The sequence below is a fragment of the Hypomesus transpacificus genome, chromosome 13, assembly GCF_021917145.1.
Source record: "Hypomesus transpacificus isolate Combined female chromosome 13, fHypTra1, whole genome shotgun sequence".
Classification (NCBI taxonomy): domain Eukaryota; kingdom Metazoa; phylum Chordata; class Actinopteri; order Osmeriformes; family Osmeridae; genus Hypomesus; species Hypomesus transpacificus.
Window position 1 is genome coordinate 11,698,207 of NC_061072.1, and position 144,179 is coordinate 11,842,385.

General features: G+C 43.2%; 5 protein-coding genes across 6 annotated transcripts in view; 3 read left to right on the top strand and 2 right to left on the bottom strand.

The window, feature by feature from the left end:
- Positions 1 to 7,002: 7,002 nt before the first annotated feature.
- Positions 7,003 to 66,843, bottom strand: arid5b (AT-rich interaction domain 5B). 2 transcript variants are annotated; one of them, XM_047031933.1, is made up of 10 exons: positions 66,770 to 66,843; positions 66,136 to 66,390; positions 59,933 to 60,173; positions 45,739 to 45,969; positions 25,874 to 25,998; positions 24,853 to 25,087; positions 23,759 to 23,811; positions 21,585 to 21,682; positions 11,921 to 12,131; positions 7,003 to 9,774 (listed from the first exon to the last, which is right to left on the bottom strand). In XM_047031933.1, the coding sequence occupies exons 1-10, from the start codon at positions 66,788 to 66,790 to the stop codon at positions 7,384 to 7,386; spliced, it is 3,861 nt and encodes a 1,286-aa protein (XP_046887889.1). In that variant the 5' UTR covers positions 66,791 to 66,843; the 3' UTR covers positions 7,003 to 7,383. The 2 variants fall into 2 exon arrangements, with proteins under 2 accessions (XP_046887889.1, XP_046887888.1); XM_047031932.1 differs by having other exon boundaries at positions 7,003 to 9,777.
- Positions 66,844 to 73,294: 6,451 nt separating this feature from the next.
- cabcoco1 (ciliary associated calcium binding coiled-coil 1) lies at positions 73,295 to 81,069 on the bottom strand. Its single transcript, XM_047032415.1, has 8 exons — positions 80,977 to 81,069; positions 80,707 to 80,804; positions 80,317 to 80,486; positions 78,161 to 78,302; positions 77,149 to 77,221; positions 76,931 to 77,044; positions 76,209 to 76,355; positions 73,295 to 74,965 (listed from the first exon to the last, which is right to left on the bottom strand). The coding sequence occupies exons 1-8, from the start codon at positions 81,052 to 81,054 to the stop codon at positions 74,855 to 74,857; spliced, it is 933 nt and encodes a 310-aa protein (XP_046888371.1). The 5' UTR covers positions 81,055 to 81,069; the 3' UTR covers positions 73,295 to 74,854.
- A 426-nt stretch (positions 81,070 to 81,495) lies between these two features.
- On the top strand, positions 81,496 to 84,133 carry tmem26b (transmembrane protein 26b). Its single transcript, XM_047032665.1, has 6 exons — positions 81,496 to 81,759; positions 82,056 to 82,152; positions 82,290 to 82,373; positions 83,007 to 83,215; positions 83,402 to 83,481; positions 83,602 to 84,133. Exons 1-6 carry the CDS (start codon positions 81,572 to 81,574, stop codon positions 83,862 to 83,864), a joined length of 921 nt encoding a protein of 306 aa, XP_046888621.1. The 5' UTR covers positions 81,496 to 81,571; the 3' UTR covers positions 83,865 to 84,133.
- A 6,438-nt stretch (positions 84,134 to 90,571) lies between these two features.
- rhobtb1 (Rho related BTB domain containing 1) lies at positions 90,572 to 102,896 on the top strand. The gene is made up of 11 exons (XM_047032995.1): positions 90,572 to 90,901; positions 92,393 to 92,581; positions 92,702 to 92,805; positions 95,410 to 95,595; positions 95,778 to 96,330; positions 96,504 to 96,909; positions 97,104 to 97,222; positions 99,199 to 99,349; positions 99,802 to 99,890; positions 100,043 to 100,148; positions 100,302 to 102,896. The coding sequence occupies exons 2-11, from the start codon at positions 92,402 to 92,404 to the stop codon at positions 100,469 to 100,471; spliced, it is 2,064 nt and encodes a 687-aa protein (XP_046888951.1). The 5' UTR covers positions 90,572 to 90,901; positions 92,393 to 92,401; the 3' UTR covers positions 100,472 to 102,896.
- A 13,634-nt stretch (positions 102,897 to 116,530) lies between these two features.
- ank3b (ankyrin 3b) overlaps positions 116,531 to 144,179 on the top strand; it is an 81,057-nt gene continuing 53,408 nt past the window's right edge. The window contains 1 exon segment of the mRNA XM_047032001.1: positions 116,531 to 117,233. Coding sequence (XP_046887957.1) covers positions 117,162 to 117,233 — 72 coding nt within the window. The 5' untranslated portion in view covers positions 116,531 to 117,161.

The window sequence follows — 144,179 nt, forward strand, 5'->3', positions numbered from 1 at the left end:
AAAGAGCTGCAATAACAAACGCTTCCATTAAGTCATGACATTTCCAGCCGGCTCTGCTCAATGCCAGTGCTGTTGAATCAAAATGAGGACAAGAGGCTTTTTCTCCACTCAAGTCCCTCAACTGTCAGAAGACACAATCAAAGATGTGACTGAAGCTGCTCTCTCCCGGTCTGTTAAAAAAAAAAAAAAAAACGTATCTTTGAAAGTAACCCTCTTAGGTCAGCCTTGGGTGAGAAAGAGAAAGGGAGAAAAGAGAGAGGGAGGGAAAGGGAGAAGAAGAGAGAAGGAGTGGAGGGTGTGAGAGACAGAGAGACAGAGAGACAGAGAGAGAAAGAGACGATGTACCTTTACTGTAGGTCTTTTCTTCTCTAAATGAGAGGCAGAGTTGATGAACTGGGTCTTTGTGGTGTGTGGGAAAACCCTTTAAGTGCTGTTCCTCTGCACATGAACAGTCTGAAGGAGACATGATGACATGACTCAGAACTCTGTTCACACACACACACACACACACACACAATATGTCAGAACTGATCAACTCAGTATGTACAAATGGAGAACCATTTAATTTCTCCTGGACCCATTGGGTGAGTATCTACAGTAACATTCTGGCAACGAGAGGGCCATGTAAAAAGGCTACGTGCATAACTAATAACAGCTTAGTGCTTTTGGCTGTTTGACTTTACCAGACCACAAAGTACAACAGCTCCAAGAAATACTGTATAGACCGTGCTCAACTGCCAAATATCACACTAATAATAGTAATTATATACAAATATTTCATAGCCCTGGTTCCACCTCAGAGTTTGGGTTTGGGGTTGGATAAACTAACGTATGGTTTTAAAGCAAAATAGTTTAAAAAAATTGACTGCAGTTAACTTCTCATTGAAAACAGGAATCAAAATAGAAGTCGGATGGTTTGTGACTTGGCCAAGCCAGTGGCCTTTTTAGGTCTAGATACTGAATTATACTGCAGGCCTTGCTGACAAGAGCCAAATGAGATTGAAATACCAGGACTGGGACCAGAAGAAATAACCCATCTTGTGGAGAAAGATAGAAACATACTTGAAAATATGTCAGCATGTACAGTCCACTAGCATGGATGCTGGTGTGTATGTATTGTTCTTCATCAACATGTCATCATTATACATTTAAACTATAGTGAAAATGTACTTTACGTGAATGTGTTTTTGATGCCTTTCACTGTAATATCAACTCATAACACTTTCAATGTGGGGTTTGTATTATAGAAAAGGGTGTGGTAGAGCGCCACAGCACTGGAACGGTAAATCATAACATTCATTTTACCCCAAATGATTCATATTCTCCCTTCAGATATAAGGTCACAATGCCTTTATTGCACATTCCCCAATACAAACCATGTCCTTTAGATTCTGACTCATCTAAGCTGTAATCAAACCCATATGTTTCTTTGTGTTGTTGTTTGGCTTGGTGACACAGGCAGATAAATGAAACTTACTGAAACATTATCAGTTGAACAGAGATTCACATGGAGATATGGACTCAGAGAGACTTATTGTATCTTGTAAGAGAAAAATGAAAACATCCCTTTATCGGAGTAAGATCAGTCCCTCGTTATTGGAGAGAACCTACTGGAGCCAGGCGGCTTTCATGTAAAGGTATATATCACACACGCACACAAACACACACACCCACACACATACACACTGCAGGACTGAAGCTCTGCCTATATTCACCATGTCCCATACACCCCATTTGTATTCTCATTTAGTCAGTAAAGTGTTTCCAGCTCTGTATTGAAGCCAGTGTAGCCTCTGCTCACATATTCTCTTCAGCAGTCCTCCCAGACTCTCCATACTGTATAAAGCATACAAACATCATTAAATGGCATGAGCTAATTTATTCTGAAATTCCGGGGAACTCGATCTCTGGTTGGATTTAAGTTAGTGTTGAGAAGTTTTTATTTGTGTTTGTAATTGTGCATCCTAGTGCGTGTGTGTATGCTTGTGTGTCTGTGTACAGTATGTGTGTGTGTTATATAATGTCAAACGTCGGCAAGTAATCAAATTCATGCCACCTTTCCAGTGGATTGTATATCTGAATGAGCCACTATCCAACGTCAGAGTTGGACTGCATTGCATTCAATTCCTTGTCACTTTATACCCGACTGATACCTCAATTGTCCTGTCTTCTGTAGAAATGTACTTGCACTTTATATCGGAATGTATGCACTTTACATAGGAATGTATGCACTTTACATAGGAATGTCTGCACTTTATATAGGAATGTATGCACTTTATATAGGATTGTAGTAATGTGTAGGTCTTAGTTCGTCTGTGTTTGTCCCACGTTGCTTTTATGTAGCACCATGGTCATGGAGGAGCGTCGTCTCGTTGTTGCGTATTGTACTAACTTTATATGGTTGAACGGCAAATGAAAACCTCACACATCAAAAAAACACACACATCCCGCCACAAACTGTCTTTGTCTCCTCTGCCTACTGCTCTTCTGTCCACACACAGACACACACGCAGACAGACACACGCACACACACACACACACACACAGACACACACACACCTGCACACACACATACACAGACACACACAGACACCGGTCCTGTGTGTCCAAATAATGCATGGCAACACACACTGACAGCTGTCGAGATTGAGGTTAGCGTCCCTCTGCACTCCTCCTGTGTTCGTACAGTACAGTGTACAGTCAGTGTACAGTACAGCCCTATAAAGACGAGACGAGAGTGATGCAAACACCCAGGAGACTTTACAGGGCAAAGAGAGAGAGAGACAGAAAAAGAGAAAGAAAAAGAAAAAGAGAGAGAGAAGTCATATCTTGGTGTGTCTTTATGTACACGTGTGAACGAGAGCTGGAGCTGACTTTGACCTCGTCCCAAGGTCAGTGGGTCTGGCAACAGCAGCAGCAGCAGCAGCAGCAGCTTCTCTTTGACAGGATGAATATTACAGCAGCACAGCTCCTACAGCAGCACTGGCAGTCAGCTGTGCACATCCTGCTAACTTACTCCTCAGCCAGCAGCCTGGTCTTCCAATGTGTTCCTCCCCACTGGCATCTTTTCTGCTCTTTGTTTATGTATCTGTGAGGATGAGGAAAATACCAACAGCTGCACAGCCATGTGGGGGCAGTATCAGAGACAAAGCTCTCCTCTAAGGGATGGATAGTGTGGAGTGATTAAGTGTCAGCTGTATTAACACCAATCCAAACCTCTCTGCACACTCTCCTCTCCTCACTATTCACACTAGACCAGACATGCGTCCTCCAGGGGGTTTCTCAGAAGGACTGAGCCACAAGGCATGATGGCAGAACTTTAGGACGTCATAACTAACCATGTTGAGTACAGTAATATTTACATTTAGTAATTTTTATGAAATAATATGAAATAATATGAAATCATCGACTCAGACAAGAATCAAGTTTCTCTGACTGGGATTTGGATGAGTTTCATGACGTCTGTGTTGTAAATACCTAGAAGTGGTAATACCTCTGCATGGCCAGTAAGGGGGGTAGTACTCAAGTTTGACATGATTTGCATGGTCCACCTGCAACACATTTCTCTGCTGTCCAGTTTTTCATGTATTTGATATTTTTAAATATTTTAAAGAGTGGAGATTAATGAAGCGAGGGATGGAGGGAACTAAGAGTGGAGGTAGTTGGAAGAAAATGCAAAGACAGAGAGGGGCATGTGAGGAGTGGATGTTGAATGCAATGTGTCTTCAAACGAGACGTTGTTGCCGTGCTACTGCCGCTGTTGCTGAGCCCCCTGTGCTGCTCCAGTTTTAAATACCTCACAACCGCTTATGTGATTCTGAACAAGAGAGGTTTAATGTTTCTGTCATCAACCTAAAGGTACTGATAAGCTGAACAATTACTGTGGCACCTGTGAAAGGAAGGATATTACGATCACAAACAAGACGCAGGCACGGCTCTTTTTGAGGCGTTTCAAGGCTTTTTCTTTCATTCTTTTCTTCTCCTTTTCTTTTCCCATTTCTTTCTCTCTGCCTCTCCTTTTCCTGAATCCCTTCCTTTATTTCTCTCTTTCCATCTCTCTGCTTCTCTTTTTCCTTCCATCTAATTCCCCACCCTCCTCCACCCGTACCCTTCTCTCTCTGCCCCCTGTTCCCTCACTTAGATACCATGAATCATTTTAAATGGATTTTCAGCTCAATAGATTTTTTACATGGCTGCCAGGCATTTTCAGGAGAATTCCTGACAATACTCAGAGGAGACTAAATAAAACAGTGTTTATATTTTTTTAAATCTAGAACTTTCAATAAGCTGATGACAGGCAATGCAATTTATTATTATTTGCTCTTTTAGTCAGTAATAATAGCATATTGTTCAAGGAACATTATCCATCAGTGATATGATGACATTTTCATATAAATAACACTCAACATGGCATTTTAATACCACGCTGACTACTCTCAGCAAACGTAACCTTGTTTCTCAAACAACCAGAGATAGAAATACAATTTGATCATACATACAGCGAAATGAATTCAGGCAAGACTGCAGTACCTCCATAATGAGAGTGCTTGAAAAACATGGAAACAGTAGCACTCATGGGTGTCAGGAACAGAAATAGTTTCTGAGTCACTCAGAGGATGTGAACTTCTTCAGTTAGAGAAACACACATCTCCATCTCCCACACACCACTGGAGACATTAACACCATGTATCACTTCTGTTGTATTACTGTAATGTGTATAAACATGTCTTTATCCATGTGGGAGGTCTGCATAAAAATGTATCAATTGTACTAATTTCAGATCAAACAAAACTAACCTCAAAACATTTACGTATCAACAATGTAATGGCTGTCCGTCTCTTATAAACAAGTGGGTTATGATCGTATGTAACAGGCACAGAGGTCTTAAAGACTCTGATTCTGGAAACTTCTATAATGATGCCATCCAGCTGAAACCAATCCTTCTGCAGACCTGGATCAAATACTATTTATAAATACTTGATTTTCCAAACCGCTGTACAGTGAAACAAAGACGGCTACAGTTTGGAGGGCGAGTGTTTCTTGATGCAGAACAGGGTTCTGTGAACGAACACACCGTCGTCCCATTGCAGCTTCTCTATTAACTGTTTCTGAGCAGATGAGATCTAACCTCTGACCTCTGTGTGCAGCTGGCATTGACGGACATGCTCCCTCTGAAAGAGGTTGTCTAATATGTCCTGACAAACAGCCCAATCACTCGAGCCAAGACATTCCCAGCACTCATTACTATCATAATGAACATGGTAAACACTACCAGATGTGTCCCTCAATGGAGAAGCTGGAGGGGCAGGCAAAGTGCAAAGATTGTACTGTACTTTACTGTATTCAAGCAGACAAGAGCTGCTTAGTGTTTCTACAGACCTACATGTGTTGTGTAATGAAGAGGTGTGGGATGCTTCTGAAATTGGGATAATCTCTCGTCATCCTTTCATATCATTATGGAGGCTTTTTGGCTGAGATAAGAGCCTCTCCAGAGAACAATGAAAAGAAAGACCAATTCACTTATGTTATAAAACAGTTTATTACTCTTTTTTATAAAACGTTACATAGCAACCTTGAGTGTGACTCCAACACTGAGCTGGAGAAGATACAACACTGATCTCAAACTTTATCTTTACAGTCTCACCTCTGATCTGGCTCATTTGAAAACCGCAACATAAGATTGTCTTTCTTCCATAGAGCCAACTCTATTCAATCAAACACGCTGTCAAGATTTCTGAAGGTTGGTGGAATTCTCTTGTGGTTTTGTTTCATATTGTAATTAATAACATTGGGTGACTTCTGCCTAACATGAATGTTGTTTATGAACAGTCAAATAAACCTAGATCCAAGGTTTGATTCAATAAGGTCCTTGGTTTTTCCTCTGAATCTTTTGTGCAAATGAGAAACACTAGACTTATCCGATCTGCTGACAATCATACTTTCTGAATGCTTAACATCACTTACACAAAAAAAAGAAAGAATTTTCACTGATTGCTGTAATCGCAAAGTCCAGCTTTCAGATGTTTCATACTATCTAGAACCAGCTTTGAAACAGTCAGTGGACCTGGCAGGCTGGTTGGTGTGCTTAACTAAGTGCTCCTACGGCTTTACCATGTCCCGCTTCTTCAACCTGCTGCGTAACTCCTGAAAGGTCCTCTGAGTTGAAAGTGGATCACAAACAACTACAGACTTCAACTGGTCCATTTCTGATTCCAAAGTAGTCCTTGACATAACACCTTCCTCCTCCTCCTGGTCTTCATCATCCATCCCTCATATGCAGCTGGGAGCACTAAGGGTTTACAGTAGCCAGTGACTATGATACAGAGTGATCTGTAGTAAGAATGATGACAGTTGCTGTTGTTCATATGTACAAGTGCCTCAGCCCTACCACTGCAACACATTCCACAAGGAGGAGATGGAATGTGAAGGAGTCAAGCTCTTGGTGAGGGATGTGAGAAAAGAAAGAGAAATAGAGCAAGAGAAAAAGAGATTGAGAGAGCAGATGTGTAAAAAAACCTACTTTAATCTCTAAAAATCCCTTGCATGAAGGAGTACTTTCATCGTATTTACATGTAACTACAGTACATCATGGTTCCAAGAAATGCTGCGTTCAACTCACTAATAAAACCTTTTTAGGGTATGAAATATGCTAAATAGCTACCACACATAGAAAGTAAACTAATGCATAAAATTATTAATCTTATAGGAAATACATTTTCATCTGACAGTAGACTGTAATAACAGCTGGTCACCATACAGTGCTCTTTGTGTCTATGTACTGTCATAGTGTTTCCAAAGAGAGACATTTAATTGACATTGACTTTAACATTGCATGTTACATTGCATTGATTTGTCACACACCAGGTTTTATTCATTCCTTTGGCCACCCAGCAGTGAGGTCTGAAGATCTAGGCCAGAAAAGAGTGGTTCAGACCAGACCAGACCAGATCATTCTAGGCCAGGCCCGGGCCATGCCAAGCCAGGCCAGGCCAGGCCAGGCCAGGCCAGGCCAGGCCAGGCCAGGCCAGGCCAGGCCAGGCCAGGCCAGGCCAAGCCAAGCCAGGCCAGGCCAGGCAGTACTAACGTTCTGAGGCCTACCATGGCGCTATGAAAACAAAAGACAATCACCTCTGTAAAAAATAAAGAAATGTGCAAATCGTAAACATAAGTGGCAAATCAACTAAGATTGTCCCCAGAATCAAGCATTGGCTTCCACTGTCTCTGTTTACAATTGTGTGTCACTTTATGCTTGTCTGGGAGAAATAAGTGTGTGCCTATCGGAGTAGAATAATCATGAAATATAGTGTGGGGTACAGACAGCGTGGATGACTGAACTAGTAGACTTGAGCTGGGTTACTGAGTGTCTTTGAGCGAGGGTGATGTTTAGGAGAGTTTAGTGCTGGGATGTACTGAAGAGAGCTGGGGGGGGTTGAAAGCTGGTTGGGGGGCAAGTGCAGACATGGGGTACAGTCCATGATGCAGGAGCTCACCATATGAAGCTCCCATTGGGTGGCGGTACATGTGGGCGGGACTCGTGGCTGCCTGCGCCAATAGCTGTCTCTGCATCATGAAGGAATGGATGGCGAAGGGCGGCACTATGGGGGAAAGCACCGCTTGGTTCTTCAAGTACTGCAAGGGGTGTGGGGGGTAGCCGTGGGGCAGGGGGGAGCCCAGGCCGTCACACATGTCCTGGACATGGGACACAAAGGCCCCTGGGTAAAGTCCAGGGAAGATGGGGGCGGAGTGAAGCGGGAACTTGTGTCCATCTAGAAAGCCGCTGATGTGCACGTTGGCGTGAGTGTGCATGGGCTCGCCAGGTTTCAGCACCATCAAGTCACTGTCCAGCTCAGGAGAGCGAGCCTTTCTCAGCGGAGGAGTGGGCGTGCTGGGCACATCCTTAGGTATGGCTGAGGAGTAGGAGGAGGAGGAGGAGGAGTGCATGGGCGTGACGGCTCGGATCTTCCTCTCGGGGGCGTGGTTCTCCAGCTCCTCCAGCGTCCTCTTGAGGGGCCGGGCGGTGCACACGTTGTGAGGGCTGACCTTGGCGTTCAGGATGGGGGAGCGACTGCTCCCTCTCAGCACGTCCACCTTGTAGCCCCCGCCCAGACTCGCGTCCTCGCCTCCTCTCCCCCCCCCTCGACCGTTGGAGGCCCTCTCTGAGGTCCTGGGATTGGGGTCTACAGCCAGTGCCTGTCTGGGGGTGTGGGTGGGGGGGGTCATGGTCATGGGGGGCACCCTGCATGCACGGGGGTGGTACTCCCCACCAGACCCCTGAGGACTGCTGGTCTGGAATAGAAGGGGGGCCTTCACCTCCTGATGCATTGTGGGATGCTGGTGTGGGTGGTGGTGGTGGGGGACAGTGTGTGTGTGGGAATGGGCGCGAGAATGTTTGTGAGGTGATAATTTAGGGAGACTGAGGTCTGTGGGTTGGTCCTCTGATGTCGCTGTTGTCTTCTCCCCGTTGCTACTGGGAACCATCTTGTCCTGCTGACTCATGCGCGCACCATAACCTATGGAGACAGCGGCAGAGGTCGAGTCGGGGTGGGGCTGAGAGGTTGGGGGGAACCCAGGAGTGGTCTCACACTCTCTGGGTAAGCAGGCCTCTCGGTACCTCCCCAGCTCACCCAGCCTCTCCCTCTCCCCGTGGCCCTGTGCTTGTCCCTGGGTGAGGTGGTGCTCGGTCTGCCTGTACAGGCTGTGGAGGTGTGGAGAGGAGTAGAAGTCACTGAGGAAGCTGGGGGTCTGGCCTGGCCTGGGCATCTCTGGAGCCCTGTCCTCCTCCTCCCTCAACAGGTAGGGTTCAGCTGAGGGATGGTGGAGGTGGTGGTGGGAGTGAGGCTGGGACTGAGCCTGAGGATGGGGGTAAGGGTAAGGGTGAGGTTGAGGCTGGGGGTGAGGGTAGGGGTGTGGGTGATGCTTGGGTAGATCACTGCAGGGGTATGTCTCGCCTGCTGCCACTGTGTCTCTCTGCAGCCCCTCCCTCCTCTCCTCTCCCCCACGTGGTTTGGAGCTCTGGGCATGCTGGATCACTGACGGACGATGAATTAGCCCCACATCCGCCGCCGAGCCCATGGCTGGCTGCCCAGCTGGCTCCTCTGTGCTGCCATTGGCCAAGGCTTTGCTGATCAACGGTGGGGGCGGACCGTAAGAAGCATAGTGATTGTGATTGGGCAGTCCACTCCCACTGACCTGTGACAGCAGCTTCTTCTTAGCCAGTGGGGACATGATGCCAGGGTTGGCTCTGTGGGGGTAAAGATGTGGGCTGTAGCTAGAACAGGAGTCCTCTCTGGGGGGAAGCTCAGCTCTCTCTGAGGGGGGTTCTGGTGCTGAAACTGTGGAGGGCTGGTGGGGTCTCTGCTTCAAGGTGGGAAGGACCATACCAACATGGCACTGGTCCTCCAGCCCAGCCTGATCACCCTTGCCCTGGGTACAGGAACCTCCGAGCTCAGCCTGCTCTCTCTGCAACAGGTCCTTGGCTGGGTGGGAGTGGTCGACCGGTTCAGGAGTGACAACAGGAAATACATCATCGTCCTCTGGTATTGATAGAGCTGGCTGGTGGGAATCGGAATCCCATGGGGCCGAGTGGCATTGCACATCCTTTTCCTGGCCACACCCATCGTGTGTCACCTCCTCCTTCACTGTCAGATGTAGCTCCTCGTCTTCATCGCCGCTGGCCCGCCCCTCGCCACTGGCCTGCAGGGAAGGCGAGGCTATCTGGGGTTCTGTCTTCACCTGGGACTCCTCCTCCTGGGACTTCTCAGAGTCCTCTGAATCCTGCTGCACACACACACACACACACACAAGAACGCACATGAAAAACACACACAAAAGGGACAAGTTAGGAACAGAGCCAGATGTATTTTTGTCTGAGACCCATAGATGTGAAACAGAGTTTCTGTGACACACAGTTATGTGAATGATGATGATGAGGAGGAGGATGATGTTATGAATGGACCCTTGTCAATTGATTTAATGTGGCTGAATCTATTCCAGTTGATCAGATCAACAGATTTGTTGAGTAATAGTGAATAGTAAATCTGATAAGTAATAGTAATTGGTGACTGTTCCATTCAGCTAGAGTTTATTGTTATTCTGACCACCTCTGACTCCTGGGGTCATACAGATATTTGGTTGGAGGGCGAGGGTGACAGGTCTGTTTAGTATAAACACACATAAAGCACACACTGTGCTGGAGGTTGTAAGGTAAACTGTGCAGCAGTGTTGACTCTCAGTTAAATCACTCAACAGTCTCCATTGTCTCCGCTCTCAAGGTAAAGACTGAATAAGCTCTGTCTACAATAAGCTCATTTTCACAAAAGAAGAAAACCCACACTCACTGGAAATGTCTGGAATATTCCCCACCCTCTGAGTCAAAGGCATATCAGTTTAATAGTAGTTTAAGGAGTAATGTAATCTAAAGTTGTACGAAAAGCTCTCTCATCCCATTTGAAAACAAGCCATAATGTTGTTTCAGACCGGGTACTCTCCTACTTTTTCTCTGGTTTTATAACATCAAACTTTATTTCTGTCTTTTGGAGCAGAAGGGAGGAATTCCATCAATTTTTTTTTCTAATCCTACTTCCCTTGTTACAATGTACCATCGATTGCCTGGAGAGACATTTCACTTGTACAGCATGCCAGACTGATAAGGTTGACATGCCACAGGAAAAATAGACAGTCTTACAACCACCCTCTTTGTTTCAACCTCAGAGTGAGCCAGCCAGCCAGCCAGCCAGGCAATCATCCAATCCTATCACTTCATGTGAGGACAGAAATTAATATGTTCCCATGTAGCTGCTCTGAAATGTGTCTAAAATTGAGACTTGAAGAGAAAATATCAAACAAGCCCTTTCATCTCTTCTGTAATCATTTGGTTATTCATGTGAGAATAATAACTCAATTTTCCATCCCCTCAGCGCGGTGCTGCACAACTCCTTCGCTCTCTCTCCCTCTGTCTGTCTTTTTTTCCATATTCATGCTTAACTGAAGGGAAGAGACATTTGCAAATCACTGTGGATTTATTGGTTTTTGGGGACAGAGATAAGCCTGTGGTTTATGTAAGAACAGTATATGGCCATTCCATTCATTCTCCATGTCTCTCTCTCTCTCTCTCTCTCTCTCTCTCTCTCTCTCTCTCTCTCTCTCTTTCTCTCTGTCTCTCTGTCTCTCTGTCTCTCTGTCTCTCTCTCTCTTTGTCTCTCTTTTCCAGACACACATAATGGCTTTGATGCGAAATGACACCAGGCATTTCCGTAGTCACAAACCAAATCACCAGTTAGTACTGCTCTGCTGAAAATAACCTCTTTCTGCAATAACAAATCTGCTATTATGCGTAGCAAAGTACATACTGTATTCTCGCTTGGCTTGAGAGACTAGGGGCCTTCTACAGAAGCACTTGCACATTGTATTTAACCTCTTTTGGCACTTATATTGGAGAAAACACACTATATATTGAGGCACCTGTCGTAGTCCGTGAAGCTACCTGCACAAACATTGAGTCTTAAGCCAATAACATTAAGACTGGTTCCTCACAACCATTTATAGCTTGTCAATAAAGTTTTTACTGATTTGGCTCAAAGCAGCAGTCAGAGAAACAGCAGCAGCACTCATGTTGCTCCTGTCAGCCTCACTCTTACAGCTGGAGCATCTCCTCTCTGACAGCTTATTTGCTAAAGGAAGACAAGCAGCCGCTCTATAGTGTCCCTGTCATGCAACGCTCTTTCTTTTGTTCTCACTTTCTGGGAAGGGAGGGGTATTTTTGTCATCTGTTCATATTATGGGAGTTTCGTACTGTAAATGAGCTTGAGAGTTGGTGAAAAGAAAGAATGAATGAAAAAATTGAATGATTTTAAGTATTCAATATGTAAAGTGCTGAATTACGAATGAGTGAACAAATGAATAGATGAAGGTAGTAACTGACCGATACTGAGGGCTCCAGGACTATGGCTGCTGCATCTTTGTCACCCTTGGGTTTCTGGGATTGTTCCTCCTTGGGCCGCTTCACAGTGGACCCAGCCTTTGTCTTGGCCACGCCCCCTTCCTGGGGGCCCGCCTCCAGCTTGCGGGGCTTGGCCGGTGGGAGGGGCTTATCCTCCTCGCCTTTAGTGAACCTCTCATAGGGCAGGATCAGCCTAGGGAGGGACAGAGAGAACAACATGTGAGGGCGAGACAGGCAGGCGGGCAGACAGACAGGTAGGAAGAGAGGATGGAGGATCACTGCAGGGGTACAAGACAGCGAGGCAGACAAGAGAGCAGCCACTGAAACAAGAAGGAGGGAGAAAGCAACCAAATTAGAAACCAAGAACAATAAGACAGGTTAGAAAGAGAGAGAAAACAGACACAGATCATTCAGGATGGAGGAGAGGCAGAGTTTCAGCATTCATCTCCACACTCCCTGTCATGCGTTGGCTTGGTTCAATAGTCTGGCTTGTACATATTACTGTAACAATAGTGTGGATAAAGATACTGTAATAAGAACAACGCTGTCAAGATAAACTATGTTGCTCTGTGTAAGATGAGACGCCGCACAGGGAAGAAACTGCACGTAATGTTCTATTGTTTGCACTCTCTGTCAAACAGCTAATAAAGTAGCTGTCAGTATTACACCGTACGTAATGGGATCTGATAGTCCTCTGCTTTGTTATGTTGGACAATCTGGAACACTGACACACAAAGACACACACAAAGACACACGCACACACACACATCTCAATGTCAGTGAAGCATACTGTAGAGATGAGAGGGCAATAATACTTGATTCTAAGACTAGCGCCCCCTTCTAGAACCCAGCCCTGACAACCAACCTCACCTCTATCTGGGAGTGGCCCCACCAAGAGGCTTGGAGGTCCCTCTGCAAGATAATCTAATACTGCACGTTGAATTATATGATTTAAAATATATAACTTCAATTGAAATATTGAATATGTCTTGTTCATTAACATAGGAATGGAACAACATGCGAGAGCACACATTGTGTTGAATACCCAGAATGCAGCATCAACCACAACCAAACAAATCCATCTCCTGCTGGAACATAAACCCGTCACTGATTACAATAATACTTATTTTCCAACTGTTCCCCTCTGTCCTCCTTCTCTCTATCCCTCCTTCCATGTCTCAATCCTTTTAGGTGGTTTCAGTTCAAAGAGGGGCACCTACAGAATAATTAATTTCCAGTATTCCCATCTGTCATTGTGTTTACTCAACTTTAAGATCCCCCCCGTCCTCCTCTCTCTCAGCACCAGGAGCGCACTGAGCATGCCCGTACGGGGCGAGTCATGCGCAAGTGCTTCGGCCGGGCTGAGGTTTGGCTGCTGGCCAATCACATTGCAGAACTGTGCGGAGCCCACAGGGGACATTCATCTTCAGATCCCATTACCAGAAGAGTTTAAACATGTTACAGCTGCTAAAACTGGAAAAGGCTCCTGCTTTTATTTCTCTCTCTCTCTCTCTCTCTCTCTCTCTCTCTCTCTCTCTCTCTCTCTCTCTCTCTCTCTCTCTCTCTCTCTCTCTCCCTCTCTCTCTCTCTCTCTCTCTCTCTCTCTCTTTCTCTCTCTCTCTTTCATTCTCTCTATTCCTTGTTCCTTCACTTGTTCTTTCTCAAATCAGAATAGTGGGGCGGCTGCCAAATACCTGATTCCCAATGTAATGTTCACTGCTTGTTTATATAACAGAGGCTTGGTAATTCACACACAATGACTTATCTTGTTCCCAGCTAATCCTCTGCAATGTTCTAGTCCACAGCTAATGTGTGTAAGTGTGCATATGTGTGTGTGGGGGGTGCATGTTTGTGTTAACATTCAGGTATTATCTTTCAGCAGTTAGTCTTACAATAGCGTTATATGTTCAGTTTCACACCCTCCCACCCTTCTGCACAGTCTTGTTTCGATGTTCCAACCTGTAATTGGCATCAGATGCTGCAGCTTGATTGGCGTGTTTTGTGAATGCCTGTGTGAAAGGGCTATAATAAGACAGGGGAATTGGCTTTACTGCTAGGTTGAGTCGTGACTAAAACCTCTCTCATTCTCTCCACACATCTCCATGTATGGACAAAGCAGGCAGCTGCTCTCTTCCTTTATAATCTAATATTAGAGAGGAAAAAAAGATAAGAGAGACAGAGGCTCCTGCTAACAAATTGACTAGAGGCATATTTTTCCCTCAGAGGAAATAAATGCTTTTAAGAGTTCAAGAGCCTCTGTGAGATTTTAGTTTCAGTTATTTTTCATGGAGCGGAGCAGCTGGGTGATAGACAACAAGCTTACAGTTACTGGATCACACATATACACACGCGCGAACACACACACATTAACGAATGCACACACAGCTGGCCGAGGGAAACATGCCAGAAGAAATGCGAGAGAAGAGAGAGAGAGAGAGAGAGAGAAGAGAGAGAAGAGAGAGAGAGAGAGAGAGAGAGAGAGAGAGAGAGAGAGAGAGAGAGAGAGAGAGAGAGAGAGAGAGAGAGAGAGAGAGAGAGAGAAAATACATTTTGAAAAGGAATGGTGTCATCAGTAAAGGGCAAGCCCATTAAAGTTCCAAGCCTTCATCCTTTGCTAAATAAATAAATATGAGATAAATTAGCCTCTCGATTGCCAGGAAAAGGCAATCCTTGTCACAGATAGGGTTGAAAGCTTTTCACCAAGAAATTAGTTGTTACAGACACAATAGTCTAATGTCTAACTAGCTTGAGGGTAAATAAATAACTTAAGTGGGCACACTATGTGATCCATTGACCCATTCAGTAATCACCTATTGGACACTCAAACACATGTACATGAACAGACACAGTCAATGGCGATGTATAATCTCATTATAAAAGCATTTGAATAGTCTTCCTTCAATTTGAAATGCTTTAATTATGAGAAATCATATACACTGACATGACCTATTTGTTGCATAGCAACAGGTGTGCTGTTGGTTTTGGTTGATAGTTTTGATCACATGCAGCCACCATTTCAAAACACAGAAATAAAAGGTATTAGTCTGACACAGAATGACACAAAGTGACTGAAAAGGTTCTTGAGGCCACACTGGGAAGTGCACGTTTTTCTAAACTACCTTCTCCTCCACATCCTGTTATCCGACTGATACAGCTCTACGTAAAACACACGTCCATTATTCCTGGACTCGCTGGAGCTACAGGCTTCGGCCTCCAAATTAGAGTTAGGGACTTATTTCTCCTTGCTGAGCCTCTTGGAGTTGACTCTGTAATTATGTCTTCAAAGTCAATGAAAACACAGTATCAGCCCCAAAGCTTGACAAGGCAGCTAAAGAATGTTCTGGGTAAATGGAGACTCTTAAAAAGACGTTCTTGCCGTCTAAATAAGACCACGGCCGCAGCACAGCTGAACAACCATCTGTATTCAGCCACTGAATTTAAACCCAGAGCTATTGAGTTATTTTAACTGCTCTTATTTCACCCCACTGACAACACAGGGTCATGTACAGGGCACACCAGCATTTTTAGCCACCATTGGCTGAGCTCAGGTGTTTTGCGGCTAAAGCAGGCCTGGTATTGGCTGGTTCTGGCAGGTTGTTGTTGCAGGATGAGGAGCCCTTGTTTTACTTCTCAGTTTCCCCTCCATCACCTTCGCTGTGCTGGTACAGCTGCATCTACGGACTCTGACCACACCCGCCTCACCATGCCATTCAAAATAATTAAGCAAGTTGTGCATGTATGTATGTGTGTGTGTGTGTAAATGTGTGAGAGTGTATGTGTATAAAGACAGGGCTCAAGCCCTAATTCACCACCTGGGCACACAGTGGCTGGGGTTTAGAACTCTAGAATGTTCCAGTAATCCAGAGAGTTCCAGTGCCAAAGAGCTGGAGCACAAGGAGTCTACTGGGCAGGGAGAACAGTGGACGAGAACTGGAGCACACTGGAAGGTCAGCCTCAGTAGAGACCTGAGGGTTAGAGGTCACTGAAGATGATAACCCAATGAGGACATACTAGTCATACTCAAACATCCCATTCTGAATTCCCTGAACTAACATGTAAGTCAACCAATACGGAATGCAAACACGTTTTAATAAAAGTGTTATTGCAAACTTTATGCCATCAAGTTGGCAACAAAATATGTTTTTTTCTATCAATATATAATATAAACATACAATATCTTAGTAATAAAAGCAACAGCCATTTCCACAGGGAGTGCATTTCCAAGCTTCCAAGAACAGCCAGAAAAAGTGAGGATGTTTGTGTCTCTGTGCATTTGAGTAGACGTGTCCATGCTTCTGTGTATATATGTGTGTATATATGTACAATATGTGTACATATGTCTGTTTATGTCCACTGACACTACTTGGAAGCTGAGTCTCTGTTATGCAACATTAATTTCCATAATAAGCCAGAGGGAAACATCCATGTCTTCAAAAAATAATCACACTTCAAAAATAAGTGATAATTACTGTCAGGCTTCTGCAATACTGTGACTCCAGAATTAGGTGCTGAGTATTCATATCATGTTGCAGCCTAGAGAAATGTTCCAACAATCTTCATACCCACACAAGGTAAACGGGATAAACAAGTATGACACGGACGCATACATGCAAATACTGTATGTTGTGTAGGCGTGTATGCCCAAAAGACTACAACTCACTCTGCAGAACACAAAAGAGAGTGAGCATAAATGATTAACCAGAAACATGTTTTTTCCGTGGCACTGAAGGGAGAGTAAGCAGCAGTTTCAAACCACATCAACATCATGCTCCTGGTTGTAAGGAACAAGCATTGTGCTAAACTGGCCTTTATCTCTCTCTTTCTGTTCCAAAGGGAACTATATGAGTCTCCACACCTATGATCTAGATCCTGTGGCAAACTAATGGATCAAAGTTGGATAGCTAATGCCTAAAGATATGTATTAGGTTTCAGAAGCCCTGTTGAATGCTGGTGAGATGTTTTGGTTTATTATGGAGTTTTGTGAAAAAGCATAATGATTCTTTATGCCGTGGGCTGACGAGGCCAGTTTTCCCTGGTATGACATCCTGCTGAAATGTGTGTTCTGTTGACGTTTGTCCCTAAAAACTCATTTGGAAATAGCGCTGTGTTTATATAATCATTATGTAAGCTGGTAAGCTCACATTTGAGGAATAATATTTACTCTATTTAGAGTTGCTACAGTCACTCAAAAACATACATCAAACTTCCCCGTCAGCATTAAATACAAACAAATTGTGCTTTTTCTCAAGACTCAAGGACAAAAATATATGTTGTGTCAATATGATCTTACCCACAAACAAAACCCTCATACAACCACAACCGTTTAAATACATTTCTAGCAGCATTTTAACAATGATGATACCGTTATAATACCCATGCAATGAGAGTTATATTGCTTTCTACCAATTTTGTAGTATTCAAAATATTTGTCTTTATCCAATAAACTGCAGTTTCAACTCATCACCACAAGGTGGGGAAGTACCCATCCTGAAACATGCCCAATCTGGGGAGTAAACATTGCCATTAAGATTACAGAAATCAGTTTGACACAGCTATTCATAGCACACTCATTCCCAATCCCCATAAGTATGCATATGAATTGAATAGCAAACGACAACATCAAACAGCTGATCAGACTATCAATTCTGTATGAAAATGTTATCTGAAAACGCTAAGGGATGCATCATTTGATAGTTTTTCATCAAAAAGACAGCTACAAAATATAAAGGGAGACGTCATAGTGGAATAAGAGAGGAAGCAAGGAAGCAATGAAAAGGAGAAAGGGAAGGGGGGGGTAGGAAGAACAACAAAAAGAGACATTGTTAAATGAAGCTCTGCTACTCCCCTTGAATGGCTGTCAAGTTGACCCCTGAGCTAACTCTGCTTGGCCCAATAAAGAGCCAGCTGTAAGGGAATACCAATACCGCGCTCCTCTGACATTCTGAGGCTTTCAAATTTAAATGACCTCATTCTTTCCACGGCACGGAAATCCATTAACTGTCAACAGCCAGGTTTAATTATTAAAATTGTGGAATAACAATATGCAACGAGCTCGCTGTGTGCTCTGTGTTCATTCTGTGAAATTCCTTGCTGTAGTTTAAGGTTTTTATTGGGATGAGGAATTTGCTTTCTAATTCACTCTAAATGAGGTCCAAATTCCTCTGTAATGATTTTAAACACATTAAATTAAAGGGCTAGGCTTTCAAGCCAAGTGCCTTGGAACATTTTAACTGAACTCTCTCTCTCCCACTCTTCTTTGTTGGCATCCCAATATAAACACAGTTCAAGTTTTTTTGCAGGCTACTCCTGGGTCACGGAGCATAAATATGTAGATGAGAAACAACATCAATAGGGGAGTTGATAAAAGATAGCTACTAAAACGTTGGCACTAATGTTAATGCTAGGCTTTGAGAATGACTGTTAATATCCAGTTGAAGAACTAGCTGGGCTCAGAGTGGAAGGTAGCTATTACACAACACTGTGTTAATGGCTGGTGCATGTCAGTTTCAAATACTTGGGTCAACATGTTGAAGTAATCAATGAGTGTGTGTACTGCAGGTTGACCAATAAATGCAGTGGATATACACACATATATATATACACACACACACAAACCTAGATACACACAGACACTTTGGAATCTGTACTGCTTCAACAAACCCCATCTGACTTACCACCAAACAGTTCGTGATCGTGATAAGGACACAATCAGGCCCTTGGTTATATTGTCATCTTCAGTCTACATTATCCCAGTCAGTCATTGTGCTCTTATTAGAGCAACCAAGTGACATCATCTGACTCTAGTAGCTTTGTAAATCAATATGCAAATCAGCCATGATAAACTAATTAGATCAATCGGGAATCCAATTACAGTTGTCTCATCTCTGGAACGCCTACAGTGTCACACAGCTTCACCATCCTCCTCCTCCTCACATCATCAAAGTAAACCCACAATAAAACACAAGTTTAGTATTCCAAACCAAATGACAAATAGATATATGAAATACCAATAATGATCTGATGGCATTTAAAACAGAAGGATTCAGTATGATAAATAAGGGATTAGATAGGGATATTATGGTAGAACAATGTAACATTTCTCCTTGGGTTTTTTAACAAGATAGAAGTACCTGCCAGGACTCTATTGTTTTTACAGCAGTGAGTGGCATCCGACGCCGTCTCTAATCTCTCAGGGGGGAGGGAACAGCTGAGCCAGGGCCCCGGAGGGGGGGGCACACTCTCACAGTCAGCCACATCATTAAAATATACTTAAAGGTACCGCCTTAAAAGCTGTCACGGCCACCCAAGGGTTCTAGAATGTGCTCCCTCATGCATGGCCTGCTGGAATTTAGAGCAAACATTAATTCCATGGGGAGGGGAGAGATGAAAATCAATAAAGCACTGGGCAGGAATTGATGTGTCTATTTCTCTGCTTCCATCGCTCTGTCACTCTCCCGCTTTTAAACATGAGAACATGGGGAACTGGCATTGGCCAGTTGAGAAAAATGAAATGATACAATCATGCAGTTTGTAGCAGCAAAAAATCCATTGCAGTCTTTGTAAACACTGTTTAGCATATGCCCACTTTGGATGTATGATATACCTCCAGCGGTAGTCAGAGCAGGAATAGCTTTATGGTAGAGATAATCTAATGAGGATTTGTAGCACTGTGATGTGCTGAAAAAAGAGAAAAGGAGAAGGGGAGAATGTGGCAGAAAGAAGGTCCCTCTCTTCAGTCTGGGTTCTGGACTTAACACGCATTTATCAGTCAGCTGAGTGGAGAGAGTAACACACCAGACAAGAAATAGGACTCAAGAATAATGAACAGATCAAAGACGAGGAAACGGTCTGCTGCAAAGTCTGAAGGTCAGAGACCTCATTTTGACAGGAAACACAGAGAAAACAGAGATAAGAAACAGCAGCTGGTATGCAGAAAAGTGGGCGGATGAATACAAAAGGCAGTCTATTTATGGTCTTCACAGCTTTCTTCTTGATCTAAACGTGATGAATGCACAGTAGGTAAAAAAGGGTCATCCCTACACAACTACAATAGAATAATCAATCTCAATCAATACAGGAGTGTGTGAGGGGATAATGTAAATAAAAATATAAGATATTAATTAGGTAATTTAGGTAATACTTGATCTGCCGAATAGGATTAAGACATGCCAATGATAGATCCTTCTATTTCACCCAGGAGAGAGAAGCAGTTTATGAGAGAGCGAGAGCGAGAGCGAGAGCGAGAGCGAGAGCGAGAGCGAGAGAGAGAGAGAGAGAGAGAGAGAGAGAGAGAGAGAGAGAGAGAGAGAGAGAGAGAGAGAGAGAGAGAGAGAACAACAGTGAGAGAGAAAAGGCGACCGCCTACTTCAAGTTTATGGCTGTCATCTTTCATGACCTCATTGTAATATTTTTTTGCGTGTATTTCTCATTGCAAATCTCTAGATGTGGTTTCATAAATAGAACGGAAAACAGTTAATAGAAAACGCAGGGAACTAAACGGATTGCTAGGTATTGATTTGCAGCCCTTTTATTGTGAGCTGTTCCCATACTTGATAAAAGCCGATTACTCATGTTGTTTTGTTCAAAGCGATCTGTTGTGGTTGAGCTATTGTGTGAAGATTAGTCCTTATCACAAGAATCCCCCAGGATACATCTACTGCTGCTCTGATTATCTGCTCAGGTTTATAAGATGGTTTTAAACGGACCACTTTATAAGGCTGATCTCACATAAAAACCAAAGGGCAAGTTATTAAATGGCCATCTTCAAAGAGCGAGTGCATACTGAACATAGAGTTTTTACTGGTTTGGTTTACCCTTTCTGTTAAACAGAAAAAAGTGTAGCGACCCAGATCAAGGCCTGGAGAACTTGTTTCACAGAAATGAGGTCCCTTGTAAAAATCCAAACATCCACATTCCCCTCTCTGCGGTCTGTGGGACTGTGCGCGTGTGTGTGTGTGTACTAGCTCTGCACCAATGGTCCCATGAAAAAGCCACTTCTTTTGAAATCCTAACTAAAAGCTGACTGACACACACACACATACAGTATACTAAAACAAAAACTACAGTCCCGGGCCTGCTGCTTGAAACATAAGATGTGACAGGGACCATTACTGTATAACCCAGCATCTCATCTTGGTTATGCAGCTCTTTCCACCAAAGCAAGAGGGGAAGTGGCTTCATTTGACGACTACTCTTCTCACAGCTGCCAAGGGAGGTCATCAGCATATGCATACTCAAAGTATGTTTTGTTCAAAGTGCTTTGGACACCAATAATTTGTTGCCGCCCCAAGATATTGTTGGATTGTATTGATCTAACTAGAATGAATGGATTGACCTGGCTATGAGGGGCAGACGGATAAACACACACACACAGACAGACAGACACACACACACACACACACACACACACAGACACACACTACCCTCCAGTCAGTCACTGGCTGATTCACATTTCCAAACACATTTTTAAAAGGTCACTTTGGATTGTTTTTTAAACATTGATGAAATACCGTCCTTTGCTACAGGATCTTTGAATGTAGGCACTGATCCATAACACTCATATTGAATGTAGCATATACTCATGTGGATGTATGTGTGTGTGTGTACACATCCAACCTTTAATTATGCATGTGTGTGTATCCCCTACCTCTCGTAGTGTCTGCGAGTGCAGGTTGCTGCGCTGGTGCTGCCTGGGTTTCCACCCAACTCATCATAAACCTGTTTCCACTGTCGGCGCGCTGTTATCTGGGAGAGAAGTGGAAAAGGAGAGGAAGAGGAACTCATTATGAAAATAAAAAACATTAGAATGCAATATGCTCTCCTATGTGCTGAACGTGCAACAAACAGCCAGTGTGAACAATAGATCTACTGTAGGAAGTTGACCTATTCCTGTGTAGAGCTGACGTTTAATCTAAAACAAGATATTTTCAATGTGACACAACAATAGTTCCCCATCTAAATCGTATCTTTTTGAATACGTCAATCAGGAAGGTCTCTGTTTCTCTCAGCAATGCTACATGCTACTAGCTACATTTTCAATTAAATTAAATGATTCAGCCACTTTATAAGGCAGCAGAGCGTAGCGCTGAATAGAGTATTTCCATTAATTCTGCAGGGAACCAGCCATAGCTGTAATGACTACAGATTTGGATTTGATCAAACACACCATCTCGCTAGATGAGATCAGCAGTCTATGCTACAATGAACCTAAAAGGATAACTACACTGTATGAACAGTGATTTAAATGCACTTGAGTCACATTTAAACCCACTAAAAACATCATAATCTGCCATGCTGTGAATCTTCACAACAGATCCATTAGCCCTCACAGACATACCCACATTTGGAACAGAATATTAGGAGTCCATGGAAAGGTACATATCTGACATATGTCCATCACTGTCCATGAATAGGACTGCAATGCCAAAAGACCAGGTAATAGCCATGTGTGCAGTTGTAGTGTATTGGAAAGTACACACAGTGTGATTTATCTTACTGCTGCTAGGTTGACGTGTCAGGTTGAACAAGCTGGGTCGGCACAGAATGTGAACTACATTCTAAAAACTCTCTCAGTCTAAGGCATTTGCACCAAATAAAGCTGCAGCAATGTCATCCGGTGACTGCAGTTTGTGTTCACATTGGTGTTTGTGGGAGATGTTTCCTCTGACTGTAACTGGGCCTGAGTCTGGCAGGGACCTGAGAACTCTGTCAGACCCAGTTCAGCGAGCAGCCTATGTTGCTCTTTAATCTGCTCAGTGAGCCTGTGTGATGTCAGCGTTTCCACTGACCTCATCTTCCTGTGCCAAACAGATTTTTAGTGCAACTGACAACTACTTTGTGGTGGCGTTGAGAAGACTGCTGAATATTTAGGGGACATGAACCGTGTCATAATGGTTTGAGTTGTTGTTTTGAGTAATACCATGAAAGAGTTTGACTTCAATCTAACCCCCTGGATTTAATTTCATGGAGGCAAAGGAAGTCCTTTACAAGAGCCTCTCAACATGATGGGACCCAATTCCTCAAACAATGTAAACAGAAGACCAAATACTACTTGAAGAAGAGGAAGAAGAAAGGTTGTATTTCTGAGAAATTAAACAGGATCCTGGTTTCCTGTTTCTAAAAATATCTGAATTTCCTTGAGACGTCTGGCATCCAATTCAGTACCATTCAGTCATACAGACGCTGTCATGTTGTTGTCACACTATACCAACTATGGCAAAAGACGATGCTGTCAGGTCACTTCAATAAGTGAAGTGTAACAGGCTCCTCCCTTTATTCCCATGAGTAGTGATGGAATCTGCCAGGCCAATATATCCTGCCGACCAAAAGATTTTTGAAAGACTTGTTTTAGGTTGACTGTGTCTGTCATGTGGCCAAATGTTACAGTGACTAAGGTTGTGGTTAAACTAAGCAATGTCAACACACAGTTTACCCAATATATTTTCTTTCTGCTTATTGGTAATATTGAACAGTCCTGGGCTGCGTTTCCCAAAAGCTTCGTAAGCCTAAATTGATCGTAGAATCCATCGTAGGACGAATCTTAGTTTACGGGCCGTTCCCAAGACATCATAGCTATAGTGTCTCTTGAAAATTTGAAAGTGCATAGATTAGCCTACTCCTTACAAGCATGTTTGGGAAACGCACGTAAGAAATATTGATGGTTTTGTTTTTTGCTCGATCGTTGCTACGATCCATTGTTATCGGAAAACGCAGCCCAGGTTGGTTAACAGCCAAACAATTAGTTAATACACACTGGGCAAAATGCTAAGATTATGTACACACACAAACACAAAGTGAAGTTAAGAAAACATCATTACTTACCAGCTCGTACCCTCCCAGTTTCTGTGCAGCTTGAAACATGGTCCACAGATTGACTGTGTGAAACACAAGAATCATACAGATCAATACCACTATCCAGCCAGGGATTTGTAGGGTTTATAATCATATCAAACAAACACTTTATCTGAAGGTAATTACATCTACTGTCGCAACATTCCTTGAAAAAACAGCATTCGGAAATATTGTCTCATGAAATAATTCATCAGGATGATAATATACACACTGACACACAAACCTCCTTCTATGTTCTAATACAGGAAGTCTTTGTTGACATGGAACGGAGGACATAGGCACATAGTTCTGGTTAGATGAAAGATTCTAAGTTCTAGCATAGGGACCCAGAGAATGAATGACAGATAGTCGGATACATTTTACATTTAGCAGACGCTCTTATCCAGAGCAATACGTATAAGCTTTTGCAATATTAGAGTCCAATTTGTGCTACTGTAAATATAGATTACCATGTTGAAGATTTTACATACAGTAGGCTACCTTTTGAGGGCTTATTTTTGCAAGTCTTGGCTTGAACCATGGTAATGCAATTTTCTGTTTGTGCAATTTAGATGACTAAGTATGTCCTGGCAACTTTAATTTGAGTTTAGAGAAGTTAAACTGCTTCTCTATTCACAGCACGGGTGCAAGCAGCTGGATACATCAAATTAGGTCTGGAGAGCTGACAGAGAAAATAACTCTCTCTCCCTCTCTCTCTCTCTCTCTCTCTCTCTCTCTCTCTCTCTCTCTCTCTCTCTCTCTCTCTCTCTCTCTCTCTCTCCCTCCAGATTCTTTGACCCACTTAACATCCCTGTAGAACAGACCACAGCATTTTTAAGAACACCATATTAGCCTGAGCTCTCTTAGTCCTACAGGTATAGAAGATAACATCAAATACTGCAAATGTTTTCTGGAATACCAACCCTGTCTCTGTGAGTTCTATTTTCATAAAGACAGATGAACCAATGAAATGAAAGCCAGCCTGCCAGACAGCCAAATTGACTGATCGACTGGCGGACAGATTAAACCAGCCTAACAAAGAAGCAATGAGGTTTCCAAGGGCCCCAGTGTCTTTCTCTACGTACTCTGTTTGAAGCCCAAGTAAGGGATCCTCTCGATGGGGGTCTTCCTCTCCTTCATATATTTGTAGAGAGCCACCAGGAAGGCCTGCTCCTCAGCCCGACACTCGTCTCCTGACCCTCCCTCCAGGGCCTGGTTCTTCTCCTCTGAGGACGAGCCCCTCTTACTGCTGCTACTGCTGCTGCTGCTACTGCCGGCCCTAGACTTGGCTGGCGCTGCTGTCTTACTGTCTGGCTTCACCTGGGGGCACAAGGGAACAAACATGAGCATGGACAGACAGGCAAACAACCATAAACACAAACGCACACACACGTAAATACACAAACACACACACACACACACACACACCAACACCCACTCAACTGCCATCATATTTGACACAGCTATCTGCCCATCTGTTCCAGATCATCGCACATTTATTTTCTTCCAACAGAACTGTCAAGGTCACTAGGATAGCCAAATACTAACAGAACCACAGTCAAAAACACTGACTTACAGTTTTACACTCAACCCCCGTAAACAAAATCAACCCTAATTTGACCTTGTTCAAATGCTCCAAACCCTAACTCTGACTCTGGCTAAGCATCCGTAGTCACGCATGCTGTCATCTGAGAATCATTTAGCCCCACTGAACAATGTGTGGTTGTGAAGTTCATTATGGGATGTTTATTGGAGAGTTTTGTTTTACAAAACGGTATATTGTACCAATCCCTCTGCAGAATCTATTACACGCTTTCGGCTCTTACGTTTCCATTCAAATGGCCTGCTGGGGCTGCAGACTACATCACTCAGTGAGAACACTATAATCTGTGGCATATGTGGCCTAAATCTGTGTTCAAACCCCAAATTACTCTTCGCAGTCAGTGAAACAGCAGCAAGCAGTTCCAACCGTGTTTGCGAAAACATGTTGAGTATGAGCGTTGTTGACATTGGAAGGTAACTGGGGTTCTTCCTGTTCCACCATAGCTCGACAGCGCGGTGGATGAGGACGTTAGAGGCGCTAAGGCGCTAACGATGTGGCAGTACCTTGACGGAGGCCTTGCCCTCAGTGCTGCCAGCCTCCTTGCCCACCACAGTGCCCTGCCCCAGGGACTCTCGTCGCTGTGACACTGACGGTTTCTTCTTCCGCGGCCGCCCCTTCAGGTTTGGAGCTGAGGGAGGAGAAGCAGAAGGTGTGTCAGTTGATTCATCCGTTGAACAGCTATTTAGAATCAGCTATTGTGTGTTTTCCGTTTTTTTTTTTTACAACAACTTAATGATTTTTTTTACATTTTCCCTTATGTTACAGTATCTGTTTAGCAGGGTCAAGAATATCAGCAGAGGATAACCACCCAATTATTGTCAGTGTTATGAAAATCACATTGTGTCAGAGGAATCATAAAGCAGCTGTGTCAGCAGCAGTGTCAGCTTGTAAAGCCAATCCTGGTTTCAACATATTCAGAGAAATAGGAGCAGTGATTCACCAGTCATGTTGCCTATAGGCTATACAAACAGAACATAAACAACCCAGCCTTTATCTATCTTGGCTCCACTGATAATATGAGACACACTGTATACATGTTGGAACCTATCCCCCTGAAAACACCCTTATACTGTTACTCTCTCTGTCTCTCTGGCAGGAGCCTCTGATAAGATCTGCTTCCTTTATTAAAGTGTTTACCTGCTAACTGAAGCAGATTGTGTTTTTCTCAGAGTGGAATCGACCAGGGATCAGATTTCCTCCCCCCTCATCCTCCCATCTCTGCAGCCCCCCACCCCCCTTCCCCCCCATCCTCCCATCAAACAGAAAGACCTCTTTGTCTTCGTCCAATAGAGAACCACCATGAAACAATCTACCCAATCACCAGTCGGACATGACAGCCGCTAGTGGCTGATCAAACAAGCAAGCCATTGATGATATGAGATGAAGATTAGATGCGTTCCATTTTCCACCCTTTCCCCCTTAAGTGTACCGTACACCGCAACCAGATCTACAATTAGATGGGCATAAACTTTGACTTTCATACCAACTTGTTCTTTTTGACATCCATGATGTGCAAGTGGACATTGGAAGCCAGATGGAGGTAGAGGGACAAAGCAGGGTCGGACTAGTCAAGTAATGAACACTAAATAAACTGCAACTGTAAAAAAGCACAAATACTGACAAGCAGGTGCAATGATGTGAGTCCAAAGACGTGTTTATTCTCTCCCTGTGGTGTGCTGCGGGTGATTGAATCATGCTGAGGGTTAGCGTTAGCTGCAGGCTAGCTCTCCTCACTGCTCAGCTCCACCCCTGCTGGTGAATCAACTCTACAGAGGAGCCAGCAGTAAAAGACAAATCACCATAGATCACTTGTGGTCTGCACCAACTCAATATCCTTATAACCTTTCTGTGAGCGATTTTACAAAAAAGACAGAAAAAGTGATTCAGAGACTAACTGAAACCGTGTGGTTAAAAAGAGCAAAGAGAGCCGTTTTGTCACCTTGGCAACAGCTAGGGGTTGTTTGTTTCTTGTTTCTGTGTGACAAATACGTCTATGCAGCCCCCAGAGATCTCAGTGGCCGAGGACCAAGAAGATTGCTCGGGAGTAGGGAAAGAAATCAACTTTTTTTTAATATAATTTGATCTTTTACGTAAATTAGAGAAATGCTCTTTAACAGTTCAGCCCTTATGCTCGCCCTTACTTCTTTGCCAATACTATATTGCTATGGATTCCTGGTCAGTGAGTAATGAGTTAGTCATCATTACTGAAGTACATTAGTCCTCTGTTCCCCTCCACAGTGTTGTTATTATAGACTCAAGCTTCCTGGCTCTCTGAGAACATACTTTCCATTCTTACAAAAGTCCTATTTCAAAGGAGCCGGGACCAGCTTTAATATCATGTTTACAGTAAAAGGCCCAAGCATTACAAAAGGCTGGGGACTTGCAGTCAGAGTCACATGCTGTACAAAGAACATCTGTCTACTCTCTCCACCACACCAAATCATAGTGTGAAATTGCCAAGAAAAAAAAAAACGGCCAAAAGAGAGGGGGGAAAGAAAAACTAAAAAGAAAAATATACATTTTTTTTATAACTAAAATTGACCATTTGTAGCATCTGAATGATTGGATCTGTAATGTGTCCTACGGCATATGGAGCAGGTCATGTGCTCGGAGTCCTGCATGCTGTTGTTGGGCCTTAGTCCGGGTCTGGCGAGGCAGAGCGAGAGCAGAGTGTAAAGGAACATATTTGGCAGCGAGGTGTTCTAGCAGTGGAGGTTTTTGGCTTCATATTGGCCAGTTATCATCTGCTGGGGCTCTCCCAGCAGCAAGGGCCCATCACTCACTTATAAGCACATTAGAGACAGGCCAGGACACCAAAAGACTGGCTGCTCCACACACCAGCTACTCTCTCTCTCTCTCTCTCTCTCTCTCTCTCTCTCTCTCTCTCTCTCTCTCTCTCCTCTCTCTCTCTCTCTCTCTCTCTCTCTCTCTCTCTCTCTCTCTCTCTCTCTCTCTCTCTGTCTCTGTCTCTCTATCTACATACAGTACATCTACATTAAACTATTTGTTCTCCCTTCACGCACAGACACAGATTGGCACACACACTCTATCCCTCTCCATGAGCTGGATGGAGGGAGTGGTGCTTGGCTTGCACAGTGCCGTAGCACTGTGTCACCGTTCAGGAGTGCCAGCCAAGAGAAGAAAGAGAGAGAAAACTCCTGCTCTTGCTGAGAAAAGAACCTCTCAAATGCTTCCAGAAAAGTGACCTCTAACCCTCTTTCTCAGTTTTTCTCTCTCCCTCTCTCTCTTTCACACTCTCTTTTTCTTCCACTGGCATCAAGTAACAGGCTGTGCTTAGCTTACAGTTAAGCAAGGCATTACAAGCTTTTAGGCCTTTCACAACAACCTTGTTGTGGATTTTCTTTCCCCAGTGCCCTTATCTTGACATTCTCCAAGTGTGACTCTACTTTCAAAGCCTCTCAGAAAAGAAGAAAGAAAAAAAAAAACATTTTGAAGCTTGAAGATAGACTAGGTGTACCGTAGCTAGGAACCTTCCATGCTTTATTAAGGGCTACTCTACAATGGTGTAAACCCAAGCGGCTGTGGTCGGCCCTTTCCGCCCTATCAGCTATCTGGGCAGCATTCCTGTGGTGGTGTTGTCTTTGAGGGGAGAGGTTTGTTTGAAGCCTCTTGGTAGAACTGCCGCCAGTTTGGCTCAGCCTATCACAGCCTAGTCCAGACTCCAGGGAACACTCACAGGGGAACAAATGAAACTAAATGAACAACTTCAAATAAAATGCTGTTTGCACTCTCTCTCTCTCTCTCTCTCTCTCTCTCTCTCTCTCTCGCTCTCTCTCTCTCAGTTTGTCCTACTCCACATTTATATAGTACTGGATGTGGCAATTGCACTCAAATCCAATTTTTATTACATGGCTAAAATAAACAATCAGTGATTTTTAAATCTTCAGGCTGTAGGTTTGAATCTGCTGATTACATTTCCTACCCACTTGAGCCTTCACACAATCAAAGTAGCCCAAAAGCAAGAACGCCAAGAGCTAGAGTAACAAGATCATCGTACCCATATGGGCTGGTGTTGAGAGTTCTCATCCTGATCACATGAGATTGTGACTAAACTGCTAAACTGAACACCTGAAAAAATATATCTTGTTACAGGACATAATCCTGAAAAGTTTATTTTCCTCTTTATCCATCTCTCTCTCTCTCTCTCTCTCTCTCTCTCTCTCTCTCTCTCTCTCTCTCTCTCTCTCTCTCTCTCTCTCTCTCTCTCTCTCTCTCTCTCTCTCTCTCTCTCTCTCTCTCTCTCTCTCTCCCTATCACATCTGTTCCGGAATTGGGGTAACTATTCCATAGCTCTCCAGCTATGATCAGTGGCTCTGCTTGGCTCTGTCATTCATTATGCAGCTCAGTCCTCCTCTCGTCTCTCGCAGCCCTTCATCTCAGTTTGCCTGTTTCATTAACGCCAATTTGTCCACATTATTCTGCAGACCCACAACCCAGAGTATGACTACTGATTATTCGTACATTCTCTCCTTGCCCATAACTTAAAGATAAGTTTATGGAATACACAGTAGAAAGAAATAGTCTATTATGGGGCTTGGGGCTGACTGTGTGACGTAAAATATAGGATTCTGAGAAGCAAACATGACAAGAACATTAAACATGACAAAATGTTATGTCGGGTCCATTTCTGATTTGGGGGGGGGGGGGGGGGGTATTGACGTTCAACTGACACCATCCAACCTGGCTCACAGCCATCAGAGCCCACATCCTGCTCTCAGCTGGCTTCTGTCACACTGTGTCGGAGCACCGCTGGCCAAGCTGCACTGTCAGGGGTTGGTCATGGATGTTTAATGGATCGTATGGATCCTGTACATGTGGGAGGGTATCTGTCTGAATGAGGAGCAACAGAGAGGGATCACTTTGTCACTTCGGGTGTGTTCACCTATCAAACACGGCACCCTCTGCACCAGAGACAGGCACACGTAAAACCTGCCTCTGTTCTATGTTATTCTTTCTTTATTGGACCTTTTTTTTTTTCTTCTTCTCTCTTACCCTTCTGCAGCATCCTCCCCTTCTATCTGCATCTAAATCATGACTACTTTCTCTCGCTCTCTCCCTCCTTCCTCCTCTTTCCCTCTCTCTCTTTCTCTCTCTCTGTGATTTAACACAGGGCCAGGCAGCAGATGGTGGTATGAGGCGCAGAAGGAACAAAAACACACACAGTGAATAAGTGATCCCGTCGTCGCCCTCACTAAATAATACCATAGCGTGTGTTCCTACATTCCCCCATCTGAAACAGCAACTGTTCTCTCCTTCAGTTTACGCACTCCTCAGAGACTGATTCAGAGATGACAGAGGAGTTGTCACAAGCCTTCTGTGTGAGTGTGTGTGTGTGTGTGTGTGTGTGTGTGTGTGTGTGTGTGTGTGTGTGCGTGTTTGTGTATGGTTGTAGTTACAGTTTTATGAAGGGGCTTGACAATGCAAACAGATTGGCTGAACAATGAGTCAATGTCACAGTGTATGTGTGTATGTTTGTGTGTGTGTGTGTGTGTGTGTGCATGCGTGTGTGTGGGGGTTATGCAGCGTGAGTGTGCAGATGACGTGGAGACACCAAGGTCGGATGCTAATTCAGGAGAGAGCTGGTACAGACACACTGCATTGCTTAGGGCTGCAGTAAGGACACAAAAAGACACACTTGGACCAGAAATCTCCACATACTGTACACACACACACGTCCTCACTAGGCTGACATACATTTCATTGGTGTATGTATATACAGCATGTCACCCATCAAGTGCTAAGTCAAACATTCTATTTGACTTTCTGTGTTTTTCCAAAAAGGTAACATCAGCCTTGGCTGGCTAACTCCCCACATTGCAACGTCATTTCTCCAGGAGAACCTCACATGACTTATTCATACCTGGATATTCTCAAATCAATCAGACTCAGAGTGACTCACAGGTGCATCCATCTCTTGCAATATTTATCTGTGACCAACGCTCACAATCGCTACTGCCCCTTCAGAGATATGAGAGCTCAAATGTGTCAAGGAGTCAATTTAGTGGCCATCTGCTCTAGGTGCCGAGGGCTATTCAATGTTTCACCTTGATCTGAAACTCTGCTGTGGTAGAGAAGCACTCAGGACAACAGGGAGAAACAAGGCAGGGTCAATAACAACCAGAACTGTGAAATTACTGTTCCAATGAGGAGGAGGAAAAATAAAGGGCCAATCCAATTATGAACACCTCTTTCTTCAGCCTTTGTTCTTTCTTGTCCGTCGCAGATCTACTTAAATCACCAAAGGGATCATCTTATTTCAGTCATCTGACATTATTAACTCATGACCAGCGATCATTTGATCATTACCTAACATCCAATAAAGACATGGCTCAGGACTCTGGCTCTCTCCTCCTTCCATCCCTCCAGTTGCTGAGCAAAAGTAAAAAATATTTTTTGTAATTTAACACTCTTGTGAAAACAGGACTTGCTATTTAAAAGATAAGGCTGGAGAATAAATGCTGGCTTGCAGGAGGAGGAATGTGGTTGAATTATTTATAGGCAAAGTATTGGTTTGAGTGTGCGCAATGACAGCCATGCGCCCTCTAGTGTCACTACGATGTATTACAATCAAAACATCCCACCAATAATGACCTCAGATGCTAGTTATACAGCATGCATTGAGACACTGTCATATGCATCTGACCTATGATGAAAAGAGCAAAATATGGATAAATCTTTCTAAATCCGAGAGATCAAATAATCAGTGATGATGTCTGCTGTGTTGGAAGTTGTGTCAGAAAATCTGCACTACTCCCTCAGTACATTGCCTTTACAGTAACAGTGATGACAAACGACAAGTTGATTTGAAGTCAATGTCAGGCTAGCTTCCCATCCCTAATAATACAACCCCGTTACTGATTAAATGGCATAAATAAAAACACAAACAAACAACATGAATATGTATTCTCATGATAAACAGTGCCACGTTCAAGAGCGATGTTGTAAAATTGCCATGAATATTTCATAGCAGGGGGGTGAGAATGAGTCTTGGCTGCATGAGGAGGGCTGTGATGATAATCCATGCAGGGGGATAATCAGGCCGTACTGGTGTAAATTCATCAAAATAAATGGCAAGGTTCTCCGTCAGGAGGGACAAGGAAAAGCACAGTAGATATTTGCATCAGAATTGCTGATGCAACGGCACTACCCCCGGCGATGTGTAGGTGCAATCAGTCTGATAGGTTGTTTTATAGAGAAGGAGTAAACAGGTGAGAGGAAAGAAAGTTGGAAAAGGTAGAAAGGAGGAGAGAGGAATAATGGATAAAAGGAGAGAGGACAGTCAGTGTAGACAGGCACATGGCCAAGCAGGCAAAGGACAGGCGTGTCACCTAACTCAGCTACAGTGAGAGTTGCCTGAGAATTGAAAGTCAGTACGTATGCAGAAAGAAACCATTTTCACATCGGCTCCTGAGGTACCCACCATGGTTATCAACGATTCTATTTAGAATCTTCCAATTTGTGTGTGCATGTGTATGTTGGAGGGGGGTTAGCCACTAATCACCATCACACACAGCAGAAAATAACCTTTTCTAGGAGGTCCCCATGACAACGGGCAGCCAGTGGTGCGTATATATTTACATGAAACTTAATACAACTTTGAAGCAAGCACAGAGCTGCTGCTCTGCGGGCCAGATCTGTGAGCATGCCTGTTGGGGGTCTTCTTCCACTCATTACACAAACACACACAGAGTGAATACTAACACCTCCTTAACAAGTATTAGCAAACGGAAAAACAAGATAAACCTAGCACAGATGAGATCCGGCAGTACTCTGTAATCGCCTTTCTCGCGCCCTCAGAGAGACGGACTACACTCAGAATTTAAACTCACTCCATCTTGATGTTGTGGTGGAGTATTCCCCATTGTAGAGTCTCTCTTTTTCATCTCTGTATGTCTATGTTGCTCCTCCTGCTATGTGACATCTCTCTGAAGAAAACTTTGAGACAGAGAACAGCGCTGTGTCATGTGCAGAATCGGGCGCTATGTCATCAAAGCTATCGGAATCTGCTGTTTACTTTTCAACCTGCGAGCCAGTTTCTTTGTGTGATGTATTGTTCTTTGTTATTGCAGTGTTCCAATACAAGCTTTTCAAATCAAACCTTACTATGCAGTTTAGGTTGCAGACATAGTCTATGTATCTGTCCATGGACACAATCTCAATAGGTACACAGATAATGATAAGACACTTGTCCAATATTTCTAAGAGAAAAAGTATTTCTGTTCAACCTCAGATCCCCCTCCAACAACCCATCTCCTATTAGCCCCTCCTACCCTCACCAGCTCCACCAATCAGAGTGTCTATTCCCCTTCTGTCTCCTTGTACTTATGACATTCCAACCTTTCAGCCCATTTACGTGGCCTGAATCAGCAATTCTCCTTCTTATTCTTTATCTCCCCATCTCTCTTTCACTCTTTGGAAAGATCATCCTAGTCACTGAACTATTAAGTTCAAAATCTTGGAAGATGACAGTTTTATTGCCATAGAAGACGTGTGCCATTTGTCTTCTATGCAAATCAGATGTTGTGGAATTGGCCATCACCATTGGCCAACAGTCGCTGGCTATTAGCATATTTCATCAGTGCATATTGATGAATAGATCATTCTCATGAGTACTCAAGCTACACGTTATATACCATGAGATATACCCAATATATTATTACATAATCATAAGATTATCCATCTTTATGCTGTAACAAATAATTACAATAAATGTCATCTTCGTCAAAGAGAGAGAGAGATGGAGGAGGGAGAGAGAGAGAGAGAGAGAGAGAGAGAGAGAGAGAGAGAGATGGGGGATAGAGAGAGAGAGAGATGGAGGAGGGAGAGAGAGAGAGAGAGAGAGAGAGAGAGAGAGAGAGAGAGAGAGAGAGAGAGAGAGAGAGAGAGAGCTACAACCACTTCTGTTTTTCCAGGAAGACTATTTAATACAGTTTCTGAGAATAAACATGTTCACATCCAGCTTGCTTATACAGTACTACATCTAAAGAAGGGACATCAACAAGGAGGTGAATAGCAGGACACACTAAACACCCCTGCACACCAACACAGCTAGGATCAAGCCACCACTCTACCAAAAGCAGCTACCTATCTGAAACAACATTATGTTTTTGAGTGGCAAAATGAATCACTCACAATTCTCTCTGCCTTTTGAAAGCTTTCAATTGCCTGAAGTTTCAGTCAGGGTAATTTGGTGCATTTCTCTGCAGGCACGTCACTACTGAGAGATGCAAACTTCAGCATCCTGTAATCATCCAATCTCTCTAACAATAACACACAGTAAAGGCCTACAGTGGAAGACACCAGAGGCCCAGCAAGGCTTTATGCTGTGTTTAGGTCTATACCAAAATGCTGCTCTGGGTTTGCCACTTGGCACTGTGGGACAATATTGTCTCCAGTTATGCTACAAGTCTGAACTTGTGAGTGCTGAAGATCAGTGAAGGTATGAAGGTCTCCTATGACAGCTACATACTAGATAAACACCATCTGTTTTCAGAGTACAGGAGCAGTGACACAGTTGTTCTGCAATACACCACTGCACTGTCACAGGGTGTACAGTGTTTTAACAGGGAGCTCTGAAACTGGGGGAGGATGTCTCTCATGACCTTTAAAAACAGCAGGTAAAAGAGAAAAGCCATATATAAAAACTAGCTTGACAGTATGACCAAAAATATGATTTTATCAACAAACCACAGTAATCGTTTCATAATCACCTGACCCTTATAAGGAAGTGTAAGACCACGATAGCACAGTCACTCACAATAAGGAAATTACTCCTTCAGGATATGTCAATCATTTCTGTATTTCTGTACGCTGTAAAAGCTCAAAGGTGTCTCAATGAACATTTCGATAACAAGTCGAAATCCCCTGACCCCCACGTTTATGTCTCCTTACTCAGCACCTGTGTGATGACACACATAGACCTCACTGGCAGTTCTGAGAACATTATATATATTTCATCAGAATCTCTCGTTCCTTCTGCCCCAGCAGTTTTACAGCTCTGGTCTCCTCTATGTCATTACCTGGTTACATATTACAACATATAAAATGCCTAGTCAGGACACTCAGCCAGCCTAACAAAAAAATAAACTTGGCATACAAGTAAGAAAGTACGGTAAGTAAGTAAGTAAGTAAGTAAATAACCAACTAAATAACTAACTTACCAGTAGCAGTCATACTGCAGCACAATACAGCTATAATAATATGTATAACTGTATATATTGTATTCATAATATCTGGTTAGGAAAAGTAGTACCAGTTTTTTTCTTTTTTCAAATGTCCTAAGGCCCCAACTAAGGAGCAGTTGACACACTCACACTGATACATGCAGAGTCTTTATTTTTGGATGGAAATGACATGAGACTCTAGTAATGACTTTTGAGGTGCAGTACGGAAACTAATTGTTTAACACAACTGAAGAGCTATTGAGACAGCCATCGTCCCCCTGCGCTCTTCAAAATGGTGGTTTCTATTATTTCTGCATGAATGCTAGTGTGCTATGCTGCACCAACCCCCAGAGCTCAGGCTGACAGGGGCTTCAGTGGAAAAAAACAACCCTTTACTTCTGTCATCATAATAAATATGAAACACACACAGTATTAAAAGAAACAGCACAGATTGGTTTTAAACCAAACACACAGTGTTTATTATCCCATTTCTTCGAGAATACGTTTTTCCTTTTCCAAAAGCGTCTCCAACCACTCTGGGTAATAGCAGTTAATTATGGTGAAACACAACACGCAGCTCATTGGTCCCTCGGGTCATTGATATGTCAACGTGGTATGCAGAGACAAACGGTGGTAACAGTGCAATAAAAAGCTGAGGATATTAGCAGACAAAGACTGGTATTAGCAAATCTGAGCATTTAAATGACTAATGTTAGATAGACAGACGGACTGTGTCATCTAGTATAAGATGTTGCATGCTGTGGTATTCTGTTAGGTTGGGATGTTTCAGTCCCAGAGAGAAATAAAAAGGTTAAGTCTGTTAAAAGGAATTGTCTCTCTGCCTGCCTGTCTGTCTCTATTCTTGAGAGTTCCTCTGCCGGACTGTCTTGCTGCCTCTCTATCCAAAATAAAAGTGCTTTTGTTTTTCTAAGCACTCCCTCTATCTTATCAGTAAGATAAGACACGCAGACCATTCTTAACATGAGCATACTGTACTGCAATCCGCAAAATAACTTTCCATAGAGATTGTGATTTTGGTTAAAGAAGCGAAGAATAATAAATATGAGAATATTCCTTGGAACAACTCCCTATCTCTGGCAGGTGAAGGTAATGTTATTCAGATGGCGTATTGAGATGTCCTCTGTGGCATGCCGTAGCTACTGTAGCAGAAATGAATATGGATAGATAGAATGGATACACTCAGGGAACATCTGCAGGGAACCTTACTGCAGTACCTGGAACACTGTTCTGTGTGTGTGTGAGAGAGACTGTGTGTGTGTGTGTGTGCTGGGACATATGGGCTGAGCATTTGCAATATATCAACCCCCCCAGGGTGTTCTGTTCGACACACAGCCTGAGCCCTAATCCAAAGTCATTTAAAACTCATTCATAATGGGAACGTGCTATTCTAGAACACTAACCCACCATGTTCTAGAATACTAAGTGTCTGTATTCTACTATTTTCCGGTGAATCCAAATGTACTGCATGTAGTCCCCTTTTATGTATGATTGTATATCATGTTTGTGGCACCCTAATGGAGCAGCACAGGTCTTATTCTTAACTTGAGATATGGTTTGTACGTCATATAAAACAGGAGAAATCAACATTTTGACTGGAACGTTCCTTTAACCTTTCAGCAACAGATCAACAGAGAGGGTTGTGGAAACAGGAAGTCCTGTAGTAAAAGGGGAGTTAAGACCAGATCTCTGACACCAAACCCTTCACACTCCATTTCCCATGATCCTCCAGCCTGTCTATAAATCACAGACCAATAGCGTCTCCCCTGGCTCCAAATAAGGTCAAATGCTGGGACACCATGCTCCAATCTCTGATGGATATTCTCCTTCAGAATCTCTCCACCATCAGCATGGCAGGTTATTCATCATGCAGTGGTTCTTTCATACTATTTTCAGTGAGAAATCTACACACGCAAATGGCCAAAACACGATGAACATATTTTTTTACTCACGGGTTGAGTAAGTACTGTAAAGCCAGTACCGATACACTCTTGTTTCATAGTGCAACAACACTGCAGTATGTGAAGCAGAGTCAGATGGCTTTCTGATGATATATGCATTACACATTAATCATCATGTTCTATACAATTGCAGCAAATGACCTAGTAGGATAGAGCCCCTTCCTCGGTCACCACTGGTGTTTGGATGCATGGGCGATTGTGCAACTGGCTCAAAGGCTCAGCAGAGCTGTCACTGTCGCTCATTACGGAACATCCCTGTCACCGCGGCGACCATGCTGGGGGCTTTGAACCCAGGCACATGAGGGAGCTCTGCTAATAGAACCTTGACCTCTGACTCCTCTTACAACTTCAACCTACATCTCTAGGGGCCACCGCTTACGCCCCCCTCCCCCCTGCTCCCCCCCTCCTCCCCCCCTCCCTTGTTGCCCTGGCTAGATGTTTTGGTTTACTCGGGGTGACTGAACTCGCTCCCCTACACTCACTCACTCACACATACACACACACACACACGCACACACACACACGCATAGACACATGCACACACATTGTACACAAATTCTCTTCTCCTCTAAAAAGCCAATGCACTATTAGAGAGTTAAACAGATTAATTTTATAATAAGAATATTGCAATTGGTATAATGTAAATGTGAGCAGTGAGCACGTCACTCAGTCCTCTGTCCAGAGGCTTATTTATTTGCCTGGTTCATTGGCTATTGTTGAAACAAGGCAGAGCAAAATCCTCTTTTAAGGATTAATTTGATGTAAAAAGCACAAGGCAACCTTATGTAGAACACTTGCAGTGACATTTAAGCATGTTACACAATGGAAATACTCGCAAACATTCAGGCATTTATAATATATGTTAGACAGATACATTAGCTTACTGAATGGGCAGGGCCTACTAACTTCACGTACAACATGGAGTAAATGTAAAGCAAGACAAGTTATGTTTCAGTAAGCGACTAAAACACATTACAACTTGTTTGTTCAATGAAGTGCTTCTAAATTATTCTAAATTTTGATCTTCTTTCTTTTTTGATAAATATTCACACATTTTACAAACGATGTCTCTCAACAACACCAACGGATTCAGTGAACAAAATGTCATAAACTCTCTTCTTGAAAAAGCCCTTTTCCATGGCATGCTGAAGGTTTGAACAAACTGTGACAGTGACAGTTCAGCTTGTGTTTATTTAAAGGGCAGTGACTTCATTTGCATAATGCCAAAGATGAAAATAACAAAGAAAAAATAGACGTGCAACACAAGGACATAGCTCTGTCCAACACTCTGCGCCAGAGCAGACCTGGGATCTGTTTCACTTCCAACAGCACATGCTGGTCATGGGATTCAAGTCAGAAAGCACGGTCCGGTCAAATGAAAATAATATTGTGGAATAAATATCCGGTTACGGATGAGTCTGGTTTTACCGTGAGCCACATAAGCGAACCGCATAATAACATCTTTAAATGTGACACCATCTGTCAACATGTGTTTCATTATGGAGAGGGGTGAACTGACCACGCCTGCCACATTCCACACTGCCTTATTGAGAGGAACAGTGAGCAACTTTGTGGCAATAGAATCTGTGTGTGCAAATATATGTGTGTGTGTGTTTGTGTGTGGTTGTGTATATATGATGATTTTTTTTTAAAAGAGACAGAACAAGAGGGGTTGTTAAAGAAAGATAAAGAGGAATAAGAGTAAATGAGAGAGAGAAAGAGAGAGCAAGAAAACATTGTTGAAAATAAATAGGACAGGGAAATTGAGAGAGTAAGAAACTGAGAGGACTTTGGGATGTTAAAAGATAAATACAAAAACATATAATGAAAACAAAGGAATTGGGTCGGTAATGAGGAAGTAATGTTTTCCCTAATGGCGCCTAGAGAGAAAAGTCCTTGAAACACTATTTGCTTTAAAGCTGTTATCAAAAATTTCTCCTGTTTCATTCAAATCCATGGTCTAAGACTCATTAAATGTTTATGGGGAAAGGCGCAAGGGATCATAAATCGCATGATCATAAATCACAGGAGGCGGTTTGGCAGCCTGCTGCATTCATCCATATAGTACACACACACACACACACACACACACATGCACGCACACACGCACACACACACACACACCAGGAGAAACCAGGCCAGGCAGCAAGCCTCCCAGCACAGATCAGAAACACCATAATTAAATCCTGTATCAGCCTTTAAGTGACATTTTATTTCAGTCTCAAGTCTGTAAAGCGGAAATTTTTATTACCAGCCAGCACATGAGAAGAAAAAGGAGAATAAACCAAGACTCGAGGCCCTTGAAAGGAAAGGTTCCATTTTTTGTCATGAATTATTTATCTTGCCTGTAAGTAGTCAGTTGGGGATACAAGAGACTCCAAATCTAGCTCAATATTTTCTTTCTGCGTGCAGCATTCCAAATCAATGCACATCACGGCAACATTTCTGGAGTCACTTAATAATAACAGGAAAAAGGGAGAGAGAGGGGGGAGGGGCTGGAGGAAGAGTAAGGCCATTCAAGTGTTGACACGCAGTAGTGCTTTTTGGGAGAGTTAAAGTCATCCGTTTGAAGGAGAAGCGTCTCTTAGAGACCTCTCTCTCTCGTCATCTCCGAGGATTTACTGCCAAGATAAGATTTCCCAACCAGAGAGAGACCGAGAGAGAGAAAGAGAGAGAAAAAGAGAGAGAGAGCCAGGAGCGTAATTAGTCCAAATCACAGAGGAGCACACTAAAAATATCAGTGCACGCAGCCTCAAATGTCACTTTGGACTAATAATCCATTCTGAGAGGTGAAAAGCTGAGGCATTCCTGAAGCAGAGCGTTGGTACCGAGGAAAACAGTGATGTTACCATCTTCTAGGATAGACAGTGTGGAGGGGTGGAAGGATAGAGGGAGAAAACACACTTTCACACAGGTTGAGTTCAATTAATCCCTCATGCCCTGGAGAGAGAATGGATAATACTGCTGGCACACACATATACACACTCACATACACACAAACTGTAGATTACAGAGATAAATCATCCATTACTTTGAGCCTAACACAACAGTTTGGTGTGTGTGTGTGTTTGTGTGTACAATAAGCAAACTTAAACCCCTAAATAATGGTCTCTTGACACATTAACCCAGTATTTCATTCTCTCCCCACTCCACTCCCAGAGAACTGCACCTCTGGGTCTTTGGGTAGTGTTTGGGGAGAAATAATGACAGTTTGGTTTTCATTCGGCTTGATGCATCTTGAACAGTTAGTGGAAACATTTCTGCTCTCGTCTCCTTTGCTGTACTACACAGTGACAACACCAGGAGCTTGTCTGCCTGAATCTCATGCGCAGTTAAAAAATGAATATGGAGCACTACTGCTGCACTGCACAAAAGGCAGAGAACCATCTATTCGGACTACTGCACTGTAAACAGACATTTAATCTATAGTGTAGAGATTTTTTTTATAATTTGTGCCATATAAATCTTCTATATGCACAGCTGAAAACCTCCACGCCAGTGAAAATGTATTGATCTATTCCTTAAAAACTTCAGTGGGTTCAGCAGCCTCTGAAGAAGACAGCCTTTCAGAGAGAGCTGCTCTGTTAGCCTGAGATGACGAGGAGGAAATGTGAGACTTTGAAATGGAGAGGAGGACTGTGCCTAATCTGATCTCACTGTCAAACAACTATTGTCCTCCTCTGCCATTCTAGCAAACCCCCATTAATGGCATTTTTACACGAGGGAGAAAGGAAAGAGTAGAAGGAAGGGAGGGGTGGAAAGTCTTGAAAGTCTTGAACATTAAGGGTAGACTTGCCTACTTCATAAAACCTTCTCCTGGCAACAACTGGGAACTATTACATGGTGGAACTGAATACCTTGAAATGAAATCTGGGCATTTAGGACATGTGAGCTACAGGCATTGTTGAAATTAATGTGAGCTGATAAAACAGTGACCCTGAGGACGTAAATGGACTACACCACAAATTACATGTGTTTGGCATTTTTATATGACCTGAACACACACACACACACACCCTGCTCTTAGCTCAGTGAATGATATTTCTCAAGGCTGCTGCTCCCTGGCAATCGGTGTAATCTCCATTTGGACTGGCTGCATGTTATTCATTACGAAATAAGGGAATGTTGTACCTCACCAGACAATTATGCAAATTCCACTCAGAACTAAAACATTCTCAGCCTTAAAGAACCATTCTAATTTAAAAGAGACTCTGGACACAGCCGATGATGAGAACATTGGACGATATGGAAAATGTTTGGAAAGGACTACGGTGCGACTATGAGGATAGATAGAAGGAAAAAAGGAGTGAAAGAAAATCTCCCTTTCAGTTTCTCCTTGAATTCTTAATATGACACATGGATGAGGCATATGGGCTATTAAAAAATGCATGACCTTTAGTAATTCAACCCAGATTGTGGAAACGAGCGCAAAAAGTAAGAATCGGAATCGTCAAACATAATGCAGAAAACAGCATGAGAGGCTACAGAATGAGCTCAGCTTCCTGGCCTGGAGACTTGGTTTAGCATGAGCCAGAATGTAACGCTAGGCCAAGTTAGCCCAGATTTTCAACACAGATGCTAATTCAGGCTGCTAGCGTAGTGTAGCCGCTAGTCTCTGTGTGTAGTGAATAGAGAGCTATGTTTAATTACATGGTGCTCCTTGGACGTAAAACAGTAATCATTTGACATTCTCTTTACTTAAGAGCTCATATAATCTACGTTCTATTAAATGATGGTTACGGCAGATGGTTACATGGAGAGTGAGTGTGTGTATCTGTGTGTGTGTATGGGTGTGTGTTTGTGTGTGTGTGGGGGGGTGATGGGTCTGATTCAGTAGGAAACTTCAGTATCAACATTTGAAAATTCTAGATTCCTAACTGAAACAACTATTCATCAAGTTTGGTATTTGAAGCGAAACAACGATTATGGAGGGAACTGTATCTTTTGGTTGGTGGAGCTGTTTAACATGCCTCTCCCATTAGTCCCGTCATCCTCCACTTTTAGCAAGAAATAAAGGAGAAAAAAGGAGCAGCTGATGTTACACAATCTTCTAAACAGTCATTTCCGCTACGCATATGATGACTGTGTTCCCACTATCTAATTATTCAAATGTTCCAGCAACCACATGTTCTCTCACCAGAGTGACTCCAGCACCCACATGCCCCCCCTCCCTGTCTGTCTGCATGCCTGCTTCACTACCATCTATCTACAGTATCTATCTATCTGCCTATCTAGCAATCTATCTATGTACTGATCGGTAGATAGATAGACAAATAGATATCCATTTACATGTAGTCATTTAGCAGACACTCTTATCCAGAGCGACTTACAGTAAGTACAGGGACATTCTCAAGTTGGATGATGTGCCTTGCCCAAGGACACAACTTCATTTGGCACTGCCAGGAATCAAACTGGCAACCTTCTGATCAATAACCTGTCTCCCTAACTGCACTGCCATGTGACCCCCCTTTCTACCAAGGTAAGTCTTAATTTAGAGACAGCCAGAACCAATCTACTGTGTTTTGCCATCATTTGATTTATGACTGTACAGTGGGATTGATGAACACTTGAGAACAATGGCTGTAGTGGAAGTCTCCCCTGATGAGGGATGGCAACAGTCGTCTCTGTTCCTCACATGTCTGCCATTAGACCACAGGCCTATCATTTATCCACCACTGCATTGCCATGCACAGATCATACACTAATGACAAACACTAGATTCGTGTTACACACACTGGCAGGCACACACACAGAAACACGCATGCACACACAACACCTCGCCAGTCTGAAAGGGAATAGAGAGTATTTTGTTTGTAAGATATGAAAGATGAGGAAAAAACTGTTATGCTAATTGTGGTGGTTTGTTCGTAATAGTTTTTTTTCATATCTTTGACAATATGCAAATACAGAACAACCCAAGGCCAGGAGAACCAACATAAAAATCCCATAAATACTGAATAGAGAACATCTGTCTTCCAACGAGCATTTTGCACTGTGTAATACTATACAAACGAGCAACTGAAAGGCAAATATGCTTTCAATAGCTGATGATAAAGGATACTATAAAACCACTCCAGAACATCAAACACGTCATCGCAGCCTTCAATCTAGCCATAGGGAAATGCAAATAGTTCATTGTTATACCATTCAAGAGTATTACACATGTTCATATCTGTCCTGCCACAGTCACAGAGCGGTGCCAGCTCAGAAGTAATTTATATGTCGGTTACACATTGTAGGCTAAGGGCGCATACAAAAAGTCAGCAAATGTCTAATTTAGTTAAAAAATTCATCATCACAGCCTGTATCTCTTTTAAGGGAGATACAGGTGTGTGAGAGAGAGTTTGACCAATAAAAGGTGGATGTGTAGATAAAATGTTCTAGCACTCTTGTTTTTCCAAATAGAAAACACATTGACACCAAGTTGGGTGGATGGCAGTGTTTTGGCAGCAGTAAGATGTTTTCTATTTCAGGGAAAAACCAGACTCTTGGATGATTAGGAGAAGTCCAGGAACTGCTTATAATAAGTCAAAACAGAGAGCCACAAGCACTCATAATGCTTCTTTCCATAAATAGGCTTCCTTCTTTTCTTCTGTCTTCAGTAACATTAGAGATTTCCCTGAGAAAAAAACGGTCTTGTTTTAGCTTTGCCAAAGGAGTATAGAAACTCTGTAGCTAGCTCGCCTCAGAGAATATCTGGCAAAGTTTAATGACCACACTAGATGGCAAAGATTTTACGCCAAGTAGCCATCATACCGAGCATGAAAGCATCTTGCAAGATTTCTCTCCTATTCTCTCATCTGTCTCTGATACGTTCCAAAAGAAAAGAAAAAAAAAATCCAAAATTAAATAGTCTCTTTTGTAATAAATTCTGCGTGCTTCAAATCTTTTACATGCGCAATGACTTCATGGGGTTGGGATCACGGGCTTCAATACGGACCACTCCAGGAGTAACTTAAACAACAGTCCTCCGTCAGATTCGCTTTGCGTCCTCCTGCCAAAACACACTCGCTCTCTTAAACCTCAGGAAGGACCAGCAATCAGGATGGCTAACATGCACATGGTTGTCACTGCTGCTTACGTCTCCAGCTAAAACTAGAACAAAAGTAAACAGGGCCAGAGAGACCACTCCTGAGATCACTTACACCATCTGAAGAGGTTTTCCATTTGGTGTCCACTTTGTAAAGTCATTTCTTTATTTTGTTTGGCTAATTCTGATCTCTCGCAGTCACCGGACCGAGATGCACAGCTGCTGCTGTGAGAATGAGGTATTCCTTCCTTTGACCTGTTCAATATCGCCGGCTGTGATTTTGATGTTGCTTCCCTATCTAAAAAACACAGCCAACATGTCCAACAAGCCAGGCACAATATTTTACATTGAATGAGAGAGACAGAGAGAGAGAGAGAGAGAGAGAGAGAGAGAGAGTGTGAGAGAGAAAGAGAGAGAGAGAGAGAGAGTGTGAGAGAGAAAGAGAGAGAGAGAGAGAGAGACCATGGCGATGTGATCTTTCTGGGTGTCGGGGTTGAAGGTTGCAGCCCGCATTATGTAATTGTAGATTGTCTATGCTCTAAAACTACAGTAGAACAGATGGCTCAAAAACAGCGAGCCTAAGGGGTCATCTGTTTTTCCATGTTTGCCTTTACAAAGAAAGCACCCATGTAACCATAACATCCTTATCGGCCACTTTCATCCCTATTAGACACATTTATACAATTAGAAGCCACGCCTTCTTTGTTTTAAGTCTTGCCAATGATTTGACCCTTATATTCAGAAACATTGACCTATCTTTGACTGCTGACCACATGTAGGATGAGACATTGACTGAACTATCTCCACACTCCTCCCTCCCTGCCTCCCTCCTTCTCTCTCTATTGCTGCTTCCTGCGGAGGCGAGCAGGAGAGCTGACAGTATACCTTGACAACCGGCCAGAACGCCCATCTCAATTACCCCAGCAATAATCAAACCTCATCAAAGTCACTTCCCAGCACCGCTCACATTCAGCGAGGTGGGACGACCGCACCAGCCCTGCACCACACTGGCAGGGGATATGAACGTCAGCCTTCTGTCACTGAGTAATCCTGGAAGTCACTGAAATAAGTCCCTGGGTCTATATAGAGGACCCCCAGCCGAATCCACAGTTTAACTTCTGTCTGGACAGAAAGGAGGAAAGGAGGGGGGAGAGGGAATTATTCCGGTTGCTTACCAAACTCATCACAGACACTCTCGTTGTCCAGCAGTGTGGGATGTTCGAAGGTATCCCTGCAGTACAGAATGTGCGTGTTGCTGGTGAGCGAGGCAATGCCGCCCAGTGCCAGAACCACCTGCTGGGTCAGCAGCGACGGAGGACGTTCCCGGAGCCGGGCCAGGACCGAGCGATACCGGCAGTACTGGGGGTAGCTCAGAACCACAGCTCGCTTCTGGTCCCCTCCCTCACCTGCACACACAAACACAGAAGATGAGGTTTGGACACATCACAGACACACACAGAGACTTTTAACACCATGCATGTTCAACCCGTGAGGAGGTGTTGTTGGTCCCACAAAGAGCTCATGTCTCCAAAGTGACAAAGTGATTCATTTTCAATTGAATTATCATGCCTTTCATCCCTAAGCTGCTAATATGGGTATGTACTGTACATACCCGTCACTGCAGTATCGGATTACAGATCTGGGCAGTGTTTGGTTTTATTGAAGACATTAACATGACAGTTCTCAGTTTGGATTGGCCACATAAAAGTGTCTGTCCGGGCATCAAGCCACATTAGCCAGCCTCAGAGAGGTCCAGAGGACCAGGATTCTTCTGCCTGCTGTCTCCAACCCAGGCACTGCTAGGTTGCTGCTATCTAGACCCAGCCAGCTCACCCTGGGCTCCCATCGGCCACATGTTACTGTGGATCCGTTACATGAGATCACTGTGTCAGGCCTACAGGACGAGAGCAGAGAGGCCAAATGTGGAGCTCAATCTTTCTCTCATTCTCTCTCTTTCTCTCTCTCTCTCTCTCTCTCTCTCTCTCTCTCTCTCTCTCTCTCTCTCTCTCTCTCTCTCTCTCTCTCGCTCTCGCTCTCGCTCTCGCTCTCGCTCGCTCGCTCTCGCTCTCCCTTTCTCTGTCATATATGTAATATAAAATTGGTTAGGTATAAAACTGGTTAGAAGAGCTGCGAGTGAGATATAACCTTCCTCTTCACACAGTCACTCGAAGGTGACATCTGGCTGTCGTTGCACTGTGTGGAGCGTTATCACATTCAACACAGACCATATTCCGGATGTCTTAAAGGAAAAGAAAAAGCATTTTTTTATGGAATTCGACTGTGATCCGAAATCCACCCCCTCAAAGTCCAACCTTTAAACTGTCAACCTCTCAACCTCTTAACAGCACTTTTAAAAGTGCATACACACTAACACTGGCCAGCCAGATAACTCGCCAAAGCATTGATTGAGTAGCATTTGGACATGCCAGAGTAGGTGTCCATTCAGCAAGATTCCTCAACACTTTGTGGTCGACCACATGGTACACACTGGAGAGCAACAGGCATTGGTTCCATTCAACACAACCCCCCCATCCCTATTTACTTCTGGTCAACAATACATTCCCTCTCTCTGACTTTCTTTCTCTCTTAGGCTCTGCCTCTATCCCTCCCCTCTGCCCCCCTACCTTTTCCTTGTTAGCAATTAGTGCAGTTGAGATTAGTTTCAAAATGACCGTGTTTTTATGGGCCTCTCCAAGCCCAGCTAATCTCACTGGGAAACTGTGTACAATTTAATGACTAGATTTAACCCTGAGGGAGAGAGAACGAGCAGAGGCCAGAGAGGACTGGGGAAGAAAGGGACAGGGGACATAACTGACCCCACCCCCACCCCTCCTTACATAGTCACTTTGTTAATAAAATCTAACCTTCTCTTAAGACAGGAATTCTTATCTATGCAATTTAATTGGTAGGGCGCGCACTGTCATTAGACCGCACTGAAAATCACATTATGCAATTTCCCTTTAATACCCTTGACAAGCAGCCTTTGTCAGGAGAGGAGAAGAAGAAAAAGAATGGGGGTGGGGTGGGGTGGTGGTGGGTGGGGGGACAGGTAGGCACTGATTGGTTGCAAAATCAAGCCTGAAATCATGCAGAGCCCACTGTGTGCTATCAGATCTGGGTGAGTGGACCCCGCTTCTTAACTGTGTCAGCTCTCCTCTGTCATGTGGCTTAAGAGCCCTGCTAAATGTCAACCGCTCCACTATGGGAATATATTTACCTAACACTCCTCTCTCCACTCATACCAACCACCTGATAAAGTGGACCAATTAAATTGCAGCCAAAGAACGAGAATGTAGGAAGGGGGATAAATTATTCATGTAAGTGTTATTTTCAGTTTGATGATAAAATCTGCAACACTGCTTTATGGTTTGTACCATTGATCAAAGTGCTGGTTTGTGTGGTAGTTTGACCTACAGCTGGAGCCTACTATGTATTTGTTTTGGAGTGGGGTGATAAGATAGAAAATATTAGTGGAGGAGTTCTTTATTTCACAATGGAACAAAATGTCATCGTGAAACATAATGAACGAAGGGAACAGATAAAAGAAGAGAGAAAAAGAAAACAATGCATGACTAATTACAGCCTGCCAAGCTCTTACGTATTCTGGCAACCTTGGAGAGGGGAGTTTCAACAGGTTTTACAATTAAGTCATGAATGAGAAGACGTGTGACTGCTACGTGATTAAGACAAGTACCTCTGGTAAATGAACATGATAGGCCAGTCAATGAGACAATGTTCCTTTAATACCACACAAATGTCACTCTGGGCCATGGATAATATTTAAAATGACGTATGATGTATTATCTCATCTAATAGAATTGATGTCATCCTGAACATTGCAGCATGTTGCTATAAAGCACATTCCAGCTTTACCCCACCCTCTGAAACAGCTATTGGCCAATATAAGCCAGTAAATGATTGAGTCAGAAGGACAAACACGACTAAATAACCACCTGCCTGTTCAAAACACTGTGATGTCAGTGCATACTGTGTTACAAACACAGTGGCATCAGATTATTTTATAAACATGGTCATATAGCAGGATGTCTAATATTCTAAATATGTAAAATACAGAGAATCTGAAATAATGCATTACTATACAATACAATACTATACTTTACTATATTATGCTGCAATGCTTACATATGGAATAGTATAGTATAAATGTAATCTCCTCAGTGCAATGGTTGTAGCAAAAAGGAAACAGATGCTGCTATTCACACTGAACCATTTATTCAGTCACAAGGGGGAAAATATTTCAGTTTGATGCATTTCGTTCTTGATAAAACCAGGACGGATTGCATTTGATTGCGTTGACCAATGCATTTTTTTTTTTTTATACGGTAATCAAGTTATGTCAAAAGCAGGCCACATTTTCTCAGCTCCCTTGCATAATGATTTCTTGGTAAACTGAGACCAGTGAATAACACTGGGTTGATAATTAGCTCAGCCATCTAAATATTCACTTTGTGAACTGTAAACATCCCCGGAATCCCACTGTTTAGCTTTATAACCTTCCCTCGGCTGTCCATTGATTTCTGCTTAACAATGATCAAGGACCGGTACACTTACAAATGTCCATAGTAAAACATTAACAAAAGAAATGCTGAATTACATTCTATGAGCAAAGAGCAGTTTCATGTTTTACAGTTATTGATTTAATGATTGTGTTGTTGCCACTTGACTTAGATGCTATCTTCAAACAGATCCCCAGGTCCCTAAAAGTATGACACTGCTACCATAGCTACACAAAATGTGGATTGGCTTCCATTTAAAAAAACAACGACCGGAAAAATAATATTGTGCAGAAAATGTAAAATGGATTCCAATCTGCAGCAACTGCCTGTCTCTGTTTCATTGAGGATATGTAAATATTTTCGTATTCAAATGAGGCTCTAATAGGAGCTATCTATCTACCACTGCTTCAGTTTCAGCAGCCAGAGGACTACTGTCGGTCTGGGGAGCCCAAGAATGTCTTTGTTAAAACACACAAACGCACACTCATATAATCCATTCAGGACCACCACCAGTCCCGACGACTGTCTCCCTCAGAACCTTATGGACACTTAGAAGCATATCATATTTTCACCAAACCAACAGGAACAATCTTATTGAAACATGCTGCCTGGAAAAATACTGGCACAAGTTATGTCTTGAATCTTTGCTGCTCTAACCATTACACAAGAACTAAACCCTCAAATGACTGCTCAGTTAATGTGGAGTGATTGCATTAGGGATGCCAAGAGAAACATTTGAAGACATAAAGTTTCATATATCAGCATTCATTGGGCCATAGACAATTAAGGGTGGGGCCCCTATTCTCCACTTCTCCTCACACCTCCCTAACATTGCTCTTTATTTGATTCCATTTTGTCAGGACCCAAATCGCCCCAGAGCCACATTTTCCAGAATATACCCCTGGTGTCAATGTAAAACACTTTGTGGGTGATTTATGATCACCTGGTGGTATTTTATTACTGTAGGCATTCTTCTCTACCTCCCTCCTACTATTTCACTCTCTCTCACCTCCAACTCCCTCCCTCCCCCCCTCCCCCCTCCCCCCCCCCCCTCTCCCTCTCCCTCTTCCTCCCTCCCTCCGTAGTCCTCCATCTCTGTATCTCTATCTCTCTCTCCCTTCCCATCTCTCTTTCCATCCCCCTCTTCTGCTCATACTCCCTCTGAAGCCTGGCACTACAGAGAGTAAGGTCCCTATAGCAACAACACAAAGCTGCCAAAAAAGAAATATTTTCATTTCTCCAGTGGGCAGTGATCCAGGTTAAGTCCAATGTCTCATATATTGATTGTCCTTGATTGTAAAGTTAGCATTTAAAGTAATAGCTGCTTGTAATGCAATTACACGTTTTGTTATTACAGGCAAATTTGTTTTTCTCTTTGGCCTGGGGACATTGATACTAGGAACTGAACAAATTAGTACAAAACACAAAAAACATCTGATATTTTAACTGAATAACAAATGAGCTCTACTAAAATTGGCTCGAATGATAAATATCTCTAAAGGAAAATCATAATTGTTTTGAGTGGATCAAAGAGAGTGGGGAACTGAGCCAAAAATGAGATTAGAATGAGTCGACTACAATCTGTCGAGGAGAGTTATCAGTATGGAACATGTCTGTTTGTTTGCCTTTCTTACATCAGAGAAATTACATTATAGAATCTCTGGTGCTCAAAGGTGACAGGCAATGTCAGAGAGCAGATAAATCAATATAGTGATCATCAAAAATTGGTTTGATCCTTTTTATAGTGAAGGCAAAATGATATTGATGATTCAGATGGAGACCTTTGCCAGCCAACTTTGACGCACATGAAGGAGGTAGCTGTATGATCCGTCTCTACCCGGTCAAAGACGTTGCTCAAAAGTTAATAAATCAGCATAGAAAACACGTTCCTAAATGAAAGATCTTATTCAACACATTCACTGCCTCCAATTCAGTTATGGGCCCCTTTGATTTGAACTACAGAACAAAACAGGGGACTTTGTACTCTAGAAAATGCATCTTTCATGAGACACAACAAGCCCATTTATGCCCGGGCATGAAACAGAAACAAAAGCTCATACGACGAGGATGCGTGTGCTATGGGAGCTGGATGTATTTTTGATCAGGTCTGCACAAAGAGATCTTCTAAGAGCTCTGAATTGTTTATGACGGCATTACATTCAACATAATCACTCAAACCAACATAGAGGTTGATATTAAAAAAGGGAAATGTATCCCTGGGACATTTTAAAGATCAGCCATAGAATTAACGCCAATATTGAGCTAGAAAAGCATGCCCCATTTGAGGGATGTTGCATTCGGCACACTGTTTAAGCAAAATAGGACATATTGTACAAATCAGAATGGAGCTACACAACATGGCATGACAAGATACCGAGGATGATATTTTCCTCTGCTACATAGCATCAAGCATCTCTCTCTCTCCACAGAAAGTACTCAATGTCCTTGTCCTATTTCCTTTGATTTAATTGCATTTTTAAAAGCTTTGGTATCTTTGCTGCACGTTCATTATACACAGAGGACACAAACATACATGCACGAGTGCAGGCTCATACACACACATACACACACGTCTACACATGCATATATATACACACATATATACACACACATATACACAAACATATACACGCACACACACAAACATACTGTAAAGGTAAGATCTGAATAAAGATCTGCTTAATATCCAACCCCTATCCCTCGTGGGAGGGATGTATCAATTGTTCCTACTTTTTAATGAGCAATTTAAATATGTATTAACTTAGAACGCAGGTGTCAAACCAACAGCAGAAAGATAGATCACGTCCACATGCAACGCCAAAGCGATTAACTTCATCTTGTTTGGTTAAAATGGAAATCATATTCTAACAAGCGTACTCAAAACAATAGTTGCTCTCTTTCATAGTACACGAGTGGGTGAAATAATTACAATTTCCACAAGAACAGGAAGAGGAAGAGGCAGAGGGAGAATAATGTCGTTCACTCAATGAAACCAATTAAGCGGCATCTAAAATGTGACACAATAGAGGGATTAGATGCAAGCTTGGATAAGGCCATGGTATGCTATCAATGCACTATTGTGCTTATTTCTTTACATGCTGTCCTTCTCTGTTCTTACATTACAAGACAAGAGCTTTTCATGACTGTCCTAATAATAAATCATTCATAATTCCTATAGGGCCTGCCACAGCAGACATGCTGAGTAAAGAATCTCACTCTGCCTGCTTCGAAACAATGCTACTTCCCTATGTACCCTTTGTGAGAAATTAGAGACACAAACAAGAAAGGAGAAGAAATCCTGAAGCTACATATTTCCCTTTGTGTGGAATGATCAAAACCTTAGTCACGGAACACAATACAGAGAAAGAATCCTACATGTTTAAGCACATTCTTTCCTGAAAAGAGATACAATCTCTCAGGATGTGCTTGGGGAAGCATGGAGGTAAATATAACCTGTGATGAAAACAATAATAGTATTGTATAACATTATCCATAGTGGCTAGATGAGTTAATCTGTAAATAATGTCAGGATCTCAACTTGGTGTTTAAGCTCTCCCCTCAGAACTGCTATTGATCATCTGCAATGCTAGCTGGTCCTGTACCTGTGGATCCCTAATGGCTAGAGACTGACCCTCCACTCAGCAGTGGATGTCATTGTGACAACTGCTTTCACTGGACGCCATCTTATTAGTCAGATAAACACAGGACATATTCACTTTATTCATGACTCAAGTATATAATTAGTCCTATTTCTACCAAACGACTTGCAAACTAATGACTATTTTCAGCTCAACATCTTAATCAGCCCCGAATCATACACTTTAGTAAGTCAATTTACTATTTTAAAATAGAGGCCAATTTCTTGAATTTTGTTTTAACATTGTACATGCTGTGAGGGTCACTTTACTAAGGCATTTTGTGACATTTGTATGCAATGTATATAGAGACATCTTGCTTCACATGTTAAAATATGATAAATGCAATAGTGTGTCAAGATCTTTTCCAAAGCACTCTGACAACAATGCCTAATGTGTTACCATTAACCAAATGTTGCCTACGCACAATGGTGAGGTGTACAAATTAGAGGTTGTCAAATGTGAACACAACCAAATGAAACATATCTGCGTAGAACTAAATGACAACATGATAATTAGTCGATTTAGGTAGAGCAGTACTTCGTGACTAAAAACTTTAACCAATTTCAGCAGATAGCAATATACTACTACATGTTTCTAAAGCCTTTAGGAATGATCTCCAGTGATGAGATTCAAAAACCAAAGTCAAACAGCAATGTTTCCCTGTTCCTGGGTAGTCAGCTGAATAGTGGACTGTACACTGCTGCTCTTCTGGATATCTGGATTAGGCAGAAGCAACTGAGATGAATTTGATTAGTGAATAATTAAAGACTCATGCACGCAATATATTCCTCCTGCACACAAAGTTCTACCTACAAGACTAAATGAAATAGATTAAACTGTGGCACAGTGAGTGCCAATAAAAACCCAGAGCCAAAGGAAGGAATAATAATAAGACCTTGACTGTGTAAGTTGTTCCAAGATGTTTAATATTTTAAAAGGAAGCCTTTCAGTAGTGTTGCGACAGAGTTCCAGCTTGTGTGTGACATGATTGGCTGACGATAATAGCATATTAGTCAACTAGACTAGATGGGGCTTGGCACTGGCTCACCATGAAAAAGCCAGCATTGTGTTCCTGTTCTGAAAGCCCCAGTGAGAGCCCTCAGGTTAAAATGAACAATTCCACAATGGCTGCCTACTGGGTAAGGGAGGGTGGGGGGGTGACATACTTCTCAAAGAGACAGCAAACTGCATTAACATTCTTTTTTTTTTTTTTTAAAGGCATTTGTCTGAAAAACTTGTCAAATCTAATGAAGCCAAACAGATTAATGATATTTTTGGTTGGTGTGGGTAAGTAGCTAAGTAAGTAAGTACCATAAGTACTATGTTTTATAGATATCAGGGCTTCTGGCTGTTTAGTGGGGCTATTTTATGTTACAGGAGAAGTCACATTAATAACCTGTGTTGTTTCAGTCTTGGTAATGGACAGACAATAAAACTATTCATTTCCTCCAAAGGTCAGGTTCTGGAGGCATGTGTATTGTTGGAGTGTCTAGCAGCAGCACTACTATTATCCCAGAGAGCATGCTGTGCAGGGGCCAGCACAGGGAACCAGGGAGCACGGAAACCCAATAAAGCTACAAAAACAAATACGTTTGGACTTAAAACCAATCACTGATTACACCATGCCGCATGCTTTTTCTTCTGTCTTATATTTTTCTTTCTTTTTTTTCTCTTTCTCTTTCTCTTTCTTTCTTTCTTTCCTTCTTTCTTTTTGTCTTTCTTCTTTAGCCCCATCCCTCTCTTCATGCTCATGAAAACTGTTCCATCATTATTAGCAAACCAACTGCCTCTTTTTTTCCCTCCCTTTATTTTCCACTCCAGATCACAATACAATACACATCACAGATTTGTTTTAATGGCTGGCTGCAGTCCATAGTTTAGTAATGAGGGGAGTTACTAAAGTTATGATCGGATCAGAGTGTTGTAATAGACAATAAGCCTTGTTAACGTCTCAAACAGCCCTGCCAATACTCAAAACATCACATGACTATGAAACAGAGTGAGAGAGCTAGAGAGAGAGAGAACGAGAGGAGCTGTAATAGAACACTAGACCACTAAATACCAACACTGAGGCTGCTGACAAAAGCTGGAGAAGAAAAGTTTAGCCTAAATAAAACATTCATTTAATTACTGGGGAATGTTTGGGCCATTAAATTAGATTTTTTTTTTTGAAGGAGGGGGGTGGGGCAGAGAAATATAATTCAGCGGCTTGTTTTCTCTTGACTGAGTGGGAGCAGCCAAGGATTTCTCTATATAGGCTAAAGAACTAGGCCTGCCTTGCCTGCAACTATATTAAGTGACAAGTAAGTTTGAGCAAGCAAGTGTATAAGTGAGACCAAGAGAGCCCAGCACAAGTAAATAAATAATGATGAAGCTTGTATAGAAATACAGTATATAGTTGAAAAGCTATTTCACATATCAGTCTTTGTAACTGGTTCCTCAAATATAGGGCACAATTTCCTCTCCAAAAGCACCAACCGGCAACAACATTTGAATGTAGCAGAATAAATTACTGTTGGTTGTAAACTGCTCACTCACTCACTCACTCCCTCACTCACTGCTGCGGCAGTCAGCAAAATAATCTGGCATGCAATATTCAAGATGTGAGAGAAGGGGAATGGCACAGTAAATCCTTCTTAGTATAAATCCTTTAACTTGCCATCTATCTATCTGTTTATCTGTCCATCATGAACTACATGTAAGTATATGCAGTATATCTATCTATAGTAATGTGTGTTAGTTTATGCTTTCATCCAAAGCAATGTATGAAGGGAGATTTAAATCCACCTATTCACCTTTTTTGGTAAAACCATCACTTTGAACTCATTTTAAATAAGCATACACCTGTCAAACAAAACCCTATCCATCAGATGAAAGATGGGGTATAATAGTGAAAATGGCTTCACTCTTAACCTGGTGTGAAACGTGGCCATCTAATATGGAAAATACAGTAGAAAGTGTCTGTTGTAAGAAGCTACAGGGCTCTGCTTCACACAGGTTCTAGTGTACAGTAGCTTGCTATCCTGTAACTGTATGGTCCCTTGTACATCACCCACACAGTGGAAAACAAGCCAGCAGTGGTTATATCATCTTCTCCCTCCAGGTGCCCATTTAAAGGAGCATAAAGGAGTGTTTTACTGGTATCTTAAGGACAGAATTGAGCTTTTACTCACACTTTGTTTAAGCGAGCACTCAGTAAGCTTATAACAAGCCCATCCGGAGGAGTAGCAGAAACAGCAGAGAGCTTTTGAGTGAAACAGCTCTACATAACTTAAACTATACGCATGAACCCCCACATGCACATGCACACACGAACACCCCTGTACGCAGATTCATTCTATACACTGGATTGGGTGTGGTTTTTACAGCCCAGTTACAGGACCATAAAAAAGCTTTTGTTAAAGGAAATCCCTACAATATTATCCTACTATCACTACCAAATCAACACGTTAAAGATGGTTCAGGTTTCAACTCATCCATCAGATTGTTAAGAGTGTCCAGGTGCTGATGTACAGTGCAACGGGTCGTCTCAGCGAAGCCGCTTCTACTCGTTAGACTTGACCTGACCTTAAACATGTACTTGCTACATGGATGATGAGCTGCATGGATTACAGGCTGCATAGAGCTCTGTTTCCGACACCTGGCGGAGTAATAAGAGGAAAAACGTCTCTGGTGACAAAAGTCCAACATTCTGACTATCTAACAAGGAAGATGTGAAAAGTCATTACAATTTAGACATTATAAGAATGCTCCAGCTCTCCTCCAAGTTGTATTGTATTGTTGTATGACTGTAATTGCTTTCCAAATTTCCAACCTGTCATATGATATCATTTTAAAATGGCATTCCTCAAGCACCCAGTTGAGAGGATGAGGGAACAACCTACCAATCACTTCACACAAACGCCATTCAGGAATTACATTTATTGGATTGAATCTGCCTTATGTAACATGAGATTCATTTAGCTGAAACCCTGAATTCACCAATGCCAGTTTATTCCATTATATATGCATTTAGTGAATTCAGGGTTTCAGCCCAAGAGGGAAGCCCTGTGATCTTAAGATGACATCAGGTCATCCCAGCAGTGTTAGCTTATCACCAGAGAGCTCCCCAGTGAGACATACTTTTACTATATATTAGCAATTGTAGTACCCAGTAGTTCTAAACCACCTTCAACACATCTTTTTATCTGTGGTTATTCAGGTGACAACCACAAATGGTTGTACAAGTTACCATTTCTGTATGCACATTAGTTACAACAGCAGTCCAGAGGTGAGCAGCTCATATCCATGGAGGTATGCTAATATCTCTACCAGCGATCCCTCTGCTTAGTGACCCGCTGCTAATACCCCAGAATCCTCTGAGCTGTCCTCCTGTCCAACTCCCCTGAGATACGGCTTAAAATACAACCCCCTCTCCCTGCAACCTCCCTCCATCCATCCCTCCCTCCCTTCCTTGCTCCTCCCCCCTCCTCTCTTTACTGCTCAAACTGCTGGGCTAGGTAGGGCTCTTAAAACCTAATTATGTTCCAGGGGCCACCTGACAGAAGATGAGAGACTACAAGAAGATTAGCAGAGATCTATTGTCAGTTTCTCTTGTCGTAGGAAAATGGTTTTACAAAACCTGATAAAGAGCGTCAACAATGCCTAAGCAAATGAACTATTCAGATAATCCTAATTGACAGAATATATTCTTATATATTCTTATGACAGTCTTTTCTAACAAGTAAACATTGCACTTTGTCTCTTGGTAGTAATCCATGTGTCTGATTGGTGTGTTGAGAATTCCTTCCTTTCCTTTATTATAAAACACACACAGCCATTTTCCCTAGGTGAACAACTGCTGTTTCTTTTGGCTGTTTCAATTACCAGTCTTCCTCTGTGCATCAGCGTTAAGGTTCTGATCTTGTGCTCGCAAATCAAAGCAATTTCCATATCAAATTCAGACAGTGCCATTTTTATTTGGGCAGAGAACATGGTGATTGGTTGAGTCAGAGTCACAGCGGGTGGAGAAGAGCCATTACTTTACCTCCTGATTCAGTTTAGAGACCTACAAATCACCATTTATATTAAATATCAAATGTATTGAAACTGAAAACAAATGCCAGTTATATGAGTTTCTAGGCATACATGTACTATTCTTCAGAAGTTCAAGCCAGCTTTCTCCACAGAACAAGGTTGACCGCTCTTAATTTATGTGCCTGTGTCAATTAATGCCCCATTTCCGTAAAGCTGTGTTTTAAAGGTCTTCTCTAGGACACTTAAAGACTTTGGCTTAATGAATGCTCCCTCTCTTTCTCTGGACAACAAAGAGAGACCATTTAAACGAGTCAGAGAGAGAGAGAGAGAGAGAGAGAGAGAGAGAGAGAGAGAGAGAGAGAGAGAGAGAGAGAGAGAGAGACTTAAAACAGAAGAGAGGATGGCCTCTGGTCTTTTGCCAGAAGATTCTGCTTACCAGAGTATCTGGAGGCACTTTGAGTAACTGCCGTACCCATTTTCAGTGCACAAACAAGCTAATACAGTCATTAAAAAGCAAGCTATTAACATTACAAAAAATACCTAGAGACACACAATACACAAAAATAATATGGTTACAAGGTTAAGCCGCTACACATAAATCAGACTCCCTTTTTTCTGCCACAAGCCTGCTGGCTTATTGATTCCCATCGCTGGCTGTAGCCTCATGTAAGCTTTCAGTGACAAAGCATCCATTATTGATCCGCCTATCTAATCTCTACATAGGAATCTAATACATCAGGCCATTGAAGCATTCAAGGGCAATTTAACATTCCACTATGTGAGACTGAGACAAAGCCGTATGCAAATTCCCAGAACTGTGGGAGTCAGGAGATCCATCGCGGCATAATTAGAGACACCACAAAAGGAATTTAATATACAGCTATAAAGCCCTGGCATGGCCTTTAGGCTTGCCTCACCAGCGGGTGAAAATAATACTTTCTCAAGTAGTCATATTTCAACATACAGTGGAAGAAATGCTCATAGAAAGAGACAGGCTATGGTTGCCAGGTCAAACTTCAGCACTGACCGGAAATAAAACTATAAGTAAGCACCATTTTGTGGCCTGACCCCAAGTTAAAATGGGCTTGATTTGAAAGGAGATAGTTTACTGACTATAATATCACCATGTAGGGCCATACCCCCTGCTTCTGAGCAGGTATTTGCTTCTTCACAGGAATGCAGCCAAAAATGACATGTTTACAAGGTCATAAAGCCTCTCTCTGCAGCTCCCCTACTCGGCTGTGATAACTGAGGCATGTTACACATGTATAAATGCATGTCGTGTCGGTATAAACAGCACACTACACCCCTGTAAATCCAAAGAAAACCCTAACTTCTTTTCTCTGGCTGTCTGTCATGCCCACCCCTGTCTGTCTGGTTATCTATCTTTTTGCAAGACTTCTTGTACCAGAGTTTATTAAAGGGTGTAGTGCAATGTAGTCTAACCTAGTCAATGACATTTATATAAACAAAGTATGTACCTGGACAAACTTAAAGATGAAAGAAGGATGTCAGATGTGCAGTTGAGGGAAAGTCATGTGGAATAGGTTCAGAGCAGTCGCTTTAAGAGCTTAGGCTTCTCCATTCTCAACGCTGTTATTCCAAGTTGACAGTTTTCCACACACATTTAAAATGAAAAAGCATTACTTTTGATTGAGGTTTCCCACCGAGTTTATACTGTAGTTTATGTTCTAGTCTATGATATTAACTTGCGCCTGGCCTTGTGACAAAGGCTTGTTTTATTATTGATCCACTTTCTGATGTTCTCCCCCCTTTTCACAAACATTACATTTGGTAGAAGATTACAAATAGCCAGAACATGAATGTTGTGAAGCCACAGGGGGGAGAAACACTAGTTAATCAGAGCTTATAGTCAAACATTCTCAGAGCTACCCAACTGAGCTGCGGACAAATGAACAGAGAAAATGGAGGGCAAACATTTGTGTGAGATCAAATAATCAATGTGATTGATTGCAGATGTTAAGAAAACTTGTTTCTCAGGGCTGGCTAAAAGGGGCTGTGCTCTCAGTGTATACAGTGCCTACTTCATCTTCTGGCTGCATGATAAGGAACAGCAGAGATTTTTAAAAAGAACAGAGTGAAATGGAACAGTAGACACCTTAACCAGTCTGTATGTGACCTGTATGTGAAATAAAGAAAGGAAAAGACCGAGAAAACCAAACAGCCCACATATTCACCAAGTTCAGCCTTCTCCTTTACAACATCTTTGAAGTTCAGGCCACTGTTGAGCGTCGACTCTCGGTAGCGAAGCAGATGGGGCTCTCTCTGACCATTCTTGCCCTGCTCCCGGAGTACTGTACTGGGCTTGAGGGGCACAGCTTTCAGTCCCTTGGTCCATCCTGACGAGTCCCACTCCGTCCATTTCACCAGGTCCTCCAACCGCACAACCACCTTCTCGGACACTGCGATGAGCTCATCCTAAAATGCAGAGATGGATCAAGTTTTAGACACAGAGTGTAATATTTGGCTTACAAATCTCTGGCACCTCATCTAAAGGACATGGGTCCAAATCACACATGCTTTAAAGGGTTTGAGGAAGATTCATTAAGTCTTTGATTACATTTTAAGTTATATAACTTTTTTATAATCTGTTTCAAGTAGAACTCAATTTTCCATTAAACACAATATCTAACATAACTTAGCCCCAAGACCAGCGCTTACTCCACAGTTCTGAACAATACCACAGAAACGTTATTAGGTCCTTGATGTTAATGCAAATCATTTCACATAAATCATGGAGCTAAAATCAATACACCCGCTCTCTAAAGATGCACTTGTTTCTTCTGAGTCTGCAGCTTGTAAGACCTGAGCGAATTACCAAATATTCCTTCATTTTTAATGGCACAATCTCAATATTGAGTGATCCTGCTACATTATGCATCCCTTCTCCCTGAATGGATGCACCACTAGCAATGCTGCTGCCCCAGATAAGTGCAACTGCCAAATAAACACATCATTCATTAAAGAAGGCAATAAAGCGGTGCTTGTAACCTGGCGGAGGATAACACAGAGGTCTGGGGTCGAGGCTGGAATCTGGAGAGCAGATGTGTCTGTATTTCACGGAAGCCTTTATCAAGTATTTTGACTGACTCCAATTCCCTCCCTTCTTTACTTCTCTTCTCTCTTTTGCTTTTTTAGCTGTGTCCCTTTTTCTTTCCATTTGTTTTGTCAATTTCTTTCTCCCTTCTTTATCTCTCCTTCTACCTTCCTTGCACTCCCCTCCTTCATTATGCCGTAGCTACACCCAATGGATGCATTAACTGCTTTCTTTGCATTTTCCTCCACATTTTCCCCAGCGTGACCCAATAAAAGCAAACATAGATCACAGAAAATTGCAACTCCATACAGAGTGGAATACACATTCTATTTTCCCTGCTCCAGCAGGCTGGGCCATGCCTTTGCCTCTGTAGGCAGAGAGGTTTTGCTGATCATACCTTTTATAATGAACTTCCTTTGATGTGCAAAGAATGAAAAATGGCTCTTATTTCAACTCTCTCTCACAATATTCACTGGAGGATAGTCATCCTACATATCTTCCATTACTATACAGTCTTTATACAGTATGGTATCGGTATGCAATAAACTCCATCTGGTTTGTCGCAATGAAACATTTTGCAATATCCAACAGAATTCACAGAATCATCATATGGTATTTTTGACCAATGATCAAATCCCTTTGGGACCCTGCAAGCTGTTGATCATTATAATCCTGGTTCAATCACCAGTGTGCACACTAATTATCAAAGCAGGGCTATGGTCATTCCTTTTCAAATCAATAAAATATGGAAATTAATTTAGACTCAAAATACTGTATATCCCCAAAACACTTAAGATGCGGAAAAAACTTTTGGTGTAACGTAATTAGATTTTTAAATGTCAGTTGGGTATTAAAACAGAAACCTCACAGTGTTGTTATGGCGAGTGAGCTGTCCTGCACCTGGAAAGTGAAGCAGCTCATTTCTAACAGTGACACGGCAACCTTTACAATGACATCACATGCTTTACTCAGACGCTTTGATCTGACACCACTCTGCTGAAATACTTAACATAAGATTGTTTTTTTCCAAGACGAATGTTACTGAAAGCATAAACCCAAGTTCCTCCTATTATGTTGACTTTTAGTCGTTTAGTGAGAACATTAAAAAAACAACCACACACAATTCTAATCCCTCCCTCTAAATTCAAGAGTTTGCTGACTGCCTAGTTCCAAAACAATCGTCTCCTTGTAATTATACTATAAGGAAGGGTTGGGGGGAGGGGGGAACAGAGGACAGGGAGGGGGGCTGGGGGGGGGCTGGGAGCCGTGCGGTGAGCACCGTAATACAGAGAGCCCCTCAAACCGCGTCACGCTGAGAATGTTTCACTCCGCTAACTCCTAGGGTCAACTCAAGAATTCGTCAGGTCACAGCAGATTTGTACACCTGCTTGCACGCATATTGAATTATTGACCTGCTAACATGAAAAATGTGCCCATAGCAAATATGAAAATTGTTGTTTTTTTTTGTTTGGTTCAGTTTAAAAAAGAAAAGTTTACATTTTCTTTCCTCATTCTGCCAATAATTGATCGTGCTAAGAGCTAGGAGGAAAGTTAATTGCTTGGTGGTGTCAGAGAGCTGTGCTGCCATTGAGCTAAGCCCATTATATTGGCACACGGAAAAAAACAAACACTAGAGGATTAAGTTATTATGTGTTTCTATCCATGACAAAAAGCAAAGTTGACTTTCATTAGATGTTTGAATACTTAACATGCTGTAATTAAGTGTCATGTTGTGTATTATGTTATCATAGACATATACACTTACCCTTATTTAAAGAGCTTTTTATAACTCTTGGCTTCCCTACCCTGTCCTTTATTATCTGCTGTTTCATTCTCTCCTACCACCATGACCAAGATAAACATGTAGAGGCTTATTCTATATTGCACTTTCACGCTAAATTCATTAACTTGCTCTGGCATGACCTAAAAATGTCACACCATGGAATATAACCTTTGAAAACAAAAAAGATATAAAGCTGATGATCTCATTTGAACTGTAAATATGTGCCACAGGCATTCAAACACAAACATGGACGCCTGCCAGGCAACAGAGTATGTCTGGATATGAGCCACCGGGCTCTGAAGCTCCCCTCCCAAAATCACAAGCCTGACTGTTGAGTAATCCACACAACAATTGAACAACATCTGAAGGGAAAATAATTAGATACAGAACTACTATCAATATGTACTTTCTCCTTAAACCACAGAACTGAAGGTTCCTTATTTTGTATTTATACCAGCTCAGATCAATCTGGGCTGATTATTACTGTTGCTAAATGTCTTGCTCAGAAATACCCACAGTATGCAAATGACTAGCAGAGTGCAGTGTGGTTTGTAGAATGTCATCAGGCCTCTATTTATAAAAGACAAAGGTGTTTTAGTTGAGCTGTTATGACACATCAGCTTTATTCAGAGGGATTGCCGTAACAGCCTTAGCCCTGGGTGCAGTCATGCACGGGGAGCCTGATACTCAGAGCTACAAAGCTGTCCAACAAATGGCTCCAATTAACACAAAAACTCAAGGATGTAAGTGGCTCGGTTTAATAACCAAGACACTTGAGTTTCCACTGATAACATCACCCAGTAAAATACTCTCCGTCTTAAATCTGACAAATTACTGATAAACATGTAACAAAAAGACAAATACCCCATCTGATGTGCAGCCACAGGCAGCAACTACAGTGAATATGAAGTGTTAGACTTCAGAGGGAGAATATACGTGAAGCTCAATCCTTCATGAAATCCCTTGCCAGGGATACACTCTTGGAGGAGCACAGAGGCGAGATCATCAAGTCAAGCTGAACAAAGTAAAAACAGCACATGTCTGAGTGGGGAGTGTAACATTGCTTTCACTAGGCTCAGCCAGACCAGAAGTGTTAGATTCTACGAGAGAGAGAGAGAGAGAGAGAGAGAGAGAGAGGAGAGAGAGAGAGAGAGAGAGAGAGAGAGAGAGAGAGAGAGAGAGAGAGAGAGAGAGAGAGAGAGAGAGAGAGAGAGAGAGAGAGAGAGAGAGAGAGAGTACTGCTAGCACCCATGCGGTCCTTGTCTTTGCAACTCAGCTAATAAATGACCAAGTCAGGCCACAGGGGGAATTACATCACCTGGGTATAGAAACACAAAGGCAACTGAAATCAGGGCATGCCCTATTCCAACCACAGCTATTTATTGTCACTGACTATTACTGTCTGTTGTGGCCCACAGAGTCCCTCTTGGGACAAACCTCTACGAGATCATGTTTTTATCTCAAGGTCTTTACTGTAAACAGCTTTCCAGATGGGCTACTGAAGAATACAAAAAAACTTCAATCATCCTAAGTATCTCGCGGGAATGGACAGAGTGAATAAAACCCCCTTGGTGGCAGATACATAACACACATTACAATGAAGACAGCGCCACTAACTCCACATGGTGAATACTTAACTTGAGCTTCCCCAAAACCTAATCATCCATCATCTTTTATCTACAGGCTTTTGGGTGCTTCTGTACAAATGCAAATGTAATTCAATTGGACAATTTGCTGAGTGCATCATCTTCTGCAGCGCCAGTGACATTGGCTCGGTTCATATTACCGCAGGTGGCTCAGGTTGACACTCAATCACATTGTTATTCGGATTCACCATATGGCTCACATTTTCCAACAGCGTTTAAAACATTCAAGGACTAATAGCTGACGCACACGCGGTGCAAGTCAACAAATCCTCGTGTTACAGAATGGAGGGTGATCAATAAAAAGACACCATGAACTCACACTACATTACAGACCTTTACACACCATGTCTGAATTATGCTAAAAATACGTCTGGCTGAGACATTGTCCTTGAGCAAGAAATCTTATCCTGCTATTCCCCTGGCCGCGTTTGGAACACTAATCATATGGGGCTGCTCAATACATTTGAAACGCAAATAACTACCATCGCTCCTGGGAGGGGGAGGGGCAGAGGGGGCTGAGGCAAGCAGATGACAAGTTTAGGAAGAGGACAGGGTCTGATCAACTGTGTCAACACGAAGGTTAAGTCTAATGTTTTTCAACCATTCCACCTCGTTACTTTGTGTAAACATCGAAAAGCCCAAGGTCGATCCAACCAAGCAGCTGTATTCCTTTTTAATATTCACAATCACTGCGCGGAGTAACCTTAACATTTTCTTTAAGGGAACACATAAAAACCTGTTGCTTATTATGAGATGGAAATGTGATACCCCGCTCCTAAGAGGGTAAAGTACAATAAAAGTTCAACCAAGTAGACGTTGTATTCTTTGTAATCTGACTTTGCTCATTATTCCAGCATAACAAAATGAAACATATCTAATATAACTCTAATCGTATATCGGGAGCAGCTGTTTCTGTAAACTAGCCATATTTCCCCTCTGCGTTGCATAATTGCAGCAATTGCGCCATTAATCCATAAACAAACAGTCCTGCTTGGCAAGTGAAGGGTTACGTTTTCATGAGCAACATATTTCCCTTTCCAACAAATTGCATTGATAGCAAAGTATCAGTGGTACGGCATGAAGCCGCAGCACTTTGACATAATAACCTTCATAAATGTCACTCGTTCCCTTTAAGGCATCGCAGCTGCCTGCTTTATCAGCTTGCCATTATTAATCAATTCCCACTGACCGAGAGCGTTTGAGCGCGTATGGGGAAAATGTCCGCTTACAATACAATGCTTTTTACTGAGAAAACGGAACGCATTCATGTCTTTTTGATCGCGTTGCTCAAGATTTGAAGCTGACGATTAAACTTGACAGATCACATTCTTGATCTTGTTGCTCGATCGTTCACGCTCTAACGTCTTAATTTAGCTTTTCAAAATGCCCATGACAATAAGGATTTCTAATTTGTCATTGTAACACACCCCATTAATCATCCCAGCCATACACAACACTGACAAAATAAAAGGCGTTTGATTTATAGCACCATGCGTAATTTCCGCACATTATTTTTTTAACCAAACGGACATAAAACGTGAAAAGCACTGAACTTTATGCTATCTTAAACAAACGGGTTTAGAAAGATAACGCACATCTGTTATCTAAACAAGCATTGACATTGCAGACAAAAAGGACAATTCAAGCGTTAACAGGGGGTTGTGTTTAGAGAACACAGCTTGTCCACATTTAATGCATGTCGATGTGCATTATAGGAAATGTGTTGCGAGTTATCAGTCTTTGTGCCACATCAAACAGAAAGCGGAATAGACTTATTGTCACGCATAGCTTGCTGTAGGCTACAGGTCATATCTTAACGACACCTCGGTGTTAAATTGTTTTAAATGCTATTCAGAGGAGGGACATCGCCATACAATTACAGTGAAGCATGCTAGAAGGAAAATATGTTATTACCTCTCCGTGGGTGACAGTTCTCCCCTGGGGGGTATCTTCAGGGAGAAAATAAAGTTTGGAGCTGGATAAAAGTTGTTTGGTTGTCCTTTCTTCCCACAGCAGCTGGAGTTCTGCTACACAAATGGAATCCCCTGGCTTACATCTCACGAAGAAAAAGTCGCCAAGGGACAATATTCTTGGTTTGCTATGAAGGTGAAACCTAAAAGCCTTGTAGAAAATGTAAGGTCCGTGTGAACCGCAAGGCGAGCCGACCCACTGCGGAAAGAGCAATATGGGATTTTTTTTTCATACATTGCCAAAGCGTATAAAATAAGTATATAGCTACAAATTGCATCATATACAATATAATTGGAACAAGATAACTGTATTACGATGTAAATATGATATAGCCATACGTCTTCGCAAAAGCAAATTCACTGATCTAACCTTTTGATAGGCTAATTATATACTGTATATGTAGACTATATATATAAAGAGAGAGATAAATACAGCATACGTATTGATGAAGTTAAGAGCAAAAGTTTCCTGATATAACATTAATTTCCCATAAGCTGTGGTAGAAATACATCCGTAACTTTGTTCATAAGCAAGAAATAAAAGCCTATAAAAACACAAGCAGACTAGATGATAATACCATGAGTGAGTTGGGCTCCATCGCGAGGTTCTGAATTGATTAAACTCTACATTCTCTCCAAACTTGTTGGCTTGAATGGATTGCAAACGGTCCTGGCAGTCTGCAATATTTGCGCACGGTGGATTCCGCCCTGCGTCAATATGAAGTCCAAATGGTTCCAATCTGGCTGCCCAAAAATGTATAAAAAAGTTATCTAATATTTTTTCAGACGTCCATGTTTCCAACAGAACAATTTGTTTCGTTTTTGCGTGAAACTATTGTCATATTAAATTCATAAACATGATGAGTGTATGAGTCTACTGCAACCGCATTACACAATTCGTATCCATTAAAAAAATCTAAACAGTAAATACATTTCTTCTGCTCCAGCCATCAAAGTAGGATATCCGTTTTGTCAATGCCAGGATTCATTAATCATTTATTCAACCGTGTTTAAGTTAATGACACAGTAATACGTGTAATTGCCTTGCTATGTCCCTACCAGGACCTGCTGCAAGGACGTTTGTATGTGGTAATAGAAAGAACATTTCCTGTAGACCTGGGGATAGAATCAGGAGCGCGCGTCTTCCTATTTCTAGAATGCATGCACTGTATCCACTTTCGTCCAAAATGCCACTTGTGCTATCTCTCCAGGGTGTATATGGTGGGGGAACGGAATAGACAGGCAGCAGGCGGGGAAATCATATCTTAAAACACATCGTTTAAGTGTGGAACTGAAGCAGATAGTTCTTCCTCGGCGGTTTAGTGTATGTTTTAGGGTTTGGGCCAGCTTTTAGTGTAGACTATATCCCGCCTTGGTTTTGAACATTTTTATGATAGGTGTTGACAAGGCACGCGGATGCGTTTAGAATGCAGAATGCGCGCGTTTTGGGTCGTGTTTCTTTTATCATAAAGACCTTATGTTGACGCTATTTGCATTCAGACACCGATATTTGTTTTTTTAACGTTCTAGTTAGGATTTAGTTTATGCTGCCGCGCAAAAGGAAACAATTCATATGTTTGCGCGGAATATGCTAGTGTGTACAACACATTTGTTGTACTCAAAATGCTGGCCATTGTTTCGTCGTTGGGTTCTCTGAGTAATATATTATTTAGCTTAGGCGGGGCATTGGCAGCAACTGCAGCGGGATTTAATAACGCAAAGCAGAGAATTGCTGGGGTCGTTTCTGTACAATGAGTCCTACATGATTCCAAGCCGTAACGTCAGCTATTTTTGTTCCTCATGCAATGCTTTCTGTCACGAGGAGGAACCGGGCAGAAGGATCGCAATACATTATAGTTAAATCTTGATATTTTGTCATTTCCCACTGACTCGCCTTTTAATCATTGATGGTTATCATTCATTGTAGGCTAAGTTCATGTGGATTTTTAAATAATGATTTAGATTTTAATAATTTTCCTATTAAATGATTAGCAACCAGCTACAATTGAATAAAACTGCTTCGATGCATAGCTGCATGGATATGTTCCATTTTGACTAATTGCACCATTTAGCCTCTGACTCTTAATCAATCATCCATTATTTTCTCAACTACCTAATCAAAACCAAATTGAAAATGACTTATGACAAAGATGTGTTTATTCATCCTAATTACAAAATCCCCCAAAGATTATGAATAAAAACATATGATCTGCATCATGAAAGTAACATTTGTGTGCAGCAATCAGTTTGTTATTTAAGATCAGAATATAGAAAACTAGACTTGTTGTTATGCAGTATAGCCTTCAATCTTGTGTCACCAAAGACAATAACGAATAGGAGTTGATAACAAAAGCATAGTCAAGTCACCCAAGTGTCCTGAATCTTTGACTACATTGTGGCTGTGTCAGTGACATGAGGCTGGGGAGGGAACAGCTTGGCCTAGCAGGGAAGAGGTGCAGCACGCTTCCACAGATCAAATATCTCAGAGTGCTAAAACCAAGTGTTCTCCATACAGTTCACACCTCTAAAGCTGACATGCCCTATGCCCACAGACCATTTTATGTCCATGCAATCGAACAATGCCCATTTTCTATACATTAAGCCATTACAACAAAGTATAATTGTTAATAATAAAAGTGTTCCATTAAATGTATTCCTAGTTCAGTGCTAGGTTTAATAATCGGCGTGACAATTAAACTGGTCCATGGTGTGTAAGTAAATTGCTTGGATATAAGATATTAGTGTAAGAGGTTACTAGACCGGAGGGAAAACAGATTGGCCTATTCTATATGTAGCTGTTGCTCTCACAGTGCTCCTCTGAATGCAGTAAGTAGAATGAGTACTAATAAATCAGGATAGTTATACTGCAGAGGATAATTTGCCTTACAGATGGGCTGTTTCAGTATGTGCTGCGCAGCATGGATTTGTGGTTGCTGGTGACAATATGAGTACAGCAGATTGATAACCTAATCTTTCTCCTCTCTGAGCTGCAGGAAATATCCTCAGTTTTAGAGCTTGTGGAAAAATAGATCTGCAACCCTCATCTCTTTACTCCCTCCCTCCCTGCTTCCCTCTTTCTTTGTTTATCTGTCTATTTTTCTCTCTCTTTTAATATCTTAGACATGTTCACCAGATGCAGAACAGCTCAGATCTTCTCCATGCAAATGGGGAAGAACATTTATATTGATTTAAGAGACAGATGAACATCTTTCAAACACAAAAAATTCTCACAAGTCCAAACAAACACTAGTTATAAATGACACAATAATCAATAGACAAAAATAAATATTAGATTGATCACAAAGTCAGAAATTCTTCGGCTGATACTTAATCTTCCCGTTTATTAAGTCTGGTAAATGTCAGAGAGATTTTTTCTGTAATCTCTCCGTCTCCTCTGATGCATCTGCGGAAAATGGATAGCTGTACAAGTCTTAGGCACTTATCAATCACTCCGATAAGCACCATCTGGTCCTGGTAGTATGGATGGTACAGAGCTACACAACAGCCTCAGTGATACATGAAGATCAGTTCAACCTGTGGGGACCAACTCAGAAACACCCTCTGCTGACCCTGAGGGTTCTATCCAGCTCACATCAATCTCCTTTATTGCAAATAGTTTTAAGTTTCACGACAGCGAATAGGATCACAGGACAACACTAACCTTTTGTGTTTCCCTGTCAGGTAATTTACTTACCGTGAATTCTGCCTGACGACAAGACGTATATTTGGTTTGTCTCTCATAGCTGCTTGTTACACACCTGGTGTTTGATGCTAGATGGCTCAAAATATTATTACAACACTTATTTCATGACTTTCAAGAATAGGTAAACCTACATTAAAATTTCTATACTTTGACTAATGTATTCCTGTTTAATATTGCTACTGTAATAAAAACACATTGTTGAATATTATTTTTTATGCATTTGGGTCATCAACTGACATTTTATTTTTTATTCATCTTCATCTTAGTCACATGTGAATATTGTTGAACACATTAATTAGGCATATCATGAACAGACACAGCTACCGTCCACTCTTACAGAAAAAATATTTCTTTACTGAATACTATTAAGATTGTCAAGGCTACAACTCTGTATGGTGTTCATACGAAGGCTTTTACTAATGAAATTCAGTAATTCACAGGAGCACACCCTTAAGGATTGAATGATTAAAGAATCACTGTTCAGATTCTTATACAACCCACGTTTTGGTTGTCATGGAATCAAAAGAATGGAGTGTGGTGTTTCATTCTAATACAACAATACTAACGTAGCATATGAACATTAGCATATTCAACTAAAATCAAGTAATGAAGCTAAGGGGGAGCTGAGGGCAACTACCAGCTCAGTAAGAGTGTACTGCACCAGGTGGTTTAGATTTCAGTTTCCAATATATCACACAAACCTATCATGTTCCCCTCTGGCCATCCGCTCTAAAGCCTCGTTACACCCACACTGCTGCAAGGGCAACAAACAAAACATTTTATTGGATGGCTTGAGAGAATAGTCAATGTTAAAACTTCTGACACAATCAAACGGGTGGTAATGCATTGCACAATATATAGGACAAAAGTATGTCATAAGTGGGGAGATTATACTATACTGTCAGAGCTCTGCCCTGAAATATAACTCTGAAGAATGTTATGGTTGACACAATATTATGAATGCTGATAGATGAGTCAAGGACAAATTATTTATCAAGACTTGCCAAGATGGACCTTTTAGAGAAATGTTTTCCCACGGAACAAGACTGAGAGTTTATCTACATGACTAATTACACTTTTCTAACAATCGTGTATTTGGTTTAAGAGATGTGCTCAATCCATAGCATTGAAATCTACACAACAGAACACATCAATTGAATAGTGTAAGATCGTAAGAGTCATGTACACAGTCTTGTGTGTGTGTCATTAAGATGTTTGTAATGTTGCACACATAGACATGGTATTGCACATTGAACTGCCTGTAAATGGATACAAAGGCATTTACCTCTAACCTTGAAATACTCTGGCCTAGAAAGACAAACATCATGATTCAACAACATTGCATGATTCATGAGCCAGTACAACAGGAAACCATGATCTAAGATTAGAACAGTCTCTGTAAATTACTTCATTATTATCTCATAGCTGGAATGCCTGATGATCTTGTAGTGTTATTGTATACTAACTGGTTTACTAAGTCAGTTCTCATTCTCTTCCAGCTCGTTCTGGTGCAGAGAGCTGGTGGTATGTCAATAAAAATTGACCTTTGCAACAGTTTTCTTTCAGTTTTACACCAGTCTCCTCACGTCTGCCTCCACAACACCATTATGCCAGCAAATCACTCCTAGATAAGATTAGCCTTAAAACATTTAACTGTTAAGAAATGACTCAAACAAATGGAGGAAGGAGGCAGGCAGGCAGGGAGGAAGACACAGTGGAGCTTGATCTACGGCAGCTTGTAGAGAGGACAGATTAATGATTTAAACATCCAGCCCTACAGAGTCAATGAATTTCATTATGTAAGCAACATTAATGACGCCTAACAGGACTTGAAATGAATATAAACTACAGCGAATGGTAATGAGCTGAACCCAAGGCTGTATTTTTATTGGATTTGTTGAGACATGCAGGAAACATATTGTCAGAGTTAAAAGTGTCTCTCTGACTAATGTAAATATGACTAAACTAATAACAGAAGGTTTAGAGTGCGATTCTGTAGTGAGCAAGGACTTGTTATTTTTTCTTATCAGAGTTGAAGGAAATGAAACAAGGATTTTGCTCAAACAAAACACAGTCTCTTGTTTTTCCATTCTTATCAATGTCGTTTGCAAACCGCTTTATTAAGGGCCAATGTGAGACTTCAACAAAGACTCTACTCTTAAGTGACATGCTTAGTTCTATTATAGACATCATTACATCTGTGTTTAAAGAACATGACAGACACCACTCCGAATAGAACGTGTCTCACCAGTTTTTTTTTTTCACAACGAAAACAGGGTATTACATTACATGGTAATTTAGGAATGTACTAAGCGCCAGCAGCCGACAAGCCAAGCATTTTGAGTAACCCTCATAACTTCTCTGCTTTGAAGGAAACAACACTGAACATCTGGCCCGTGTAGTGTGTGTGTGCGTATGTGTGTTTGTGTGTGTGTGTGTGTGTGGGGGGGGGGGGTATTCAGTCATACCTGCAATTGGAAAACAATCATCAAAAGGTCACTTTCATAATTTGCATGGTGGACTGGACATTATATGCCAGACAGTATATGTAAATCTAAAGTAGAACAAAAATAGTAGTAAGTCTTATGACTTTTGAAGTCTGTGTACTGTAGCATTGTTGTACAAACACAGCAAACCTGAACTTGTGTGTTACAGCGTGTGTAGCATTGTTGTCGAGGTGTGGAACCGTGTGTTGCATGGATGTCAAGGTGAGTTGCTGTGTGTTGCAAGATAAAAATGTGTTTAAATGTGTTACCGGTCTGCCAACGTTGGACCTTGTCGCCAACGTGTTCTTCTGTGATGGACCACACAAAGTTACCGGTCCCTTCCTGTCCATCTACCTGACAATCCTGTGGTTATGCTGATTCTGTACTTCCCAGCCCTGAGGCTAACCATTGTCTAAACTGACAGACAACAATGTAGAGTGCTGCCATTGCTCTGCTAATTCAGAACTCTGAATATCTGTGTTTCACCATACATCTGCAATTTTCTTTTCTACTCTTACAACAAAAATCTTTGAGGGTTTTAAGTTGTTTTAAGTGGAATTGTATGGGCATATGTGAAGCCTTATGTGACATTGCTTGTAAAAAGGGATATGCAAATATAATTTGATTTGAAATGCTAAACTATGATTCAGGTGTGACTCAGATGGCATTAAATAGCAGCACATGTTGTTCAGACACATTCAGTACTTCCACAACTGTTCTTTGAGCTGGATCACCCTTATAATATCCTCTTACGCTTCTCAGTTGTAACAGTGTGACCTGCGCCCAGACTAGCTATATATTAGCTATAACCATAAAGCCTTGCGGCAACATCTCCATTCTGGTAGTAAATGTCATGACTGAGTGCATGAGATGCTAAAGGGATTACATTTCACACAGTGCCAAGACCTGCATAAAATGTACTTTTATTTAATTATCCTTCACCTCACAGCATTATCTAAGAGTCAAACAAATTGTGAAAGGAAACACTTGCAAATACTCATTCACTTCATAATCACAGCCGTGTGTTAAATACCAGGAGTCAAACTGGTAAACATGGCAGCATTATCAACTAAGCCTTCACAGAGATACAGTTGAGTGTTTTCGAAAGTAAGAGTGGAGCTGGGAGACGTATATAGTTTTTCTGTGACCACAAAAAACAGCAGTTGGTTTCCTGTTCTGTAATGTCAGGACATGTGTCTGTGCTTCAAAGAAAGACAGTAAGTGCAGGAAATACACTATGACTCACCAATCTGCAGTGTGGTCTTTTGGCCACACGAGGGTGGGAGATTTCCTCAACAGTGACAGAACAGTGAAACACAGGGTAATCTGTGCTCGGCTTGGCAGGAACTATATCAATCAGTTGGAGGTACAAAGGGAGCACTTTTCAGCAACATGTTGTACAGACACGTTCAACTGGAATTCAAGAAAACATTCAGCACTCTTTTTTCCAGTTACTCTTTGAAAAGCCAGGGCTGTGACATGATAACAATTTCCAGTTAAAGGTATAAGCCATTTGTGCATGTGCATACCTCTTCCCCCACACCAAAAGTAAACAACTAAGCAAATAGAATCCAGGTGGCTGTTGCTACTTAAAGCCATTAAAAAACATTACGTTGTAGGCAAAGAAGTAAGCTCTGAACTATTTTTTCATGATATGGTAGAAAGCAATACATATTGTAAATGTTACTGACAATAGCTTTAATCATTAAAACCGATAACACTGGATTCAGAAAACAATCCACAAATTGTACTTTTTTTTTCTTGTCAAAGTCGAAGAAAGCAGATGTGGTGAACTTTTCTAGTTTCTATTCTGTGTAAAAGGAGAGAACAAAGTGGATGACGTAGTTTGAGATAGTGTTTCTTTGTCATGCAGAGATGCCAAGAATTCTGAGGAACTCAATCTGTTGGGAAGCCAAAACACACACACACCACAAATATAAGTGAGAACAGCAAACTAAAAAAATAACAAACCTGCAATATTCAATCAGCATTCTCTGAGGCAATGTCCATTTACTGTAGTCTTTCACTCTAATGAAGTAGACTTATTCAAATGTTTGAGGAAAGATAATATTTATCTTAGATAATAAATGCATATGGTTGCCTTTGCTGTACATAGCTTAGCTCTAGTAAGCTCTTGAGTTGCAGTGTGTTGGAATTTTAACTGAAATAGTTTATGACTGCAATGGACTCCCTGTTGTCATTATATAAAATACCTTCAGTCCTAATGCGATTTATCTCTCTCATTCACTGAACAAGTATGGTTTTATTTTTACATAATGATTTTGATTTTTATTCCGTTATACCTTAAAGGTTTCAGTAAATTGTCAGGGGATGAAATTGAAAAAAGACACTTTGAGTCATACAACAGTTAATAAGATAATTTGTGTCAACCTGAAATACATTACGTTCATACTGTTGAACATGACATTACAGTCAGTTAACCTCTCAAAACCAAATATGTTGTCTAACTATTCTTAATGTTCCCACTGTTTTGTATATATTTGTTGGTTATAAGTGTTTTTCAGTTGGTCCAGTCTGGAAGTGTAGTTCTTCTCCTGAACTCGAAGCTTTTCTGTGAACTCAGCCTGTAGATGAAAGCAAGAGGACAGTCAAGATCACTATGGTGAGCCCTTCTGATATTACTGGTGTGTATAACTGACAATATCTGATCATTATAACCATATGCTTCAGCAAAGGAAACATGCTCTTAAGGCTATTGAAACTTGTTTGCTTGAGTGGTCACATAGTCACCAAGAATCCCATGTCCATTTATTTTCTCTGGAATACTGTATGCTTCCAAATTAAACGGTTCCAATCCACTTATGGAATTCACCCACAGCTTTACCCCAAGGTTTGCCAACTTCAAATCTTAGACCATATATGGGCTGATGAGATCCACATGCTTTGAGAGTGAAACTCCTGGGAACTTTTTGAAACTAAAATATTGGTTGGTTGGAGGCGGGAAAAATGGAGGCTATTAAATATAATTCACCAGAGAACAGCAATTTAAAATGGCAAAGACAATCCACATGAAAGCTAAAACCTTTCTAGCACAAAACAGAGAATTGAGATATAAAAAAAGGGTACAATTGCATACATTGTTCTATACATGTTCTGCATTTTTACCATAGTTTTCCTTTAATAGGACTAGATTAACTTTTCAATGATACACATACTAGATCTACTTTTCTGCATAAGCTATGCAAATAATACCACTTGAATGGATACCTAAATTTAGCAGAGTAAAAATATGTAATTGACCTTGATGAGGCAGAGAGAAAAGAGGAATATGCCCAAGAGAACAGATAGAAATAGCTGTGGTTCTGCACAGGATCATTCACAATCAGGATTTGCACGCAGGCACGCACGCGCACACACACACATACACACACACACACATACACACATTCACACACACATACAGAGCTGCAGCAGTAAGTCTCATGTTACACCCGACCCACTTAATAACATGTAGACAAGCTGGTGCAGCTGTTCAATCCTTTGTCAAACTAGGTCTGGGACACTTTTACTGTTATTAAATGTCTCCACAGGCATATTCGAAGCAGAATGAATACCATTCATGCTTTTTACAACATAAAAGATCTATGAGAGCACAGTTCAAGGCAGCACTGCCTTCCAAAACGTCTGAAATAATCAACTTGTGAGAACATGTGAACTTATGTAAACACTGCTGCTTGACCATGTTCACTTTTCATAATGGACCATTTCAGTTGTGGTATGTAAAAAGGCTTACTTTTTTTCCATCAGCATAGGCATAGAAGTCTTACCATAAAATTGTTAAATATGCTGTGTAATCTCATGACATACCTTGAGGTTTCCCAGCATGCCCCTGGTCATCTCTACCAGCACCTCTTTGACGTCCTCTACGCTATAGCTCGGCAGCTCTTCACCATCCTGGAACTGTGTGTCACCTGGCTCCTCCTCCTGCCCCTCCTCCAGGCCACTACTCACCTCCTGGGTCAGTCAAATAGACACAGGTTCATTCATACTATCCCTTCCTCAGTAGGCCTGCTATCGTTTGACACTATTCTGCAGATCTACTGAAGAGGAACATTGCCAGCTGGTGGTTGTTTGTAGAATTGCAACTGTCGTTGACATGTGAACCATTCTCTAATGGTGCCAGGAATCAGCAAGGCATGGTTGTTTTGTCTTTGGAGACTACTTACTTGAGAATTTTCTGAGAACGATTTGCTATTGTTTTGAACTTGGCATGGTTTACAACTGAGGTTTCCACCATACGCCAACTGCTTTTTGATTTCAAAATATATAGCTACAGAGGTAAATACTGCTCTTTGAAACATTTACATATTTTATTGTGTTCAAACGTAACATAATATCTTGCCACCCTGATCATTTAGATTTTGACTTCGATTTTGACGTTTGATCATTGATACTGTATTTTCAAATAAAGGATGAGTGTTTAGAGTAACTGAGCAAAGCTGCAGCAGTTTGATTAGATATGGTGCAAGATCCCTTTCTGTCCCTGAGGGGATTTTTTAAAGTTTCCTTCTTCGTCACTGCTACATCACCTCCTTTTGCTTCTCCATAGGGGGCGGGGCCAGGAAGCGGAAATAGATGTCAGCTGGCATGCCCTCCTCCAATGGCGCCACTACGTCATCAGAACAGATCACTTCAATGGTCCTCTGTAACACAGAGATAGAAAACATATATTCTTACTGACACTGTCTCTCTGTATTTAACTATCACTAAAGCAACCACAAGCACGTAGAATATGATAGAGCCCCACCTCCATGCCGAGCAGGAGTTCCTCTCTGGAGTTAGTGAAAAGAAATTCATACAGCCGGTAGTTCTGGAACAGACTAACAGAGAACAGTGAGGCGAAGGTCTGAGACCCTGGGGATGGTTAATGTGAGCTGAGAGAATTAGTCAAGTCTGACTGGCACATACAGTAGGGCATTGGCATGTGGCATTAGCTTTGAGAGGGTACTGAGGTTTGCATTGATGAAGCACTATATAATATTACTTACTTACTATTGTCTGAATCACAAGACAATCACTGAATGTCTTGAATTACATCAAGTCTCTCCTCCAGCCTTACACCCCCACCCACCACCTACGGTCTTCTTCTGACAACCGTTTGATGGTCCCACCGCTCAAGAGTGCCTGGTCCAAACACAAGCTTGTCTTGTGTCTGTTCCCCCCAATGGTGGAATCAACTCGCCACCTCCATCAGAGACACTGACCGTCTCCCCTCCTTCAAGAAAAGGCTTAAGACACACTTGTTCCGGTAGTACAACGGTACTTAGGAATGATTTTCTGGACCTGATGCTAGTTGTCCTCCAGCATCACAATGACTCTTATTGAGAGACTTGTTTCTCTTGTTGGTTAGTTGTAACTGATTTAAATTCTTGTAACCGCTGTGAAATATTTTACTGTTTACTGTTGATTGCTTTTTTACAGGTACACTCTTGCACTTTTTGAGGTTCATGTTGTTTAATTCTAACTTGTTAAACTACATGCTCTTATGGTTCTTCCCTTTGGCACTTATTTGTTTTTTCACAATGTATGCTTCATGTTTTGGCTACCCGCAATGTTTGGGGTTAACTCATTGTTATGATCAGTGACCTATGCACTTTTGTAAAGCTCTCTCTTGGAAGTCGCTTTGGATAAAAGCGTCTGCTAAATGAATAAATGTAAATGAATCATCTTAAATTAAAAAATGCAATCAGTGATACTCATCAGAGTAGCTGCAGAAGCTGTGTGACCAGGAATGAGGAATGAGAAAGCAGAAGATGTACCTGTATTGGAGGTGATCAGTGAGTGCCATGGCCTGGTCTACATCCAGAACTGGGCAGCCATCAGCCTCTGTAGGGGACTGGAGAGACGCGGCGACTGCCCTGTTAAACTTAGTGAAATTCTCTACAAAAGGCATCTGCTTCTCTGAAACGACATTGGGAGATGATAAGTAAACTCTTGTTTATTTGTTGTGGAACTGGTGAAGACTGACCTATGAACTATGACCTCTGAGCTGAAACCAGGGTCACCAAGACCAACCTCTTCAAGCTCCTACAGTGGTTCCTCATCTACAAAAATCTTTCCTTCATAAAACAAATATTTGATATGAGCTATATACAGTGCCCTCCAAAAGTATTGGAACAGTGAGGCCAATTCCTTTATTTTTGCTGTAGACTGAAAACATTTGGGCTTGACATCAAACGATGAATGTGAAACCAGAGATCAACGTTTCAGCTTTCATTTCCAGGTATTTACATCAGGATCTGATGCACAAATTAGAAAATATCACCTTTTTGTTCGAACCCACCCATTTGTCACGTGAGCAAAAGTATTGGAACATGTGACTGACAGGTGTGTTTTGTTGCCCAGGTGTGTCCTATTACATACATTATTCAATCAATAAATACCACTGAATGTCTACACTCAGGTTCAGATTGGGTAAGATAGGTTTTGTCTATGCAGACTGTATTCAGAGGTGTAAACAACATGAAAACCAGAGCGCTGTCTTTGGGTGAAAAACAAGCAATTGTGAGTCTTAGAGAAGATGGAAAATCAATCAGAGCCATTGCAGAAACATTGGCCATAGCCAGTACAACCATTTGGAATGTCCTGAAGAAGAAGAAAACTACTGGTGTACTAAGTAACAGACGTCGAACAGGTAGACCAAGGAAAACATCAGCAGTTGATGACAGAAACATTGTGAGAGCTGTAAAGAAAGACCCTAAAACAACTGTTAGTGAGATCAGCAACAACCTCCAGATGGCAGGAGTGAAGGTATCACTATCTACTGTTCGCAGAAGACTTCATGAACAAAAGTACAAGGGCTACACCAGAAGATGCAAACCACTCATTAGCAAGAAGAATAGGAAGGCCAGGCTGGAATTTGCCAAAAAGTACAGAGATGAACCTCAAAAATTCTGGGACAAAGTTTTATGGACTGATGAGACAAAGATTAACTTTTACCAAAGTGATGGAAAGGTTAAAGTTTGGAGAAAGAAAGGAACTGCTCATGATCCCAAACACACAAGCTCATCTGTGAAACACGGTGGAGGTAATGTCATGGCTTGGGCTTGCATGGCTTCTTCTGGGACGGGCTCATTAATCTTCATTGAGGATGTAACACATGATGGCAGCAGCAAAATGAACTCGGAAGTCTACAGAAACATTTTGTCTGCCAATTTAAGGAAAGATGCAACCAAACTGATTGGCAGAGCCTTCATCATGCAGCAAGATAACGACCCAAAACACACTGCCAAAACAACAAAGGAGTTCATCAGGGGCAAGAAATGGAAGGTATTAGACTGGCCAAGTCAATCTCCAGACTTAAACCCTATAGAGCATGCATTTTACCTGCTTAAGAGGAGACTGAAGGGAGGAACCCCACAAAACAAACAACAACTGAAAGAGGCTGCAGTGAAAGCCTGGGAAAGCATCAAAAAGGAAGAATGCAAAAGTTTGGTGACGTCAATGGGTCACAGACTTGCTGCAGTTATTGAAAGCAAAGGATTTGCAACTAAATATTAAGTCTTATTCACTTAAATATGTTTTAAGTATATCTGTTCCAATACTTTTGATCACATGACAAATGGGTGGATTCAAACAAAATGTGATATTTTCTTAGTTGTGCATCAGATCCTGATGTAAATACCTGGAAATAAAAGCTGAAACGTTGATCTCTGGTCTCACGTTCATTATTTGATGTCAAGCCCAAATGTTTTCAGTCTACAGCAAAAATAAAGGAATTCGCCTCACTGTTCCAATACTTTTGGAGGGCACTGTATATCTATATGCATAGGTATACTATCTGTATCTATTACAAATCAGATATATAGACATGTATCAGTCAGATGTGTGCAACTAAAAAACTGCTATAGTATAAAAAGCTGATCCAAAGGCAGTTGATCAGCTTACAACCACCTTGATATCCACCTTGAATCACCTATTATGTTATCCAGGAGCAGTTGTAAAACGGCCATGACAAAGGAGACTTGGTGGCAGCTGAAGTTCATCTCCTTGGCCCACCTGAAGCCACATACATAGTAGTCCACCATGGCTACCTCCTTCAGACAGGTCTGGTAGTTCTTCAGCCCAAGGGCCTCCAAAATGTGTCTGGTGTATCACATTGGTGCAAGTTAAACCAGGTGACTATCACTTTACTCCTAGCCTAGGTCTACTGTGGGAAGATAACTGTCTATTTGCTAACATGCAAAAACAAAGATAAAACATTAGGCTAACAATGTTGGCTACTGTCAATTTGTCATTGTATGTTATTAGTATACTAGTAAGTATTGTAGGCGACATTTTCAGTTTGGCCAAGAACACTCCCTACGTTTGCACTTCGTCCACAGTCAAATCCAGAAGCGCGTTGATCTGTTCATGTGTGAGTAGGTCCCACTGGGGAAAAGGTTTTTCATTGGCATCGCTGTCCTGGGCAAAGAGACACGCCATGTTTACAGTACAAGTTAGCTGTGTGAGTCACGATACAGTAAGCGACACTAGCTTAGGCCCTACTGTGCTTTATAACAAACCGTTAGAGCAGACATAAACACGATTGTCAACAACTAACGACTACTGTTTAAGTAAGAAGTGAGTGACATACTTTGAATGCAGCGTCTTCTTTGTCGTTTGCGTTTTTGTCCATCGTCGTCTTGTTACCTTGTTTCACTTTCCCTGACATGTTGACTTCCGTAACCTTGGTAACACCATCATCGAGGGCGGGACATATTGAGTTCCCACGTGTTGGCGAACCTGCAGCCTTAAGGCACAATTTCCTTCTTATTTTTTAAAGCAATAATCAAGGGAAAAATATTATTCAATGAATATGTTATATTTGTATTTTCTGTAGTTTTTAAGGTCAATCAGCTGGTTGAGTTATAGGTCTCCCTCTCTCTTTATGTATGCCATTCGTCAGTTGTCCATCTGTAATACGCATGAAAACCAAACTTGACAGTGTGTCACAGTTGACACACTGTCCCTACAGACACACGTCCCATCCTAGTTTAATGTAAGTCCGCGGTGTCAATCTTCAGTTCTGCTACTAAATTGTTAGAAGCGGTCTACAGCCAATACCATTAGCCTATGGTGGAGGCGTGCCTATCCTCGACTGACCGAACTTTTTTTCTTTAGGGAGTTGGAGTGAGCAAATTAATATACCGCTAACGTGGCTACTGAAAGTTATCTGATCCATCAAAAATATGATTGTGCAGTTTATTTGCGCGGTTATTACCAGATTCTTATTCATCCTCGTCTCCCTAATTGGAGTATGGAGGGTGGTGATGGTTAAGAATGACGGAGTCTACTGGTTTCTAACTATTCTCTACCTACCTTTGGTGATTGAGATGGTTTTAACACTCAAGCGAAGAAAAGGGAAGGATTATGAATGGTAAGAAAAAGTGTTCTGCTGTTTACATTTACATTTACATTTATACTCATGTATGCTTGAGTTCACTATCCAACCTGTATTTACACTGGTAAATGTCATTGAGATGTTCACAACCCTGTAGGTAGGTAGGTATGAAGGTGGAAATGAGGAGGAAGATGGGAGACCATGCCTTAACATTTATACAAGTTTTCGGGGGGGAAATGTGCCTAGGGTTGGGTGCCTATAAATGTGCCCAAATCATAATTTTTTTCTGGGATGAGTGAAAACCTTCACAATGTTCTTTGAACTCTCTACAGGTTTTCTCCGGCAATCTTTCTCTTCCTCATCAGCATCATCCCATCTCTGTGGCTCCTGGAGTTGCATCACCAGGAGAACAAATCCAGTGATTATAGGGTAGGCTATGTGCTATGTAGCCAAAGTAGCCTTATCAAATATTTCATGTTGCATCCAATCACAAATCATGGAGATAATAATGGATCTGCAAGTATAAATTTGAGCTTTTCTCTAACTCATTGTTCGGTCTTTTCCAGTGTGATAAACTTGATTCAGCTGAAAGCATCAAGGCCTTTATAAATATGTGGCAAAACTCATCAAATGGAAGTGAACCTTTCAAGGTAAACCTTGGCCTTTACGTAACGTTACTTTCAAATGAGAGAAGATTTTCCTTGGGCTTGTCCAGACAGTGGGCCTCTATTCACACAGTTGGTTTGGTAATGTTGGTTCACCTCAAAGACTCTGTTGTTTGTGAGCAAGGGGATATTTTCCCCTTAAAACTCAGAGACGCAGACTTGGTTTTTTAATGAAAAGGCCCGCCTTTAATAAAAACAATTACAAGTTGGGCATGTACAGCCTTTTTATGAAGCCTATATGGGTACAGTCTGAGTTTGATCTGTTTCTAAACCTCAGTTTCATAAACAGTACTCATTTTGAGTAGTGTACAGTGTATTCATTGTGAAATTGAGAGATCATAGAAATTCCTCAAGCTTTCATGTCTGAATAGTATTTTTATTTAACCAGCTGAAAAGGGAGAAAAAAACGAGAAGAGATACAAAAACGGTCAAACGAGACATAGACTTGATTCAATCCTCCACTGAGGGGAGGCAGGCCTGCAAATGAAAACCGCTAACATCTCTTAGGTTGCTGAAGGTTGGACATATGTGGTCCTGTACAGGAGGTCAGGTAGTTTGATATTCACCTCATACAGAACACACGCTTCTATCTTATCACCCTCTGGGGTTTCCTACTAGGGTTCTGTGACCCTGCTGTCGTCGGTGTGTGCCAACAATTGGATCCTGGCACTACACCAGATCCTGCTGATTCTCTTGATCCTGGGAAAGTGGCTTCTGCCAACCGGTGTAGGTGTTACCAGAAACCAGCTTTCCCAGCTCCTCCTCGTCTTCGTGGGCACTGCCGCAGACATCCTTGAGTTCACCAGTGAAACGCTCTCCGATGTCAAGTGAGACATTTACTTGATACAACCCTCGATACACTATTACATGGATGAGTACAGATTGTGAGGTAGCTTGGTGAACAAGGCCCTTAGCTCAGCAGGTTTATATGGCTTTGTAACATTGCCACTGACATTTAGGAGTTCAGCATTGCGATGCCCTCAGATGTCAACCTTGGTTGAAATGTCTTACAGGGATAGCAGTCCCAATGTGGTGTACATAATTCTCGGAGTGTGGACATGGAGTATGTTGCAGTTCCCCCTACATATCTCAGGTACAATATATCCATATTGACTTGCACATCCAGCAGATAAATAAAATGTTTGACTTTGTTATTTTCTCCATCTCTTCTGACAGTGTCATGTTAGTGACTGTGCATGTGTCTGTGTTCTAGTGTTGAATGCTCCCGTTGTTCAGTCAGAAGGCCAGGGTGGCTCCCTGCTCTCTCGTTTGAAAATGGACATCTGGAGCATTGTGGGGAGCTTTTTCATCCAAGACGGTCCCTTCCTGGTGGTCAGACTCACTGTTATAGTTTACTTCAATGTGGTTCACCAGATGCTCATCTTCTTCTGCATCAAGAATTTTCTGGTGGTCATACTGAACTTGTACCGTCTCTTTGTCATCATCTGCGACCACAAATCCTCTACTGAGCTCTAGGTTTGGAGGACAAATTACAGCAGCAAAATCAGTTTACCATCAGATCATGCATTTACAATAGATGCAATAGAGGCGCACAGTACCGATCAATATTTTCGTGCCTCAGTGGACTTTAGTGACATGCACAGGACAGTGCAATATACTTTTTATCCAAACAGACGGTGTTATCGGTAATCTGTTCTTGGGAATGATAATGACCTTAAAGCCATGTTGACAAATAATGTAAACATTTGTTATCTAGGGTAATTCTATGTTGTTTACTGTTCATTTCCTGCTAATTATCTTAATTGAAGTGTTTTTTTACTCTCAATGTCTGGTTGTTAAATTTTCTCAAGTATAAAACCAGTGGAAGTTAGCTGTGTATGTTTCATTGTTTATTATGTTATACTGCATGCTGGGACTGGTCAATAGAGATCTGATGGACCACTGTCTTTATAATGCAATGACTATCTCATTGAAAATGGGAAGGAAATTAATTTGGCTCTCAGACTCTTCATTCTCCATCTTTCGCCCCTTCGTCCTCTGCCATAAATACATGAACATAACATCACACATATATTGTGTAAGATTCAGTACAGATTATTTCAACTGTAATGACATAAACTTTCCATGCTGTGGCGCCATGGTACACTGAAAAACAGTAAGTGATGCAATCGTCAGCCATTATTGAGATATTGAGAGATAATTTAATTAGTACATTATTTGACATATCAGACTTAAGTTGTACATGATATTTAGACTCAATCTGTTTTACACTTCTCTAATTTCAGTCTTTCCTTATAGCTGCATCCACAATGGCCTTCACCTCTTCATGTAGGTCACCTCATTGTGAGCTGATTTTAATCGGGAGAAGACAAGCTTGTCTGCTTTCAAACTGGTTAGGGTAAGTTGGTTGCATAAGCTACATTGACAAAAATAAAATCCATACTTATGCAATGGTGTCTGTTGTGCTGGCATAGCAAATTCAAGTAGCCAGATATATTATACATCCCCAAGAGTTTAAGATATAGGGAGGAAATCATGTTCATGTTCAGTTATTAATAACAAAATGACAGAACAAAGCAATATCAGCTTTTCTACACATGCTCAACCCTTTTCTTAAAAGAATGTCTTCTGCGTCTCTGCTGAGATGTAAAACGTTTTACTTTAAGAAACCATTTGAGAAAAATAATGGATGAAAAATTAGGTAGTTTGATTATTGACACAATCACCAGCATTGTATGAAACACCTTCATTTATTATTTATATGATCTATTTTATATGGATTCTCACAGATACAGGAAAGCAGGGAGAGAAAGATGGGAAGAAATGCAGAAAAGGTCTTCCTTTCTGCCTGGGATCAAACCCAGGCCCCTGCAGCACCCTCGTATGCAGATTGTTTGAGGGTCAAAGCTGTACTGCTAAGCTGGTTTTGTTTGGACTGAAAGTCAAAGTGACACTTTGTTAAATATGTGTCCTCTCCATCTCTTCACACATCTTTTTTATCCCCTCTTCTACTATGAGGATAGAAATCTATCCGGTCTGACTCATGGAAATTCAAAATGGTTCCAGAGTGACTTTCCCTATGAATAGCCAGTGTCAGTTAGCTCACCTGTCCTCTGTCTCTGTCTCTCTCTCTCTTTCACTGTCTATACAGCTGACAGTAAATGAATCTAGCTAGCAAGGTCCTAGCCTCTCTCTCCTAGTCCACTCACCCTCTTGTTCCCTCCCCCCTCTCTCTTTCTGTCTTTCTCTTTGAAACTGTGTGTTTGAGACCTCCACTAGGCCTTGAAAAGAGCCTCTCTCTCTTTCCTCATGGACAGACAGAATTGTGTTCCTTTGTTAGGACAGACGGTGAAAGACAAGTGAATATGGCTTCTGTTGGCTTTGTGTCACACAGCCTGCTCATCTCCATTTCCTTTGACATAAGTTACACAGAGCCCTATCAATCCTGGTCCCATTCAGGAAGTCTCTCTGAGCTAGTATCAGAGGACTGGATATATGTCTGTATCAAGATGTCAAGAGCTGTGCTGATAGCAATAAAAAAGTACAATATCTTTTTTTATGGAATAGGGAATAGAGACAGGTTCAGTAGAAGCTGGTTTAAATCCTTGTTTATCACAAATAAAAGGTGAAAGGATACATGTGTTGAGTATTGGAATAAGACTGTTGGCTGCCCCAGGTACTTTCTATACTGTCTGCACTAAGAATGTTATTAAGGTGCTGGAATGGGTCTATAAGATTGGGGCTCCATCTTCTGTCATCCAGAGGCCCAGCGAGGAAGGTAGAAGGATAATCAGATTACTGTCTGTGAGGAGGTTTACATTAGCTTGACTTCCAATGCTGCGTCATGCCCTCAGTAGATCTATGGCAGACGACAACAACAGGACAGAGTTTATATCCAGTACAGCATACAGGCCTTACAGAACTTGACCTTCATGCAGTTTTCTCTTTGGAATTGTGGCTGAGATATCGGAATCCCCAGGCTTATCACACAAAGGTTATAACACTGTGACCAGACTTGTTATAAATCATGGACACTGGCGTAAGAGACACAATCTTTTAGTCAAAACAAAGAATGTCTTAAATTACGTGCAGTCTTTTCTGAGATTGTGGTGAGGGTGGTTTTGACACCATATGACGCTAATAATTATAAGTATCAAAATAAATGTAAGAATGTGTATGAACATGAAGATAAGTTATGCAGGGTACTTGGGCTTGCATCCCCGTTTTGGTCTCTCATAGGTGTGTAATGGTTTGTATCATAACATAGATTTGCACAAATTCTGTTCTGCTCTATCGCTGTTCATCATAAAGAATGTACATACTGCGTAGACACATTGCATGACTGCCTGTCCTCCAGCTGCTCTCAGTCCGAGATACGGTGATAATCCTGACTCACTACAAACTTCCATGCTGTCATGTGCTACAGATTACATGAGGGTTGTGTGAACATTAATGCACCACAATAGACAGCATGAATAGAGGCTGAAATATAATTACACATTTACATGGATGAGTAGGAGCAAATCAACAATATACATAGTGAAGTCATGTAGGATTTCATTGATTACAATGAAGAGAAATGTACTGTGTTCAATAGACACTCATCATTGGTCCTGGGACTCTAACCGTTTATAAGAGATGGTAAAATGATAGATAAAACGCTGGACGGATAGATGGATGGGTAAATGGACGGATGGAGGGATTTTACAAAAACGTGGTCTCTGGCACATAAGCCTTACATAACAAAGTGATCTACACTGAGTCTGTGGTGAACAGATTAAACAGGGTTTGGCTTTTACCATCTGCTTGTGTCTTAGAGTGGGATGCAGTGTAGTCGTTTGGTGTCAGTTGTGTGTACTAACCATACATTACAGTAACTTCTGTACTATCCTCTTGGTACTGCAGCGATAGACTTGTATCTCATGAAACATTATACTTCCTTCCCCCTTTCCTAAGAGAAATTGATCTGACATGATGGTTCCGATCATTTCGATCTGAGATTACCTTTTAGCGAGAAAATAAAGGACACCCCTTTTTTAGAATTGTGTTAGTGCACCTGCAGTACTGGGTCTAATTTAAGGTGCAGGATCATGTAAGTTCAAGAAGGTATGAGCAGATGGAATCACTGGGCTTCTGCATGATGATGGTGCATGTCAGTCAGGAGCATTTCTCACTGACTTTACATAAAGAGCTTAGTCGAGAGAGATCGAGAGAGAGAGAGAGAGAGAGAGAGAGAGAGAGAGAGAGAGAGAGAGAGAGAGGAAGAAGAAGTGAGAGAGATGTGTTTTTCTCTTTGTAGTGTAACTGCCCTGGCATACCAGGCCACCCAGACCTGAGAGAATTCTGAGGTGGAAAGGAAATAAATCATTTAAGGGGAAGCGTCAGGAAGATAGCACTTCAGGTGCATTAGCAAGGAAATCAGTGGTGCCCAGTGTTCAGTCTGCTGTCTGGCTTATGCTAGTCTGCCTTGGATTGATGTCCAGTACAGAATCAGGTTAATGCTTGAAATCTTTCTAATAGTGATTGCTCTGCCTGGAAGCACTGAAACTCTAGGTAGTGGGTGTTGTTTAAAGCTTTTGCTGCTAACGGTAAGTGTTGAGCATAGTGTTTCACACAGCAGGGGATGCAGGGGTGAAGAACACAACAAATGGTTATTGATCCTGGACTCCTGTTAAAACAAGGATCCAAAAATAGACATGTTCACCCTGACATACTTTCACTGGCATGTCACGTCCTGCACTTGAAGCACTACACTTGGCAAATGGACAAACAAACACAGTCAATCTCGATAAACGAAAGTTTAAAAAGGTGCATTGGGATCATGCTATTGTTCCCTTTGTTCCCGACGCCGCTCTGTCTTTGAGCTCTGAAAACATACACGTCTCTCTTCCTCCTTTGTTTTGACCCGTCCTCAAAGCTCATAATGACCCAGTAGTCTGAAGAGCTCCATGCTGGGCTGACGAGCATTTAGCAGCCAACTAGCCAATTCCCTGCCCACCACACGTCAGAGTAGGTAACAGGACATGTCAGGCCAATCTGGGCTTTAGTGGATTACAGGAATAGCTCTACACACCACAAAACAAGATATCAGAGGACATGGTAGAATTAATTAAGTGTCAAAACGAATGCGTTTGAGTGTATTTAGCTATAGGATGTTGTCGGCCTAGTTTGATGTGTCATTGATATTTTAATCTGCTGATCTACTGTATGTGCTTGTTTTTTCTTATGAACATTACTGGTTTGAATCCCAATAACATGTCATATGTGGTAGGCCCACATAACAGGAGCTAGTCACAAAGCCCTCATATTAGATGGACATCAGAATCTGAGGGGAAAGCCATCTTGCTCTGTACATTTCTCTCACGTCTCCTGCTGAAGGGCAGAGAAAGCAGTCTGGTCAGCATGCTGCATGGTGATGAAGCAACTTTGACCTCCTCACACTACATCACTGTTGCTGTATGTCTGTAGCATAGCTAGTTGGTGCCATTATCTAGATGACACATCAAAGTATTTTGGTCTCATGATGAATGCTTGGACTTTTGTTTACTTTATGTATTCAATATGATACATACTCTGAGGGTCTCTTCTTAGCAACCTCTGGTATTAAATATTGGCTGCAATATGACCCCCAAAATAGAACTTGATCAAATGGCTCCAAAGTGAATAGAATGCAATATGTAGCTTTAGATTGTTATTAGGTTTTTGGAGCTCTGAGGAGTTTTTTAAATATTTATAGAAGCTGTATCATCATCCTCCAAGCGATTTTCAAAGAGATCAATCATCCTTATGATACTCCTGTGTGATCTAGACACTCATGAACTTTACATTCATAATCAAAGGTTATGCACGAGATAGGCAATGTTCACAACCTAAGTCGCCAGAGTTAAGATTGACAGTTTATATACTTATGAGGAACAATTCTGTTTTTGTTTTTTTATTATTATTATGGGTTAGACTCCGAAATATGTTCGAATGAGATCACACAGGATTTCTCATAATCGTATCTTTCATTCTCAGTGTGAAACCATTCTTCATCTTGAAAACTAGGAAAGCAACTCACGATTTATTTGACAGACTGTGACAGAGACAAGCACAGTTCATTTTTATATTCACTCTTTTGTCTATGCCAATACTGTTAGCTTATTCTGGCAAGTAAAACAAAGGGATCAGTCTGATGGTTATAAATAAAATAATATCCCACATTTATTTTGTGATTCATGGGAGGCGCTCGGCGCGGCGCTCCTCGTCTCCATGCATCGTCTGGGCCTTGAAGTGGATCTCTCAGGAGGGTGCTGGCATTTCTGTCTCCGCTTCATTCATATTTCCAGCCGCAGCTGGGACGCTCCCAGCTAGCACAGAGAAAGAGACGCTGTGGCCTTGGGTTAAAGTCAGGACTCTCTCTCGTCTCCCACTTCATCTCTTGACTGATTCCTTGTTCATAGTTTTTTATTATTTTGACATGTTGTCACTTGCCATTGTTCCTTTTTTTATTTTATTTTTTATGAATAGCCACAACCATTTGGATAACTGTCTAGTGCAAACTAACTTCACGCAGTTGGTATATTTTGTTAACACTTTAATTGAAATACAAACAAATACGAAATTCATCAATTAACGAATCAATGAATGAAAGGCTGTTGATATACCAAATACAATCAGTTTAGTGTCCTATTGTTTGGTATAGCCTATACTTGTTTGAACCATTAGGTCTAACATTATCACCATCACATCTCTAAGATTAGAAAAAGGTGTTTAAAGCTTGACTCTAAACTTCGACTACATGTATTCGTAATTTACATTTGACAGGAAAAGGTTATTATCGCCCCTATGATTTAGACAAAGCTGTGGAAAATAGAGCCTGTGAAAAATATCGTAAGCAGAAGCAACGAACGTGAATATCTGCAATCTGGGTGCGCGTGTGAACTGAATAGCTCCCGTTTACTTGGTTGGACTTATCAAAACCTTACCAAATGTATCACATCATTACGTAACATGTGTTTTGCCTGAAAAACAAACACAATACAGAAATATTGTAATAATGTTATTGGGATTTTATCAAAGATGGACATTGTTGTGATAGTGTTAACACTGCAGATGAGTTGAACACCTGACGTTCGGAGCACTTAAGCCAAGCTTTGGACCGTCTCAGCCACCTTGTTTTCTTGAATGAAATCGTATGCCCGCTATAAATAGAACAGGGTCGTTGACGTCACAATGGAGGCTGCATGGACGTCGGCGCTGCTCGCTTGCAGATGATTTTCCTCAAAGAGCACTCGGATGGGGAAGGGCACACACTTCCGAACGCTGCCCTGGACAATCAAACAAGATATACATAGTTATTTCATTGGAGAAAAAGGATTCACTCCTCGAAAGCCAGCAAAATAACGATTACGAAATGATCTTGCAGCATTTCCCTAGCTAGCGCCGAACGATTATATTTTTTGTACAGAGCTGTTTCAGCTACCTGCAATTACTGTAGCCTACCCTACTCTAGTCTTGACTTCAGGGTCTGTAGGTTTGCAGGATCACACCTATCCGGCTCTACAAAAACGGTAGGTGCTCTTATGAAATTATTGGCACCTGAGTCAACTACTGAAACAAAGAGAGTAGGGTGGTGTCCCAATTAAATTCACTGAGTGGTGTGGAACTAGAGGCTACTATGTCTGCAGTTGACAGTTTTTTGGAGTTTATAAACTGCTCTGCGTATATAATTATATAATGAATAAAATGCATTTATTTTGATAGGTTTTCAGGATGAAAAAGGGAAATCAAAAAGCCGAGCTAATGATGTACAAGCTGCTCATTATTACTAACTGAATTACATGCATTATGCCAACAGTATGACAGGGCAGTGAGGGCACAGTGCGTCTTTTCTGCGTCCAGACCTATTATTGTTACATCAACTAACTTCTGAATAAAAGGAAATAAAGACGTTATTTACAACAATATCCAAGTCTAATTTGTCAGATTAAGCATAACTTTATAATTATATATTACACAACCTCCTCTTTATATGTCAAGTCATATGGTAACCGTTTTATTACAGTATTATGAAACATACATAACAGCAGTAAAAAAAAGGATTTACAGAATAACATTTGGTAATTGTATAACAATTTGATAAAATCCCAATAACATTATTACAATATTTCTGTATTATGACAACATAACATAACATATTATGACAGCAGTATCACAGTAACATGACAATTTTTAAACCTTATATCAGCATTATGACATCATACTGGTACGATTAATTAATTGGTATGTTAACAGCATACTGCATGCAGCACACTGTTGGAATCGCTGTGATCATAACAGCAGCTTCAAGAGCAGATTAGAAGCTACTCAGCCAGTGCTGCCCCTACAGTGTTATGAGGTGGCTGACCTCCCAGTGTGACCCCAAACTGTTACACAACATGTCAGTCTGTCATAGCACTCCCTGTGCAAATAGTTATGCACAGAGCTTGGTTTGGGAGGGGTGTCTCTTAAATTGGTCTTGATGAGTATTGGTTATTAACTCAGTGAGATTGCCCTATTTATGTAAGATTAAGACATATACAGCTCTTTATAACATAAACCAGTTCAGAGCTTGGTTGTTGTTCAGGGCCTGGAGCATTGAAGAACTGTATTGAAGGTTAATGTATGTTGACTTAGGGGTTGGCAATACGGGTTGGATAATGATGTTCCCTCCTGTCTTGTAGTAATTCTGACCTATGGCTTGCTGCTCTTGTGCAACAATTTGAGACAATAGATTGTTGAAGATCAGCGTAAATAATGTGACACCTACCCATGTAATCAGATATGTGTAGCAACAGCCAAGCTTAACCGTTCTTTAGATAGCAGTGATTTCACTTAAGTGAACTCACTCATGTCAGCTGATGTTTTATACTGAATCAATCCAGATTGACCAATGTCCAGCTGTCTAGTGTTCTACGAGCACACAGGTTCCAAAGCTCGCTGTAGGTAAACAGCAGAAACCTCATCTCCGTCTACAATGATTATTCAGACCATGTCTCACCCCCACCCTCCTGCTCCCCAAGGTCTGCAGCATGGACTACGAGAGGCCCAATGTTGAGACCATCAAGTGTGTGGTGGTGGGAGACAATGCAGTGGGGAAGACCCGGCTCATCTGTGCTCGGGCCTGCAACACCACCCTGACCCAGTACCAGCTGCTGGCCACTCACGTGCCCACCGTCTGGGCCATCGACCAGTACCGCGTCTGCCAAGAGGTAGGAGTGGCTGCACGCAGGGGCGGGCTCAGGCTGGCTGTTGCTGGTAACATGTTTACCTGTTTACTGGTTACGTATGGATATCTCTGCTTGACTGATGCACACCTGTCCTGTGTTTAGGTTTTGGAGCGTTCCAGAGATGTGGTGGACGAGGTTAGCGTGTCTCTCAGACTGTGGGACACCTTCGGGGACCACCACAAGGATAGACGCTTCGCCTACGGCAGGTAAGACAAGGCCCGGACTGGGAGTGCAGTTATATCCCGTGGTACTGTGTTGCCATGGTAGATGTCTCTCGGGGTGAGGGTGGGCTGGTTTGGGTCCGGACTGGGCTGGGGACAGTCTGTGCTATAGGCTAGGAAGGGCTGGGCTGGACTCACTACATTGAAAGCTACTCTGGGCAAAGCTTTGCTGCACATGGTGAATCTGCAGGCCTTTCTCTGAAGTCTCTGTTTTAGGCTGGATGTAATTAGGGAACATTTCCTACCTGATTTAGTGCAGTGGTCAGCGTGTGCACCGAGTAACTCAACTTATATGGCTGCACTTGAATGCTCTCTACCACTCTCTCTCTCACTCTCTCTCTCTCTATTCCTCTCTTTTGCTGTGTCCTTGGGCCAGCCAACCCTCAGGCAGAATTACACTGTCAATCCTCTAGACTGTGTAACTATTTGTTACCGTTAAACATGACAGTAATATATTTAGTAATTTTTTAGTAATTTTAAAACAAAACAAACTAAATAACTTCTGATAAACATAATCAAATAGTGAAATGGCTTCAACAAAAGTAAATGTACCTTCTGTCGATCTGATTGGGCTTGGCACTTGTCACTACCATGGAATAAGATGTGCCCTGTCTTATGTGTAATGAGAATGACTACAGCTCTGGCCCAGAGGAACCACAGCAGCCGGCCCGGTGGGCTCCGGCCCGGTGGGCTCAGGCCCAGTTTGCTGACATTCTTGTGCTGTTTGTGAGCTGGCTGTGAGCTGGCTGTGTTTGTGCAGGACCTTCAAGACTGGGCTGCTGCTCTAAGGGCACAGTTGGCCCTGTGTTCTTTTCTGCTGTAGAGAATAGCTACCTCTCCATAGGGAATACTGTTTCTCTACACACCTGTCAAAACGCCAGACAGAGGGGGAGAGAGGGAGAGAGAGAGAGATAGAGAGAGAGAGGAATATATATATCAAGAGAAAGGGAAAGTAAGAGAGAGAAACACTAAGAAAGTGAGGAGAAACCTCCCTCTGATCAAACATTTCCCTGAAAGAGGATATAGCTGAATTAATGATGAGTTCAAAGAAATATGGCGGAAGGAGATTCAGCATATCTGAAAAACGAAACAAACACACACAAACACACATTCATAAACACACACAGTTACCGGAGAAAAGCCGGCCTTAGTTGCAGTTTCAAGTTTCATTGATTGGTTGATTGATTTCTGTCAGCTTGCCATTGCTGTCCTATTCTGACTGTTGTGTATGAACTCTACAACACCTGGGAGTGTCAGACACAACAGTGATGATGGCTAGACTACACACATTCCTTGTCCCTTGTCCCATGTCACACACACACACACACACACACACACACACACACACATGGTAACATCTGAACACACCATTAACACATTCTTTAACATTGTGAGAAAGGTCTAAGACATTTACATAGAACTGGTTGCAAATCTCGATTCAACTCGCTAAATGTACTGCTCCTGTTCTGTTCCTGTTCTGTTTAAACCTGTAGGGGTTCCTATGGGTTTTGTGGCAGGACTCGGATAGTCAGAAAAGCAGTAAGTCAAATAGCTAGTTATTCTTTCTGGCTGTGTGCCTTCCCCAGTGTCATTGATGGTGATCAGTGCTGTGTTGTGTGGTGCTCTTTTCCTGGTGTCAGAGAGTGCAGCACGCAAACTTCCAATGCTGGGACCTCTGAAGAATGGCCATATTGAAAGTCTGTGGGATAATGGCTGCATAGCCATTACTGTAAGGATATTTACACCACTTTGCAAACCAACCAAAGCATACCTATCAATCAAGTGTAGAACATTTGTGTATGATGGAACATTGTACTTTTTCATGAGTTTGGTGATCAGTATAATCTGTGTTCAGAACAGAGGTGACTACAGCAGAGTGCAGTTTGTGGAGAAGGTTCGCTTTGAAACCAGGAAGTTGTTTACTGAGGTCAATGAAACAGCTGCCATATCTGGCTGGCATTGACAGGCTTCCAGAACACTCCTGGAATGTTCGGAAATGTTTGGAACACTCCCTTCTCATCTGGATGATGAGCCCCAAAGGCCCGATCACACCAAGGACGATAACTATAAGTATATTTGCGTCCATACCAACCTTGACAATTAGCTGCTCGCAATGTTGTTTCCATTTGAAATGCGACACACTACTGACTTTGGTGTTGCTATGGTGACAGCTTGGGGTCTAACCTGTGATATAACTATGCCACACCCACTAGGACTGAGTACATGAGCATGTTACTAGTAGAGTACAGTCCTGTCCTGCCCTTGATCCTAATTTTTCTTATTATGGGATAGGATATTAGTTACTCTAAATCTCCACCAGTACCCCTTGTCCTGACCTACAGTAACCCTCAAACTGGTAGTATGCTATTTCTTTAACCTTCATGCTCTCTCTCTCTCTCTCTCTCTCTCTCTCTCTCTCCCTCTCTCTCTCTCTCTCTCTCTCTCTCTCTCTCTCTCTCTCTCTCTCTCTCTCACTCTGTCTCTCTCTCTCTTTCTCTCTCCCTCCCTCTCACTCACACACTATCACTCTCCCTCGCTCTCTCAATCTCTCCCTCACTCTCTCTATCCCTCCATCCGTTTCTGGTCCAGGTCAGATGTGGTGGTCCTGTGTTTCTCAATAGCCAACCCTAACTCCCTTCATCATGTCAAGACCATGTGGTACATGGAGATCAAGCACTTTTGCCCGAGGACCCCCGTCATCCTGGTCGGCTGCCAGCTGGACCTGCGCTATGCAGACCTGGAGGCTGTGAACCGGGCCAGACGCCCACTCGCCAGGTATGGGCCATGCAGCAGACAGCATCTGGACTGGCAGATTAACACTTGCTATTTTTGTAAAGCAAGCTGCAGTATTACATTCTTTATGTGGCTGAAGCAGGGTTCAAGCCCAGGTCTTTCACATGGCACAGAACCACCTCTGTTACACTTACACTTACACTCTCTGTATCTTTCGGCTGCAGACCTATCAAGCCAGGAGACATTTTGCCACCTGAGAGTGGCAGAGAGGTTGCCAAGGAGTTGGGCATTCCTTACTACGAGACCAGCGTCTTTGACCAGTTTGGCGTCAAAGACATCTTCGACAACGCCATCCGTGCTGCCCTCATCTCCCGACGCCACCTCCAGTTTTGGAAGTCCCACCTCCGCAAGGTTCAGAAGCCTCTCCTCCAGGCCCCCTTCCTTCCTCCCAAAGCTCCGCCCCCTCTCATCAAGATCCCAGAGTGCATCCCCTACAACCACGAGGGCCCTCGTCACCTATTGGACAGCCCGCTCTGCGCCGACGTCCTATTTGTCCTCCAGGACCACATCCACGTGTTCGCCCACAAGATCTACCTGTCGACGTCCTCCTCCAAGTTCTACGACCTGTTCCAGATGGACTTCTCGGACGAGTCGCAGTGCCTGGTGGTCACGGAGCGTCACGGCAGGGACCACCTGATGAGGACCCTCAGCCTGGACACAGAGGAGGAAGTGGCCGTGCTGCCTAACCTGTCCCCCTGTTCCCTGCGAGCCTCCAAGGTCAGTACGGCCCCAGCCAACGCCCCCTGCTCCCTGCTCTGAGGTGGCTTTAACTCAGGGGTTGACCGGGCGTAAACCTCTGTTCCCTGCATCCGACCACTTGAGAGCACTTGAATTGCAGTTTCCTCACGTCCGCTGCATCCATACTAATGAAGCTGTCTCTCCTCCCTCAGAGTGACGGGACCCTGCGCATGATGAGCTTCAGTGGGAAGCACCGCCGCACCAAGCTGTCCCTGGCGTCCTGGAGCAAGGCCTTCTACAGCATCCACAAGGAGAGTGTCACTAACCCCATCACTAGCACGCTAGCCCCCATGACCGTGGTTAAGATGGACTACTCCATCCAGCTGGGACCCTTCAGCGCCGTGCTGCGCTTCCTCTACACAGGGGAGCTGGACGAGAGGGAGCGTGACCTGATGAAGATTGCCCAGATAGCGGAGATCCTGGAGGTGTTTGACCTGAGGATGATGGTGGAGAACATCATGAATAAGGAGGCTTTTATGAACCAAGAGATCACCAAGGCTTTCCATGTCAGGAAGGCCAATCGCATCAAGGAGTGTTTGGCCAAGAACACCTTTACAGGTCAGGGATTAGGACTATCGTAGTAGACTAGTCATTACAGTAAACTAGGCAGCGTAAACATAGTGTGTAGTAGTCAGAGTTAGTATATTACAGTATAACAGTGTCTTTGCTTCACATTTGGAAACGTCTTTGCTTTACATTTAAATCCCTGGAAAGGTTTAATTAATATGTTTGGTTTTGCTGTCTGCATCCAGATGTCACGTTCCGATTGGACGATGGTACCATGAATGCCCATAAGCCTTTGCTGATCTCCAGCTGTGATTGGATGGCTGCTCTGTTCGGGGGAGCATTCCTGGAGAGTGCCAACAACGAGGTGAGAGCTGACTAGGAGGTAGATAAAGTAGATAATGAGACAGAAAGTTACTTATGTGATCGGGCCTGGCAAATGTACTGTGAATAACAAGGCATTGAGAATGATCAAGGTATAATAATAATAATAATAGGTATTGAGATAGAGGGTGAGACAGGTACAATGTATAATAGGTATTGAGATAGAGGGTAAGACAGGTATAATGTATAATAGGTATTGAGGTAGAGCGTGAGATAAGTACCCTATATAATAGCTTGAGCAGCCTACCTGTGTTTACCCAAGATTTCATTACCAGTGTGAAGCTTTACCACTAAAATGCTGCCAGGCTTTGAGCAGATGGTGCAACGTCAAGCACTACACACACAGACGCACATAGACCAAGACACACACGCACACTTCCACAGTATGTTTGTTCTGTTGTTGTTATGGAGAAAAGCAGCATCTAAACAGGCGTAAGTTACGGCTCCTGAACTGGCTTCCCTGTGCATGAAATGAGCTCCTGGCTGCCATCCTGTACCCCTCAGCCTACTTGAAAACAATATGTCGAATCCCTCCAAAACCGCCCAGATATGATGATCCAGAATATACCTTCACAGGTTCAGATCTGGAAGATCAAAGCAGGCCATTCTCTCCCCCCAGTGGGGTGGAGATCACACCATGCTGCTTCTCTGGCGGAGGTTTCCAGACATAGCCCCAGGTAGTTGCCAGCCAGCCAGGGGACATGACAGGCCTGCCACAGTAATGAGGGAGTGCAGACGTCATTCAGATTTTAAAAAAAAATGTCTGTCCGAACAGGGAGCAGCCTAATGTCTCTTTCTGGGAAGATGTCAATTCTTCATGAGCACTGTTTACTGTAGCTCACCTGACTATTTCACTGAACATCAGTAGCTGAGAGAGGTCATGCCTCTTTCATGTTGAGCATGTGAGCTGAAACGTGTAGGAATAAGAATAACATGGGCCCAATTTACAGGTAATTCCTAATATGATTCACTGTGACAGCTCAGGTCAGGTGGCTGGCAGTGTAACCTGGTTTCTTGCCACCATGACAATTAGAGCAGCTTGGTTTGGATCCGACAGGTTGTTACCAACCCTGCAGTTAACCCTCCCTGGGTCACAGATCCCTCTGTATCCTCCTTCTCTTCATTCTTTCTCTCTTGTTTCCCTCCTTCACCTCCTGCCATCCCTGAATCACAAACCAGGCTCGCTGTTGTCCATGCCTCCCTCTATCCCCCCCCCCCCTTATCTCTGAATCACACACTCAGCCTAGACAATCTGCTCCTGCTGTTGTCCCCGTCCTTTTTCATCCCTCCATTCCCCTTTCCATCCCTCCCTCAATCCAACCCTCTGTCCCTCCCACTACCCCCTCCTTCTTTCCATCCTACGCAGCACAATCTGCCCAGTTTGCCCTTGACGGTGTATTATGTAATGAGTTATGTAGCGATTTCTCTTTGACTTGGGCTAAAATGTGCTTAGTAATGTTGGGGCGGGGTGAGGGAGGGATCGATCCAAGGCAGATTAGAGTGGCAGGTGGAGAAGAGGAAGGGATAAAAGGAATAGAAGGAATGGAGGAGGGGAAGTTGCGGAGGTAAGGAAGAGAGATCAGTGAATGAGATTGAGACAAGATCATAATGTTACACTAGGGCCCAGTGTCAACAGTGAGAAATGAAGGAAGTCTCCATTCCACCTCACTACTTTGTTATATCCTAGGGATTACACTAAGCCAAACATTATTTTATAGTCTTCTATCAGACGTGTAACACTGGGATAGCGTGTAGTTCAGTCAAATCTAACATCAGTCTGGTAAGCCCATTGGCGTCTTGTGAACATGAATTCTCCTTAGGATTGGAAGTCATTATCACCTAGCTAATACTTGATGGAGAAATAGACTTGGATTACTGTGTGCCTGGTAAACACTTACACAGTGAGATGATGTGAAGCTATGACTGACTCTTCTCTGTTCTGTGTGTGTGTGTTTCCAGGTATATTTCCCCAATACCAGCAGGGTGTGTATGCAGGCGGTCTTGGAGTACCTGTACACCAATCATCTGTCTCCGATGGCAGAACTGGACCCCATGGAGCTCATTGCTCTGGCCAACAGGCTGTGCCTTCCTCGTCTCATAGCCCTGACAGGTCGCTGCTCCATCAGCAATGCGTGTGTGCGTGCATGTGTGTGTGTGTGTGAGTGTGTGCTTTATCAGCAGTGTGCCAGTGGTGTCAGCACACCATGCCATAGAACAGGACACCCTGAGCGCACTCTCACACGCTATTTTATGGAAACTCAACCGCATCCCTTTGTCGGATATACCATTCGACCATATCATTTCTGGTAGTTTGTGTACTGTGGCATATGGCACAGTTATGCACTTGGCAACAGTATGATCCTGGCTGTTGTTTCTTTTTGTGGAGAGACCTTGTTGTGTCATCCCTGGGATATGACATTTCACTCTGGTTACGAAACACAGCTCATGGTTTATTCATCGTAGAAGTCAGACCGTTCTCCCGTGTGCTAGTTTGTGTGTTTGTCTGTGCTGTGCTAATGTGTGTACCTGGTCTCAGTTTCCCTGTGCTTGTCTCCCCCACAGAGCAGTATGCTGTTTGTGAGCTGGTGAAAGCCTCTAAAGATGGCCAGGACATGGATGGAGAGGTCCTTACATACCTGGAGCTGGCTCAGGTATCTAACTACTAGCTGTAGTAGTTGCTCCGGTTTTACCAAGGAGTGGTAGCATGGTGATTTAACTAAAAACATTTCAAGCTCTTTCATACAGAAACTGTTCAAACAATTTTTCTGTTTTAAGATATGTTCTGTTTGGTCTTTTCCCACAGTTCCACAATGCTAACCAGTTAGCAGCTTGGTGCTTGCATCACATTTGCACTCATTACAATAATGTCTGTGCCAACTACCGCAAAGAGATCAAGTCCAAGTCTCTTGGTGAGGCAGCATATCAACATGATTAGTCTGTGTTGTAAATGAATGAATGAATAAGTGTGCAAGTGTTTACTGCTACAAACTGTCCATTCTGTCCTCCACTGTGTCCGTGTCTGTGTCGTGACTTTCTTCTCCTGTGTGCGTGTGTGTGCTTAGACAACCAAGAGTACTTTGAGAAGCATCGCTGGCCGCCGGTGTGGTACCTGAAGGAAGAGGACCACTACCAGCGCGTCAGGAAGGAACGCGCAAAGGAGGATGTGGTCATGAACAAGCACCAATCGCGACGCAGATGGTGTTTCTGGAGCACCTCCCCCGCGGTGGCCTAAAGACATCTCGCTCCGGGTGGGGTGGGGTTTGGGGGGGGCACTCAAATCTCAACTCAGTCTTGTTTGTTGTGGTTTAATTCATGTTTATTTTGTCAGGACATTCACTTGAGGTGAAGGAGTTCTCAGAACAGATGGTTCTGGAATGTCACAGTCCAGCTTTGAGAATTTGAATTGAGATTAATTGAGACTGAATACAGCTTTCAACCCACATCTGCATTTATTTGAGTTCTGATGAGATCAGAATACAACGGACCAGTGAGTTGAGATCTGAACTGACCCCTCAGTCCTACAGGGCAGACTGTCTACACCCCCCCCCCCCTTTACTTCACCCTTTTCCTCCAACCCTTGTTTCTGTCTTTCAGCTCAGATGATGTATCTACGAATGCACTGTACTACATTCACCTCTAACCCACTTCCCCACCACCCACCTCATCCCCTGCCCCCCAGGAACGACCTCCATACTGTTTGAAGCACAGCTTGTGCGTCCAAACAATAAGGGCCGTTCTCATTGGTTAACATAACTTAAATTTCAGTGGCTCCTTTCCCAACAGTGGCTGGGATTGTATTACAGTAGTTGTTGATTGTAAACCTGTTTTTCAAATCTCCATCTTTAGATATCCGCCTCTCACATCCGAGAGTATAAACACAGGGGGTCAGTAAGGAGCCTATGTCCTCTTAGTAGGCACACTGCATTTAGGGTCAAATACACCTAGGTAAGGTAAGCTTTTGCAAAGTTAAATCACCTTTACAGTGAATGTTCCTGTTAGAACTGGGTTTTGACCTGTAAGGTCTACCTATCTTTTAATATCCATTAATCTTAAAATTAAGTGCTTAAAACCTTAGATGACCGCTGATACTATTAACTACTGGGGTGCAGATGTTACTGTCACACTGGGAAGGACAGAACCTGCTTCTGGTTAGAGATGTAACAGCATGTTATCTGATTATCTGAGTATGTTCACTTGAAGACACCATGACACCAGCCGTGAGTTGGAAGTCTGAGACTGGAGATGAATCCAACCATGTTCATCCTCAGTGGTTATCACATTGTCCTGTTCTGAAGACCCCATTAGTGTGCTTCTCTCCAACTCCAACCCCTATGTTCTGAGTCAAGCATCTACCACTGGTCAGATTCTTGATGGTAGTGTGGGTTTTCACATTGCCTCAAACCTTTTCTGGGATTGTTTTTTAGACCATTGGAATGAATCCGCCTTTTGCTAAGGGTAGATTGAACACTATAAATGCAATAAACTGTCCCGCTGCCTTCAGCAGAGGACCCCGTCTAAACTAATGCTGCTCCAGAGATGAACACACTGACTAGCTCACAACCCAACTGCAGATAGAACTGAAGTTTATTTTTCTACAAGATCCTCTGTCTTTCTTTTGAATTTTCTCTTATCCTATATTGTAGCGCAGTCTTTTGACTGTGTAGGTCACAGGTCAAACTAGGCTGTCTTTATTTATGATTATAGAAGGGCTTAGCACAACTCATTAGTTCAGGGTTTACTTGAAATGGACCTAGACTATAAATAACAAATACAACAGAAACAGCTCCTAACCAGTACTTGCATATTGTATCACTATAACCATTGTTGTGCAGTTACATACAGTAGATTGTAACTTTATTTATCACACAGATGATTGTTGCTGACAAGAGGAACATACAGTAGGGCAAATGATGTTCTGCATTATTGTACCAAGGACATGTATTGAATGTGCACTGTAGGGTTGGGGTCTATTCCATCGACATTTAACCAAGTTAGTTAAATCTAAAATGTAACGTTCACAAAAAAAGATGCACAAAAGTTTTTTAACCAACTAAACTTATGGAAAAGGAATATTTCCATTCATGCCTAATAATAAAAAAAATGGAATTGTCATTTGGATTCAGGATTGACCTTAACCCTGACTGTAAGTCATGGTTATACTGTGACTACTCTGGGAGCACAGGGGATGGATGTGTGACAGTAGAGCAACACTTGTGAGCCTAGGTCTTTATGTGGGTGTTTATGTAAAAAACACCAGCTTGTTTCATTTTTAAGCCACCCAAAAGGCTAAGGGGGAATTGTCTCCTTTGGTCTGCAAAGACGGGGAAACTTGATACTTGAAAATATAATGTATTTTATCAACCATACTGTGCAGTAGCTAGACATTTCTTTAGTCAACCAAAGCGATAAGTAGATATTAACATATTAAATAGATGATGCCATGTGATTGTTGAAGGTCTTTTTCTGGGTGTGTATTATTGCAAACCTGTTGTTAGCTGCTAATTACCAAGTGGCTGGTTCATTTGGTTGTGCTGTCAAAAGCCTTTGATCTTGCTGGTCATTATCCTTATCAATGTTGTTGATTTATTTATGTACCTATTTATTTATGGATTGATTCACTTATTTTTTTTAAAGCAACTATTGTTCATTAAATAATTGATTTCACTTCTGCTGTCTCTTGCTTTGAATGCTTGAAATGTGCAAGGAGGTTATTTGAGGCTTGCAACTCTCCCTTTATCACACTCACAACAACACATTGGTCTACAGTAAGTGTCAGCCTGGCAGTCTGCTCATTGTATTAAGGAACTAAATCAGGCTGTTGATAACTCCTATTCTAGGCTGGATCTCACTCTGTTAACAGCCATGCATATTTTTGCTTGGTGTTCAGAGCTACAGCACTGTGAAGCTACTGCACAGAGAAGTCTATGCAGTCTTCTGTAAGTAGCACAGGATGTGCTGGTGTAACGGAGGTGTCCTGTGCACTGACAGACACAGAAATTCTGACCTGAGATTGGCCCATAGGTAATTAAATATTATAGCAGTCATAAGGATCTGTTCCTGTTATGAAACACTTCTGGGGTAAACTGCAGAGAGGGAGAGAAAATTGGAAGAGAGAGAGGGAGAGAGAGAAAGCAAGAAAGAGATGGATCTGGCATTATTTCAGTCAGGAGGGTATTATCCTGGATCGAAGCTGTCAAGAGTTTTTTGCTCAGCCCAGTGTTCCTGCTGCTCCAGTGTTCATAACATCACATCTGACTGGCATCAGAACAGGGTTACTCTGGCATCAAGATCCGGATCTTTCTGTGTACACTAGGCAAACACACACAGAGGTTGGCCTATGGTACATAGAAGCCCTTCTTCTGCTTCACAAATGCTGTCTGTACAGTAGCTCCCTAATATCTGACACTAACATTCTGGCATCGGCTCTGGATTTTACAGAACACAGAGACATTATAGAATACCTAGAACATTATAGAACATTTGTTCTTGTGAGCTTGTCTCTCGGCTCTGCTCTCCTCTACTCAGCTCCACACATCCTCCATCCTACAGCCAGCCATCGTAACTTGTTTATGTGAGATATATATAGAGAAAAAGAGAGACCAAACAGAGACCAAATCCCATTACATAACCTAACTTGTGAGGGAGCAGTGAGTGGCGCGCGTGTGTGTGAGTGTGTCCCTGTCTGTGTGTGTAAGACAGTATATGCGATGGGTTTGTGTGTCAGAGGAGGATTGCACTAATGCCCTGTGCTGGCAGTTGCTGGCTGGATCTACGGCGGGACGCCAAGGCTAAATGAAGGAACCGGAACAGTAATCACATCTTCAGCTCGCTGGGCCAGGTCACTGGGGTGGGACCAAACAACATCGCCCCCACAGCTGAGGATGATGAGCAGTGTGTCACGTACCTGGGAAGACAAGGCCCCGGTGGGACGGGGACTTTTATTTGAATTATTGTTATTATTAAAAAAACTATATGGTTAGATAAAAACCGACTCACTTGATTTGAACAGAAACACAGAACAGTCCAATCTATCATCAACTCAAACATGACCTATCAGACACAGACGTAGGGCAAATTGCTAAAAGTCTAAAAAAAAATACTGGTCGTGCCTGTATGCATGTGCAGCAGCTGGCTTGTGTAAGATGTTGACAGGTTACAGGTGACAGGTCAGCGCCGAACAGTAGATCTGAGGTCTATGGGACTTGTGAACATACTGTGGGATTAGTGGTGTGTCTGCTCCCTAACTGTCTGAGATTAGGGCTAAAACCAATAGGCCAGTCAGGTCTGAGATTAGCTAGTGCACAATAAACTAGACAGAGTATGAGAAAGCATTGCCTGACAGATCTCACTGGAGATCTCTGACCACGACCCAACCATACTGTAGCAAAACATTAGACCGTCAAACAGCATGGCTTGCTCACACCACAACTAGACAACCATATAGTTTTCTCAGACCATATGGAAGCAAATCGTGACCAAAATTCAAATGAAAATGCATAAATGCATTTTCATTTTAAGAATGTGGCTGCATTATTTGACTCATAAATCAAACTAGTATTCAATCATCCTATTTGCATTTTCATTTTCTTCTTTAAGACTGCTCATTCTTTCCCTTAATTAAAATGAAAACGAAAAAGACATTTGAAATTTAATTTTCAAAATATGCCCCAGCAAATAGATACCAAAATTCAATTTGAAATGTAAAATTTGAAAATGAAAATGCATTTCCAGAAATGCATTTTCATTTTAAGAACGTGGCTGCAAAATCGTGACCACAATTCAAATTCAAATGCATTTCCAGAAATGCATTTTCATTTTCAAGAACGTGGCTGCAAAATCGTGACCACAATTCAAATTCAAATGCATTTTCAGAAATGCATTTTCATTTTAAGAACGTGGCTGCAAAATCGTGACCACAATTCAAATTCAAATGTATTTCCAGAAATGCATTTTCATTTTAAGAATGTGGCTGCATTATTTGACTCATAAATCAAATTAGTACTGATTAGTACTGAGCGGACATTGCATTTTCATTTTCATGTTCTGCCCGCAAAGAACTGCCCATAATTCGAAAACGAAAATGCATTCTGAGCGGCGCAGTTGAGTGACGTCAGTAGCCGCTCTTCTTCAGCTCCCTGCTGACCGAGCTACCCATCTTGTTCGGTAGGGGGCGGTGTGCACATACGCATTGCATTACATGGCAAATGTGCCGGGAAATTGATTGAATTGCCGGGTCTTTAGAGGACGCATCACAGATCATGGCGCTCCCTCAAATTGTGCAGACACTGATAGAATTAGCTGAGCTGGTAGAAACTAATAATATATCTGAGTCTGATGCCCGTGACCGAGTAGAACAAGTCACAGAGAGCTTGGCTGCATACTCTGCCGTCACAGACGTACACATTAATGAGGTTGCCATAGTAAACCTCTCTTCAGTCCTGGAACGGCTGGATGCTGTGGAGCCTCAAATGGGACGGGGACGACCAACCATCCACATCCCGTTCGAGTCCATCGAGAACTATTTATTAAATGGTTTAAAAATAAAGGACATAGCGGAGCTGTTGTCGGCCACCAGACCATCCGTCGGAGGATGCAAAGCAACGGATTTATGGAGCTAGAAAGCTGACAAAAGTATCTGAATTTGAATATGAAAGATCTGAAATATTCAATTCTGGAAATGCATTTTCATTTTCAAATTTTACATTTCAAATTGAATTTTGGTATCTATTTGCTGGGGCATATTTTGAAAATTAAATTTCAAATGTCTTTTTCGTTTTCATTTTAATTAAGGGAAAGAATGAGCAGTCTTAAAGAAGAAAATGAAAATGCAAATAGGATGATTGAATACTAATTTGATTTATGAGTCAAATAATGCAGCCACATTCTTAAAATGAAAATGCATTTCTGGAAATGCATTTTCATTTGAATTTTGGTTACGATTTGCTTCCATAAGACCACAACTAAACCACCAGTGTTCAAGACATCGCTGTCTACGTGAGAACCGGTGACGTTGGACTAGAATGCAGATGCTAGTGGTTGTGATAGTTACAGTAATTATCAGTCAACGGTTTAGGTGACCTGCAGCTGTCTGATCCTCTCGCGCCCTCTAGTGTTAAGTTTCAGGGAAGCTTCAGATCCGACTGACTAACAAGACCTCCGTTGTTTAAAAATACTTTGATAATAATTGAAATAATATGGTAATAATGAATGTATTCTAGTTGCATGTAGCATTCACTTTACAATGTCATCGTCGTTTGATGCTGTCATTCTCCAACTATTGTGCCGCACCCACCCCTTTTGGTTGCATAGTAAAAAAGCGCACCGCGCCAGCTGTGGTTATAAACTGATAGTACAAGGAGAATTACCTGCCCGCTTCTTCTGGATAGGGTATTGCCTGCAAGACTCGCCCTGTATGGACCTGGTCTAGACTTTTCCCCTTTTTGGGATAGTAGAAAAATTATACTAGATGTGATACGCATGATTTGATACAACGCATTTAACCTGAAACAAAATTTGCCTTTACGTTAAGACTTCAGAGTTGCTTCTCTGAGAAGCTAAAAAGTTCGACCCCAACATGGCTTCCGCTACAGGTGACCGTGGAGACGAGCAGGTGAGAGGTCTAGTAAATCTTATGACGCTTGATTGCGGATTACAATTGTGGTCCTTTCCTGCAATACTTTGAACATTATATGTGCACTGCATATTGGTGAGTTTTAATAATGGCCAATGCTTTCAGTTTAATGTGCCACACTGGAGAGGTTTCACTTGCTTACTGTTTTGCAAGTTTTGAGAGGTCTCGACACGGAAGGTCGTAAAAACTGTCACTTGAATTCTTAAACTCGAATACCCGCAAACGCAGAATGCATTCTTTTTAATAGTTGTATGCTTTTTCTTAACTAGTCTCTTTGTGTTTACAACTAATCACTCCTGTCAATGTATGTATACCATTTTGACTTTGTATAGATTGTGTTAATCCTTGCTATGACACGAAACTGAAAATGACTGCTTTATCGGTTACATGCAGGTAAAAATATGTTTGGGGTTACTCTTTATTGTATTTGTTGAAAATACCTACATACAATTACTGCCATTGTACTGTAATATAAACGATGTATTGTCTAATAATGAATCTCTATGAACTGTAAATACACTGCCAGCTAAGACTCCAGATGTTTGGCTAGACTTGATCTTAAGTCACATTTTTCCAACAGAATGACTGATGATGTTGTAGGCACAACGCAAACACACTGGGTGATCCCTGCCATCAAGACATGTGTGACTGCTTCAGTCTGTAGACATATTACATACTCTTTGAATGCAGACATGTGGCCCAATGGGGAGGCAGAGAGGCAGGGGGGAGGGCTTTCTTAGAATTGTGCTTTACAGTATTGAAAAATAGAGATCTAAAAACTTTTATTCCATCCAATCATGTGTGGATGTGCATGCGATCTCTTAGTAGTCACTGGGTCATGGCCAAGGGATTCTCATCTCTCATGGAGGAGCAATATTTGGTATTAAGGAAGCCCATGAATAACCACAAGCTCTCATACCCCAATATCCAGGGAAACAGAGACACTGAACATTAACTGACCCCAGCAGTGCAAAGGCAGAGAGAAGGGGTTGTGTAATAACACACGTCTCTCCGCTGTCATGATAACTTTCACCCCCATCCTTCGCCTGTATAAACGTCTCTCCCCCCTGAAACACAGAGAAGTGGATGAGAGATCCTGCTGATGATGTCAGAGCCTCATGTACTGGGCAGTGACTGGGCGAGCAGCGACGCAGACAGACACAATGGATCCGGCGTGAATGAAGCACTTTGTCAGGCTCCCCTTGACCCTACAGGGGTGGTTTTTATGATTCCCTCTGTCAGCCTTTACTTGATCCAGAATGGTGAATGACTGTCTCTTTCAGTTTCTGCTTGACCTGATATGGCGGATGAATATGCCCCTGTACCAGTATCTACTTGAACCCCACTGGAGCATGAATAGATCTCTGTGTCACTGTCTCCTGGGCTGGAGCGGAGGAGTGAGGAGGTCCATGGGCTTCCCCTTGGTGCAGTAGTAGCACCACCACGTTCTACAACAATGCAGCTGACTTGCACCAGCATGATGTTATGAGTCAGTGTGTGTGTGTGTGTATGGATTGCCACACAGCTGTGACTGATGTCATGACAGAACTGATGCTGTTGTAATGATCTCACTGACAAGCTAGTATTCAGATAGAAGTACTAACTACTGAATAGAATGACACATCTGGGGCTGTAGTGGCAAACATGCCTTGCTCAAATGTATGTTGACAGTTAGCAAGGTATCCCACCAAGGCTGGGATTTGAACCAGAAACCCACCTTCTGTTTCACAATAACACATTATATATTGAGTAGTGATGAAGAAAGTGTTTTGTCCGTCTCTTCATAAACGGAGTGACTAAGTTCAGTTGAGTTTTGGATTTTCAAAAGTATCATTAATCTGCAGATTGGGAGAGAAAACCAGACCTCTGACAATAAATGACAACACAACACCTGGCTTAGGTCTCAACCATGTCTCTCTCCGCTCTGAAAACTGGAGGACCATCTTTTATAGGGTACAAGAATGTAAACATGGATTGTGACAGTCAAGGATGTTACAACAGTCTCAGAAAGATTCACAGTTCCCAACACATGACCACTCAGACTAGAGAGTTCATTGTTGGAGCTCCCCTTGTAGTCATGACAAGGAACATTTAGCCAGTACTTTCTCCTGACCCCGAACATCCATTAACCCTGACACATAGACACAATCTACACTTATTAATAGCAAGCTTACATGAGAACATACTAACTAGTATCCAATGACTAGTTCTATTGATTAGTGAATAATGTAAGCACACAGGAAATCCCAATGTCTTCCACAGTAGCCAATCTCATCATTGTTCCTTGTCACAAAACTTGTGTCATGCCTATTCTTGATCTCAGTTATGAAGCTTTAGGTATTTTCTTGAATGAGTGTCTAAATTGGGATGAGTCAGTTATACTGGCAGTATTGGTGTACTTTAGCATGGGTCACGTTGGTTAATAATTCTTCATCACAATGTAAAACTACACTTGTACTACTTTGCATTTTTATCTAGTATAACACCAAAGGAAGATACCGCTGGGAGTGCAGCATACTAAGAAATACCATTTCGTAACTCTAAACTTCTGAGGGCTTCTAACGCACCTGCTACATGAAACATACAGCCCTGCAGCCTCTCTGCCTGCAGTAAAACAGTCTTTACTAGAAGGTGGTAAACACACGAGCACAAGAGCATCATTAGCTCAAGCAGGCAGTTATGAATGTCACTTGGGGCTAAAGTCAACCACCTATCTTTATGGTTTCTTTGATCCTCATCTTCCTTTGAAGCAGCCGTGCACTAGGGCTAACTGGTGTGACATTCGTAACATAATGACCGTTCAATAACAAGCCAGTTCTTCTCTGAGAGTAAGAACAGCACATTGAGAGGATGCAGAAAAAAACAAATATTTGACACAACAATCCCTTGCAAACGCCTCAATGATTGGAGCGTGTCACAACAACATATTATGTCCGCTATTATTCCAATTATAGTCCAATTATGTCATCACAATTATGTCAAACAAACCCCCGTGTTTACTGTTGACCACAAGAATGACCACAGCCTTAATGCCTGGAACAGGGTTATACAAAGTTCTCAATCTCTGGTTACACTATTGCTTTCAGTACCTATCAAATTTCGTATTTTTACTTTCTGACTGTGCACCTCAGTGGAGTTCGCTGTGAAACCATACTAAGCTCTCAACTCATGTTCTGTGTGTGAGACAAAGACAAGTGATAAATCTGACTGTGAACTGGAAATAAAGACATAGATCCTCTTTCTGTCCCTCTCTCTGGGTGTCCTGAAAGACCATGTGTGATGTGGAAGGTGTTATGCTTGGATGATTTACCAGGAACAAGAAGCTCTCTTATTTTTTGTAGCTAGCTGGTTGTCAGAGGGAGAATTAGACCATCCTACACCATGTCTTCAGAGTAAAGGGCAGTTTAGTGATGGTCTACTTGCTCCCAAAAGTCTATTTTGTGACAGATGTGTTTAGCCGAAGCCAACAGGATTCTTCTCTTTAGCCGGTAGTTAGTCTGGTAAATGTCTAATGTGTTTGTTCCTGGCCAACTTGTATCCCTCGTGTCACCATGTGGAAGGATCAGGTTACCATTATCATAAACACATACTGTATATGTAAATCAGGCCATATTATACGTGCATTCGAAGTATTATTATTTTGGGATTAAGTACTGTTATTCTTCATCATGTCATGGTAGCTGTATGGGTGTAGAGTTGAATTACAGGGCGTGAGAGAAAGTGAAAATGTGTGCAGCTGTGAAGCATGTTAGCATCTGTGAAGCAGTAGTACATGTGTTTGCACTGTGGAGACACTCCCATGCTGGACTGACTGGAGTTTAATCAGTCACCAGTGAGGTTAGGCTGGCTTACACCCAGGGCTCGCAACTCACTATTTTCCTCACTGTCCCAGTACCAGTGCAAAATGAACCGTCCCAAACTGAACTCGACCTGTCCTCAAATTGAAATTATTGTGTTTTTGCATTTTAATTCTTGCTTTGCCATTTTTTTCTCCAAAATTGGTTTACATTATTGATGAGGACTCTACTAAATTCTACTGTACTCTTCCACCGTGGCTAGGTCTGCAGAGGTGAGATCTGTCACCAACGAGGACCTCCTCCTTCCTCCTCAGCTGAGGGTGTTTCTGGGAAGGGAGAATAGGAGTTCCCTTTTTTAATCCCAAACAAAGAGAGACTACACAGTTATTTGATAGTAGTTTGTGTAAGTGCAAGTGAGTCTTCTTTAGTTGCTTTGTACAACTTAATTTGAGTGCTAATCTAAACCTACTCAGATGCTTAGAGCCTTACTGACCTGTTGGTCGACTAGGGGTCCAAATGACAGCTGCTGTCTTATAAATTGGTATTTACGGTGGTTGTCATTACTGTCAGGCAGGAGGTTGGCCATCTTCTGTAGCAGCTGTACATGTATCTGGTAACATTATGGTAACACGTGCTGACACAGCACCTGTCAGGTTAAAACACACCAGCACAACACGGTACGGTTGTAACACGCCTGTATATCACTGTCACACACCTTCATGTAACCGTAAACAACCGTGGACAGGTGTATGCTAAGTGGCCTGTTGGAAGTAAACATGAATGGAGTTTAGATAAGTCAACAGCTGGCTTAGATCCCAGGCCTGAACATCTACCTTCCTGGAACATATTCTCTTTCCATTACTATTCCCCCTTATCTCTTTGTTCTTCTATCTCTCTTTCACACGGACAAACACACATTCATACTCAAACAAACACTCACCTTCTATGATAGGTAAATGTGTAGATGGAAGACACAAGTGAAACCAGCAGTTTAATAATGACACATTGTTAATTCAGATTGATTTAATATGACTTCTAGATATCCCCTTAGAATCTATTTTGAGCATCATGGCAGATTGTTTGGACCCTTTGATTAGCTCATGAATTAGTATTCCCTTTGCCTGCAGGTTGTCATGGAGAAACCATGCTGTTATTGTTACCATGGTGATATTCCAGCATGGAACTCCCGGTCAGGAAGTCACATGGATTTGTATTATGTCTCCATTTCTCTCCTTCTTTACCCTCCGTGTATTCCTTCACATGGGTCGTCATCGTCCTCTGGGTTTGAATAGAGGCAGTGTGATGGACAGATTCTTGTAGAATGTCTCTTATCAGTAGAATGCAGCTGTCCTACCATGTCATATGTAACATATTTATTTTCTGTTCTTCTCTGAATCTGACAGAACGTCAATGGTCTTATTGAGCGCACTTATGGAAGTGTTGCCTTAGACAACCTTATTGTGTTTGGCAGTAACAGTACCCTTTCCTGTAAAAGCTCTCTTATCTGTATGTTTTTTTCAACACATTTTAATGGGGGACTTCTTCTCAGCACTCACCTGGGCTGATCTTATCAGACAGCTAGAACAACACGACTGGATCTGCCAACACAGGACTGGATCTGCCAGCTCTAGAATGCTGTTCTCACAGGCTGTCTGTTGAACAGCTATCTTCCAACCTGGAATCTGGCAGAGAGCAGCTCACTGAACCAGATTTATGATGTCATGATGATATGATCTATTTAACCCAGGCAAATTAATTCGGTTTGACAATCAATGCTGTATTGTAGTGTGGAAACTAAAGGTTTTTGATATGGGAGGGATACACCATCTCCTCTCCTCTCCCATCCTCCTCTCATGTCAAGTAGATCTAGCTTATTAGTCCTCATCATCTTTCGTGTCATGTCCCCACCCCTCTCGCCCCCTAGCCAGGCAACACAGAGATGCACTCCGACAGCTGATGCTCTCTGGAGTTGCATTGATGTGCTGCACAGCAACACGAGAGTCTTATCAGAGACTGATCCCCCAGCGTTCTGTTAGGGCTGTATATGCACATGCCAGTGGCTTCCTACAACATGCAGAAACCTCCTGTGCATTGTGTCTTTTTAGCTTTTCTATCCAAAAAGTAGTTATTGTGTAACATACTTATGATCTGAATGGGTATGAAATGATCCAGCCTTAATCCAAGTTTTGGCTCTGTGTCTGTGTGTCTGAGTGCTGCTGCTAGGCCTGATCGGTGCACTTCAGATGTTCCTAAGTGGTCAGCTATGTCACATGACCGTATCCTTGGCGATGGGTTTATTGAATAAGTCATGTTCTGAGGCATCCTGCATTGTGGGATGCCAGTGGAAAGGGCTGGTTTATTGGTCGTAAAAGTTTCCTTGAAAGGTCTTATTTGATTAGGGAGTTGCCAGCCTGAGGGATGTTCAAGATCGATTTGTAAAAACTGTGATTTCACAGTGCACACACATACACGCATGCATGCAGTGACACGTGCTTAACACACACACATACACACGCATTTAAAAAGGTGACATTATCTTCGGTGGACCCTGTCTGAACATGCCTGTGATAGTTTAGTGGACCATCAGCGAATCATCAAATCTTATCAAATATGTAATATGTATATTAGAAAATTCCAGTTACTCATTAATGGAAAGTCCCATAGCGGTATATGTAATGTTGGTTTTGACAGAAAGCACCAGGCCCCTTTATCTTGTTACTACACTCGTAGCTCACTAGTGTGGAGTGGAGTAATAGAGTAGGTTGTGTGGTGTGGTTGTGCAGTTCCGCAATTTGCTGTGTGAAACCATGACTATTGTGCTGTGCATCTCTATCTCTCTCTCTCTCTCTCTCTCTCTCTCTCTCTCTCTCTCTCTCTCTCTCTCCGTTTTAGACACAGAAAGGAGAGTCAAGCTTGGGGACATAAACACACATTAGACTGTGTTATATGTAAGCTGCTCTAATAGGGTGCTGTGTTGGACATGAGTGACATACTGAACGTGATAGTTCATGGATGGCTAGTCCAAGGCAGACCCTAACAGATCCTGAAGTGAAATCAGTTCATCATCAACAAGGAGGAGGAGACTAAAATATAGCTAGTTATCCTCCTCCTATTTTGTTTAATCTGTGACAATACAGGTAGTCAGGTGGCTGAGCGGTTAGGGAATCGGGCCAGTAATCTGAAGGTTGCCAGTTTGATTCCGGCTGTGCCAAATGACGTGTCCTTGGCCAAGGCACTTCACCCTACTTGCCTCGGGGAATTTCCCTGTGCTTACTTTAAGTTGCTCTGGATAAGAGCATCTACTAAATGTAAATGCAATAGACCTATAGTCATATCCTACAATATCCCATGCTTCAGATTGACTTTTGATGACCTCATAAAATGTTTAATTGTGGATAGGACCCAACCCAGAACAAAGACAGCTTTCATACTGTGGCTTTAAATTGTGTAAATTGTCTTTTTTTAACAGGTATATTTGGTCCTATTGCTTCATTGTAGAGAGAGAGAGGAAGAGACAGACAGAGGAAGGTGGAGGGAAAGGGAGAGAAAAATAGAAAAATACAGTGATGTTTGTAGACTGAAGGATAAGTGCTACATTCCTTAGCACAGTGGGATGTGGACACTCCAAGTGAGGAGATCCCTCCACACTCCTGTCTATGTCATCCACGTTAAGAGCTGACAGTCTTCTCTGGGTTTCCTGGAAGAGAAACTCTCCCTGGCTGTCATCGGTGCCTGCAAGCCGGGGTGTGACCTTTGAACCCTGGCAGAGGAGTGTTGTTTTGGCATCTCCGACCTCCTAAAACAAACAGCATTATGGCATCTCAGTTTAGACTGCAAACTGCCTGTGTGGATTACAGTAAATATGTACAAAGACAAATACGTCTTAGCCTTTAGCCTCTTGTCTGGTTGCATGTAAAAAATGTGTGTGATGTGATGTGTGTGCATGTTCATGTGTGTGCATATGTGTGTGCTGACATAAGCTAGCGCATCTGTGTGTGGGAGGCAGAGTGGGCCAGAGAGAGATAACATCACAGTGCACCTCTGAGCCCTGAACAAGGTGGAATACAGGTGTTGCTTATATAATCAACATGTGGATGGGTTTGGATGGCCTTGTAGGAGGTATGCCCTGACCAAGTGGTTCTTGTGTTTACTCTGGCTGGCTTCACAAACCGCCAAAACAGGAAATAAGATAGGAGACTGGAGGCTATATAAGGGTTAAGTACACTGTAGCCTAAGATCCACTTTGTGATTGTGTGTGTGTGTCTGGAGGGGGGTATGTGTGTGTTAGTGTGTGTGTGTGTTAGCGTGTAGTCTAGTCCTGCCAGAGTGAATTGAGGGCGAGTCTGGCAGAGGAACACTGGAGCGACAGGACTGGTGTTATTTTCAGAATGAGGGAGGGTGAAATAGAGGGATGGAAGGAGAGATGGAGGGAATACTGTGCTGTTTCTGCATATCTCAGCCAGCATCTGTTGATATTGGTTTGAATTAAACAGAATGTGCTTGTTGCTTCTCTAAATGCCACATAAGCAAATCAAGCACACAATGTATGCAATCCACATGATAGAATCAACCACATTTGTTCAGGTCTTCTTGCAAAAACATCCCTGATTAAAGGAACAATCAGCGTTTCAACCCGAACCTGTTCGTCTTAATGAACAGAGGACATTTTTCACTCTGCTGTGATCCTGTTTCTGTCATGACTGATGACGTCCAGCAGAGGGCAGAATGGAGAAACTTCAGCAGGAGACAAAGAACCTTCCTTTGAAGCTTCAGGATGAAGACTTGTCTGAAACTGGATCTATACTTCAGTCGTACCCTCAGAGGAGAGGACGAGCTTTCACACCCATGCCTCTGAGCACATTGTCGAAGCATATTTACGTAAAATTGTGACAGAGGTTGAGAATGTAAATGTTGTCATGGGGATGAAAACAGACAGCTACCCCCCCTTTGTCCACCCCCCCCCCCCCCTCCCCATTCACTTCCCGCCTTCCCTAGTACACACACCCTCTTAGCAGGGGGTGGAGGTATGCTGCCCTGTCCTACTCCAGTCTGATGCCCCTTACATGCAGTCTGGTTTTACTGGGTGGAGGTTGATCCAGATATAATTGTACTGGGAGTTTGGTGCAAGCTGGGATAATCCATCAATTCAGGAAAACCAGGAGGGACTTGTTTTTAGGTTCTTTATTAAAAATCTTGGAAATTGGAAACTCAGAAATGTTAGTCTGTCTCATGTAGGGATTCCCTTAACCCCTCCCCTCTCTCTCTTGGTGCCACAGTGTGTGTGTGTGTGTGTGTCATGGGTGGTGAGTATGAGGTAGTGGTAGTCATGATGACACCACTGGCGAGTGCCAAGGCACCGGGAGCGCTGAGGGACAGTCAGTCCCCTGTCTCTGGTGTGTGTATTTCTCTCCTCTGCCCCCTCTTGAGAAGAACTTAGGCTCCTCGCTAAAAGACAGAGTGGACTCTACTATGGACAGTGTGGGTAGAGATAGTGGAGAGCAAAGAGACATCACTCCAACAGCTCGCTCACATCCAGCCCTCTCATTGTCTTTCACACCATATCTCACTGATTTTTTAGGATGTTTTTCTCTCTGTTTTCTCTCTCTCTCTCTAACCTTTTTTCTCTGTGTTTTTCTCTTTTTATATGTCTCTCATTCTCCTTTACTGGTTGTCTCTCACCATCTCCTCATCACACCCTCCCTCTCTTCCTTTCGCCCTCCCTCCCTCTCTTTATCTGAGTCCCTGCCCCTCTTTCTCTTTCTCTCTCTCCTTTCTCACCCTCCTTCTGTCTCCCTCCCTCCCACCCTCCCTCCCACCCATGCCAAGGAGAGCAAGGGAGGGAGATTTCTCCATTAGTGCCATTTAGCTTTAGAGAGAGAGAGAAATAGAGAGAGGGAGAAGCCAGTAGAAAAGTACTCTACACGTAGCTGTGAGAGTGGTGGGTAGCTGAACCAAGCCAAACCAGCAGAGCAGAAGTGACTACTGTAACCCACGGATTATTGATTCATACTAATATTCATCTCTCTGTGTATCTGACTCTGACTGTTACTTCTCATCAGAGCTCTGCTCCCTGACTTCCGGAGCGTGTGGGAGATAGAGGCATCCGGAGGCTGAGCACTGCAACTGGAGAAAGTGTGCGTGAGTGTGTTTGTGTAAAAGAGACTGGAAGTATGTGTGTGTCTGTGTGTATGAGCGTGCCAGAAAGTGCATGAGCTTGTGTGAGCGAGGAACGTGTATATGAAAAAGTGTGTGTGTGAGACAGTGTGTGTGTGTGAGAGAGAGATAGAGAGAAAGAGAGAGAGAGACTCAGCCTGTTGGTCTATCTACCCAGTGAGCTAGCTGGCTTTGGGGCAAGTAGTCAGGCAGGCTGCTCTGCTCATGGACTAGGGAGCTCTGAGTTCTGGACTCACGGCACCACACTTCAGAAGCAGCCGCTCCTCTGCTGCTGTGCTCTTCATGTTGGACTAAGGACCAGTGAAGGTCCAGAAGCCAGGATGAGTGAGGAGGCCAGGGAAAAGACCCCAGCCAGGACTGCCTCCGCACACCGCAAGAAGAAAGGCAAGAAGGTAACAGGCGATCCTCTAAGATCTTTCAGAGATCCACTGAGATCTCTGTTGTGTCTATTAGAGGTGGCTCTTATTGACAAAGATAAATGTAGCTGGGTGTCTGTAAACAACACACTGGTGTGTTAACAGATACTGATTTGTTTGAGAAAGGAAAAAGAAGAAAGACAAAAGTAAACAGAATTTTTTTTCAAAGACATGGCGTTTTTTGTACTGTTGATCTGAAACTGAAATGAAACATATTTACTGTTTTGTCCTGAAGCAAGTATGTTTATAGTCTTTGGGCTCTTGGTTTGTTCTGGTACTGGGCTGTCGTTGAGATCTTACAGAAGGCAATGTGTAACACAGAGTTGTACTGGAAGGAAGTACATCAAATGCAATGATGGATCACAGCGACGGATTTCAGAAAGTGCTGTTCTTATGAAAACAGTCAGAAACAATGGACAGGCTAAAGGCACCTGTTACTGTAGCTACTGCTAGAGAGAATGCAACGGCATCCATACAAAACAATAGCTGCTCGAGCAAAGGGATGACACTCAACAGTGTGCTCCTCTCAGCTTCTGCAACACTTCCAGGGGGCACAATCTGCTGGCTAAGACTTTAGAATTTATTGGCCGGGCAGACTGGTTGGAGAGTATGTTGTGCAATTGAACCTGCTTGGTAAGCAGAACTTTACATGGTGTTACTACTGTGTTTCCTGCCTGCTCAGCTTTTTCAGTTATGTGCTAATGGGGTGGGGAGGATTCTGCCCCAGGTCTCTTACATGGGTGAGTAACAGGTGCTGGCTCAGAAAGGGGGAGTGGGAGGATGGAGGGCACCTCCTTTGTTTGGCCCCGGGTGTGGAGAAGAGGTGATAAGGGAAGATGTAGCTTCGTAGTTTGTAAGAGACAATTTCTCTTTGTGGTAGATGAGGAATAAAAGATGAGGGAAGGAGAGGAGAGAAGAAGGGGGAAGTGGAGAAGAAAATAGAGGAGAGGGGATGTGAGATGAGAGGAGAAAGAAGAAAGGTGGAGGAGAGATGAGGAGAGTTTGGAAAAAAAGAAAAGGAGATCAGAAGACTGAAGAGAGGAAAATAAAATAGAGAAGAGAGTAGAAGACAAGTAGGGGAAAAGAGAGGAGGGGAAGGAAAGGACTGAGGGTGAAATGAAAGAAAGAGAGAGGAGAAAAGGGGAGAGGAGGGGAAAGCAAGGAAGATGAGAGATTGATGTTATCTCTAAGCAGGCTCCCATTACTGCTCCTACCTTAACAACCTGTTGCTAGGGACACACAGCATCCTTTTATCCTGTACACACAGTTAACACCACATCCACACACTACACTTGTTGTATTTCTTATTAATGTCACATATATGTTTACCCCTTGTTTGTCTATGGGTTGATATTTGAAATAAGTGTTTGGATTGTTGGGAAAGGAAATCCCCAGTTGAGTGGATTAACACCTTTTAGAGATTAACACACCCTAAACAGTGAACAATCCCGGTTGTCAATTTGAACAGGCTCCGTAAAGACAATTAAGAGATTTGAGTCTTCAGAGGCTGAGGAGAGGAAAGAAGTGGTTTTTTTTACTGCCTCTATAGCCTTGAGATGTGGATTGTTTTCATGTAGCTGTAATAAGATGGGTGGTTGTCTAACCTCCCTCTGTAAAGGAGTCCACCAGTAACTAGCAGACTGACAGACTAAAGCTATGAGGACCAGACCACGCTGATGACCTCACCCCAAATACTGTTCAAGGTGTCACATTTTATCTTAGTGAAATACAACACGAGAGAGACACTCCCTCCCATGAGCTATCAAAGCAGGGCTCCTTTCTGTGTTGTAAGGATAGAAGAGTATGCTTCAGAAAACACTTTTTTTTATTTTTTTATCACTGTTCTTGTCAACATAGGGCTGGTTTTATAGGTCACCGCTTGTGAATATGAGAAAGAGGAGGAGGGGGTAGAGAGAGAACGAGGGCGAAAGAGAGGAGTGAGAGAGAGAGAGAGAGACTGGAGAGAAAGTGAGAAAAAGAAAGAGAGAGGGAGAGAGATCGGTGTCTACATGGGGGACCTGTAGCTTTGGCAGGTGTGTTATTGGCTGTGGCCATGGCAACCAGAGCCCTGCTGTGAAGGAGAGAGGGAGAGGAGAGACAGACACACATTTCTGTTGTGATGTTGGTTGTGGAAAACACTATGAATATAACATTTAATAGGCGTGCAGCATATTGCACATCATTTTGCAACATTTTACATAACCGTCATAATCTGTTGGCCTTTTGACATTTGTTTATATGACAATGAATAATAAGACAGAACAGCCCCAACCCCAGCCTCAAACCCAGCCCCAGGTTCACTTCAGAACAACTTCACTACACTGTAATTTAAAGCCAATCTGGACATAGAGAGTTCTAATTGGGGAGCCAAGCAGGAAGTGAGTCTCGTAGGGTCCCTGCAGGCTCACTCAGTGTGTGTGTGTGTGTGTGTGTGTTTATGTAAGAGAGATAGTTTGTGTACTGAGGAGTAGGGGAGGGTAACAGGAAGAGGCCATTTTGCTGACACACATACCAGACATATTGTACATTTGAATTCTGGCCCTTTCTCTCCTTCTATCTCTATTTCCATATCCATCTCTCTCTGAAAACATAAATGATTGCTTGGTAAACCTCCTTGGAAAGATAACATGTTCATGAATAAATATTACTGAAGGTAAAGACACTTGAAAAATAAAGTCTTGCTCTTTTTGTTTTCCCCATTCTCTTTCAATCTCTCTCTCTCACTCTCTCTCTCTCCCCCTCCCTCCTTATCGCTGTCTCCCCCCCTCTCCCTCTCTATTCAATTAAAACTTGAACTCATCCTCAGTTGAGTATCTAACTGTGTTAGAGCTGTGCTTTGCTGGAGATACATCTCAAGGACTTTCCTGCCTCATGAGGCTGTGCCCCTGGCATTGTGTTGGTGGCGGTTCACAGACACACAAACACATACTTGTCATTGAATGTTACTGGGTAGTTCACACAGTTGATTGGACAAATGTTGATGACTCATGTCCTGGAGTTAACATGCTCTCATCTGCCTCCCTGAATTCGGGTAAAGAACATTAACAGGAACTGTTTGAGTAAACAGGGTCATCTAGTTAGTTTTTTTGGTGATTGTTGTGGGAGTAACTCTTGCGTAATATACTTGTGTGTGTGTGTGTGTGTATCCATAGTCACTGACCAGTCTCTATTAGACAGGTGAGTGTTTCATTTACAGGAATGTATGGTTAATGGGTTATACAACACTGCCCACATACCAGCCCACAATCTCTCCACTCCTCATTCGGGCCAATACTGGTTCATTTGGACATCAGGAGGGATGAAGTAGGTGGGTGGTTAAGAGATGAGAACTCCAGGCAATGTGGGTTCTTCTCCCCCAAATCCTCATCCCTGTTACCTCCACCACTAACACCACCATCAGTGTCATCTCCAACACCACTACCTCAACCACCATCATCTCCACCATAGTCATCACCACCACCAACACCACCATAACCAACACCTCCACCATCATTCCATAGCCATCACCACCATCATCACAATCCCCTCCACCATTAGCCTGCACAGTGACTGCAGCTCAGATGCTCTTCCTCCTAACTGCCTCGACTCCAGATTAGGTTCTGATCCTGCCTGTAATCCCTGTTGGAATGTCCAGCGCTGGCGGCAGCAGCATTCCTGAACCTTCCGTGGTGCAGACGGAGCGAGGCAGGGCGAGTCAGGGCTCGCCATTCCCAGGATCTCTGGTGTCCTCAAGGAACCCGATAGTGTTCCTCCAGCCATGGTTTGAAAAGCTCCTTCCTGTGGAGTTGTGTGTGTGTGTACTTGTGAGCAGTGAGTGGTTAGGATGCTTGTCTCAGGTCCAGGTGATAGTAATAATAATATTACGTCTCACAAATTGCAGCTAAAGAAGACATAATCCCTATAAATATTCCCTACCATCTAGGTGTACAACTGAAGTACAGTAGCAGTCTGCCTGTCATGTTTCCATGAATCTTATTTGGATTACATTCAGCTTCATAAGCAAAACTTGAATAAAGTGACCTTAAAATATAGTGAAACCGTAATAGCACCCTATTGATAAAGTATTTAATTGGTTTTATCTGATGCATTGCAGGGGTGGTTATAATTCATTTTGATTCTTAATTATGATGCACTTCAACATCCTATTCAGCTAAAGATGGCTCGTGTATCATAAAGTTGTGTTAACTGCATGCTGGCTGATGCCAGCAGAGCCATTCTGCTGGGCCATATTGTGTTTTTGCTGAGGCAGCCAGAGAGCAAATGCTGGTCTTGGCCGACCACCCCTAGATCAGGATGACTCTGTGTTCTTCTGACTGGACCAGGTCTGTCTGGTTAATGTACAGAGTTCTGTCCACATTCTGTCTGGGGCCCAGGATAACAAGGGAACACCCCATTACTTTTCACACTTTCTCTCTTCCCCTCTCTTTACTGTGCCTGTCTCCCTCTTTCTCAATTACTCTCTCTCCGGTTCCGAGGTGTAACTAAGTGACTCAGCCCTGATGCTGCAGAAAAGCCACAGACTAGTGCTATTTTCCTGGAAAATGCTGCATGATCGGTGCAAAAAAAAATGGCGCTTGTCCTCAGCATGTTCTTGTAAGTTCATTTATGTATCGATCGCCTGAAACATGTTTTTATGATTTCCCTATAGTGGTTGTAGTCACTGAAGCACAATTTCTGTGAACAGTGCAACACTTTGAAGCAGGTCATTTAGTTGTTCAGCACTCTCCGCCAATTTGTCTGATACAGGCTGCCCATTCTTCGGTATCAGTAGCTGATATATACGTATAGTTGTGTAGCAGAGGTGGTTTGGAATCACACGGAGACCTGTCTTTGTACTGAAGTGTCATCACAAGATGGCTTTCTGTAACAGGACTAACAAAGAAAGAGGCCTGTATTCCTGTACAACACCTAGAACCTTGAAGAACCCGAGCACAGATGTAGTTCCCCTAAGCTGGGCCTCGGGGGTCGTCTTGGAGACCTTTAATAAGAGTCAGAGTGACTTACAACTGCTTTACTCAACTCTCCAAACGCATGGTAGTACTGCTGACCTCCTATGAAACGACATGTTGAAGTGTCTGGGGAAATCTAATTTATCCTGTATGTATGGTCAATTTGATGGCGACCCCTCTCCCAAGAGCTACATTCCGTCTTGTTCTGTATGTGTCCGCAAATAATTACGATATTCAGTCTGTGTCTGAAAAGGTACAGGACCATGATCTATTGAACAGTGGCAAAGAACATGGGTTCAGCCCTTTTTTTGTTTACTAAAACCCAAGCCATGAATCAAGACTTTAACGACAACCTGACTTAATTAGGCTTTAATTTCCCTTGTGTCACGGTAGTTATGGTTTCGCTCAAATCTCCATTGGTTTCCTCATTTTCGAAGCTATGTGGTATGCTAACACTTGATTCTTCAGTGCTATAGAGCGGAGCCCTAGGTTGATAAGTTGATTCCAGAGAAAGTGCTGATGTTACAGAGTCAGTAGCTGGTAGCATGGCTTTGTCTCCACAACCCCTGGCTGTATTAGCCTAATGAAGACTGACTAAGCAGAAGGCCCCAGCAGCAGCTGAATGTAGCAGTGGGGGACAGAGATACAGTGAGAAACGGCCCCATAGATCAGTGTGTGCTGCTCAATACCTGGAGCAGACAAACAGCTACACTGCGGCACAGTGTACTGAGACAAGCCACACGCCTAGTTTACTTTCTTACTCAACGTAATCCAAACTGAGGCCTTGCTCTTTAGAAGAACTGTCCTGTACTGTCATGCATTGTCAGGATATGACACTCAGTAAACAGGACATGGACTCACGCTCATGCACGCACACAAATAAACACACAGACACACACACACACACACACACAGATGGCCTCTTTATTAGATACAATGTAAACTGATGCTGTAGCCTCTTACAGGGCAAGGCTTTTCAGTTCTTATGTTGATTAGATTTGATTGACCGGTAGGGTGCATGTGATGATGTGTGTAGTCCAATGTGACCATGCATCCATGGCAACAGGGTCTAGGTGATGATGTCATGCTGTTGTTTAGCGAAAACAAAAAGAGAAATAAAGGAATAGAGAGAGAAGAGACAGAGAGAGGAGAGAGCATAGTTTCCCAGAGACTCTGAGAGTGACTGAAGTCAATTCAGTTCAAACCCCTTGGAGACACAGACTCTTGTTTTGACTTAGCTAGGTGTAGCCTCCTCAGACAAGAGGAAGAATGTTCTGGAGTGAGGCTCAGCCCAATTACCAGCACATTTCAAGCAGCAAGGTGAAGGATAGACAGAGCAGCAGCCCCAGTCCTGTGTGTTGGCCCCTGGCCTAGAGGAGCAGCCCTGGCCATCCCTTCTCTGTCACGCTGCGTGTCCTTGTCCCATGTGTGTTTGTGTGTGTGTGTGTGTGTTTCAGTATCGTGCTGTGTACCCTGGTCATAAACGTACTGGAGGGACACGCCCCCTCGCCACATGCTTTACATCCTGCCCGCTCTCTCACGTTTTATACAGGGCTGTGTGTGTGTGTGTTGGTACAGTACGTGCATGAGTGTGTGATGCCAGGTGCTTTGATGTAGTGCTCTGCTGACTGTGGAAAGCTCCTCTCTTTGATTGGGGAATTCTGAGCTAAAGCACACCCACGTTGCTCACACGGCACGTACAACAGAGCTTCAGAACAGAGCAGAGACTCAATCTGACATGTGACAGGATGGTGTTAACCAAGAAACGTAGTGATTCTCTGTCATGTTGAAACATTCACTATTTACACCACAGTACAACAGTATGTGGGCCAAAATCACAGTTATTACTGTAAGATTACTTTTAAATCAAGCAGGGCAGGGTGTTGACAGCTGTCTATGAGTGACCCTGTGAGAGGTGAGAGGTAGCCATCGTCTCTGCATGTCCTTTTTTTAGAGTGCTAAAATCTTCTTCCCCGCCTGACCATCTCGTCCCCCACCTCCTCCCCCATCTCCTCCCTTCTCTCTTTAAGTCTGACCTCCTAGCAGAAGTGGCAGTTACATGACATGCCAGGGTTGCCCTCTTTCTTTGCCAGGGGGGGGGGGGAGGGAGCGTTCAGGCCTGAGAGAGCTGTCAGCCTGCCTGCCTGCCTGCCTGCCTCTCTGTCTGTCTGTCTGCCTGCCTGCCTGCCTGCCTGTCTGTCTGTCTGTCTGTCTGTCTGTCTGTCTGTCTGTCTGTCTGTCTGTCTGTCTGTCAGCCTGCCTGCCTGCCTGCCTGTCTGTCTGTCTGTCTGTCTGTCTGTCTGTCAGCCTGCCTGCCTGCCTGCCTGCCTGCCTGCCTGCCTGCCTGCCTGCCTGTCTGTCTGTCTGTCTGTCTGTCTGTCTGTCTGCCTGTCTGTCTGTCTGCCTGTCCTCCTCCTCCTTCATTATCACAACTGCCGAGAGACAGAGATGGGCGGGGTAGACAGGCAGAGAAGGAAACAGAAGCAATGTGAGAATGAGTGTTAGATGGAATAGAGAACTCGACAAGAGCGAGGTTAGATCATCTTGGTTGTTCTCTGTCCCTGTCTCTTGTTGTAGAGTGGGAAGGAGAGAGAGAGACGGTGGTATCTGGAGACCCGACAGCCTTAGTTTAAAAGATCAACATCTGCCTTACTCATCCCCTCCCACCCTCGTCCCCATCACCCTCTCTTTCCCCCTTCTCTCCGTCTCCCCCTGCCAGCGGCCACATGGCACTTGTGGTGTTACCATGACAGCAGAGATATCATTGTCAGAGTCATTTGCATATCTCTCGTGGTCATGCTTAGAAAATCCATCTGAGTATTGAACACCAGAAGAGTCTCTCCGTGTTGACGTCTCTGTAGGGGCAAATAGAATAGGAAATCCTTTCGAATGCTCAACACATGTGTTGTGGTACTTGTCCTGAATGTCCCAATGCAACGGGGACGGGTCTGTCATTTTAGAATGGTTCTATTGATTGATTTTGGTCCAGACAAACTCAATCAAGCCTTGATCCTGAGTTCAATAGTCTGACCAAGATGTTGATCTTACTCCTGAAGCAGAAAGGCACCAGGTTTCTGTCTGGTCTTTAAGTATGAAGGAGTAGTTAACCTAGTTTATGACATGAAGAGATAACATTTCAGTGAGGGTAAGAAACCTCTCTTTCACATACAGCCACCAATTAAATAAAATGTTTCATGCTAGACTATGTTCAATGTTAGTATATAATTTTCCTTGTATTGTAATTTTAGTGCCTTACTAAGATATGGTGAATTTTAAACTAATCACACCAACTGTTTATGAGAGACGTCTCTGAAGCATGTTCTCTCACAGGCCAGTATCTCTTCTGTTGCCTGGCTCTACTGTGTGCCATGGTGGAGGGAGATAAGTGTGGAGTGTGTGGTTTGGTCTGGTGTGGCCACAGCACAGTGTAGGAATATTTTATGTGGTGTTCTATTTGTGGCTCGTGTGTTCGTTGCCTAGGAGATTATTGGCAGAGTCCCAGCAGGACTGGAGTTGACCTCACTCAGACACAGAGACATACAGACAGGCAGACAGACAGACAGACAGACAGACAGACAGACAGGCAGGCAGGCAGGCAGGCAGGCAGGCAGGCAGGCAGGCAGGCAGGCAGACAGACAGACAGACAAAAAGACAAAAAGACAGACACACAGACACACAGAAGGAGAGACAAACGGAAGGACAGACCGCAACACAATCAAAGGAGTTTACAGAGAATGCTTTGCTGTCTGTAGATGACTCACATCTTAACCCTGTGTTCCTTATGTTTACAGAACCTAGAAGGTGAGACCGGTACAGCACGCTGTAATGACATCACGTTTGGCCCCAGTCCCCTCTCACGCCTTGTGCCCTAATGACATAATTCTCCTGAGATGAGCAGTCAGTTAACATAGCGCCCCAGCAGAACCTCGTCAGCACCATAGACTTGGATTGATTTTGACCAAGAATTCAACCAATTAGAGTAGATTAGAAAAGGTCCGAGCCAATCAGAGTAAAGTCTGCTTACTCACACACACTTGTAATCTGGTATGTAGTCATAGAATTGTAACATATACCAATTTCCAACTTCTAACAGCACATTTGTTTATACTACACATCGCTTGATGCTACACAGAACCTCATTTGCTGTACGTTTTCCTTCTTCCAGCATTGATTGATTGGTCTGTTGCCTTATATGTTGTTTGCCGTGACTATTTTGCTTCCATAGCAACGTACCATGGCTGTGCATCCCGTGACCATACAAGGGCTTGTGTTCTGGTGGGACGAGAAAGAGGTAGAGGAGAGGGAACAGAATGTTGGTGTCATCCTCAGCTGCTGTCTTTGTGACGCATGGACATGGTAGAGACGGCTCCAGTCCACTCCACTGGGAACCATTACAAGGGTTTTCCTTGCTGCACCAATCCGATATTGATTTGATTTATTGATCGATTTCCTTAATTGATTTTGAGGTAATTAGGTTCACTGCTTTCCCTGCTTAAGCGTAATTGGTTCTCACTCACGGTGCATGTCCTGAATTGCACTGCTTAATGCAGCCACTTAAATCACGAGTCGTCTCTTTTAGTGTATCGTAGGGTGTGATCTTACTATGGTCTCCCAGTCTGATGGAGGTCAGGTCTGGTTTGCTCTGTTTGTGTGCAGCTTGCCCAGCTTGTAGCAGCTGCTCTCTCGCCCCCCCCCTTCCCCCCAGAAACTCCTGCTGCTTCAATCACCACTTCAAACAGAGAAGAGGATGTCTCGCTGTTCTTGCTCTTCACATGGTCATTGATTATGTTTGCGGCCCTGCATCGCTGCTGGAGTTAGGGGCTGGTTACCTCATTTTTAGTTGAGGTTGGGTTGGCTCATTTTGTAGAATATACTGTATGAAGACAAAAAGGTATCCATGTGTGATAACCCTGCTGCAGGTTTGACCTTTAAATAAACTCTGGCTGCATCTTCCCTACAACATGTGAACAAACGCTTGTAGTTTCACCGCACACATTTGGGCATTTCCGCTTCATCTGGAAACGGGGTAGTACCTGTCAGCAGCTGTCTGTCATGGGACGGTGGTTCATGTTGACAGGTCCTCGAGGGCTTGTTCTAGTCCCTCGGCCTTGTCTGTTTGTTTGTGAACTGCTTACACCTGTCTCAGTCTGGTAAACAAACGCCTGGAGCATCGTGGCAGAGAGGAGATGTTTGTGTTGGTTTTGACCTGCTAACATAGAAGGCATGAGACAAACTCGTGTAAAGAGTTCAGAAGAGGACGGCAAAGGCATAGTCTGGTCTGGTCTGGGCAGGAACGCTAGTCCACTTACTGTATACTCCTTAAACTAATACAATTAAACTGCAGTTAAAATATTCTGCCATTCCAGTCTTCTCCTTCCTCTATTCTATTACAGGCTGATACCCCTGCAGGTTCTTACAAGGTCAGACTAGAAAGAGATCTGGAAGTCATCGAACACACACCAGAGGACCTGTCTGTCAGAGCAATGTTATTGGTGCCCTCCTGTCCCAGTAAGGAGTTGATATTGATGAACACTGAGATGCCCCCTCTCACTTCTCTTCACATCTCATCACAAGTTATCTTTAATAGCCTGATACCGTGTGTCGACAAGTCAACCAGTCTAAAGCTGACCTGTAACTCAAGGGGCTGAGATCTTAAGATTGTGTTGGTGTGTGTGTGATATGTGTTTGTGATGTGTGGTGTGTGTGTGTGTGTGTGTGTCATTACTGAACAGTTGTGAAACTCTGCTCTCAGGGCAATAATGCCCCTTAGTGGCCAGGAATTGTACTACATGTTGCTGCCTGCTGTTCCAAAATATTGGATATAAGACCCCCTCTTTATGTTCTCCTCATAACACAATCTTAATGTTTTGGTACAGTATGACAAATCTGCCTATGGGGTGATGTTCAGAGTAAGCTTTGACAGATAATATTTCAGACAAATCCTTGATTGGCATAAAGATCATCATTTATGATATCCACCATATGCAGTATAGTATTTATTTTCTCCCCTAGCTGCTGGAAACCTTAGTGGGTCTGGAAGGTGTGTGTGTAGCACACCTGACCTGGCTTAGATGATCTGCAGTGTGTGCATTTCACCAGCAGAGGGAGCTAGAGACCAGGAATGCTGTCTGTCATGAGTAATGGAGCTCTAGTGACCGAATTATTGTCAATTCCCTACATCCATGCTAGAATGACTGGCAAGCTAGTAACACTAACAGTTAGCTAGTTAGTTAGCTGGCTGGAAGGAACCAAGTCACCAAGCATGACAAACTTGCAAGATCAACTCAGCAATGAGCTCAACGAGGATGGTTCGCTGAAAGAGATGTAACAATTGCAAGGACCTCCTCTGTTCTTATCTATGATTAGCCAAGATAGTCCTGTTATCAGGGATGCCTTTACTTGCTATTGGAAAGCATATGTGTATCCCTCAGCTCAGTCTAAAGCTGTTTCTCCATGACTCAGTGATGTGCTGTGTGATACAAGTCTCTGTCCTCCCAGGAAACACAGAGCTGTGAGCCTTTTTATCATCTCAACCTACTTATTTATAGGCTGGGATGATGAGGACACGCTCTAGTACACACACACACACACACACACACGCTCACTTGCTCTCTCTGTCTCTCTCTCACTCTCTCTACTGCTCTAAGAGAGAAAAGCCCCAAATCAAGGGCCCTCCAGTCCTGTATAGAGAACTTAGTCCAGCAGGGACAGTTAGACTGGTGGAGGACATTTTCAGTCATGAGAATCGAGAAACTCTGTCTGTGTTTGTGCCATCTCTCGGTGTCTTGTCTTTGTCTTCTCATGTCACGCCTGTAAGTCTGACCTTCTGGTTAGTCACCACCAGCTGGGGCTGGACTGAGAAACACACACCATCTTCTTCTGGAACACAGTTCTGACAGGTCTGTTCACCAGGCCATCAGCAACCAATACGACTCACTAACAGCCTGCCAGCAGTGTGTGTGCGTGTGTGTGTGTGTGTGTGTGTGTGTGTGCGTGTGCGTACGAGCATGGGTTGTGTTTGTGTGGTTCATAATGTCATGGTGGTGAGAGAGTCAATTGGCTGAGGTGAGGAGCTTGTGAGGTGGGGTAGCAGGTGTTTCATCCAGCAGATGATAACATTAGCTACAGGCTCTGAAGAATGTGAGGGGAGCTGGGAGGCAGGAAGAACTAGGGAGAGATGAAGGGGAGGAGAGGGAGAACTGTTTCATGCTTGTTAGGAGTTTTTACCATGCTGCACGCCATGGAGCTGGAGCACCACTCAGTCACAGCAGCCTCTCTTCTTATTGGCTGACGGCTTATCGAGCCAGATGAATGATTTACTTCCTGGCTAGTTTTAATGGTGAATCAGATATTATCTCAGGCTTCTACCCACCGGTCCGCTTCTGGGGAAGGGTCTATCACAGGGAATTATGCTGGACACTATCTTGTAAATTACTATGTGGTAATGACAAGACTGCATGGAGTCCAAAGGCCAGGCTAAACTTTAAGGTTCATGTTCCTCGTAATGTTTGATGTTTCGATTTTTTGTTGTTGTAGTTTTCCTATTTCCCTTCCTGTAATCAGAGACAGTATGATATGTAGTATGGAGTACTGTATCTGGTGCAGATCTTATCTAATTGATGGTTTTATACTGACCACACATTCTCAAATTTGGCTTTTTTCCAGAGCCATTTCTTGAAAGTGTCTTGACTGCAATAGATTACTTTATTGACTGCACACAGTATTGTGTTAATTGCTACATAACTCGGTACAAACCGTAGTAGCTCCAGTCTGTACTTGCATGGCAGTATCAGACTAGGATAATCCACCACTGGAATCTCCCCTCTCTACTAATCTAATTTCGAGCAGAGAAGCTCATTAAAGACGTGGCAGTCATGACAGGGTTAAGAACCCTCAAGTCTTCTTGTCAGATTCTCTGCTCCTCTGTGGCTTCCTCTCTGAGGGAGACGTTAATAAGGGATGCATCCCTGTCTGCTCCTGCTAATGCAGAGGGAGCCCCTGTGGCTGCAGGTTGGGAGGATTGAGAGCTGGTTGGATATAGAAGCGTGTCGTGGAGATTATTCATCTGCATAATCCCAACTGCAGGGCTGTCCAACCCTGTTCCTGGAGAGCCAACACCCTCTAGGTTCATGCTCCAACTATAACCGAGCGCTCATGAGTTTAATAGTTAGCAGATTGGTTGATGAACTGGGTCTGGAGTTGGATTAAATACGCTGTGGTGTTTAGGTTGAACTTGTTTGGGTAGCTGTGCCGTGTCTGGTGTCCTTCTGAACCCTCCTCATCCTCAGGAGGAAAGTTTTGTATTAGACTCAGTAATGATCTGTTACTGTAAAATCCCACTCACATGCACACACACAGACACTCATCATTTTCCTCTGTTATTATTGATTGCTGTGTGTTACCAGATAGCTTTTTCATGGCAAATTGAATTTCTTCTGTAAAACAAACACAATATAGGAACAATCCACCAATCTTTCTCAGCTTCTATTCTCAATCTCTTGGGAACAGAGTCGATGGATCCATAGGCAGTGCTACTGGGGCTTGTGATGGCAAGGTTGCGTATTGAGTTTTCCTGTAAACTGGTGGGAAAGGTCAAAGAGTTCATTCCTGTGTGGGGGAGAAGTGTGCCTCGTGCACAGTTAATGGGGAGGGGGCTCTAGTGCCTAATTTGTAACCAGCAGTGTTATGTTTTTAATTAGTTTAATTTGGCTACCATCCACATCAGTGAAATCAAGATGTTTCTGTACTGTCCATGGCGGTATAACTAGTTGATATCTGGCATTTTTGACTGCCAGATGAATCTGTTTGGAAAACAAAATATCTTACCAATCTCACTCTCCATTTTTCTTTGTGCCTGTCATCTTAATGGGTGTGGCTTCCATGTTCCTGGTAGCCAATCAGAGCAGTCTGTTCCTCACACGCATGTCCCAGTCGAGCCAGAGCGCTCACAGCTCATTAATATTCAGAGACTGCAGTCTCCAAGCGCGGGCTCAGGTGCAGTGTGAACATGCAGCCAACATACATAGAGAACCACGCTTGCATTGTATGTACTGTGGGATTCAAACATACCACAATGGAGTTCTTGTTGATGCACGCAAAATGCCTTGCTCAGAACACAGTGGCATTTTTACTGTGATTTCTTTTTTGTAAATTATTGAGTTTCCTTCCTTTTTTTCCAGTCATCATTCTGTCTTTTTGCTCCTTATCCGCTTCTATTTCTCGTCTGCAAATGCTCAAAGGATTCACACTTAGCTTGCTCTGCAGTGACAGCTGACATAGCAGAAAAAATTGCTAGGAAAAAGAGAGGTTTGGGTCAGTGTGTGGTCCTCATGGGAGAACATTTCATAATGGGACATCGTGGCCAATAGCTGTATGAGAACTGGTGTGTGTGTGTGTGTGTGCACTGATCTGGAGCATCTTCACCCCCCTTCTTTATTAGGCACTTCCAGCTGGTGGGTGAGAATCCTACCATAGTCATAGTGCTTCTCCTACCCTCCTTACCTCTCTCTCTCTCTCTCTCTCTCTCTCTCTCTCTCTCTCTCTCTCTCTCTCTCTCTCTCTCTCTCTCTCTCTCTCTCACATGTTCTTTTTTCTTCTGTTGCTCTCTTTTTCCTCTCTGTCTACCTCTCTCTTCTCTCTCTATCTCTGTCTGCCTCTCTCTCCTACCTCTATCTCTCAGCCCCTCCTTCCACGCTCTACCTCTCAGCTCCTCCCTCCCTTCCTCTCGCTTCTCTCCCTCTCCCTCCCTCCTCCCTGTCATTCCCATCCCTGTCTTGCGCGCAGCGGAGGGATGTGTGTGTGTGTGTATTGAGAGGATGTCTCCAGGTTCAGTTAGGGCCAGGGGGCTGTGGGACACTGAGACAGCAGGCAGTGGGACCAGACACTCCTCCTGAAGACAGAGACTCTTCTTGGGATACCGCCTTAAGCTTCACCCCCCTCCAGCATCCAGCACATTCCAACCAGGCTCAGCTCAGCCTGCAGGACCAAATGAAGAGCTATTTTAACCAGCTCTGGAACACATAAATACTGAAAGAAGCTGTGCTCCTCTGGACTGGATCCCACAGATACCCATCCTACATTCAGACAAAAACGTCAAGAACGTGTTTAGCAGGCACTTAACAGGAGGACGTTGCTTTTTAAGTCTTTCGTATTCATCCTTTTATATTTTATCTTCCTTGGTTCGTGCCCCTGAGAAGGATACTACAGCTGTTGTGCTGTGTGGGAGAATCTATCACCAGCTCCAGAGAAGCTGCTTTGGTCCAGTGAGGGGGCACCTTCCTTCGGCCACGGTTCTCACCTGCGTGGGCCCTGGTCTGCTGGGTTACCAGACCAGATCAGACACCTGGGGAGGGGAAAGCCCTGCCCCAACTCCGCTTCTGGGGATCTTCTATCCTGTCGAGCCTGCGTCAGGGAGAAGCTGTGTCGGTGCTCCTTTCTTTCCTAGTGAGCCTCTGAAAGGACCCTCGCCATGGCTCACGCTGCCTCCCAGCTGAAGAAGAGGGCTGATGTGGACCTGAATGCTGTGGAGGACGAGAAGGAGAAGAAGAGGAAGCTCAGGAAGCGTTCTCGAGAGCTGAAGAAAAAGGTAGAGGAGGAGAGGAGAGGGGGGATGGAGAGAGGAGAGAAGGGAAGCTCAGGGAGATTGTTCCATCACATCAGTTCCTCAACGATCTCGTTCTTTTGTCCTGGTTCATCTCCTTCATGAATCCTCAGCATATGCACTCACGCACTCACACACACACACACACACACTCACACATACATACATATCGCATGAGTGGGCTCCCGGCAGGGGTTGGGAGGGTGCGGGACAGAAGAGGGGGATGGAAGTAGGGAGATGAGAGCGGAGGTGGGGAGGTACAGTGTGGGGGGTGGCAGAGCTGAGGAGGGAGGGAGGGGAGACAGGCGGTCGGGAGTGTTTGTCTGTGGAGGCTGCTAACGAGCTGTGGTGCTTGCACATCCTGGTGGGCACCTACTGGGGCTCACCTGCTCAGGAAACACACACAGGTGTGCGTTTGATCTGTCTGTGTGGGTGTGTGTCAGAGGAATGAGGCTGGTGGGGGGGTGGGTGGGGAGCAGCACTTCAAGGGCAGGTGCTCTTACTGACTGACTGACTGACTGACCGACTGAATGACTGTTTTAATGATTTGACAAAGACAGGCAGAACCAGGCAGTGTGTAAGGTTCAATAAAATGTGTGTTGCTGCTGTGTAGAATGTTGATGTGGAGCTTATAGTACTGTACAGAACATACAGGAGGGGGGCTAGGTGTTATATGTGTTGTTGGTGGTCGGTGAAGGGTTTAACAGTTAAACATCAATTTAAACTGTAAAATGTATTTATGAATATTTATTGTTACTGTCCAGATTGAAAACGATGGAAGCTACTCCTTAGTGGATTATTCTGTTTTCCATATATGAACTGATGGTTACGTAAACATGGTGTGGTGTGTGTTGGCTACGGTGCCGTAGAGGGCTTGGTCACGCTTCTGGGGCTGCAGGATGGGACTCTTTGATCCCCCGTGGAAAATGAAAACATGTGGTCCACATTCAGATGATTCTAGAGTTAAACCTGCTCACACAGAGGCATTTAGTGTGATTTAGTATACTTTGTATATATATATATATATATATATATACATGCAATTAGTAAATATCCTGATATTTTGGGCTGTAAAACGCTCTAATGTGCAGAATTGTCAGCATATTTAAATGAATGTGTGTGTTATTTTGTTTGTGTGTGTGTGTGTGTGTGTGTGTGTGTCAGGGTATTTTATCCATCTCCCTGTGGAGCGGCCACAGCCTTTGGTGCAGAATAAGTCCACTGCAACAGTAAAGGGAGCCACACTTCTCACACAGTACGTAGGAGGAGGAAGATACAGAGAGAAACAGAAAGGGAGAGAGTGAGAGAGAGAGAGAGAGAGAGAGAGAGAGAGAGAGAGAGAGAGAGAGAGAGAGAGAGAGAGAGAGAGAGAGAGAGAGAGAGAGAGAGAGAGAGAGAGAGAGAGAGAATGAGGAACATGTACTGTATAAAGAGCTACCCAGAGAGGCATAGACAAAGAGAGAAGGCCTCAGACAGGCAGGACTGGCAGATGAGTTTCCAGAAGGCTCTTGGAGAGATACAGATGTGAGTCCCTCACATGATGGAACAATGGGCCCACCAACCACCACACAGGCCCAATCATCACTGTTGAGGAGAAATCAATCGCCTGTCCACCAGCCAATGAATCAGTCCGTTCTTCTTACTGCTGAGTCCTCTTGCCTTCATTAGATAAGTGTAATTATCCTTTTTTTCTCCTCCTCTGCCTTTTTATTTTGGCTTGATGACTGCAACCTTGACGGGCTCTCATTGCCAAGATCTATAAACCAATAGGATTGATTGCCACAAGTAGCTAATCGGTAAGGTTTTGGAAATAAGGGGATGGGGGGGGGGGGGGGGGGGGGTCCCAGGAGATGTGCGTACATGTGTGTGTTGTGTTGGTGAGAGGGCGTGAAGCCTTAATCCATCAGAGGGCTTCTAGACGTTCCAATGACTCAATACTGATGACCTCCACTCAGAAGTGTAGGGGCTGTGAGGTCAGAGGTCACAATGTTATAGGAGTCTTGGCGATAGTAAAAGTAGATAGTCATAGTACATACACATGTTAGTTCAGTTTAAGAGTGGGGAGCTGACTGTATTGGTTTACACTGCTGTGATTTGGGAGAGGAATAGAGGAACAGAGCGAAGGACAAGCCAAACACAGTGGCCAAAAATATTGATTACATTTTGTCTGTAGTATGGTAGGTTCAGTTGTGTATCATAGTGCTGGCGGGGGTACAGCTGGCTGTAGCTTAGAGTAGTAGTGGGCTTCTTGGCTGGCGTTGATCGGTCCTATCACATTTCCTGTCCCTGAAAATCCATATTATAGTCTGCTGCCCTGCCCTGCCCTGTCTTCCTCACCTCACCTCTTTTCTCCTCTCCTCTCCTCCCTCTCAAGGATCAGAATCCTGCTGTCCATTTGAGCACCAGAGCAGTAATGTCTGTGGGACTTATAGCACTAAAAGCTTTCTTCTTTCTCAGTGCATCACGTTTGTCAATGTTTCTTTCCCGTGGTTCTAGTAGGCTAAGTGTGACTTTGTGACTGGGTCTCGTACACAGTCTGAGCTGCTGTTGTATCTGTGTTATGTCACAGACTCAGAAGACGAGACCACTGTCTGTCCTCCAGCCTGTCCTTGTTTCAACTCAATCACACATATACACACACACACACGCAAAACACACACATACACATAAACACACACACACATACACAAACACATCCACCACACACACACACTTACTAAAGGAGCTGTTGACACCCCTATTTCCCCATGTCTCTTCCATCTATCTCTCTTATTGTTCTGTTTTTGGGGTAAAAAGAGGGGTGTTGAGGGCTGTGTGTATATGTGTGGATGGTTGGGGGGTGGGGCTTCTAATAGCTTGAGTTCACACTCACTGCCACCAGAATCCTCCTCTGTACACACACACACACGCACACGCACGCACATGCACACCCCACGCGACGGCATGAATCCCCTGACACTTATTTAAGCCAAGCCTCATTTTTCAAGGTCCCTGATTTCCCTCCTCCCCATCGCTCTTCCACCCACACTCCCCTCCTCTCTCATCTCTATTGTGTGTGGAGGGCTTCTTGGCTTTCCCCCACTCTTTTGGAGTCCCCCCTCACTCTTTCCACCCACCTCCGCCTGCCCTGCCCTTCCCCCCCTCCTCTCCAACCCCTCCTCCCTTTCTCCTCCCCCTCCTAGCTCTTCTCCGACACTGTTCCTGTCTGTCCTCAGTAGAGTCTTGTCCCTGGGGAGCTGTGCTCTGTGTCTGATTCCCCCATTTTTTACGTAAATCTACTCCGTAGCATTTCTCATGGTCTTACTTCTTTCTCTTTCTTTCTTTATTTCTTTATCTCATTCTCTCTCTCTCTTTCTCTCGCACACTCTCTATTGAGTTGTAATTGTGCTGGTCCTTGAAGCTAGTAAATAACACATTTTGAATGTGAAAACGGTATGGTTCAGGTGATTTACATCCCATAGAAAATCATCTCACATGTAGCTTTATGGAAAACCAACCCCAGCGTGTAGGTTGTAATACCGTGGTACAGCGTGAGTGAAGTGACATTACTCCAGTCACATGGACCAGACATGTCGCTGCAGCAAAGTGGAACGGAGAGACAAAGAAGCATCCAAGCTGAGAGCGCCTCCTCTTCCTCCCCCTACCCTCATCTTCCTTCCTGATCTGCATAACCCACCAATCACGACAGAGCCAGCCCACTCACGCCTGCCATCAAAGCCGTTGAATCATGGGAGATTAACGGCCTCCCATCCCACTGTACTGCATATGGAAACGTAGCAGGTACACACTGCATACACTTCTAATGAGGATGCTGAACTAGGCCAGGGTGTGCTGCTGTATCTGGAGGTTAATGGAGACTCTGCTCTGTTTGTGGAGGCTCTGCCATGCTGCGGAGCATCCAGACAAACCTCATCCTCCCTCTGACTGACAGAGGAGAAGTGGGCAGGGGATGGGAGAACACAGGCGAGGCTCTGGCTCAGCACAGCTGACCATCCTGCTGCGGGTTCTTCCGGAGAATGAGACGATAACAAGGAGAAGAGAGTGAACAGCCATGTGACGGTGGAGAACAAGCAGAGGGTGGGGTGGAGGAGAGGAGAGACGAAGGCTGGGAGGTAGTGAGAGGAAAACAGAGGGTTGAGAGGGAGGGAATGTGTTGCAATCGAGGAGAGGAGAAGACCGTGGAGGAGGAGGAAAGATTGTGGGGCGGACAAAAGAGGAGTGGGATGGAGGGGGTGAGAGGAAAGGAAGATAAGAGTGTGATGGAGGAGAAAAAAGCTCTAAGTATTACGATGGGTATGAATAATAGAACTGTAGCCCATCAGAAGCCTGCGAGAAGGAGAGAGACAGAGAGAGAGAGAGAGAGAGAGAGAGAGAGAGAGAGAGAGAGAGAGAGAAAGGGAGAGAGAGAGAGGAATGGAGAGTCAGTCATAATGTTGTGGGGTAAAGGGAAAGAAAGGGTGAGGGGGGTCATAGAAGGAGAGGGTAGGGGTTATTAGAAGTAGAAGATGGAGGGTAAGGAGAGGGTGGTGGTAAAGAAATGGAGCGAGTTGGAGTAAAGAGAGGGACAGAGTGGGGGCGAAGAAAGGGAGAGTGTTAACTGGAGTAAACATTAGCGGTGTTCTCAGAGGGAGGGGGCATGATGTGTTGGTTAAGCTTTTTATCCGACTGCTTCCCTGCAGGGCTGTTCTTCTATTCCCCACCCCACCTCTCTCTCTCTCTCTCTCTCTCTCTCTCTCTCTCTCTCTCTCTCTCCCCCCCTTCTCTCTTGCTCTCTCTCCACTGCAGAGATAGTCAGAACTGGGTCGAGTTGCATTTGTGAAACACAGACAGACACAGACGCGTACTGTACACGCACATGTACACGCACATGTATGCAATTATTAACACACAGCCTCACCCCTCAGTTTCCTCAGTCTGTTTGAATGCAGCACCAGCCACCAGAAACTACAACCACAACAGCCTTTACAGTATCTTCCTTTTGAATCAGAAACATATACACACACAGCTGTTTAGATGGATGAGCCACAGGAATGTGTGCACGTGAGTGTGTGTGTGTTCATACTTACCTTCCTCTCTTCTGCTCTGCAGTTGTTCAGAAGTAACACATTCTGAGAACCTTGAAATCGTGTACTCTTTTAGTAGCTGCACAGTATTACACTAATTTTCTGAGCTTAATTTGAGCAGACAAAAGATAATTTGTGCAGTTTGTGTAAATAGATATTTAAAATGGCGTAAGGCTTGTATTTCATTAGATAGTGGACTTCAGCAGCAGGTGTGTGTGTGTGTGTGTGTGTGTGTGGGTGGTGAATGCAGGCTGCTCCATTGCTCTCTGTTTTCCCTGCTTGTAGCGGACACTGAAGGTGAGCGGAAGGGTGGGGCTGTAGTCTGGAAACACACATGCTCTCTGCCCTGCCACACACTCTCACGCACGCACACGCACACACACACATCCTGACACGTATTCACCAGAGAAGTCGAGGTGTGTGATATATGTCCTGCTGCCCAGCCTTCTCTGTCAGGCAGTGTGTATGTGTGTGCATGTGTGTGTGTGTGTGTGTGTGTGTGGCAGGGCGGGGTGGGGCGAGGGGCATGCCAGGTAGTCACGTCACGGACCACAAAGTATCCTGGGTCAGTGCTGAGCTGTGCAGAGACGTTAGGCTTTCCAGGCTGGGAGTCTGGGGCCAGAGCCAGGAAACACTAACCTCCTTTCTTCTCCATCTCTCTCCTCTTTACACTCACTCTCTTTCTCTCTTCCCCACTCCATGTCCTCTCTTTTAGTCCCAGAGAGAAAAGCAAAAGAGAGGGAGAGAGAGTGAGATGAAGAGTGTGGTGGAGCTGCTGGACCCATACATTACTCACTTATCTTCGTTTGGCTCCATGGTGCATCATCAACACTGATGTGTCATTGGTTGTTTGTATGTACATTGTTTGCTCATTTTTTTTGGTCATCTTACTGGTTTCCTTCTTCAGTAAAATTGCTCTGTGAGGACTGGGAAGTAGTAGGGAGGAAGTGGACATTGATGCCCTTGGTCAGAGTGCTTATCGATCCTGAGAGAACATTTCACTAATAATCCATTAGCAACTCTGTGGCTTAATGCCACATATATGTGTCCTGCCTTTTTGGTGCTACAATGGAATGAATCCCTGTTCAGTCAGAGTAGTTTTTCCCTGTCACATCTTTGCGTGTGGCGTGTGTGTGCTTGTGTTTGTGTCAAGCAGATGAGGTTAGCAGCTGCAGCAGTACCATGTGTTAGGTTGCCATTGAACTAAGGAGGAGTGCAACATTGCGAGCATGTGATTGGCCGATGCGAGAGGAAGTGAACCATAGCAAGTCCATCTGTGTGTTGTTTACAACCCATGCAGCAGCTTTTAAATGCACCACTTCGTTAAGTCGCACAATCCGACAAATGGGAACCCTAGGGTGGAAGGACAGTGAAATCCTGTCGACCCTGAAACCTGACAGGACCCACCTGCCCAGCACAAGAGACAGACCAGCAGACCAGTGAATTGTGTCTCATTTTAATTGAGACCAATTACATTATCCTTCTAAAAACAGATAAGTTAGGGGCTGGGATTGTTGTTATTTCTTGAAAGGGTTATCTTAGCTTTAAAATGTTCAAGTGAACTAGGAACCAGAAGGATGACAGTCTGCAGGAAGTATGGCTGTTCCAGCTAGTCCTCATGTGGGCTGGGGTCCTGAGGGGCTGGGGGATGCAGGGTGTTTGGTATGGAGGCTGGTGGGTGTTCTCTGGACATCTCTAACTAATTCATGACCTCGGCTCAGTGGCTGTCAGAAGAGATTAGGCTACTGTGAGAACAGACGGCCAGTGTCAGCCCTTTCTGTCTGTCTGTCTGTCTGTCTGTCTGTCTGTCTGTCTGTCTGTCTGTCGTACACACGTCACAGCCATCCTTGACTTTGCTTAGCCCAGAGTAGCTCTCGAGCAGCAACAGTACAGCATCAGCATCGATCCACTATTCAATGAGGAGTCAGCAGAGCTGAGCCCACAGCCAATCGCCTGAGAGTGTGTGGTACTGATCACGTGGTATGTGTTCTGCTAGGTATAATGATTTAGCTTAGACTCTGTGAGCAGTCTGTACCAGAGGGGAACACTAACATTGTGGTTGCTGACAATTAGCAAGGCTTTCAGTTATGTGGGCACTGTCAATGCAGTGATCAAGTGTAGCCACTAGGGTCTGATAGAGAACTGGTGTTTGGAGATTCCCAAGTATGCACGTTTGTTTGTGTTGCTCTCTCTCTCACTCTGTGACATTATCTCTCGCTCCATATCTCGCCAGTCTCCCTCTCTTTCCGGTCTCTTTTTCTTTCTGTTCATGTGCTTTCCCCCAGAACCAGCCTATCAGCCTCTCTACCTGCAGCTACTGTCCCTATGTCCAGCTGAGATGAAGAGGTGATCCAGCCTTCAGCCATATTGATCAGAGGACTGAGGGTCAGGTTCTGCAGAGGAAGATGATGAAGGAGGGAGAGGAGGGAGAGGAGGGCAGCGAGGCGTGTCTCGTGAGGAATGAGACATGAGGAGTACTCTTAATTGGCTGTATTGATCAGGCTGGTGGTTCATCTGTTTACACCAGAGTCAATAGCTGTATGTTTGTTAGACACTGTTCTAGTGAACGTCATCTTCACACTTGGAGATGATTCAGCAGAATACTTATGACAGTGGTACATCACAGCGGTTTGTTAGTAGAACTGTGTAAAATGGTGCCACTCTGGTTGAAGGACTATAACAGGTGCTAGTCATAAAATACACAAATAATTACCCAATGTGACTGGAAGAGATAGGACGCGAAGAGGAAATATTACAAGACATTACAGATGCTTGAGTTTTATTACCTTTATAGCATCATAAGACACTAGTCTTGAACCCTTAGCATTGCAAAGCATTCTAGAACCTTCAGCATTCCAAAAACATTCTGGAAATATCAACATCACAAAACATTCTGGAAATATCAGCATCACAAAACATTCTGGAACCTTTCACATCACAACAGTGAGAACCCTCAGCTTAATAAGGGACTGTAACCATTAAGGATGATCAAGTTTTCATTCCCGGGGCTTCCACTCCACCTCACACTGCAGTCAGGATTCTGTTGCCATGACAACTCCTCCTTTCCCACTGGATCAACTGCCAGCCTTGCAAAGCAGAGACATCCCCTCCAAAAATACCAGAAAAAAAAATATTCACTTCAACTGAATATGACATACATACACATCGCTACATACAAGTACTTTAGGTGGGTTTGATACATCTCGGTTGTAGGTTTATTTTATTGTGCTGGGTATAACCAGTACAGGGCACCACCTATGTTGATAACATCAAACAGTCTCTTATTTGCGATTGCTTTATGCTTACAGTGAGAAGGCCAAGCATATCAGATTGGAATTAATGGTCCACCTATAAGATGAAAAAATAACCTTATTTAACCATCAAAATGAGTTATTGTTGACTGCATTGATCCAATTCATTAAGCTGTTGGCAACTGTGTATGTGTGTGTGATTGGGGTTGTGTGGCTGGGTAGTGGCTGATTATATTGTTGATGCAGTCAGTAGCTATCCAGAGAAGCCAGCCTCTACTGGGTTGCTGCCTGCCTGTCCGCCTGCCTGCTTACCAGAGAAAGATCAGCCATATCTCCTTAGCTCCTCCAGTGGACTTAATGTTCTTGTCCCCAGGCAAAAGCCTGGTGTGTTGCCTACAGCTAAGCTACCTAACCACTGTGCAACCTCCAGGCTCCAGCCTCCAGGATACACTGGCTTTGGCTACTCCAGCAACAGTGGACATACTGGCTACTCTGACGTCACTATCTACACGAGTAGCTCCACTGGCTAACTGACCTGGCAGTGGATCTGCATTGTGGCTCAGGGAAAAAGAGCTGATAAGACAGGAAGACAATGAGACTTGCTCTGGACAGATTCCTGGCTGGGGGGCCTCGTGGGCAGGGGCAGGGGGGCAGGAGAAGGGGGGCGGGGGCCCTACTCTAACCATCCCTGGCTGCTGAGGACTATTTTTCTATTTTGGTTCCCCCGTGCGTATCATGGTTACTGCTAGCCCAGAGTGACTAGTGCCTACTAATATGGTAAGTGTGGGAGAGAGATTCCCCTGTGCTGCTATGTGGGATGAGGGCCAGCCAGGAGAGGGTTCAGCTGGCTCTCGCTCAGAGCTGCTGTTTACAGGCAGATGCAGGTCTGAATGTGGCAGGCGACTGGAGCTGGTGTTGGTTTATTGTGCAAGATGCTGTTGCTACTTTGTGCTCAATACTCTGTTGTTGAAGGGATACAAACGTTAAAGGTGATGTTGCACTACAACGCAAGCGCATACCTAAACTGCACGGTCGTTCAAAAACTGTATACGTTCTTGCGAAGCCAAAGTTGTATACTTAAGTACAACAATTAAGAGTAGTATGATGTTATTGTTCAGTTCAGAGGAGGAAGAGATTAGCAGCGGAACTGTTGGTTGCCCCCTGTCCTCCCAGGCATGCAGGTATTTTTAGCCCAAGCATAATGCCCCTGTCTCAGCCTGGTCCTATCCCAGCCCCCCCCTGTCCCAGCTCCAGCCCCTGCTCCAGTCCTGGCGCTATAGCATAGCTCATTGAATACTCAGGTTTCACTCACTACTGCAGGGGAAAATGGCAGTGGAGGAGGCAGCAGAGTTTCTCTCCTATCCAGTAAGTCCTCTCATCTGATTCATTACCTGCCTGAGCTGGTGCTGCTCTGAAGCTTTAGTCTGATTAAGTTTGAAGCGGTTGCCGATTTTGAAGCTGATGTTTGTGTGTGGCTGACTTTGTGAATGCAGGGTCCCAGGATGGGACAAGGACAGGAACTAGAGCGTGTGTGTGTTTACTGTTGTGGACTGCAGCATGGTGCAGTGTGTGACGGGGATTCGCATCCCGGCTTTGAAAGGCATCATAACTCAGAGATATCATCAGGAAGAGCTACTTAAAGTCACATTTGAGTATTGTGTTCTGATTGATCGATGTTAATGTAACCCACTGACCTTGGATCCAGCGCCGTACGCAGCGGAAGAGAGAGAGAGAGAGAGAGAGAGAGAGAGAGAGAGAGAGAGAGAGAGAGAGGGGGGGGGGGGGGGGGGGGGGGGGGAGGAAGAGAGAGGGAGGAAGACAGAGGGAGGAAGAGAAAGAGAGAGAGCGAGAGGTTAGCCAGGGACGAGTCTATGGTGTGTCTCTGTCATGTAAATGTACTGTAACATCGTTACTGTCGAGTTGGGTGTCCAGACAGATGGAAAGGTCCGGGTTTCTAAGGGAGAGGTGGAATGGGTGCCATTTTATGATGATTATAGTGCGATGAACAGAAGAACTATGGCTCCATTTGGACCCCGATGTCACTGAAGAAGACTGTGATGAGCTGTTACTGCCTGAGAGAAGTAAGCTCTTACGGTGTCCTTGGACCGCAAACATGTTGTCTTGGTCGAATGGTAAACGTGTGGGTTTGCGTTCGGGTTCGAACCGCATCCAGGGGCTAGGTAGCTTTACCTGGGAGTTGTGAGATCTTAGTCGTGAAAGAATGTGAGGGTGTCCTCTTGGTTGGAAGGTAGCCGTTTGGGTTCGTTGCCCGTCCCAGAATTCAACCCTGAGGTACTTCTAACCCATGTCATCTGTGAAGTACCAGTGGTTTGGTTATGTTAAAGGACCACACAGGCCGCACATCTGTAGCTGAGAGTCAGAGTGGTGCTGTGTGCCAGCAGTAAACACATAGGAGATATTCAGTAATCATATGAAGAAATGAACTGAATGTAGCCTGGTGTTTAAGTGATAGAGGCATGCTGGTTGGCCCACAGAGGCTGTTGGAGGCTAGAGCACCTAGCATCAGGTGTGTCTGGGTCCAGTTAAAGCTCCTTCACATAACTGGTTCTGGACTTTTCATGCTTGATTCATGGTTGAATATATTTTAGTTGACTATAATTGAAGATGTTTCAGTTCAAGTGTCATCCATGGACAGTAAGGATGGCTCCTTGGTCTAACGGTACAGTACGTGCCTGGTAGACCCGGGGTTTGGTCCCTGTTTCATGCACTTCTGGTTCTGTACAGGGAGGCACAGACTGATTAAAATGACCATGCATGCATTATTACCCAAAGCCCTCTTAGTTCAGAGTTTAGTGTTTGTGTGTGTGTGATGGTCAGTATCAGTTGACAGCTTTAGTGCGAGGGGTTCACCCTATCTCCAACCAGCCTCCCCCTGAAGCTATAGCTAGCCTAAACATAGACAGTATAGCTATTCTATGTCTCCCTCTCTCTCCTTGTTTCTCTCTCCTTTTCTCTCCCTCTAAAGGGATCCTATGTCAGTGAGCCGTATGTTGGGAGCCAGAGGAATAGGATAGAGGTGGATCCTGGGGGAAATGGTA

Bases quoted from the DNA above. Each gene is read 5' to 3' on its own strand.
- arid5b (XM_047031932.1), bottom strand. From the start codon at position 66,790: ATGGAGCCCAACTCACTCATG. The intron at 45,970-59,932 runs GTGAATATGTGG...TTGTGTGTGCAG, and splicing joins AAAGGAGAAGGCTGAACTTG to GTGAGGGAGGGGACCAGAAG. The intron at 9,778-11,920 runs GTCAGTTACTAC...GTGTGTGTGCAG, and splicing joins TCCTGGAGCCCTCAGTATCG to CAGGATTCAGAGGACTCTGA.
- cabcoco1 (XM_047032415.1), bottom strand. From the start codon at position 81,054: ATGTCAGGGAAAGTGAAACAAGGTAACAAGACGACGATGGACAAAAAC. The intron at 80,805-80,976 runs GTATGTCACTCA...CTCTTTGCCCAG, and splicing joins AAGAAGACGCTGCATTCAAA to GACAGCGATGCCAATGAAAA. The intron at 77,045-77,148 runs GTGGGGCTCTAT...TCTGTGTTACAG, and splicing joins AACTCCTGCTCGGCATGGAG to AGGACCATTGAAGTGATCTG.
- tmem26b (XM_047032665.1), top strand. From the start codon at position 81,572: ATGATTGTGCAGTTTATTTGCGCGGTTATTACCAGATTCTTATTCATC. The intron at 83,216-83,401 runs GTGAGACATTTA...AATGTCTTACAG, and splicing joins GAAACGCTCTCCGATGTCAA to GGATAGCAGTCCCAATGTGG. The intron at 83,482-83,601 runs GTACAATATATC...TCTGTGTTCTAG, and splicing joins GTTCCCCCTACATATCTCAG to TGTTGAATGCTCCCGTTGTT.
- rhobtb1 (XM_047032995.1), top strand. From the start codon at position 92,402: ATGGACTACGAGAGGCCCAATGTTGAGACCATCAAGTGTGTGGTGGTG. The intron at 92,806-95,409 runs GTAAGACAAGGC...TTTCTGGTCCAG, and splicing joins AGACGCTTCGCCTACGGCAG to GTCAGATGTGGTGGTCCTGT. The intron at 97,223-99,198 runs GTGAGAGCTGAC...GTGTGTTTCCAG, and splicing joins TGGAGAGTGCCAACAACGAG to GTATATTTCCCCAATACCAG.